Source organism: Lissotriton helveticus, chromosome 8 (assembly GCF_964261635.1).
Source record: "Lissotriton helveticus chromosome 8, aLisHel1.1, whole genome shotgun sequence".
NCBI classification, from domain to species: domain Eukaryota; kingdom Metazoa; phylum Chordata; class Amphibia; order Caudata; family Salamandridae; genus Lissotriton; species Lissotriton helveticus.
In genome coordinates this window covers 1,110,677,084-1,110,821,262 of record NC_136069.1, presented here as the reverse complement: position 1 = coordinate 1,110,821,262, position 144,179 = coordinate 1,110,677,084, and the positions used below count along the sequence as shown (strand labels likewise).

The 144,179-nt window shown below is 43.3% G+C and overlaps 1 long non-coding RNA gene across 1 annotated transcript; it reads right to left on the bottom strand.

Annotated features, from left to right (window-relative positions):
- Positions 1-45,431: 45,431 nt before the first annotated feature.
- On the bottom strand, positions 45,432-131,589 carry LOC144771882 (uncharacterized). The gene is made up of 3 exons (XR_013599532.1): positions 131,287-131,589; positions 129,391-129,551; positions 45,432-45,676 (listed from the first exon to the last, which is right to left on the bottom strand). It is a non-coding gene; the product is annotated as an uncharacterized LOC144771882 (long non-coding RNA).
- Positions 131,590-144,179: the final 12,590 nt, after the last annotated feature.

Genomic DNA, 144,179 nt, shown 5'->3' with positions numbered 1-144,179 from the left:
ATGGAACTACTTGGGAGCAATGGAGATTTTCTAACTGTAACTCCAAAAACGTGGTCTACCTGATAAAATGCCCCTGCAATCTTGAGTATGTGGGTATGACCACGAGGGCCATGAAGACAAGAATGAATGAGCACAAGAGCAATGTGCGCTGTAAAAAAAGCACAACTAAAATGACCACACACTACCTGACCGCACAACACTGTGTGAATGACCTTAATTGGACAATCATAGAACAACTACCTTCTGATGCCGTCCTTTTCCAAAAGGAACAAAGATGGGTTTTCAGACTTGGCACCCACATAATTGGGCTTAATGATGATGTGCCCTGGAGCCAACTATCCAACTAAGGCGACACACTGATGTAAGCCCTGGTGCCCATCACCCAGCTATGAATTTATCATTGCAATTTGTGATAAACATCTGTATTTTTTCATGTTTTTTCTTGCTTTCAGTGGATGAGCCAAGTAATGTATTTTGCCATGACTACCTCAGCAATACTCTGCCGCTGTGCCCTCTCAGAAATAAGCATTTTAATCCTCGAGTTCTCTAATGAGACACTATTGTTCAATAGCAATGCAGACAAAAGAAACACGCATGCGCTGAACATCAATGTCCCGAAAGAAGCGCTAATACTTAACGCGCATGCGCGATAGACGGACAGTCATCTATGCGCGTGCGCATCAAAGGAACACTCGCATTCACAGACGCTGGTCCCATGTAAGTCCGTGTCGGACATACGAGCACGATGTATGGCTGAGGAGCGTATGCTCCATACATGGGCACACAATTAACAACATAGAGCGGAACACCCTTGTAAGGACATGCACACGCTTCCGCCCAATTACAATACAGGGTATAAATAGCATGAACCCAATTACCGCCTCATAACAGCGGAGCAGCGCGAGGGGTAAGACGGTGATCACAGCGACCTGTCTGTGTGAGTATTTTGCAGAACAACTAAGAAAACGACCATCTGAACTTTTTCCTCCTAAGTAAGTGAGAATGATTTATTAAAACTTGCATCATTCCTCACTACAGATTGCAAATCAAGCAACACCCCTGACGTTCCATTATGCTCATGAAGCCAACAAGCAAGCTTCACAAGTATGACTACAACTAATAGTAACTCCTAGTACCTTTTGTGTTATATGTTGTATGTGTTGTGAGTACTTTTCCTTCCACAGGCTTATTACAAGCAAATGGTGAGGTTCCAGGTGACTGCACCTGCTTGAACTACCCGCTACATGGGTAACCATTGTTGTTTTTCTTTTTGTCTTTCTACAGGTCATTGTACTTGTAGCAGACCGCTGTAGGCACACTTAGCCTAAATACTTCACTTTTCTGTAAATACACATTTTTTATTAAAAATACGTGAGTAAGGTGGGGAGGTCGTGCCCCCGTCCTGAAGAAGGAGCTTGTCTCCGAAACATGTCGACAACGCACACCAGAGGTCCTGTTCTTTAATATAACAGATTCGACCTCATACCGCACTTCTTTTAACAGTACCAGCCAGAGCTCAGAATAAAACTTTTTTCCTTTATACTCATGTGCCAGGTACTTTTTAATTTTTTCACCACATCCCACCACTCACTTATAACAAATACACCACACACCACACATAGTCATTACTACTAGTGCTCCCGCGTAGTCGTAGGTCGCAGCACGCCGCATCCCGATAGAGGGGTGCGAAGACCCCGATGATGAAGCATGACACCAAGGGGCCTTTTGGTGTGTGAGGGGTATTTTACAAAACACTGAGTGCTTCAACATTTGTCGATCACTCTTTTCCCCTCCCTTCCTCTGTGTTGGATTCTCTGTGTGTACTTAAGTATCCTTGTGGAGCAAGAATCCAACCCTTCGCTCTACCTCCCTCTTGTGTTTTTTGACATAGTCCAGGCAGTGTACAGCTGCGGGAGTTATACTCTCATCACAACACATAATCACTTACACTAGGCAGTTACAGACATCAGCGGTCTCTCAAAAAAGATGGAGGACGAACATGGCCTTACGTTTGGTGAGGATGAAATTGATAACATCCTAACGGCAATCAACCCATTTGAGGGCCTTAGCAACCCAGAGACTGGTCCAAACATTAATGATTGGAACGAAATAGTTAACCTAAGACGCAACCAAATTAAAGCAGCACTACATGGTTTGCTAATGACGGAATACCTCAGGAATAAAATGGGACCACCAGGTTTGATCGTCAAGAACGAACCATTTATATTCCAGTCAGACACCCAGTTCAAAAAGGAGTGGTCGTTGATCTCCTGGCACTGTACCAGGGACTGGCTAGTCCTTATTGTAAAAACAGCAGCCAGAATTACGCAAGAACTAAAGATTGAAATCCAAAAAATACAACTGAGCACCTACATTTCACCAGCCGACCTCAAGATTAGACTAGATGAGCTCAACCAACAGATGACCGAGTTTGAATACACCCTAAAACAAAGCAAGTTCAATAAATTGAGAAAGGATAAAGATAAATTTACACCGGAAGGAGCATATCCATACACCAAAGCTGACTATGTGCCCAAGAATCAAAATAGCGATATGGACAGTGATGGGTCAGATAACAGTTCATCTAGTTCAAACTCTAGCAATGGCCAAAGGTACCGTCCGAATAGAGGCGGATGGAGACAAAAAAGACAACAGTTCCCGAGACAACGTGGGTGGAGAGGGTACCCTCAATTTCCACAATACATGGGACCTACACCATTCCCACCATTCCAGTTTGGCCACCCTACGAATGCTCAGGGATATCCACAATGGAACCAGGACTTTGATGGTGGATTCTACGGTCCACAACCTTTTTTAGGCACCCGCCCTGGGACACGGGGAAGGAACCGGAAGGGCAACAATGTCACATGGGAGGACAAAGACCAAGGGAACCCCCGACAAACCAGGAGCATGACAGGCTCCCTGCCCAACCAACCATCAACCTGCAACCAGAGAGGGACCTAGTGGTGAATCTCACTCTGCAACCGTTGACGACAATACAAAAACAAGTGCTAAATAAGGGCCTGGGCTTTGTGCCTACACAGAGACCAGACATCTTCAAGGTGAACATTGAGATGCAAGAATTTATACGTAAATTGAAACTACAGGCCTACTTCATGGACAAACCATCTCCGACACCTACAACGGATACCGGCCTTGGACCAAAATCTACCTTTACCCCACCAGATTCCTTGCTCCCAATAGAGCTACTAGCTTTTGAAAAAGCCCTCATGACAGAAGTTAACAAACTGGATGTGTCCTCCACACGAATTTTCCACAACACGACGAGGGAGGAACAACAAGCCTTAAAAGCTTTATCAGAAGACACGAGTATCATTATAAAACCAGCGGATAAGGGCGGAGCCATCGTCCTACAAACTACGGATACCTACGACAATGAATGCCTGAGACTGCTGTCGGATAGACGCAACTACATGATCCTACAACAGGACCCTACAGAGAGCCTCAGGATAAAAATCGGGGGTATGATTGAAGAAGGCCTAGCACATGATTGGCTAAGCAAGAAGGAAGGGGAATTTTTTTGGAGCAGAAAAAACCACGCATCCCCTACTTCTACTGCATCCCAAAAATCCATAAGAACCTCACCAATCCACCAGGGAGACCGATAGTATCGGGTATCGGTTCTATTCTGGAACCCCTGTCAAAATTCGCTGACGCCTTCTTGCGACCATTGGTACAATCAACAAACACCTACCTTAAAGACACAAAAGCTGTCTTACAACTCCTGCAGGACACAACATTTGACCCTAAAATCCAACTCCTAATCAGTCTAGAAGTAGAAAGTCTTTATACCAGCCTTCCTCACGACGAAACATTCGTGATCATCGAGGAAGTCCTATTCTCCACACAATGGAAGTATCAGACACCACGAGGGCTAGTTCTAGAATGCATCTCATTGGCATTGCAAAAAAACTTTTTTCAATACAAAACCACGATTTATCAGCAGTGCCATGGGACCAGCATGGGCAGTACTTTTGCTCCGAGCCTGGCCGGACTCTATGTACACCACCTCGAGACCACCAAGATTCTTCATGACCTGAATCCATACAGATCAAATATAAAATGCTGGAGGAGGTACATAGACGACGTCCTAGTCATCTGGGAAGGTGACCGACAATCCGCGGAAAATTTCCAAGCATGGTTGAATAACCAAAACGCCTTTCTTAAATTCACGAGTACAATCTCGGACCACCTATTGGTTTTCTTGGATTTAAATATCTACGCAGAAGAAGGAGGTTTAAAAACCACCACCCATTTCAAGCTGACATTCAGAAATTGCCTGTTAAGATACGACAGTTTTCACCCCAGGCACCTTCGAGAAAACCTGCCGTATGGACAATTTTTACGCCTCAGGCGTAACTGCACAGATGTGTCCAACTTCAAACTACAGGCCAAAGACCTGAGAGAAAAACTGAAACTACGAGAGTACCCCACCAGAATCATTGATAAAGCAATGAAGAGGGCTAAGAACAACAACAGAGAGGCATTATTGGAGGAACGAACAAAAGAACCAAATGAAAACAAACGACCAATATGTGTGACGACATTTAACACCATGTCCAACGAAGTATCCAAGATTGTCAACAAACATTGGAGGATACTAACATGTGGCAACCTGAACCTGGAAAAACCATTGTTTGCTCACCGCAGGGGACGCAATCTCAGAGACATGCTGGTACACCCCAGACCTAAACCAACAACAATTGCCACGCAACCATCCATAGGCATCCAAGGTCATTTCCCCTGCGGGAACTGCAGCAGCTGCCACTTAACCCAAAAAAGCACAAAACTTACCTTCCGCAATGGAAGTACTTGGGAGCAATGGAGATTTTCTAACTGTAACTCCAAAAACGTGGTCTACCTGATAAAATGCCCCTGCAATCTTGAGTATGTGGGTATGACCACGAGGGCCATGAAGACAAGAATGAATGAGCACAAGAGCAATGTGCGCTGTAAAAAAAGCACAACTAAAATGGCCACACACTACCTGACCGCACAACACTGTGTGAATGACCTTAATTGGACAATCATAGAACAACTACCTTCTGATGCCGGCCTTTTCCAAAAGGAACAAAGATGGGTTTTCAGACTTGGCACCCACATAATTGGGCTTAATGATGATGTGCCCTGGAGCCAACTATCCAACTAAGGCGACACACTGATGTAAGCCCTGGTGCCCATCACCCAGCTATGAATTTATCATTGCAATTTGTGATAAACATCTGTATTTTTTCATGTTTTTTCTTGCTTTCAGTGGATGAGCCAAGTAATGTATTTTGCCATGACTACCTCAGCAATACTCTGCCGCTGTGCCCTCTCAGAAATAAGCATTTTAATCCTCGAGTTCTCTAATGAGACACTATTGTTCAATAGCAATGCAGACAAAAGAAACACGCATGCGCTGAACATCAATGTCCCGAAAGAAGCGCTAATACTTAACGCGCATGCGCGATAGACGGACAGTCATCTATGCGCGTGCGCATCAAAGGAACACTCGCATTCACAGACGCTGGTCCCATGTAAGTCCGTGTCGGACATACGAGCACGATGTATGGCTGAGGAGCGTATGCTCCATACATGGGCACACAATTAACAACATAGAGCGGAACACCCTTGTAAGGACATGCACACGCTTCCGCCCAATTACAATACAGGGTATAAATAGCATGAACCCAATTACCGCCTCATAACAGCGGAGCAGCGCGAGGGGTAAGACGGTGATCACAGCGACCTGTCTGTGTGAGTATTTTGCAGAACAACTAAGAAAACGACCATCTGAACTTTTTCCTCCTAAGTAAGTGAGAATGATTTATTAAAACTTGCATCATTCCTCACTACAGATTGCAAATCAAGCAACACCCCTGACGTTCCATTATGCTCATGAAGCCAACAAGCAAGCTTCACAAGTATGACTACAACTAATAGTAACTCCTAGTACCTTTTGTGTTATATGTTGTATGTGTTGTGAGTACTTTTCCTTCCACAGGCTTATTACAAGCAAATGGTGAGGTTCCAGGTGACTGCACCTGCTTGAACTACCCGCTACATGGGTAACCATTGTTGTTTTTCTTTTTGTCTTTCTACAGGTCATTGTACTTGTAGCAGACCGCTGTAGGCACACTTAGCCTAAATACTTCACTTTTCTGTAAATACACATTTTTTATTAAAAATACGTGAGTAAGGTGGGGAGGTCGTGCCCCCGTCCTGAAGAAGGAGCTTGTCTCCGAAACATGGCGACAACGCACACCAGAGGTCCTGTTCTTTAATATAACAGATTCGACCTCATACCGCACTTCTTTTAACAGTACCAGCCAGAGCTCAGAATAAAACTTTTTTCCTTTATACTCATGTGCCAGGTACTTTTTAATTTTTTCACCACATCCCACCACTCACTTATAACAAATACACCACACACCACACATAGTCATTACTACTAGTGCTCCCGCGTAGTCGTAGGTCGCAGCACGCCGCATCCCGATAGAGGGGTGCGAAGACCCCGATGATGAAGCATGACACCAAGGGGCCTTTTGGTGTGTGAGGGGTATTTTACAAAACACTGAGTGCTTCAACATTTGTCGATCACTCTTTTCCCCTCCCTTCCTCTGTGTTGGATTCTCTGTGTGTACTTAAGTATCCTTGTGGAGCAAGAATCCAACCCTTCGCTCTACCTCCCTCTTGTGTTTTTTGACATAGTCCAGGCAGCGTACAGCTGCGGGAGTTATACTCTCATCACAACACATAATCACTTACACTAGGCAGTTACAGACATCAGCGGTCTCTCAAAAAAGATGGAGGACGAACATGGCCTTACGTTTGGTGAGGATGAAATTGATAACATCCTAACGGCAATCAACCCATTTGAGGGCCTTAGCAACCCAGAGACTGGTCCAAACATTAATGATTGGAACGAAATAGTTAACCTAAGACGCAACCAAATTAAAGCAGCACTACATGGTTTGCTAATGACGGAATACCTCAGGAATAAAATGGGACCACCAGGTTTGATCGTCAAGAACGAACCATTTATATTCCAGTCAGACACCCAGTTCAAAAAGGAGTGGTCGTTGATCTCCTGGCACTGTACCAGGGACTGGCTAGTCCTTATTGTAAAAACAGCAGCCAGAATTACGCAAGAACTAAAGATTGAAATCCAAAAAATACAACTGAGCACCTACATTTCACCAGCCGACCTCAAGATTAGACTAGATGAGCTCAACCAACAGATGACCGAGTTTGAATACACCCTAAAACAAAGCAAGTTCAATAAATTGAGAAAGGATAAAGATAAATTTACACCGGAAGGAGCATATCCATACACCAAAGCTGACTATGTGCCCAAGAATCAAAATAGCGATATGGACAGTGATGGGTCAGATAACAGTTCATCTAGTTCAAACTCTAGCAATGGCCAAAGGTACCGTCCGAATAGAGGCGGATGGAGACAAAAAAGACAACAGTTCCCGAGACAACGTGGGTGGAGAGGGTACCCTCAATTTCCACAATACATGGGACCTACACCATTCCCACCATTCCAGTTTGGCCACCCTACGAATGCTCAGGGATATCCACAATGGAACCAGGACTTTGATGGTGGATTCTACGGTCCACAACCTTTTTTAGGCACCCGCCCTGGGACACGGGGAAGGAACCGGAAGGGCAACAATGTCACATGGGAGGACAAAGACCAAGGGAACCCCCGACAAACCAGGAGCATGACAGGCTCCCTGCCCAACCAACCATCAACCTGCAACCAGAGAGGGACCTAGTGGTGAATCTCACTCTGCAACCGTTGACGACAATACAAAAACAAGTGCTAAATAAGGGCCTGGGCTTTGTGCCTACACAGAGACCAGACATCTTCAAGGTGAACATTGAGATGCAAGAATTTATACGTAAATTGAAACTACAGGCCTACTTCATGGACAAACCATCTCCGACACCTACAACGGATACCGGCCTTGGACCAAAATCTACCTTTACCCCACCAGATTCCTTGCTCCCAATAGAGCTACTAGCTTTTGAAAAAGCCCTCATGACAGAAGTTAACAAACTGGATGTGTCCTCCACACGAATTTTCCACAACACGACGAGGGAGGAACAACAAGCCTTAAAAGCTTTATCAGAAGACACGAGTATCATTATAAAACCAGCGGATAAGGGCGGAGCCATCGTCCTACAAACTACGGATACCTACGACAATGAATGCCTGAGACTGCTGTCGGATAGACGCAACTACATGATCCTACAACAGGACCCTACAGAGAGCCTCAGGATAAAAATCGGGGGTATGATTGAAGAAGGCCTAGCACATGATTGGCTAAGCAAGAAGGAAGGGGAATTTTTTTGGAGCAGAAAAAACCACGCATCCCCTACTTCTACTGCATCCCAAAAATCCATAAGAACCTCACCAATCCACCAGGGAGACCGATAGTATCGGGTATCGGTTCTATTCTGGAACCCCTGTCAAAATTCGCTGACGCCTTCTTGCGACCATTGGTACAATCAACAAACACCTACCTTAAAGACACAAAAGCTGTCTTACAACTCCTGCAGGACACAACATTTGACCCTAAAACCCAACTCCTAATCAGTCTAGAAGTAGAAAGTCTTTATACCAGCCTTCCTCACGACGAAACACTCGTGATCATCGAGGAAGTCCTATTCTCCACACAATGGAAGTATCAGACACCACGAGGGCTAGTTCTAGAATGCATCTCATTGGCATTGCAAAAAAACTTTTTTCAATACAAAACCACGATTTATCAGCAGTGCCATGGGACCAGCATGGGCAGTACTTTTGCTCCGAGCCTGGCCGGACTCTATGTACACCACCTCGAGACCACCAAGATTCTTCATGACCTGAATCCATACAGATCAAATATAAAATGCTGGAGGAGGTACATAGACAACGTCCTAGTCATCTGGGAAGGTGACCGACAATCCGCGGAAAATTTCCAAGCATGGTTGAATAACCAAAACGCCTTTCTTAAATTCACGAGCACAATCTCGGACCACCTATTGGTTTTCTTGGATTTAAATATCTACGCAGAAGAAGGAGGTTTAAAAACCACCACCCATTTCAAGCTGAAATTCAGAAATTGCCTGTTAAGATACAACAGTTTTCACCCCAGGCACCTTCGAGAAAACCTGCTGTATGGACAATTTTTACGCCTCAGGCGTAACTGCACACATGTGTCCAACTTCAAACTACAGGCCAAAGACCTGAGAGAAAAACTGAAACTACGAGAGTACCCCACCAGAATCATTGATAAAGCAATGAAGAGGGCTAAGAACAACAACAGAGAGGCATTATTGGAGGAACGAACAAAAGAACCAAATGAAAACAAACGACCAATATGTGTGACGACATTTAACACCATGTCCAACGAAGTATCCAAGATTGTCAACAAACATTGGAGGATACTAACATGTGGCAACCTGAACCTGGAAAAACCATTGTTTGCTCACCGCAGGGGACGCAATCTCAGAGACATGCTGGTACACACCAGACCTAAACCAACAACAACTGCCACGCAACCATCCATAGGCATCCAAGGTCATTTCCCCTGCGGGAACTGCAGCAGCTGCCACTTAACCCAAAAAAGCACAAAACTTACCTTCCGCAATGGAACTACTTTGGAGCAAAGGAGATTTTCTAACTGTAACTCCAAAAACGTGGTCTACCTGATAAAATGCCCCTGCAATCTTGAGTATGTGGGTATGACCACGAGGGCCATGAAGACAAGAATGAATGAGCACAAGAGCAATGTGCGCTGTAAAAAAAGCACAACTAAAATGGCCACACACTACCTGACCGCGCAACACTGTGTGAATGACCTTAATTGGACAATCATAGAACAACTACCTTCTGATGCCGGCCTTTTCCAAAAGGAACAAAGATGGGTTTTCAGACTTGGCACCCACATAATTGGGCTTAATGATGATGTGCCCTGGAGCCAACTATCCAACTAAGGCGACACACTGATGTAAGCCCTGGTGCCCATCACCCAGCTATGAATTTATCATGGCAATTTGTGATAAACATCTGTATTTTTTCATGTTTTTTCTTGCTTTCAGTGGATGAGCCAAGTAATGTATTTTGCCATGATAACCTCAGCAATACTCTGCCGCTGTGCCCTCTCAGAAATAAGCATTTTAATCCTCGAGTTCTCTAATGAGACACTATTGTTCAATAGCTATGCAGACAAAAGAAACTCGCATGCGCTGAACATCAATGTCCCGAAAGAAGCGCTAATACTTAACACGCATGCACGATAGACGGACAGTCATCTATGCGCGTGCGCATCAAAGGAACACTCGCATTCACAGACGCTGGTCCCATGTAAGTCTGTGTCGGACATACGAGCACGATGTATGGCTGAGGAGCGGATGCTCCATACATGGGCACACAATTAACAACATAGAGCGGAACACCCTTGTAAGGACATGCACACGCTTCCGCCCAATTACAATACAGGGTATAAATAGCATAAACCCAATTACCGCCTCATAACAGCGGAGCAGCGCGAGGGGTAAGACGGTGATCACAGCGTCCTGTCTGTGTGAGTATTTTGCAGAACAACTAAGAAAACAACCATCTGAACTTTTTCCTCCTAAGTAAGTGAGAATGATTTATTAAAACTTGCATCATTCCTCACTACAGATTGCAAATCAAGCAACACCCCTGACGTTCCATTATGCTCATGAAGCCAACAAGCAAGCTTCACAAGTATGACTACAACTAATAGTAACTCCTAGTACCTTTTGTGTTATATGTTGTATGTGTTGTGAGTACTTTTCCTTCCACAGGCTTATTACAAGCAAATGGTGAGGCTCCAGGTGACTGCACCTGCTTGAACTACCCGCTACATGGGTAACCATTGTTGTTTTTCTTTTTGTCTTTCTACAGGTCATTGTGCTTGTAGCAGACCGCTGTAGGCACACTTAGCCTAAATATTTCACTTTTCTGTAAATACACATTTTTTATTAAAAATACGTGAGTAAGGTGGGGAGGTTGTGCCCCCGTCCTGAAGAAGGAGCTTGTCTCCGAAACATGTCGACAATGCACACCAGAGGTCCTGTTCTTTAATATAACAGATTCTACCTCATACCGCACTTCTTTTAACAGTACCAGCCAGAGCTCAGAATAAAACTTTTTTCCTTTATACTCATGTGCCAGGTACTTTTTAATTTTTTCACCACATCTCACCACTCACTTATAACAAATACACCTCACACCACACATAGTCATTACTACTAGTGCTCCCGCGTAGTCGTAGGTCGCAGCACGCCGCATCCCGATAAAGGGGTGCGAAGACCCCGATGATGAAGCATGACACCAAGGGGCCTTTTGGTGTGTGAGGGGTATTTTACAAAACACTGAGTGCTTCAACATTTGTCGATCACTCTTTTCCCCTCCCTTCCTCTGTGTTGGATTCTCTGTGTTTACTTATGGCTCACTGTTGAAGGCAGGCGGCCTCGCTGGCCAGGTTGAGTTGGTCCCTCTATTGAGCTTTTTTTCAAAGTTGGTCCAAAGTTCTCCAAACTTCTTGAACTTCTTCCTGAAGTTCCTCAAGGGGTCTCAAAGTGTCTCAAACTCACTCCAAGGGTCTGGAAGCTCCAATATTGTCCTTGAAAGTTGAGGACTTCAGTTCCCACAATCTACTGGTACAAAACACTTACAAATCCACTGATGGGTCTCCAAGGTGTAGATTTAGTTGGTGATGTTCCAGTTGAGCTTCTTTCAATCTGTAGCTTTCAGGGAGTCCCCTCTTTAGTTCTTTTCCAGCAAGATAATCCTCAGGGCTACAGTCTTAGATGGTGCAGTCTTCATAGGTCAGGCCTTAGAGTTCTTGGCACAGTAACATCTTCTCAGTAGGGCACTTCTTGCTTCATTCAGTTTCAAGCAGCGGATCTGGAGGGCTCTGCCCCTCCCAGATACTTATTCAAAATACCCTGGGTCAAGCAACAGATTACTTCTGACCAATGAGAGCAGGGTAACTCCTCAGAGTTATGACCACATCCTGTAGAGTGTGGCATTATTTTGTCCCAGAGTGCATCACATCTTCCAAATCCATAATGGCTGATTTTCCAGCACGGAGGTGAGAGCTGGCTAAACACACCCCCTGGGATGGCTTATTTCCATGGACTCTCCTCCTACCATCTGCACATACCTTTCATAAGCCTAGCCCTGACTCTGGGTCAAGAGTGTAAAAGTGTAACTGACACCCAGGCCTCTCCTCTGCCTTTGAAGAGCATGGTTTACGACTCCACCCCCTGGCCTGGCATTCCTAGGGACCAGCACACTGCTCTCCCAGCAGAGTTGGTAACCCCAGGGGCTCTTTATCACCCCTTCATAGCAACATGGCTAATCCACTTAACTCTGACCAATCAGGGCAGACCACTGGAAGGCTGAATTTTGACTTACAAACAAGAAGTCTTATAACTTCTTGTACGTACACTTTAGGGGAAATTCAACAATATGATATTGTGGGATTTACTATTACCATTCTGGGAAGTCTTTGAATGGTCCGGCTATCAACAGTTATTAATTAATAACTTTCTACCATGTTAACCTATGGGCCATGGGATTTGCATTGGGGAAAATGACTTGGGCCAGTTTCCTAGCACCAGGGCTTATAAAAACACATTTTATAAGTATTTCCCTCATTTCTACAGGACCCCACCCCCTGTGCAACTAGGGGTGACGTAAGGGGTTCTGAATCTGCAAAAATATTGCAGATCCTCATTACCCAGTGCTCCTAGTATCAACGTTGAATTTGAGCAGCACTTTAACACAATCTGGGGAGTGAAATTTCACTTTACCCAGACATATAAAAACCCATTTTATAAGGGTGTATCTTATAGATAACTGACCCCCCACCCCTGGGATACCTAGGGGAGACCCTGGGGGTCCCTAATATGCCAAAACAGTGTAGGTGTTCCATTTCTAAGTGCCCCTACCATCAAAGTCGAGATGAGGCAAAATGTACTGTTTAAAAGCAGTCCTGGCAGCCAGTGCTGCTTTTAAACTGACTTCAGGCTTCATCAGTGCACACATGCTAGTGAAGAAAAGCTGCTGGCCTCTAACCTGCCATACCCCAGGGTACAGGGGACTTCTAGGTAGTCTCAATCCCCTGCCCTATTATATACTGGCCTATGGGGTAGGTCCTGCCAATTACAGGGGTACCCCACCATACCATAGTGTACCCTAGTGTACGTTAGGTGTTTTAACTGTATTCGAATGTGTTCCTTTCAGCTTAGCACTGGCCTTGGGCCTGGTTAATCAGAGCCCAGGGTCAGTCAAAATCAGTTACCACTTGCAGCAGTCAGCAAAAAGTTGGAGTGTGCCCAGGGCACAGGATGACTTTGCAACATAGCCCCCCAAACTAAAGGTGATGGGTTGCTAACCTACACCCTAGTAGTCCTCATCAACTAAGTGGAAAAACCTGGAAAGTCCATCTGCATTTGCATAGGCAACCCCAGGTCTGTGTTCCACTGTAAAGTCAATTCCCTTTAGGGGAATGGACCGCCTTAAAAGCTTGGGATTCTCCCCTCTCATCTGCATGAGCCATCTGAAAGGTCGGTGGTCAGTTTGAACATGAAAGTGACTCCCAAACAAATATGGCCTCAATTTCTTCAGGGACTACACCACAGCAAAAGCCTCTCTCTCGATGGCACTCTACCTCTGCTCTCTGGGAAGAAGCCTCCTGCTAATAAAGGCAACTGGCTGTGACAACACTGTCCCAATCCCTTGCTCGGAAGCATCTGTCTGAACTACAAATTATTTTGTATAGTCAGGGCCTGTAACACTGGTGTTTAACACATAGCAGCTTTCAGAGTGTCAAAAGCCTTCTGACACTCTGGGGTCCAAATCACCTTCTTGGGTCTCTTTTTAGAAGGGAGTTCTGTTAGGGGCCCCACAGTGGTCCCATAATTTTGAACAAACCTTCTATAGTACCCTGTCAGTCCCAGGAATTCCCTGACCTGAGTCTGGGTAACAGGAGCTGTCCAATCTAAAATAATTTGAATTTTAGCTTGGAGAGGATTTACATGGCCTCCACCTACCAGGGGCCCAGGTACACCACATAACTCTGCCCTATTTGGCACTTGCTTGCCTTAATAGTCAGGCCTGCCTGCTGCATGGCCTGAAGCACTTCCCTTAGGTGGTTTAAGTGATCCCCCCAGGTAAAAATGTATAAAGCTATATCATCCAGGTAAGCTGCACTGAACTGTTCCAACCCAGACAAGACCCTGTTCACCAACCTTTGGAATGTGGCAGGTGCATTCTTTAATCCAAAGGGCATTACCTTCAACTGATAATGTCCCTCTGGGATGGAGAATGCTGACCTCTCCTTTGCACCATCAGTGAGGGCAATCTGTCAGTAACCTGCAGTCAAATCAAAAGTACTCAGGTACGTAGCAGCACCTAACCTCTTAATGAGCTCATCAGCTCTAGGTATAGGGTGAGCATCAGTCTTGGTGACTGTATTCAATCCTCTGTAGTCCATACAGAACCTTAACTCCTTGGGTCCCCCCAGAGTATTAGGTTTAGGTACCAGCACCACTGAACTGACCCATGGACTCTCAGACGGTTCAATTATCCCCAGCTCCAGCATCTTAGCAACCTCAGCTTTAATGCTGGCTCTGACATGGGCAGACAACCTGTACAGTTTATTTTTGACAGGTAGGCTGTCACCCGTGTCAATGTGGAGCACACACCACTAAGTGATGCCTGGGGTCAAAGAGAACAGGAATTCGTGAAGAAATGGTCGCACTCCAATTTCATAATATTAATGCAATTTTAGTCTGTGGTAGTACTTTTGGGTGCTATAGAGTAACACCCCCTGATCAAGGGGTGTGTGGCTTTAATGCGCGGAAAAGTCCTCAGTCTCTTGAAGGACGCACTCATCTAAGCACTCCTGAGTGTTTAGATGAGTGTGTCCTTCAAGAGAGTAAGGACGTTACCTTGTGTCAAAGAGAACAGGCCAGCAAACTGCTCCAGCACCTGCTTACAGTCTCTGTGCTCCTGGTCTGTCAATTAGGGAGAGAGTACAACTCCCTCCACTGACCCATCTTGCACATTAGTGGAGAGGAAGTTGGTCACAGGCTCAGTTTACTCCTCCACACCCTCATCAGTGACCAGTAACATGGTCATGTCTGACCTGTCATGGTGGGGTTTCAATCTATTCACATGCAGGCACCCTTCTTTTCTAAGATTGGCTAGGGCCCACTCCACTTGTCATGGAGGGCCCATGGAGCCACAGGCTCCAACACCCACACCAACTGTCCTGGACTATACTCAGGCATAGTAGCCTTTTGATCATACCAGAGCTTCATGAGCTCCTGGCTAGACTCCATTTTCCTGTTTGCCTTGTACATGTATTCTGTCATTCTACATCTCAGGCCTAGCACATAATCAAGCACATTGTCCTTAGCTTCTTTCAGAGGCTTCTTTAAAGACTCTCTTAGCATGCTCAATGGCCCCCTCACAGGGTTTCCAAACAACAATTCAATGGGACTGAAACCAACCTCTTTCTGTGGCAACTCCCTGTAGGCAAACAGTAAGCATGGGAGGAGAACATCCTATATCCTCCTGAGTTTCTCTGACAACACATTTATCATGCCCTTCAGGGTTTGTTGAATCTCTCAACAAGACCATTTGCTTGTGAGTGATAGGGGGTGATGAACTTGTAGTTAACACCACACTCATCCCACATAGCATTCAGATAGCTGGACAGGAAGTTTGTGCTCCTATCTGACGCCACCTCTTTTGGAAAACCCACTCTGGTGAACACACCAAGCAGTGCTCTAGCCACAGCAGGAGCATCAATGATTCTATGAGGTATGACTTTAGGGTATCTAGTAGCATGGTCAACCACCACTAAGATATACCTATTCCCTGATGCAGTAGGTGAGTCCAGGGGACCAACAATGTCCATCCCCACCCTTTCAAAAGGAACCCCAACCACTGGCAGTGGTATTAGGGAAGCCTTTGTCTTGCCTCCTGCCTTGCCACTGGCCTGACAGGTGACATAGGAGCTGCAAAACTCCTTTACCTTTTCAGACATAAGGAGCCTGTAGAAATGGTTCACCAACCGGTTCCATGTCTTTGTCTGTCCCAAATGTCCTGCCAAGGGGATATCACGACCCAAAGTCAGGATGAACTCTCTGTACTTCTGGGGCACCACCAACCTTCTGGTGGCCCCCTCCTTGAGGTTTCTGGCCTCAGTATAAAGTAGTCAATTTTCCCAGTAGAGTTTGTGAAACCCACTGTCATCCTCCTCCTCTTGCTTAGAAGCTATCCGCCTCAAGCTCTCAAGGGTGGGACAGTCACGCTGTCCCTGACTGAACTCCTCTCTGGAGGGTCCACCTGCTCCTGTCAGTTCTGCCAAATCTGACAGCTCTGGCAGGGACAGAGTCCCTTCCTGATAGGCCAGATCTTCCCCATCAGCGTTAGAATATTCCTGCACCTCTGGAGTTCCCTGGGCTGGATCACCAGGCCCAGTGCCCTTATCCTTGGATGCTTGGCCCTTTGTTCCAGGGTCCAAGTGTCCAGCCCCTCCCTGCTGGCTAGTCTGTGACCTAGTCACAGCACATACCCACTCAGGAAGCTCAACTATTTTCATATGGAGTCCTCTTTCTACCTCTGACCACACCGAGGCCTCAAGAGCATTGCCCAGTAAACACTGGACTGGGAGCACCTTTGACACAGCTATCTTCATAGGCCTGTCACACCTCCACATTCCAAATCCACCACAGTCATAGGATGGAGTTTGGTAGTCTTGTCTGCATATGTCACCTGGTGAAACTCAATATGCCAAAACATTGTAGGTTTCCATTTTTAAGTGCCCCTACCACCAAAGTCGAGTTTGGGCACAATTTACTGTTTAAAAGCAGTCCTGGCACCTAGTGCTACTTTTTAACTGACCATGGGCTTCAGCAGTGCACACATGCTAGTGCAGAAAAAGCTGCTGGCCCCTAAACTGCCATACCCCAGGGTACTGGGGACTTCTAGGTAGTCTCAATACCCTGCCCTATTATATACTAGGGGCATATGGGGTAGGCCATGTCAATTACAGGGGTACCCCACCATACCATAGTATACCCTAGTGTATGTTAGGTGTTTTAACTGTATTCTAATGTGTTCCTTTCAGCTTAGCACTGGCCCTGGGCCTGGTGAGGCAGAGCCCAGGTTCAGTCAAAATCAGTTACCACCAGCATCAGTCAGCAAAATGTTGGGGGGTGCACAGAGCGCAGGATGACTTTGCAGCAGATAGATAGATAGATAGATAGATAGATAGACAGACAGACAGACAGACAGACAGACAGACAGACAGACAGACAGACAGACAGACAGACAGACAGATAGATAGATAGATAGACAGACAGACAGACAGACAGACAGACAGACAGACAGACAGACAGACAGACAGACAGACAGACAGACAGACAGATAGATAGATAGATAGATAGATAGATAGATATATCGATAGATAAATAGATAGATAGATAGATAGATAGATAGATAGATAGATAGATAGATAGATAGATAGATAGATAGATAGATAGATAGATAGATAGATAGATAGATAGGTAGGTAGGTAGGTAGGTAGGTAGGTAGGTAGGTAGGTAGGTAGGTAGGTAGATAGATAGATAGATAGATAGATAGATAGATAGATAGATAGATAGATAGATAGATAGATAGATAGATAGATAGATAGATAGATAGATAGATAGATAGATAGATAGATAGATAAATAGGTAGAGGTTTAATTCAGTGATTGCGTGTTCATGAAACTTGTTTGGTACTGTGTAATGAAGATGGTTCTTTTTTGGATAGTTGGACAACATTTCATTTTTTGTTCCACTATGTATGCAAAAATGATTGATTTTGAGCCAAATTTAGGTTTAGAATATGTGGACGTAACATAGGTTGTTCATAGAGGTTTGATGTCAAATAATGTCCTCCCTCTGCTTTCATACAGTTTATGTTCATTTATTGTTGAGGGAATGATATAGGTCACCACACAGGTGACCAAATAGAAATAGAGATGAAAGATACTTTTCAGTCTTTAATGAGTATATTTCCTAATACACATTTTGTTTTTTGAAATATTTATTATCGTGGTATTTTTATATACTGGAAAGTATTACTCACCTGGAGAGAGATTTCAAGGGACATGCATTTGTCTTCACATATCTGGCTAATAAAATGAGTGGAGGGGTCTATTTTACTGTCCGCAAATCTCATTTCTTGCTGACATTCTACTGAAGGGCTAGAGAGTTGGTAAGAAGGTGCACCTCAATATCAGGCATGTTTTCATCCAGAAAAAACACTGATTATACATCTGCATTGCCTTCAGCCTGGATCAACTAGCTTTGTAATGCTACATTAAGATTTGGAGCAGGTAGACCCATGTAACAGGACAGCACGTACAAGAAGGTTGATCCCAAGTACATTTTGGTCTATTTTGGTTCTTCTAAGGACAATAGGTTACAGCATTGGTAAACGCTCTTGCCCTTTCCTTTTTTCCTTTATATGTCAATTTTATTCAGAATGAAAATATTTAAGTATACATGGACAGCATCAACAATGGGAATGTTTTCCACTGAGGGATTCCAAGTGACATCTGATGAACAACAGGAGTGAAGCAAGAGAGTTCTATGATGCCACAAGGAACCAAGAGGCGGAAAACTCATCATTATTGATTTAGATTTGTATGATGTGTCTGGCCATGACGCAAAACACAAACCCCCACCACTCAGTCCTCTTTCCCTGCTTAGATGAGAATGTTAGGGGTATAGGAACCAGGAGAAACCATACAGAACTAGGCCTGACCTTCCTTATCCCCACATCCCAGATTGTACTTAAAAAATTAAACACATTTGCTATCGTAACACCCATTCCCGCAGCCCTCCGGTAAATGCCCCAGCATACACTTTTAAAATCATACCCGTTCCAAATGTGTCCTCTCCCCACCTGAATAATTTAAATACCTATTTTCCTACCATACTACCCTCATCCCCCCTTCAACACTACCCTCTTCTCTTACGCCAATGTCTAAAAAAAAGTGTGGCGTCTTGCTACCCTGCCCGTACAACCAACATTTCCCACCCCAACCCCAAAGAGACAAATACAACCTGACATCCTCCCACCCTCCAACATATTCCGAGGCATTGGATAGCAAATACATCAACCTCCATCACCTCAGATTTGGAGCTACCCAGTCTCAGGGATGAACTAGGAAATACAAATCTGCCCTTGCAAAAATGCTCATACCAGCCCGCTCCCCTCTTTTCTCAATGTATCTTTGTCTTTCCATCCATTCTCTCTCACTTTCCTTCTTTACTCTCTCTTTTGCCCCTCTCTGATCTGATCTTCTCACCACCTCCCTCCTTCCCTCTCCTTTTCTCTCTCTCTTGAAGGACCTGGAGGCAGTGACACAACTCTGACCAGATAACACCAGATCAAAACCAGTGTTTCACTGCTTTGGTGTCATAGCAGTGCAATGTATGGTTTTGAAGTCATACAAAACAAAACATTTCCAGTGAGGGAGAAGACTAATTCTGTTACAATTGAAAACGTTATAATCTATTTATAAAGTAATGAATACAAGTGGTATGTTGCATTACACAAATCTGAATATAACTGATAATACTGTAACTTCTCTTAATTAGTACAATTCTGTAGGAATTCATACAGATTTCTCATGTTACCTTACATTTACTTGGATTACCAGAGTGAAATTCAAACATAGAAATCTTGGAATCCCATAATATTAAGGACATTCCTTCTACTAATAAAATAATGCAAACAAAGAAAAATTCTATTAAATAAAAGCACAAATAACAAAAACAATATATTAATTTGTTTAGGAGCATGAGTCTGAGATATGTTCTAAGTACTTGACACGAGTACTTTATGTCTGCTTTTAATGCTGAGGATCCCAAATTAATTCAATCAGCTCAATATAAATAAACCATATGGTAGCTTCCAGGCTCACAGTGGGAGGTGATATGAATGCTGCTGGCATTTCACTGCCATGCGCCCTTCCCCAAGGAGACCTTCATGCTAAGCCTTGATTACTTCAAGAAATATGTTCGATAAAAGAGGGTTTGAATTCTCAAAATAGCTAGAGCAAGGCGCAATTTTTACATTATTTACATTTCAAAAATGCAGATTCTATTCAATTGCTATCAAATGCTATTGAAATGTATGTGAGATGATGGGTACTAGAAGCAAGGATAACCGGGGGCGGGAGGTTAGAAAGACTTCACTCACACAAAGAAACGTTCTGATTTTTTTCATCCATCCATTCATCCCTCCATCCCAAAATGACACAGTTATTGTTGCTATTAGTACATACTTCAGTTTTTCCTTGATCGAAAAGCTTCTTTTGCGAAGAATTTCTCAAATTAAATATTGTGCTGCAAAATGTTTCCTTCCAATTACAAACATAGGACCTCATTTATAAAAACGATTGCATTGCTGCGATAAAACAGTGATGCAAAAGTTTTCACTGCACCCTCCTTGCGATAAGAGGGATACACTGTATTTAATGTATTGTGTTCCATGAAGCAAGGAATGACAAATAAATAAGGAATCTTAATGTATGTATTGCGCAAAAGTCATGCGTTGCTGGAGTTGTGTTGCAAGCATGACACAACTCCAGCAATTCATGGGGTAGGCCTCTGCCGTTTTCACTGCGTCACCCTTACACCTGCCATGAGGCAGGCGTAAGGTTTTGACGCAGTTGCATCCTAGAAGTGTTGCAGTGAAATCTCATAGATTTCACTGCAACACTTCGACAACCCTTTTTTATGTGGGAGCACCCACCCTGCATACATTATACCTGACGTAGGGCTCTACAAGGTGACACATCTGCCTGGATGTGTCACCTTGTAAACATTTCGCAATATGGTGCATTGTTAACGCTGTTTAGATGCAACGGTGGTGCAAAAGTGTCACAAGACCTAATAGATAAGGCCCTTAGGGCCTCATTAATGAAACGTTTTGCATTACTGCGTGAAAGCAGCGATGTGACACTTTTCAGCGCGCCCTCCTTGCGACACAATGGGTGCACCGTAATTATTGTATGGCACACCATGTCACAAGAAATGACATATACGTCAGGAATCCTGACGTATCTATAGGCGTGAAAGAGAGTTCCTTTCCCGGTAGTGCAGTGACAGAGTTGTATTCCATATGTCTATCTAATGCCTCCAATGTGGTAATGTCACATATGTCCTACTGCGGTGCACTGACCCTTAAACATTGGACATATATAGGTGGAAGGGAGGGGCAAGAGCCCTTATTCAAGCACCAAGCCAGAACAATATCTCCTGTAATGTTCTGGACGGGGACTCGGAAAGTGGGGCATGCAGACCATTGAGGAAGTTTCCACTGTTCCCTGCTCCACAACAGAATTGCATACTAAGAGCACTGGGTTGTTTGGGGCACTCTATGACTAGTTCCGTGATGGCCCTATATCAAGGTGGACACTGGCTCCTTTGCTGTGCAAATATGTCTGATACTCTGGTTACAGAAGAGCTAGCTTGGTGCTTTGCTGATACGTAAGTCTCAGAAGTGCACCTCTTCTCAGGAGCGGCTCGTGCAGGTAAGAGTGGTGGGCTGTGGGGTGGGGTTGGGGGATTCAACAGATTACAATGAGGGGAAATTAATTATTTATTTAATTTTCCCTCATCGTCACCTGTTGAATCCCCACCACCTCACCTCACTGTTCTTACGTGCATGAGCCACTCCTGTCCCTTCTTATGAGGTAAGTGTCAGCATCTATAAGGGGAACCTTGCCACTTGCTTGGCCTCTGAATTGAGATGCCACTGCCAAGGGTGGCATTAAGTGCCTGTCCATGGGAAAGACACTTGCATGTATACATGATTCCAAGGAAGCTTGAGGTTAAACGGAATGCTACATCAGTTAGAATGTATTGCACTGCTGCTGTGATGACCTGATATGTGACTAGGTTTAAGGAAGCCTTTGATGCATCCACCAACTTTAAGAATTTAACTTTCACCTACATTATACGACTGGAAGACAGACACAACAGAGTGGAGAATGACAAGAGGGGACTCATTTTAAGATGGTAGGCATCCTGTGCATGCCTTTTTGAAGGCAGACACAAACTTGGAGGAGAACCACTGTTTAGTGCAATGTTTGAAGGTGAGGAGGTTATTCACAATAGGCAAATGGCATGGCGAGAAGGGGCAGACATGGTTCTTGAGTACTGACCATGAAATGCTGCTGCAGTGACCTTGTAGGACGTGAGGTACGGTATTTACCATATCATGCGGATTTTGGTGTGTTAAACACGTAAAACTACATGGGGCATATTAGCAAGAACCTCGGTTAAAATTATCGCCGTTTTAGCTGCAGTTTTCTGCCTCTAAAACGGTGATAATGGGCTTGCTAATATGCGTTATAGAATTCCAATATAAGCCCAGGTTAGATGTGCAGGACATCTAACCTGGGCTTTTATAGGAAATTCTATTAGCAAGCCCATTATCGCCGTTTTAGCTGCAGTTTTCTGCCTCTAAAACAGCGATAATTTTAACAAGGTTCTTGCTAATATGCCCCCATGGTATTTCCCAATAGCACAGAATATTTGTTATTTATCACACCCGATAAATAATGTACCACGTGGCATTGTTATTAGTCAGGGGAGATATAAAACGCCTAAACTCTTAATCGGGCCCTTAGTTTGAGAGGAAGGGCTGGTGAGTGGAATCTGACAGAGACTCGTTGGTCGAGAAAAAGAAAATCCCTGATAGAAACTACTGTTGGAAATTTAGTCCCAGCAAGATGGTAACTCAGGAAAAACGAACAAGCTCATGTTGTGGCAATTAAGAACTGGCACTTTTGTGTAAAACATTCAGTGAATTTTCCAGGATCAAATTTTCTGTGTCCTGCTGAATCTTGGTTGACAATAAAGCCTTTACTACTTTTACAAGCTGGTAGGCTGACTTGGTGAGTTAAAGGCTTACTTCTAGCATCTGCTATGACCTGCATGTCACAAGTTTGAACGCCAGCAAGACTACATTTGCCACTTGCCCTTCTGTAATTGTTAAATTGGATAATAGCAACACCTGTTCCATACATCAAAAAGTGGTGACATTGTCGATGTTTTGGTAACCCCAGAACTGTAATTTCGTACCTGGAATTACCAGCACCAAAGGATTCTTAGTAAGCCCCTATGGAATGGGACATAATATTATGAATATATGTATTTCTGTACAGATTTCCAAGTGTTATTCCTAAACTCATTGACATATCTGTGGATTAATTTTCCTCTGATTTGACTGTCAAATTCCTCTACAGAACCTCCAGCAGTAATTGTGCATGCAATCACACCACACACACAATTAGGACATTAGCTGCAACATCAATTTGGGCAGAAGCTTCTGTTTTATTTAATAGTTGTTTTATGCTTTCAGGCAACAAAGAAGTGTGATTATTCTTTAATAGCGTTCAAGTTTGCTGTTCTTATAGTTCTCTTGCAGTCAGTTCGATTTCACAATAATTATGTTTTCATCTTATTTCGTATGTCCCTCCTGCTCCAATCCTGATACTTTTACCAAGAAAGTTTGACTCTAGCCCTCTGATTTCCAATATATTTGTGTCATAGTCTGATGTGTGAATGGGTTAATAGGAATGGGCACCGTGCTACCGCTTGAGGAATATAGTACATGACAGTTTGGAAAGTCGTCATAATTTCCTTCCCTACACAGTGAAAACAATAAAAGAATAATCCTGGCTCTACAAACTCCAAAAAGAATGGCATAGGCATCAAGAGGAGAGAGCAAATTGAGCTTAATCATAGTGTAAATTGAAAAAATCCAGATGCTCTTCTTACTTTGGAAGATACATATCTTGTGGTGGCCAACTACGTTTTCTAATGCCCAGTGTGATGTAATTCTAAGTAGCTGTTTACATATTCTGTCTGGGTAGGATGAATGCAGCTTCCTGTTCTACTCATTTTATGCAGTATAATAGGTTCCAACTGTATGTCTGGACCACAGAACTTACTCGAGTCATTTGACAGAAGAGTAATTCCCTAATATATAGCTAACAAGCTTTTAGATCTAAATAATCTTTCATTTTGCATTTAAAACGCCACGTTTCATAATATGCTTGGTCAAAAAAGGAACAATCTTCAATCTTCAAGCATACAGAATTAACCTAAAGACACTTGCATCACATAAAAGCAAAATTAACTGTTAGTGTAGAGTCCATTTACATGATGCGTAATACCAATGTATATACTTAAAGAGGAAGAAAACTAACATTTTGGCACAGGCTTCTGTAAGGATTTGGGTGTAATATATGATATGGCTGTGGGGCCTTATTGTGGAATACATTTGTGAATACCATCCTGGGTCCAGGCAGTATCCTTTACTTAAACTTAGCTCAACCGGGGTAGCTGTAGCTGTGAGCAGTAAGGCTTGGCAAATGAACTCAGTGTAAAGCATTCAACAGCACCAAATAACAGAATAAGAAAGTCAAAAACCTATAAAGAGACAGGACATCAATTTATAAAAATAGAGTGTATTTGTATGACATTTAGAGATCTGTCCATCCAAATCCACAGGAGGGTTCTAGGGGGTACACAATTTAAAAGCTTTTATCACTTTAACTGCACTAGCAAACAAACATTGGTCAACCAAAAGTTTTTCAAGTTTTAACATTTTGAAAGAGTTAGCGTGGGTACTCTGGCCTAGGTTGGGCAATCAAATCCATCAGGGAAAATGTCTAGGGGGCCAGAGCATTTTTGAAGCATTCTGGGCTGGCTTTGCTCTTCTGTGGGGATGGTGTCTGTGGGCTGTACCGCTTGGGTTCTTTTTGCTGTGTGCTCTGTGTGCTATATCTTGACTGTGATGTATGTGATCCGTGGTCACCATCATCAGACGTGGCCACTACCTGGGGGGTGGACAAAGACCCTAGAGCAGGAATGGGAGTAAGTGCCTGTTGAAGGGCAGACGTCAATGTGGTGGACAAGGCCTGAACAGTTTGGTGCAGCCCACCCACGTCGGAACGTATGCCCTCCATGTAAGCAACCACCTGGCCTAATTTTTTGTCATGGTCACTGAAGGCATTGAGGAAAGCTGTCTGTTCCACACAAAGCTGACGCTAAAGCTCAACTGACTCTGCACTGAGGGCAGCAGGGGGGACAGGTGCAGGGGCAGCGGTGCCAGGTGTGAATGTAACTCGTCTCCTCTTACTGACACGGACACGGGCAGCACCAGAGGAAGTGGATGGGAGGGTGGGCACTGGCCGCTGTGTGGTAGAAGATGATGCTAAGTCTCCATTCCCTGTGCCCGCAAACATGGATGCATCCCCTCTGGCCTCAGATGATTTGGTACTTTGCGTCTCAGGCTGAGATTCCTCCTGCAGACTCCGGTCACCCTCTGAGGCGCTGGTGACATCTATGTCACTGAGCTCCTGTGCAGCTGTAGTGCTAGTCTCACCACCACTGGTGTCCGGCTCCTGTCCCTCCGTGAACACTGGTGAATCTGCATGAGAGAGAGATGCAGGGTCAGGTCGGTGGCAGCAACAGAACAAACCTATGCAATCAATGCAGTGCAAAAGAGGACCAAATCGACATGTTGCACACCATACTCTGCAATCGACTTGCAAACACTCACTACATAGACCCCAAAAGTGGATGCAACCCTGATTCTCTGTCATGACTGAGCCATGTCATGGCCACACAACACAACACCCTGCCTGTGGCCGAAGTCTACTAGACACACAACTACCTCTGCGCACACCTAGGGACATGATGTGGGCACACCACTTGTTGCCACAGACAGACCTGGAGGGAACAGGAGGGGGCAACACAGACACCTATTACGACATGACAGTAGTTCACAGTGGCAAATAACCCATTCCAACCAACATGTTGTACTCTGGGGCCCAAAGACTAGTGCACCCAGTTGTCAGATGTGTAGGCCTCAACACTCATGGTGCATGCAATGTACACATAGATGAAGTCACACTCAGATTGGGAACACAGCTGTTCACTCCCAATTCGAATCCCCAGACTAACCCAATGCTGAATGACTATGAAGAGCATAGCACAGGCGGCAATGGGAATGCACAGCAGGGAGGATCACCTTAGTAAGAACAGTTTGTGCAAATGCATGACACTGGCACCCATCCCAGCAGCCACTTACATGACACTGCAGTGCACCACTACTCAAAGATCACATCGGCCACTGCTGGCACAGGCCCTGTACACATCCATCCGTTCCCAGCCAAAGTCACCCTCCCCAAATACTCACCCCTGCCTTGCTGCTGATGCACCTTCAGATGTGCATCCAGCTCAGGATGTCACTGCCAAGATGCGGCCCATCAGTGGAGTCATGCTAAGCCGTGCCAACCGCCCTGTGTGAGGGAGCAGCCCCAAGGTCATCTCTGCCACGTTCTTTGCCAGCCAGCTGATGTCGTCCCACCTCTTGTGGCAGTGGGTGCGCCATCGATTAGATACCCCCAGAGCTCACACCTTTTCTGCAATGGTCCTCCACACGGCCGTACGCTGGTGTTCCTTGAGCTGCAGGCATGGGGGACAAGTGGGGGAAATGATCAGTGACACAGTGTCATGTACCAACATCGATCAGTACAGTACCAAGACACAGACTCATTAGCAAATCTAATCTCTATCCATCCCACCCTGGGGTACATCTCACATGGTCACTCTGCATGGGCTAAGGTCATGTGATTGCATGCATTTCTGACTGCGTACAGAGTCCATGCACACACAGGCAGGATGACAGCACTGAACCCCCTATTTGGCTTGCACACATCTCCAGTCCTATGCATGTCTGGGCACAACATACATCACATATGGACCTGTGTCTGTGGGTAGACTCACTGTGTGCAAGACTGCAGCACTCAATGTCCATGCCCTGTGAATATATCAGTATGTCATGTGTGTGGTATTGAGGGACATGGACTCACAAACAAAATATGGATCTGAACAAGTGTGGTTGTGTGCAATTATGCAGGGCTGAGATGGTGCATAGTTTGTTTTGACTGTGAAAAGCCAATAGTAAGGACACAGTAAGTGCAGTGAAGTGTTCACGTCTTGGTGGGCGGGCACTGTGTAGGGCGTCTGGCCTCACACTGAGATGGGTAATAAGGGCCCACATAGCCATTCAGCCAAGCACTCACTGTCCTGGCAGCTGCATGGCCAACATATTGTGTCACTCTGTGGCTGACTATGCAACACACTTTACTGAGACCTATAACTGCAGGCAGGGAAACCTCTGACATTGGGACACACACTCCTTCCCCCTGGAGACAGTATGACACAACCCCACAACCTCAGGCATATACTGCACCAGTCCAACTACTTGTGTGCCCGCCCTGCCCTACACCTCCGCTTTCGATGACTTACCACGACATTTGGGGCACCATACACCCTTGGGTACTGTGTGAGTACCTCGTCCACCAGGACATCCAGTTCCACGCTCGTGAATGGACTGGCACGGATCTTCTCTGTCCTTGCCATCCCTGTGGACATGGAACACCTGTGGTGGAATTGGGTGGTGAGGGGTTTCAGGCAGTAGTCCCTGGAGGCAGCAGCAGGGGAGGGGTCTCAGGCACCAGTCCCTGGAGGCAGCAGCAGATGAGGGGTCTCTGGCAGCAGTCCCTGGAGGCAGCAGCAGTAGGTCAGAGGTCTCTGGCAGCAGGCTCACTGAGCAGTGGAAATATAAGGCTCCCTCTCATACATAAATAGCCCCTAGGGTCGTTTCAAAGGTCCAAGCTGGAACAATTGGTTGTCCAGGTCTGCCTCATTCAAAAGCATCATATGACCGCCGCCGCGGTGGCGGTGCACGCCTACAGCGATTTTCAAAATTGCATCATGCCATCGCAATCATCGTTCTCATTGGCTCCTGGGCATGCTCCATGGCGGTGATGCACCGCAGGGGCTCTGTGTGCGCTACCACGATGGTGCATCTTTAAAAAGCATCCAATGACCGCCTCCGCAGTGGCGGAGCACGCCTACCGTGATTTTCAAAATTGCATCATGCCACCGCAATCATCATTCCCATTGGCTCTAGGGCATGCTCCATGGCAGTAATGCACGTAGGGGCACAGTGTGCGCTACCGCAATAGTGCATCTTTTAAAAGCATCCAATGACTGCCTCCGCAGTGTCGGAGCACACCTAACACAATTTTCAAAATTACATCATGCCACTGCAACCGACGTTCCCATTGGCTCTAGGGCATGCTCCATGGCGGTGAGACACCGCCGGGGCCAGGCAGTAGCTACCGTGATTTAGATGGCGGAGCATGCTAACCGCCATCTTCCCATGTCTCTTTGGCTATCACTAGCACACTTGTGTGAATAGTGGGGTGCTGGTGAGACACCACCGGGGCCAGGCGGTAGCTACCGCAATTTGGGGCTCATACAATGACATGAGGCACCGCGATTTGGGTGGCGGGCATGCCAACCGCCATTTGTGCATGTCTCCATGCCAATGACTACGGCACCTGGGTGAATGGGGGGAGCTGGTGAGACCCACAGGGGCCAGGCGGTTGCTACCGCGATTTGGGTGGCAGAGCATGCCAACCACCATCTTCCCATGTCTTTATGGCTATCACTACTGCACTTGTGTGAATGGGGGGGTGCTGGTGAGACACCGCAGGGGTCAGTCAGTAGCTACCGCGATTTGGGTGGCGGATTATGCCAACCGCCATCTTCCCATGTCTCTACGGCTATCACTACCGCACTTGTGTGAATGGGGGGTGCTGGTGAGACACCGCCGGGGCCAGGCGGCAGCTACCACGATTTGGGTGATAGAGCATGCCAACCGCTATCTTCCCATGTCTCTATGGCTATCACTACCACACTTGTGTGAACCGAGGGGTGCTGGTGAGACACCGCCGGGGCCAGGTGGTAGCTACCGCGGTTTGGGTGGCGGAGCATGCCAACCGCCATCTTCCCATGTCTCTATGGCTATCACTACCGCACTTGTGTGAATGGGAGGTACTGGTGAGACACCGCCAGGGCCAGGCGGTAGCTACCGCGATTTGGGTGGTAGAGCATGCCAACCGCCATCTTCCCATGTCTCTATGGCTATCACTACCGCACTTGTGTGAATGGGGGGTGCTGGTGAGACACCGCCGGGGCCGGCGGTAGCTACCGCCATTAGGGGCCCATACAATTACATGAGGCACCGCGATTTGGGTGGCGGGGCATGCCAACCGCCATTTGTGCATGTCTCCATGCCAATGACTACTGCACCTGGGTGAATGGGGGGTGTTGGTGAGACACCTCCGGGGCCAGGTGGTAGCTACCACGATTTGGGGCCCATACAATGGCAATATCCATCGGGAACACTTCAACAGTGCACGGTGGCCTCATGGTGAAGGGTACATCATCTCTACAGTTGCCTACATGTGCCATGGTTGTGCATGTGTGACGTACATTGGTCTGTAGTCCCTAACATGTCACAAATGCATTAGATGGTTGATGAGGCAGGACAGTATTGTAGTGGACTCTACAATGTGTACACATATCAATGTGTTGTGGGGCAGTGATGACCTTGGCAGGGCTTGTCTCATTTTATGATGTAGTTACTTACTTGTGCTATTCTGTCTGCTCATACACGCAATTGTCAGTTCACCGCCAACTGTGGTCATTGTGTTGTGGAGGTGTGCAAGTGTGAATGATGCATTGAGGTGTGACAGGTACAGCAGATGAGTATGAGACAGTGGTGCTGATTTGTTGCACATTGGCAGGATGCCACACTCCCAGGCGTGAACATGTGAAATGTGGCCATAAAACTATGTGCATTCACATTGACCTATGTGGTGTTTGAGGCACTTGTGTGTTGTAAATAGAGAGGTGTGCCCTCTGTGTGGCTCAAACGTCCACCCATATAACCTGGTGTGTCACTCATTTTTCAAGTCAGTCATTGTTTTTTATGTGTCATCCTGAACGGGATATGCTGTGGCCATCTCATGATGTATGTCATTGACATGTGTCAACTTTCATCTCAACTAGGTGGAGGCCTAATCTTATACGTCACTTGACACTGCTGGAGGACATGGAGGATGTGGCGATCATTCGCAAATTGCATCTAGATAGAGCCACCCTGAAGACCTTTTGTGATCTGTTGGAGCCCCACCTGAAACCTCACTGCACATACCCAACAGCTTCCACCTCAACTCACAAAGTGATGGTAGCCCTCCATTTTTTTGGCACTGGATCGTTCCAGGAAACCGTGGCCAGCGCTGCAGGGATGTCTCAACCCATGTTCAGCATTGTGCTGTGGGATGTTCTGTCCGCTATGATGATCTACAAGGACAGATATATACATTTCCCCAGGGGTGCTGAATTGGCAGGTGTGAAGTGAGAATTCTATCCCCTTGGGCACATCCCCCATGTTGTTGGGGCCAAAGATTGCACACATGTCGGTCTTGTGCCACCACAGGCAAGTGAGCACATTTTTCGTAATCGAAAACATTACCACTCAATCAATCAATGTGCAGGTGGTGTGCCTGGCAGATATGACCATCTCGCATGTGTGTGCCAGATTCCCCGGCTTTGCCCATGACTCCTACGTCCTAAGAAACAGCATTGTGCCTCGGATGATGGCTAATCTGCTTCCCCAGCGTGCTTGGATTGTGGGTGAGTATGCCTGGTCGTATGGTGTGCTGGGTGTGTGACCTGCTGCCCTCTGACTTTGCAACATTGTAATGTGTGTTTGTCATTCCTAGGTGACTCTGCATATCCCAGCCATCCATGGCTGCTGAGCCCACTGCGTAATCCCTGGACCGCGGCTGATGTCCGATACAATGAGGCCAATGGCAGGACACGTCGTGTGGTCGAGCGTACTTTTGGGCTGCTCAAGTCACGGTTCCGCTGCCTTGACAAAACCAGAGGTGCACTGGCATACTCACCTGGGAAGGTGTGTAAGATCGTAGTGGCATGCTGCATGCGTCACAACCTGGCCATTCACAAGCAGATTCCCCTGCTCCTGGATGATGATGAGGACCCAAGGCCCCCGCCTGCACAAGAACCTGAGTCCAGTGATGAGGACAGTGGAGAGGAGGAAGGTGGTGACATGCATCAACAGCTCTTCACCCGCTACCTCACTTGAAGGTAGGTGACGTGGTACAACTTGTACATTGTGTGGTGAGATTGCTGTTGTTGTGAAGGGCTATGTGCGAATGGCACAGACAACCAGATGTAAAGTCACCTGTGTGTGGACATGTGACGGTGACATGTCATCTGTGAACGTATATGGGACGTGTTTGTGGACACTTGTTGGCCATTGTGTTGTCTGCATTTTGGCTTATGTAGATGGTTGATGTAGTCAATATAACAAAGGGTCCCCCTGGAAAATTGATATAGGGCAGGCAAGCAGGGGAAACAACAAATTTTTTAAGCACAAGAAGGAGTCTGCCCCACCTGTTTAATACATTGGCTCAATTAGAGTCCCTAATCTAAGCCATGCAGAGGAGAGCTCAATGACACCAGAGACTGGACCACAATTTTATAAAAGTAAAAAAAAAATATTTTATTTACCTTTGATTCATTATTTTTTTGCCTTTCTTTTTTCTCTATAAATTTCAGTGAATCATTTCATAACAATAAAAATTCAATCAAAGTCAGAAAAAGCATCACAATACATTTTTTTGATACATATCCCACAACCACTCCAACAGGTCTCAACATCAAACATACGACAAACATACACATTTCATATCGTCATACACACTCAATAGTCAAGCATACTCCAAACGTTCCTCATTCATCCAGGTCCATCGTTTTTCCAAGATCAGATGTAACCCAATTCTTCTGTCCAGAAGACTCTCCCGGTGACAGAATGGGAGATCAGTTGGCAAAAATATATCCGGACAGGTTACACCACGCATTAAACAGGTGGGGCAGTTTCCTTCTTGTGCTTTGAAAAGATGGTTGGTGTAGTGTAATGTCTGTGATGCCACACTCACACCAGTGAATGTTGTTCTGTTGTGTATCCCTAGGTGCCTTAAAATTGAACATGCCTACATGCAGTACATTTTTCAGATACATTATGGACATTTGGAAGACTGTACATCTTGCACTAAAGACAAAGCTGACACAATAAAAGTGTGTAAGGTATTTAATTTACAAAGTTGACATGTGAGGAGAGCGGGCAGATTTACATAAAGGAGGTGATGGAGCAGTGAGTTGACAGTCATGGTAAATGAGATGAAAGAGTAGACACCACATTGACAGACAGGTGCCATTCACAAGGCAGTGTGGGGAAGGACAGTCCAAACAGTCAATGCAGTGGGGAAGAGGGTTGCCATCAGGGCTGGCTCCGTGACTGGCTTTTGGCTGGTGCTATTCCTCCAGAGACTCCCAGGCTCTTCTTCGGACGACCCCTTGATCGCTTGGCTGGGGTGGGCCCTGCTATGGTACCAGCGGCGTCTGAGGACTCACCCCTCTCTGTGGCAGCAGGGGAGGATGGTGAACTGTCATCCTGCAGCACAACAGAGGGTGGGTGGAGGTGTTGTTTGGGACGCAGGCTTGTCCCTCAGTAACGCCACTTGCTGGCCCATGAGGTCCACCATTTGTCCAATGCAGGTGTCAATGGACATCATCAGCAGGATGAGTTTGCATGATAGTTCATCAGACCGGTCCCTTTGTCCCTGGACCTGTTCGTAGGCCCCAATGACTCTGGTGGTAGCAGAAAAACTAAGAGGTTATAGAGGGGAAAATTTAAAACTTCATATAACCTTTTTCACGAAATGCCTTGGCTTTAAGGGCAACCCATACAACCAATAAACATTTAATTAAAAAGGATTTTATTTTTGATTGACTAAAAGAAATATATAGCACATATATCACATATTTGACACATTTTGGCAACTAGCATATTGAACGGCAATTACCATAACTGAAGTGATTATGATCCACCATATTTACATGAATTTAGTCACCCTTATTGTTCAAATCACTCAAGCAACAGAATAAAAACACCTGACTAATTGGCAAATTCAGGGTGAAATTAACAAAGCTGAAGTTATGTCCATATTGGTTTACTGCCTAGTAGGCCTAAGCAGTTAAACAATTGATAAAAAACAATACCCTAAAAAAAGTAAAAGAGACTGTTTCACATTTTAAAGTAAACCAATGCACCAACATTATTATATCAGCACACATGAACATGAGCTGCAGCAAATGATTTCACACACAGGAATTGTGCCTTCAAATCAAATGACTCGAATGTCAAAGATTTTTCTGTGACTTACTCTTGTTGTACTCCTGAATTACAGGATGTAAACTAAGAGTAACTCTTTTCAAACAAACAAGGGGACCCAATGGGTAAACTAGGACCATGGGTAGTCACGTACTATATGAACAGGGGTCCTAGTAGTGAGAGAACTGTTTCAGAACAAGATGAATTTATAGATTTGAGTCAGTACTATAATTTGAATCCGTGGACCCAGCCGGGTCAAGGATGTTTATTATAAAGTTGATATGGTGTTCAGAACCACAATATATACAAACAAGTGATAGGGCACAGTCCTGTACCTATCATTCAAGGAGAAGACACAAATTGGAAGCGATAGTGAAAAAATAAAAAGGAAGGAAATAAAAAGGGAAAGTAACAGGCAAAAGTGGAGGAGCCAATGTTGTGGCTTGCAACAGTTACATATTATGGCAGGCTCACAATCACAGTAACTACAATCAATTTAAATTCACAGTTTTACAAAAGTGACCATTGTGTTATATATCAACTTTATAATAAACATCCTTGACCCGGCTGGGTCCACGGATTCAAATTATAGTACTGACTCTAGTCTATAAATTAATCTTGTTCTGAAACAGTTCTCTCACTACTAGGACCCCTGTTCATATAGCACGTAAACTAAGAGTAAGCCAGGAGTAAGCTCTATAAAATAACTAACTAAATAAAAAGACATACGCCAGGAGAAAGCTCTATAAAATGGCTAACTAAATAAAAAGACATTTGTCCTCAAGCAGGCAAATCATTGACTTGGTTGCTCATTGGCTTCTGTAAGGATCCACTTCTTTTCATCCATCATCCTATAAAGGATGACACAATGTTTTGAGTGGGGTCCATATTTGTAGTCAAACAGCACACATACCTGTAAAAAGCAAGAAGATTCTGAAGCACCTAACAGTGAATTCCTTCAGGGAAGACTTAGTATTCCTGCAGACTGATTCTCACATGAAATGGAGAGTCCTATGGTGAATTCCTAAACACAGAACACTCCAGCAACTGTATTTCTAAACTATGGCACCTTAAAGAAGTGTGGGATTTAGTAAGACAGGCAACTATCTGAGGAGGATCAAAAATCCCCAAACTGAACTTAATGAAGCTGCAGAACAGAAGTGTAGGAGTGGCATTCCATGCACCAGGACACAGGTCATCTCTAACATAACTTTTCGGTTGGTTCATGAGAAACTGGTGGCTGAAAGAGGATACATGCTACACAATATATGCCTTAGAGTACATGAGCCATACCTTTTCAATTTTGTGTGTAAAGTCATCTGTACATTAAATCTATTTTGTATACAAATAGTTCGACCTTCATGGATCGGTACCCAGTGTGATGGGTACTTTTGCATTACACTACATACTAAGTTTTGCAACATTTGACCTTCAACTACAAGACTCCTGTACATATATAACAGATAAATATATCTGTAACATACTTTAAGTGATAACATCGAAATTCACCCCTAATAAATGTGAAGTTAAAATAATCAGACACATCTTAAATTTTGAAGAATCAAATGTTTTAGCATCTGAGTTAGGGTTTGGCGAATGGTACTCCTTTCATCAAGGTAATGGCGGACATTACCTTGAGTTCTTAAAGAGGCACCATGTTTGTCCATAGTTAATATTGATATCATGTATTTTTGCATTCTTTCCTTTTCACCGTTCAGGCTTTGATGGACAGGGTTAAATATTAGGGTACATTGGTTTTTTTTTCTTTGCTCTTTGGTATTAGGCTCCTTGGACTCATTGGTATGGTCTAGGTTGTCTATTCTTAACAATTTATATGCATTTGCACTTTTTCTTTTGGGTTTAATTCCTGGCATCCCTTTGGGTGGGACTTGGATACAGGGTTCTTTTATTCGTTGTCTTATATCTTGTTAATTTTTGTTCTTATATATCTGATTATGTGTTTTTACGGCCGTGAAGAAGGCAATTTGACGTTGACCCAATCTCTCATATATATACTGTGTGCTTGTATCTGCTATAGAAAAACAAACAAAAAAAACCTGGTCAGAATCGCTGTGAGTATGCCATGTTGAGTCTGAGACCATGAGTCCATTAATGACACTGTAGTGATATCACTGGGCTAGAAAAATTCCCATCAGCCCACCCATCTGGTGGTGTATCGTCACGTGGGAGATGTATCATAAATCCAAATCTTCAAGCAACTGAGATTGATGCAAAGAAGGATTTTGAAGATATTTAAGACCACAGTGATTCACTCGTGATGCCTAATGGGGTGCAGTGCGTGTGAGAAAGTGAGAGTGTGTGATAAAATTGACTCAAAAGGACCAAAAATTCAGTTTATTCAGTATGGTACTATGGTCAAAACTAAAAACAATGCCTCAATAGTTTTAAAAAATAACTAGCCCGAGGCATAGTGCATATTGGTCGACATGTTTCAGCTAGATGGACAAATGGTCCTAGCTTTCTTCAGGACCCGGTGAAATACTGCGACTGCAAATTTACACAATTAATAATGTACTTATAGTGTTGAGTTTGTACAACAATAATGGATAAATCCTACCAGTTGTTCTGAGCCCAGATGTATACTGGTGGCAATCCAATCATAACGTCTATCCTAAAGCAAGATAGAAAAATGTACAACTCAATTAGTGTGAAGAATGGTCTCAAGGATAAACAGACACACAACAGACACACTCACAGTACGGTAGAGAAATTCTCGCCGCAACACAGTAGTTGTTTAAAATACCACTGGAAAGGTGTATGAAAATCACCGCAAATTGACAAAATAACTAAACTCACCCAGCATTATGTGGAATAATGCCTCACCTCACCCGGTCACCCACTCGGGAAAAGGGAGGCCCCGCTCTGTCAGAGAGGAAAAAATCATTTGTCATGCAGTCAGACATGACGTTGCACAAATGCAAGACACGGATCAACGTATATTTCATAACTTTTCTAAAATGGAACAACAGGCCCTTAAGAGTCTATCTCAGGATCCGTCTATCATTATAAAACCTGCGGATAAAGGGGGAGCCACTGTGATTATGGACTTGACCCAATATCGACAGGAATGTCTGAGACAACTAGACAATGACAGATTCTACCAACGTCTTACTGAAGACCCTACCCCACGTTTACTTGCTGAAATTAGAACTTTAGTGGACGAGGGTAATACCGAAGGATGGATTACACCACAAGAAGCCAGATTTTTGGTGACAGAGAAGCCAATCACCCCTGGCTTTTACTGTTTACCCAAAATTCATAAAGCCACCAGACCACCACCAGGGCGTCCCATAATTTCAGGGATTGGCTCCCTTTTGGAGCCTCTCTCCACTTTTGTTGATTTCTTTCTTAGACCTTTGGTTAAGAAAATGCCTACATACCTCGAGGACACGGCTGATGTCCTTAGACTTTTACCAACTATAGAATTCAATGTGGAGACTGACCTGCTTGTGAGTTTTGATGTAGAATCACTCTACACTTGCATACCACAGCAGGACACACTCGATGGGCAGTGTTTTCGCCCCGAGCCTCGCCAACCTATACATGCATCAATTTGAGCAACATCATGTCCTCGACCATAGCAACCCATATTTTGACCATCTGGTGCTATGGAAGAGGTATATTGATGATGTTTTGGTGGTTTGTCGAGGCTCTGTCACTGAGATCCAGGCTTTCCATCTATGGCTCAATGAACAAAATGAACATCTGAATTTCACGTTAGAGTATAGTCACGATAGACTCTCTTTTCTAGATCTTTACATCTTTCCAGAATCTGGTGGACTCCAGAGTGAGCTCTTCACAAAACCAATGGCGAGGAACTCGCTATTGCTCTTTGAGAGTCACCATCCTCGTTCCCTAGTGGACAATCTCCCAGTGGGGCAGTTTCTCCGACTTAGGAGGAACTGCTCCTCTAGAGAGTTGTTCAATAAACATGCCAATGTGCTAGCCAACCAATTACAAGATCGACGATATCCTCGCAACCTTGTTAAGAGAGCATGGAAACGTGCATCAAACAACAATCGTGAGGCACTTATTGAGAAAAGGCCACCTAAACCACCTATGGAACGACTCACGTTTGTTAGCACTTGCAATGCATTGTCTAACACTATGCAACGTACAGTCCGTAGACATTGGGGTATCCTTAACACTACCAGTGCCAACATCCCCAAACCCCTCTTTTCATTCAAAAGAGCACCTAGTCTGAGGGACACCCTTGTCCACACCAGGCCCAGGACGTCAATCTGTGAAAAATCGGTTAACTTGTGGGATCTTCCACCGGTTACCGGTCACTATCCGTGTGGGTCTTGCAGTGCTTGTCCACAGACGATCAAAACCAAAACAGTCGACATTGGTACAGGCAAAGTATGGACTCTTAGGAAGCATACGAATTGTAACACTGACAATGTCATCTACATGATCATCTGCCCATGTTCCCTTAAATACATTGGCTATACCACCCGTAAGATTAAATTAAGAATTGGGGAACATAAGAGCACCATCAGGTGTCGAAAACAGGCTACTAAACTGACGAACCATTTCTTAGATGCAAGACACTCAGCCGATGAGATGAAATGGCTAATCCTTGAGCAGCCGTTCATCCCTCCTCACATCAATGATACATCCAAGTTCCTATTTAGGAAAGAACAAAAATGGATTTTCCTTCTTAAGAGCCACATCCAGGGACTTAATGACGACATACCGTGGACATCATTGTAACTATCTACGTCCAGGTATTGGTCCATGTAATTTTGAGAACTTTATCATTCAATTGTGAGTGAGAACCTGCGTATAACAGTTTATAGAGCATATGACTGGTTTGATTGAGCCTCACAAGTGATATACTCTGTGTGGGACTTTTATTTAAGTATCATTATATTATTGTGTTGTCCAAAACATTGGGTGAACAATTTAATGTACCCTTTTGCTATCTATACACTTTTTCATTGTCTGGTAGCTAGATCCATTCCCTTCATTGGGTAAACAACCATGTGTATTTTATTATACAGATAACTTTTGGCCATTGACACACACCCTATTGTCTGGTGGTTAATTCTATCCACTTTACCGGCAATATTTTTTCAATGATGATTTGCCAACACAGCTTGGATGCACTTTAGTTGGTTCCTCGCTTTTTTGACGTCCGTGTTGACGCCCGTCATCTTCTGCGCACATCCGCACAATACTCGCCACCAACTGCGCATGCGTTTAGCTTGTATACTGTCTGGCGCGAACTCGCACTAGTAGCCGGTTTGCGCTTGTGTGATGAAATAGTGTTTTCGCATTGCGCATGCGCACAGCATTGATTATAGCTGACGCTAACATCGTAGAGATTGTTCTCAGCGCGCATGGGCATAGTGTATAGTACACTATTTTACTCTCCTTCAGCGCGCATGTACATGGGGTATAGCGCACTTCTACAACGCGAGATTTAGCGCGTCTTTCCACACAGCTGCATTTCATTACCACTTAACCATGCTATATATAGACGAGTGCGCCTGTCCGTCATTTACCTCCACTCCCTCTCTGATGCCAACACTGAGGTACCGACGGACAGGTAAGACGCTTGAGGTGGGACTCTGGCTAGCCACTCCATATTATGGCATTGTACCTGGATTTTGTCTAAATACCCTTTCAAGCATAAATACCTATCTGCTTGGGGTATTTTTGACTTACACTTCAAAAATATCTTCTTTAAGCATAAATACCTATTTGTTTGGGGTGTTCTTGACTTATACTACAAGATCACTTTTTCCCCCAGTTCATCATAGCCACCTTGCATAGTTACTGCCAGGTTTCCTTGAGGTTGAATCTCCTTTTTAATGACTAGGTTTTGTCAGTAGAATATATATGAATAGTGACTAATTGCACTCAAGTACCCCTGATATTTTTCTGAGGTCTCTTGATTTTTTCCTCTCTGACAGAGCGGGGCCTCCCTTTTCCCGAGTGGGTGACCGGGTGAGGTGAGGCATTATTCCACATAATGCTGGGTGAGTTTAGTTATTTTGTCAATTTGCGGTGATTTTCATACACCTTTCCAGTGGTATTTTAAACAACTACTGTGTTGCGGCGAGAATTTCTCTACCGTACTGTGAGTGGGTCTGTTGTGTGTCTGTTTATCCTTGAGACCATTCTTCACACTAATTGAGTTGTACATTTTTCTATCTTGCTTTAGGATAGACGTTATGATTGGATTGCCACCAGTATATATCTGGGCTCGGAACAACTGGTAGGATTTATCCATTATTGTTGTACAAACTCAACACTATAAGTACATTATTAATTGTGTAAATTTGCAGTCGCAGTATTTCACCGGGTCCTGAAGAAAGCTAGGACCATTTGTCCATCTAGCTGAAACATGTCGACCAATATGCACTATGCCTCGGGCTAGTTATTTTTTAAAACTATTGAGGCATTGTTTTTAGTTTTGACCATAGTACCATACTGAATAAACTGAATTTTTGGTCCTTTTGAGTCAATTTTATCACACACTCTCACTTTCTCACACGCACTGCACCCCATTAGGCATCTCGAGTGAATCACTGTGGTCTTAAATATCTTCAAAATCCTTCTTTGCATCAATCTCAGTTGCTTGAAGATTTGGATTTATGATACATCTCCCACGTGACGATACACCACCAGATGGGTGGGCTGATGGGAATTTTTCTAGCCCAGTGATATCACTACAGTGTCATTAATGGACTCATGGTCTCAGACTCAACATGGCATACTCACAGCGATTCTGACCAGGTTTCTTTTGTTTGTTTTGCTATTGTAAGGGCCTAAGTAGCCTTGGCCGTTAAATCATTGCCCTCTTTGACCCTCCCCCACCTCGTGTTTTTCAGTACTTGTATCTGCTATGCCTATGATTCTGAACCTTTATTACTACTGTTCCTCTGCTGTTAAATTAATTTTTCTGTATTTTTGGCTTTATCTTAGTACATCAAATGTGTACACATATGTATGTGGTCTCCTGTATGCCTTTAGTTTTATATTTGAAAACATTTTACAATTATTGAGTTATTTGTGAAATGCTGTCCATTAACTACTGTTGTGGGCCCCAGACAAATCTAGATTTTTATATTTAGAAAGTGACACATCTAGGCATATGCGTCACTTTGTAAACCCCTATGCACCCATGGTGTTGCAGGGATGGCGCTATGAAAAGTGTTGTATCGCTGGTTTCCCCATGTGAAAACCCAAGCAGTAGTCAGACGTGCTGAGTGGAGACATAACAACATTTATTTTATTTACACTACAGTATTTCATATGGATTTACAGAGAGTTTCAGAACAAAATATGTAAAGCAGGTAATGGAGAATTAAATTGGTTGTGATACAGTGTTTGAAATTTACAGAGTATTCCAGTAAATATGCATAAAAAGTAAGTAGAGGTGCATTAAATGGAGGACATGACAAAGAAAAGAATTATTTGACAGTGTTATGAATGTCTAGTATTAGCTGGTAATAACAATAAAAGACATTAACAACATGAAGGAGGTTGAACTTGAGCAAGGAAAGATAAAGGGAGATAACATAGATTGTCAATAATTAGAAAAAAAGTATAAAAAATACCAAGCATATATATGTACATAAATAAATCAGAGAGCCCAGCTTGGTTGGATCAATCTGAGAACCCTTTCATCAACCTTTTGCTTTAAAGTACTCTCCCCGACCAGGGGTAACCCGTGGTGGAATGCTTCACCATAGAGTTCCTTCCTGTTCCGTTGCAAAATGCGGGGGGCTGAAACCTATGAGATACACAGGACCACTTCGTTGGAAAAGGAAAAGCATAGTGAGTTGGATTAGGGTTACCAGGAGACTATTTTTTAAAAAAAATGAGATTCGTCCAGTTTAAGTCCTAGATGTGCCCACGTTTGCATTTGTATATTCCCACAGGGACAAACTTTTTTTTTTTACATAATCTCATGGTTTTAAATGAGAAACATTATGATGCAACTACGTGATACCGCTAACGGTACAACCAACGAGTTAAGAGTGCAGTTATTCAACATCTGTGCATAATTCTTGAGCAATGCTGTTTGTTTCCTCTCAGTTCAGTTACCCATTTACGGACATCATGTAGGTGGTTTAGGTGTGCATGATGTATATATGGTAAATTCAACAGTTAATTCAGTATTATAGAATAGGTGTAGATTGTGGTAGCATATTCAGTCCTGACAAAAGTCAAGAGCACCTGGGAATATAAGTGGCAGAAATAGGTTGACCCTTAGATGAAGAAGGGGTAACTAGATCACCAGCACTTCCAAACTTTTCCCATTTCTAATCATACCAACTGGCACCCAGATTAAAATAATAGGGCTACCAGGCAGGTAATTTTAAAGAGAATTTTAGGCTAATGGTATGTGACTGGTAATGGCAGATTGTTCAATAAAGAGTTGGTCTTGAGAGTACTGTAAGGACACTGCACATCACCAGAAATTACTTATAAAGATAGAAGATAAGATAAACAGACATATAGTAGGAAAGTGTGATTTAGATGGGGGAAGTTAAGTGTTTCTCGAACAGCAGGGTTTGAATGGGAGATATGGCACTTTGGAATGGAGATGGAGGGTGTCCCATAAATTTGGGGTGGTGTTGGAACAGGTTCTGCATAACATGCATTTGTTCCTGAAGTAAGGATTGGAGCAAGATCTTGTGTCTCTGCAGCAAAGGGACTGAAATCCTCCTGAAAGGGAAGCTTGTGAGTGTGACGATTTTACGTTTATTGGTTAAGGGTTTTGAAGTTAGATCAGACTTTTCTCATGAAGTAGCATGCCATGATTTAGAGCCATTTCAGAGGAACACGTGTAGGGGTGCTGTGTTCCCAATTTTTGCATTAGTGAGGAAACTAGTCAAAGTACGTAGCAGTGCATGAGAAAGAATAGTCAGTTTTTGGTAGGCCAATGGCAAGAGAGGAACTATAGTCTAGATGAGAGATAATAAAGTGCCTTCACTACTAGCTTTAGTTCCTAGAAGAAAAGAATAATAGTGAGCTTCATAAATGTGTGCCGGTGGAAGCTTGCATATTTAGACATGGCTTGGATGTGGTCTTTAAAACTGAGGTTTGAGTGAAACGGAAATTTCGTAGATTTTTCAGAGGTAGCCCGGAGTGTGGTTATTTCTGCCAAGTTTTGGTGTGAGGATTGGAGAATTGCAGTATTCAGAGCTTTACATTTGTGATACCTTGGCTTCATCCGTTTATAGACCTGCTGAAATGAATATTTTAACTTGACAATAGACTCAGGGGAATCCAGCTTGTGGTAGGTTTGAGTTTTGTCAGCATATTGGCACTAAGATCTTTCAGGAGTTGACCCAAGCATTCTACATAAATATTAAAGAGAATTACCAAGAGGAGGGACATGAGGTACGTCACATGAAATGTGGAGGGAACAGAATAATTATTGCCAACGCTCATTGTTTGTGAGAGTTTAAAGATACAGGCATCGAACCACTATAGGACAGTTACTCTGAGGTCCATCCTGTTTTTAAAGTGTCCGGCTGGATCTGGTGATCAACAGCATCAACATTTGTCAAAAGATGTAGTAAGATCAGGAGGCAGGAGTAGCCTTTATCAAAGGTGTGAAGGATGTCATCAAGAACAGTGAGAGTTGCAGATTTCATACTGTGTTCTGCCCTAAAGCCAGACTGCAATATTCCGAGTAGTTCATTCTCTCGGATGTGTTTTATTAGTTGTAGGGATAAATATTTGCCAATATCCTAGCCAAAAAAGACAGATTTGGGATATGATGATTGGTTTCCAAATTAAAGGAGTCAAGGTCAGATGTTTTAAGATTACTTTTAAATTTGCAGGTTTTTAGTCAATCTGGTACCATGCTATCTTGCAAAGATGAATCGAAGAGGACAGGCCGATGAGGAAGAAAGGTCTGTACATGGTCTTTAGCAATGGTAGAATGGATTGGATCCCCAGGGTGAGAGACATGTTTGCTGTTGGACACAGCTGAGAGAAAAGTTAGTCCAAAATGTGGTAGAGGAAATTACAAGGGGAGAAGGGGGTAATGTTTATAGCAGCCTATTTGCACACATAACACTTTTTGGGTCTCGCTGGCAATGCATCCGCAAGGATGCATTTGTCCAGCTGGAGACCAATAGCGATCAGTCTGGGGGGAAGGAGGACAAGAGGGTGCACGAGCTTTTTGGATTCGTGTGCGCGAACGCGCACGTCGCGTCCAGCGCCGTACACATGCGCGCGCAGACAGACACTCGCTCACACACACCCCCCTCCCCCACAGTCACACACACGCACTCCAAGACACATACACACACACATGCACGCACGCACACACACATACACAGCCCGCCCCCCCCGCACGCGCGCGCACACCCATGCTCTCCCCCCCCCAGCTCAGCAACCCACTCACCGGCTTCCTTCGTGCGGCGGCTCTCCTCAGCTGCAGGGCCCGGCAGCAGGACTCTTCTTCCCTCCTTCGGCACCGGGGCGCAGGGTAGGCTCCTGCCTGCTCCGGTGCTCCAAACAATCGCGGCTCTTCCGTGGGAGGCGGGATAGGCTCCCGCCCTCCTTCTTCCTGTTTCCGGTTGTCGCGCCGGCCTGCCTGACTTCCTGGTCGCAGGCCGGCAGAGTGACGAGGATGTTTGATTTGCGGTATTTATTTATTTATTTATTTATGCATTTTTATATAGCGCGGACTTTACCCGAAGGCGGTATTTATTTATTTATGTAATTATGCATTTTTATATAGCGCGGACTTTACCCGAAGGCGGTATTTATTTATTTATGTAATTATGCATTTTTATATAGCGCGGACTTTACCCGAAGGCGGTAATTATTTATTTATGTAATTATGCATTTTTATATAGCGCGGACTTTACCCGAATGCGGTATTTATTTATTTATGTATTTATGCATTTTTATATAGCGCGGACTTTACCCGAAGGCGTCAGAGCGCTTCACATTAGGAACAGAAATGAAACATAATGAGAAACATTACAAAAGAACAGGTTGCAAAAACATACGTTACTTACATAAGGTAATAGTGACAATTGTGAGCAAACAAAATACATGAGGTAGTAAAAACTATGAGCAACCAAAAATACATGAGGTAGTAAAGGTAATAGTGACAATCGTGAGCAAACAAAATACTTGAGTAAAAATTGTAAGCAACCAAAATACATGAGGTAGTAAAGGTAATAGTGACAATCGTGAGCAAACAAAATACTTGAGTAAAAATTGTGAGCAACCAAAATACATGAGGTAGTCAAAAGTGCACAAGAGGAAATTAAAGTGACAAGTGTGCAGTTATAAGAGAAAACAGAGTATAATTAGAGCTATAGTCCTGCAATAAGTGCTAGACACTCAGGCTCAGGAACAAGCGTTACATGGGCAAGGTGGCACTTGTGCAAGTATCAAAGGCAAAGACATGTGAGAGGTAGCAGCCGTGTGTTGCAAGGGCAGAGTGGTGTGTGCATGTTACAAAAGGGCACCGAACACCAGTACATGGAAAATGCTGCAAAAAGGCAGACCCTCCAATCACAGGCATACACTGGGAAGTCACTTCCATGGTCATGGAAAGTAGAAATTATCAGTAGTGGGAAGTCTTCCTCACAAATAGCAAGAGGATGTGAATTACTTTTGGAGGTGTCTCTGGAGGAGGAGAACTTTGAGGTCCCTTTTGAAGGCCTGAGAGGAGGCGGTGGTCCGGAGCTTTTTTTTGTCCTCTCGCGGTTTGTAAATACAAAACATATTGCATTACAAATGCTATAGGTATCACATTTGCGAAAGTTATAACTATTGGCATTGTAAATGACGAAGCTATTAATTTAGCTATTTAAAAAAAAAGAAACATAAATAAAAACTTTGCCATTTACAATACAAATAGCTCAAACTTTCCTAATGCGAGACCTATTGCATTGCAAATGCTTGTTAAACTTGCTTTTTAAACACAAAGTATACCTTTTTACAGCAAACGATGCAAAAAAGAGTTATTATGTTTTTAAATTGTGATTTGTATGCAGAAATACTACAATTTTAAAGATGAAACAAAGAAAACTTCAAAAGAGTTTCAGGATAAAATAAGCTACAACAGATTAGACCATTGAACAGACTTTATACAACTCTACATATCAGCTTAGGTTCACATGAACTCAAAGTATTTAGTTCAGCTCTAAGTCATTTTCAGAATGGATGTTTCTTGAAAGCTTTTCCTGGTTTTCATTCACATCGAGCAGACACGCAGCAACGTCAGGGATGTTTGCCTTTATCTGTGCATTTAGGGCAGACAACGTATCTGTCTCTGTAACCCTGCTGAAGAGCAAAGAAGGGAAAACACTTGGGGCGAGACATACCACTGATGTGATGGCCTTCTTTTTGTGTGCTCAGCCTGGTAACCTCGTCATTCTTCATTGTATGCCCTTGGTCTTCAATAGTCAACAAATTCTGAGGAGGTCAGAGCAAAAAGAAATAGTGGCATTAATGGCTGAAAATGCATCACCCACTTACACACACACACACACACACACAAACACATACGATGCCACACCACGCCCTCACCACAGTCGAGCGAGGTGGTCCGCAGGAGGGCCTTCTCACCTCAAGATTATCAGATAATTGCACGTCATCACATATATAACATGCCAGTTCACCTTTTCAGTTTACAAACAAATGTAATCAACAACATTAACTCAATTGAATATGCAAAGTTACATCGCATGCGCTACAACGCATGCATTTACAACGCGGTTGTTACAACGACCGTGTTGTTACAACGCAAACCATTGCATCGCAAGTCGTTTCTACGACTTGCTGCAGGGGCTTCGCTGGATTTAGGAATAGTATAATTTACTATTCCAACTCCAGCGTGGGCAACAGTAGGGAAGGTGTTGAAATAGTAAATTATACTATTCCTTTGTTTAGCGCGCCCCCTACAGCAAGTCGTAGAAACGACTTGCGATGTGATGGCTTGCATTGTAACAATGCGGCCGTTGTAATGACCGCGTTGTAATCGTATGCGTTGTAGTGCATGCAATGTAAACGCTGTTTCCTGTTCAACTGGCTCAAGCAAGGTGGACCAGGGCTACCATTTCCAAAATTAAAAGTTGAGACAGGAAGATGAGCTCTCCGATGACATGGGGTGTACCGATGGCCTCCACTTCCATCCATGTGTCAACATTTTGTTGACTGGAGAAATTCACCAAAAACAGAACGGTAGAATAAAGTAGTTGGGGAATCGTGTTCTTTAACAGGTGGTAATAGTCTTACCAGGATGTGACTTATTTCTCTGGTGTAAGGCGCAGTCCTATCTTTCCTGGTTCTTGCCTTCCTGTTCAAGTGTTTCCCCAAAGTGCATACCAAAAGAGTTGTAGATAAGTGTGGGTAATGGTGTACAAATGGGATGACACAACAATGGCCACAGTCTCCTTCACATCTTTACATACAGCAGGGATATTGTCAGCATAAAAGACATGGCCTGTATTTTGGAAAATATTTTGAGCTGCTTTCTCCTAATAATGATGGTTGCAAATTCGAAGCACTTCTAACAAAGGAAATTCCAGACAACGTTAAACATATCTGAAAACATAAGGAAATATTTTTCACATGTAGCAGCGATTGATAAGATTCTTCAGCCTTCATTTGCAGAGGATAAACATGCTGGGGCTTATTTACAAGCCCCTTGTGCTGCCGGTGCATCACTTTAAACATGGGAAAACGTTACATACCGGTGGCGCAAGGGGCTTGTCAATTGGGCCGTTGAGCCTTACTAGATCAAATAGGTTATAGAGCAGATCTGATATCACCCTGGAAACTAAAGGGGCTTATTTACAAGTCCATTGAGCCAATGGTGCATCACATTTTTTGTCGCACCAGCGACGCAGTGTACATTCCCATATTTACAAACCCACATAAGGTCACCCTGCATGACTTTTCATGGCCTTGTAAATATGGGCCTATTTCACGGATTACTCTGTGTGAAAGGAGCGCTCCATGGGTGTTGCTGTGGGTGTTCCCACGCAACAACCATGGAACCTGACGCATTCCCAGATTTGCAACATTTTGTAATTCTGAGACTGCGTAACCTGGGGAGGTATACGAATGGCGCAACAAGGAGAAATACTTTTATTTCTCCTCGTTTTTTCTTCTTTCTATGCGTGCTGTATTCTTCCCTTCCTGCACAAAAACAATCATTCCCGCAGCGCAGGCACCCCTGCAAAGTGACGCAAGTGTGCCTGCGCTAGCACATGGCGGCCAATTGTGCACCAGCAGAGGCATGCGTCATATTGGTGTTAATACAACGCATCCCAGTGCTTTCAAAATTTTGTATCACGGTGCAGCTAAATGGCTTGCAGCACTGTGCTGCGTCATTTCCTTGTAGATGAGGCCCTATTAGTCTGTCACCCAGATCCTGTGGAGTTCTCATTTAAAATCATGATTCAGGAGGTCCCAGCATTCACTGACTTATACCGGAACCCTGTCTCCTTTCCTACCATCCTCCAAACTATATCATGACATAAGGCTCTTTTCCGAGCGTCAGAACATGCCGTCTAGGCTTTCAGAAATGAGCCAATTTGGATTGTATTTGCAAGGCTTTTACTATATTAATAATCCAGTGAAGCTTGTTAAGCAGCTGAAAAATCAATTGTTTCCTGAGCTACTATCTGCTGGCAGATGGCAGCCCCGGTGGATTACTAATAAACTGTTTTCAGTAGCAGAAGGATTATTTTTCCACGTGTAATAGTTTGTGGGAACTAACAAGCAGGCTTTCCACATCAGTTTTATTTCCTGGCGATCATAATTGGTTTAGGTACTCTCTATGGGAAGTGGGGGCACTAATTCATTTCGGACAAAGGATGCATAAAATAAGAACATCTGTGACCAATGGAGAGAAAAATCCTTATTTTCTGAACCGAGCCCACGAAGGTACTGAACAAATACACATGAAAGTCAAAGCTTCAATAACATTTGATGCATCCTTTTGGCTGAATGTCTTTTTCATCAGTACACACATTGATTTTCCTGCTGGCTTTTGTTCATAATTCCCAAACATATTTGTTTCAGAGATACAAAAGCACTCTCAAGGGACCGTGGTTGAGCCAATATTTGCCCAAACTCTGACATTTCTGCTCTGAGTTATTAGTGAAGGAGAATCTACAAATAGGAAGAAATCCCCACAGACCCAGAGTGGCAAAAGCATACAGGCACGCGCTGGAATTGAAAATGCTTAGTAAAATAGACCTTGAATAGAAATAAAATACCTTCTGTGCATCATCTAATACATTTCTAATTGTAAGTCTGACTATCGACAGCTTCAACTGATAAACAGCCTCATGTTTGTAACAGAGATCTAAAAATCGTGGAATGCCCTGCGGCACAATTATTCCTCCTCCTGAACCCTGAGGAATGCTAGGAAGCCATAAACGTGTGCGGTAAACTCTGCCAGGTCCGGCCAATGTAAGGACCTAATGGTAATTGCATTGGTGTGTAATGAGGCCATGCCCCTTTTTACACCTCTCTGCAACGCAGCTCCCTGGCGCATACTGGAGGTTCCTGGTGGGCTAGTCGCCCCCCAGGAACCCCCCAGTATTCAAGGGGATTTAGTTCCCCCTCTGGAAACGCGCCAGGGGGCTGCGTTGCAGAGAGGTGTAATGAGGCCACGCCCCTTTTTACACCTCTCTGCAACGCAGCCCCCTGGCGCATACTGGAGGTTCCTGGTGGGCTAGTTGGCCCCCAGGCACCCCCAGTATTCAAGGGGATTTAGTTCCCCCTCTGGAAACTCACCAGGGGGCTGCGTTGCAGAGAGGTGTAATGAGGACACGGCCCTTTTTACACCTCTCTGCAACGCAGCCTCCTGGCACAAACGGAGGTTCCTGGTGGGCTAGTTAGCCCCCAGGGACCCCCAGTATTCAAGGGGATTTAGTTCCCCCTCTGGAAACGCACCTGATTTTCTTAACAATGTTTTTAGTCGTGAAGGTTTACATTCGGAAATCATTTCTGACAATGGTACACAGTTTATTAGTAAAGAAATTGAATTGTTTTTTAAAGAACATGGTATTGCGCATAAGAGAGTTTCTAACTATAACCCACAGGCCAATGGTCAAGTTGAGCCCTTTAATAGGGTTATTAAAGAGGCTATTCAGGTAGCTGTCAAGAGTGGTCATGATTGGAAAAGAGCATTACTGGCAACCTTATTAACTTATCGCACTTCTCCCAATTCTGTTACTGGTTGCTCTCCTTTTGAACTGTTAAGGGGTAGGAAGGCTGGTTCAAAATTGTTACCATGGTGGTTGAAATCTAATGAATCTGAGGTTTAATGTAGACTTTAACAAGGTTAAAGAACGTGTTACGGAGTATCAGGATAAAATGTATAACAAACCTCATAAACAGAGGACTGTTGGCCATACGGTTCGTGTTGGGGATTTGGTACGTGTGAAATTGGGGCCTTCAACTTTTAATAAATGGGCTAAATGGTCTGATCCATTGAAGGTAATAGAAGTTTTCAGTAAGGCTGTTAGAATTGAAGGAGGCGAGATATGGAATTTTAGGCGCATTTCTATTTTTAGGTCTGACAAATCTACTTACAATGACAAGAAATCTGCACAACCTATTTTTGATGGAGAAGTTGTTCAAAATTTCTTAGATAATTTTGAAACTTTACAGAATAACCAACATTCCAATGTTAATTCTGGGTCTGATAATATTGAAAATGATACAATTGTTGTCAATGATCCTTGTGTTGTTACAGAAAATGTTAGCAATGATGATCCTCCTGTATTTAATGAATGTTTGACAGGTTCTGTACAGAGTTCCTTGGAACCTGTTGATCATTTGGAAGAACAAGGAAACGATTCAAGAAGAAGTTCACGTATTGTTCATGCTCCTGTGAGGATGAAAGATTATGTTAGATTTTAGTTCTTCTTTTTTTTTTTTTTTTTTCAAATGGGGTGGTGTGTGGTATCCTCATTTTGTTGTATATAGGCCATGTGGAATGTGGAATGTCATTGTTGTTCTATGACTCCGTGTTCCTGGGGGAATCAGTAGGAGCCTGACTGAGCTTACTGCCAGTCTCTTATGTGGTTGTTAAGCTGTCTTAATTTCTCTGGAATAAATCTACAACTTGAACCTACTTATGAGGGCCTGGAGTCTTTATAACATTCCTCTTCAATCTAGAGGTCTCCTAGGGGCCAACTAGCCCAACACGTACCTCCAGTAAGCGCCACGGAGCTGCATTGCAGAGTGTTGTAAAAAGGGGGCATGGCCTCGGAACACCTCTCTGCAACACAGCTCCCTGGCGCATAATGGAGGTACCTGGTGGGCTACTTGGCCCCATAGGGGACCTCAGGATTGAAGAGGAATTAATTCCCAAACTTAAAATGAGCCACAGGGCGTGTTTGCACACATATCACCTCAGGCCCGGCCCCATTCCTTCACTATTGAGCAAAATATTCCTCTAAAGTCAGCCAAACTATGAATTTCGATTTACTCACCCGTTATCACGAGAGACGTCAGTGCAGCATCTTTGAGCCCAGTACGGACCCTGAAAAGTAAATCTAAGCGTGCTTACCAGTAACTTGTATTTCCTTCCATAGGAATCTATTGTGTGGTTTTCACCAGAAAAGTTTCTAAGTGTCTATTTTTGAAACATACAAATATTCCTCTAAAATCAGCCAAACTACGAATTCCGATTTACTCACCTGTTATCAGGAGAGACCTCAGTGCTGCATCTTTCAGCCCACTACTGATCGTGAAAAGTAATTCTAACCATACTTACAGTAACTTGAATTTCCTTCCGTAGGCTAACATTGACTGGTTTCACTTGGAAAGTCTTCTAAGTGTGGAGTTTTGTAACTTTAAAAAATTCCTCTAAAATCAGCCGAACTACGAATTCCGATTTACTCATCTGTTATCAGGAGAGATCTCAGTGCTGCATCTTTCAGCCCACTACTGATCCTAAAAAGTCATTCTAACCATACTTACAGTAACTTGAATTTCCTTCCATGCTATATAATATATATATATATATATATAAATTAAAAAATATATAAAATAAAAAAACATATATTACCATTTCCATATTTTTAAAAACATTATTTTTTCAATTAATATTAAAAATATGTAATGTAATTTAATAAAATAAAATATCTAAAAATAAACAGTTAAAAACAATGTAGTAAATCAGTATAAAAAAATATAACAATTGATACATTTAAAAATTATCATTTACAAAAGCCCCCCTTCTTTTTCTTATTTTTTGGCCCTGGGCACCCCATCCCCAGGGACTGCTCCTAAATTTAACATTTTTTAAAAACAATTTGGGAAGGGGGCCGTGGGCCCCCCACCAGAGGCCTTTTCCGGCCCGGGGACCCAATCCCCGGGGCATGGCCTTTTTTTGTGGAGGGGCCGTATGACGGCCTCCCAGGCCACTACTAGCACCGGGGACCCCATCCGCCGGGGGTGGCCCTCCTCGGTGGGGGCCATGGGGGGTCCCCAATTCCCCCACGGTCTCAGCCAGCTCCCCGCATCCTGCAGGAGCCGGCATTGCTTTTCTACATGGGGAGCAGCTAACATGCTGCTCCCCATGTAGAAAAGCAATCAACTTTGCTTTTTGGAAGAGAGAGCAGGTTTCCTGCTCTCTGTTCCAAAAAACCATAGCAAACTGCAGTGTCCCGGGGGTAGGCACCACGGGACACTGCAGGAGCCGTCCCTGAGGGGTAGCGGTCCCCAGGGCCACCACAAGGCTCCCCTCCCAACATTTAAAAGCCCCGGGTGCCGGTCGTCCCCAGGGCTGGGGGTCCATCAGGGACCCGCCTATTTTGAATAATTTTTTAAAAAACTACAAACATAGTGCATTGGTGTAAAGACTCGTAGTTTGTGTTATCGGTAATACATTGAAGTTGACATTACAAACGGGGCTGAATTTTGTATGTTACTATCAGGTGATAAAATGTGTAAATATCGTGCAAAACATGAGGAGTTTTGTATACACTTTGTATTAATTGTGAGGACATGTGAGATCAAATTAGTGTGTCACATAAGTCAAAAGCGTTCGTAATGTCAACTTCAATGTATAACACAAACTACGAGTCTTTTTACCAATGCACTATGTTTGTAGTTTTTTTTTAAATCACGTGTGAATTGTGTTAAAATGGCTGCAAATTTTAAATCTCCTTGTCAGTGAACAAGAGTGCAACCCACCTGAAACGCGTTTGACGAGTGGCTATGGATAAATTTTTTGAAACTGCACACAGCTTCGTTTTCCTTCTATAAATGCAAATAGGAGGTTTGGAGTGGAATTTAAGGCGACCCGCTTCCGTGGGGTCGAAAGCTGACGAAGCAACTCTCGTTCTGGTGGTGGTAATGAATGTACGGAAGGCGATGCTAAATATATATATATATATATATATATATACAGGTATTTATTGCTTAAAACGGATGTAATTGACCATCTATACAATTTACAATTTTCAAAGAATTTAAATTCAAGTGTTGTATTATGCAGCCGCCAGTGCCTAGAGTAGATCGAGTGTGGTGTTTAATAGTCTTTTTACCATACTATCTACTTATCATGTGACACCTGAGCACAGGATTGGCCTTTGGGTGTTTAAATTTGTTGGCTTGTAACACACTGACGTTGGGTGATCAAGGCGAAACGCATCTTTGTCTTTTATGCACATGCAGTTCACTTAAAAAGTCAATAAATAAATATTTGCAACTTGGAAGTCAAGGAAGTGTCCGTTTCTCCGTTCGCGCTGGAATGCTGCTGGGAGCTTAACGTGATGTTAATCAGAGAGGCTCGGCTCGGCTTCTCTCTAACGGACCCCTCCCCGTGCTGAGGCTGAACGCTGCTATCAAGCCAGATTTAATTGGATTTTCAGCTCATGCGGAGCTTTCTCTTGTTCAGCCCCCTGCTTGGTTGTGACGCTACAAATCCCGCTGACAACGAGGTGCTGTCCCGGAAAGTCGGAGGACTGGAAAGGGCATCGTTTGCTGTTGATAGTAAGTCGGGTGGTGATAAGAACGATCGGGAGCAGGTGGGGAGGTACTTCCTAGTTGCTGTTGGCGTGTTTGACCGCTTATATTGGTTAAACGTGCAACGACATTTCGAGTGAGAAAACTGCTGTGCATTGCAATGGACGAAACATTCAGAAATAGAGAAAAAGCGGCGGAGGAGCTTTTCCTTAATCTGCCTGTAGTCGACAAAAGGCTGTCCAAAATACAGAGACTACTGAACAGAATCCAGACCTTAGAAGTCTTTCAAAATTGCTGGAAAAACATAAAAGAAGTGAACTCACGAAATGGTGGGAGGTCAATCTCTGGAAAAGTATCATGAAGCAGGGCGAGTGCCTAGAGGATTAAGAATTATGTTGGCCTCCAACTTTGAAAAGCCTAATCCGCTACTCTTGAAAGAGTGGGCGGAAAGCAACCTTGAGGCTTCAATGAGGCTTGTATGTTTACTTATTAAATACGCTGGAATTGACCGAGATCATGACCTCAATGAAATAATGCGCATCCAAAGTGGAATAGATGCGCTCACCAATGCGAACGATAAAGATTTTGTTGACAAAACTGTGAAGGAAATGCATGTAGGATTAAACAAACAGGAAGAAACCATCAAAATGAGAAAAGTATGGAAATTTGCAAGGGACAAAAACGATTACGAGCAAGGGCAAGTTTTTACCTTTGCTCGCAAATATGATGTTGTGAAAAAACAAAAAGCACTTAACAGATCCGGTGTGCAACCAGGATTCTTTCACAATAGTGAACAGCTACCTGCCTCAAGTGGTGTAACCTCAGGTTCTGAATCTAGCGCCGTACGTAGGGCGATATGTAAGAAAGTACAGAATTGCGATTCTGAATCTGCTAAATTTACCGATTTTTAGAATCGCAATTCGGTATGTATGAAAGAAATCGCTAATAAATAGCGATTTCTTAAAAATCTCTATTTATTAGCGATTTCCCCAAATGCGAATCCTTAACATGTAGGAATCGCATAATATGCGAAATCGCTATGGAAAATCGCAGTTAGTGCGAAAATTCGCTAAATTGTGCGAGAAATCGCAAAATTGCGATTTTCTAGAATGATCCAATCAGGAACTCTGGTGCAGCATGATGACATCACAACCAGGAAGTGATCGACTACCCATGCTGCATCTGACTTCCTGATTAAGAGCCAGAGTGAAGGTGTGTTTGGAACAGTGCAGTGTGCACCTGGAGAAACATGGCTGAGAGTGGAGCCACGTCCAGGCAGGAATCCCAGCAGCAGGAGAGTGAAAGCTCAAGGAAAAGGAAACAGAAGTTTACTGAGGCTGAATTGGAGGCTCTGATCCATGAAATGGTGTCAAACCATGAATTACTTTTCGGAAGGAAATCCAGGGAGGTGCCAGAGTCGCACAAGGAGGATCTGGGAAGAAATACAGCACAAGGTGAATGCTGTGGGTGTGACACCCCGGAGTGTGGAGGACCTCAGAAAGCGCTGGTACGACCTGCGCCTGCGCTCCAAGGAAAAACTAGCTGCCAGGTTGGAGCAGTCCAGGTTAACAGGTGGTGGGACCTCATCTGTTTCTGATTCCACACCCCTGGAGAAACTGGTGGAGGGGACCCTGCAACCAGAGAGTGTGGAAGGAGTGGCTGATTTGGACAGCTCTGACCAGCCAGCATCTGGAAAAGGTAAGAACCATGCCCTCACACCCTTAACACCCCCCAACACCCGCCAGCAGTGAGCCAGGGTCAAGATACAAGATAGGTAGTCCAGGGCAGGCACACAAGCAGACCCAGCAATGCATCATGGGAGATGTAGTCACATGTAAATCAAAGTTTTAAATTTGCAGCTAAAATAGTCAAACATATATTCTGCCTGGCTTGACAGTGAAACAAGACACCAATGTACATGTGATATGTGTGAAAATGTTATTTATACAGTGCAAGTCAGTGAAGTCAATTAATGTGTGCTTTTCTGTCCACAGCACCATCTTCGCCACAGCCCTCAGGCAGTGTGACAGCTACTGAGTCAGGAGAAGCAGGCCAAGATGTCAACACAGATGGGGAGGACAGCCCTGTGACCACTCACAGACAAAGAAGGAGACACATTGTCAGACCTCTAGCGCCAATTCAGGATGATGCAGATGAAAGTGGCGAAAATGTAACACATGTGGACACACAGCCAGAGCAACAGGGACCCGCAACAGAACAGCATGTCCCACGAAGTGCAGCCAGGCGCAGACGACGAACGGCCAACATTTTTGAAGGGCGAGGCGAGGAATCAGTTTATGCAGGACTGGAACTCAACATGTTGCAGGTGCAGCGCCTGCAGGCAAAAACATGAAGCTTTTACAAAGGGAGGTGAGGGAGGGCTTCCGTGCACTCAGGAATGACATGAAGGATGGCCTACAGGCCGTATGCGATGAATTGCGTACTGAGGGTAGTGCTAGGCGCAGAGGTTGGCAACGCCAAGACAGGTACACCCGGGCCATCAACCGCCTGGCGGCTACATGTAGCATCCAGGCCAGGCGCAGCATTGAGATGCAGCGGCAATTCACCCATGCTGCACAAGACATAGCAAATGCGCTCACGCAAGTGACCAATGCTGTGGATGAGTTGCGCCAAGTACGCACAACAGCGTCGGGAGTACTGACTCCAAGCAAAGAAGATAATCAGTCAGTTAGGAGCAGCACCACCCCACCGCCATCCTTAGAGAGACGCCGTAGTGGCAGGACCAAATAGGGCTACACCTTAAAATGAACATTAGTCTGTGCATTATCTAACTTGTGAGTCACACCTTTACTGTTCTGAGCACTGTGAATGAAACATGTGCTAATTATATCTTGTATGACTACTGTACATTTTCAGTTGATACATATCCTGCTATTAAGGATTAAAATCAACATTCACACTTACATGACTTGTCATTGTGTAGTTTTTCCTTATCTCATCACGCCTCTGGCGCCCAGCTGCTGCAACAGCTCTACCAGCTACCATACGTCCAGGTCCAGGCCCCTCTACATCAGAGGATCCTGAGTCACTCAGTTCCACTGGTGTCCCTTTTCTCGTTGCAATATTATGGAGCATGGCACAAGCCACCACTATTTTACAACACGTATTAGGCCTGTATTGGAGTGCACCTCCACTTTTATGGAGGCACCGGAATCTGCTTTTCAGGATCCCAACTGTCCGTTCGAGGGTGCCACTGGTAGCAATGTGTGCCCTGTTGTACCTGCGTTCACTTGCATTGTTGGGATTGAGGTAGGGAGTCAAGATGAAATCCCATACTGCATAAGCACTGTCACCTGTGGGTTAGATAAAAATATGTTAGCCTGTGACATGCACATGGTAGTTGGTAGTAATGACCCCTATGTCTGAAGGTATTTACCGAGTAGGTATCCCTCGCCAAACTCCCCTCTTGAGAGTCTACGATATATCCCACTGTGTCGGAAGATGAATGCATCATGTGTGCTGCCAGGGTACTTTGCTACGATGTCAGTAATGATGTGTTTTGCATCACACACCACCTGAATGTTCAGTGAGTGGTAGCATTTCCGTTTTCTGAAGATGTATTCATTGCATGAGGGGGGGGATATAGCAACATGTGTGCCATCTATGCATCCTATCACGTGTGGGAAATGTGAAATTTGATTAAAGTCCTGCTTTGTCTGTGCTATTGCCTGTGATGTGCTGGGGAAGTAAATGTGATGTGGCATCCACTGAACCATGGCATCTAGGAAGGCATGGAAGAATCGCGAAAGGGCACTTTGTGACACCCCTCCTGCTGAGGCAATCACCCCCTGAAAACTTCCAGAGACCAACAAGTGTAATGAACACAGGACCTGTATTTCAGTGGAAATGGCATTTGTCCTGCGTGTGGGGTGTTCAAGGTAGGGTCTGAGTTCTGCAATTAAATCATTTATGCTGTCTTCCTCAAGCCTGTAATGGGTGTAGAGCTCCTCCTCAAGGCGCTGGGAGATGGTGACGCGCAAACGGAATATCCTCTCCTGCCACAGCCTCCTCTGTGCAGCAGCTCTCAAACGCATCCTCCTAGCTATGATGTAAAGGCCCGCCATTGTGGTAAACAGTTTTTTGAATTCTGGTGCTGCTTAAATAGTTTGCACCTGGTTACCACCTGCTCCTACTTTGTGGTAATTGCGATTCTGTATTTTGCGAATTTTCAAAAATCGGTAAATGCGAATTTTTCATACATCTCATTGCGAATTTTTTTTGCTCATTTTGCTGATCTGCGATTTTCAGCGATTTCCTACATTTGCGATTTTACATTTGCGATTTTCGCAAAATATCAAATTGCAAATGTACAATATCGCTAAATATTTTTTGCGATTCCTTAAATTCAATGGCTTTTGCATTCATACATGCCGATGAGCATTTTCGCATTCGCAAAGACCGAAAATGCGAATTTCGGCCTTTGCGAATGCGAAAATGCTTGATACATATCGCCCGTAGTGACACTGACTAACCATCAGCAGCGGTGCTGACGGTTCTTTTGCTTCAATATTGGGCCCCCTCTCTTATGCTGAGGAGATGGATTTTATCCGGGAGCAAAGAAAACAGTTGTTACAACCGAGGAACCAACAGGCACCACAAACAAAGAAAGGAACCGCAGAAGGAGGGAGAGAAGAAAGTGTTTAAAACGCACGAGGCAGAGGGCCACCCAAGAAAAAGAACTGGCACAAGTAATTCAAGCGGATTCCCAAACCATAATCAACCTGACCAACATTGAATTAAATTACGCTGAAAAACAGTTGTTGGCCCTAGGTTTGAGTTTTTGCCCTGAGAGCAATTTTAATTTCGTACAAACTTGTGTGGATGTTTATAAATTCATTCGGAAATTAAAGTTAAAGAAATACTTTACCATCAAAATTCATGGTCAATGCAAGACAACGGGTCCAGTGCATACAGTTGAGGGGACCCTCACTGCTGGGGAGATTCCACTTTTAAATACCCTGTTTGCGCTGCGAGAGAATCAACCAGAACCTGGGCATGAGAATATGAATACACAAAGGGCAGCGCAAGAGGAAGGGATCAATATTTCATTACCAGGATTTAGTCCAATCAAAGCTCCCTCTACGTTTGTCCCCATTATGCCCAGGGATGCAGTTGACATTTTCCATGAATGTATAACCGAGGAATTGAAAGCCCTACATAAGAACACATGCAAATCCAAAACTAAATTTGGAGGCAGCAATAAAGAGTAATTCCAATTGATGAACAAACTCAAGAACAACGACTTTGTGATTATCAACAATGCAGATAAAGGAGGTAATATTGTTCTGTGGGACAAGGCATCCTACAGAACTGAGGATTTTAAACATTTGAATGACACACAATGCTATGAAGTTAGCATTGGGGTTACTGTTAAGAAAATCAATGGGGACTACACGAATGATTTGGCAAGGTGGCAACGAGATGGTTTAATTTCTAAAGATGAATTTAAGTTTTTACACAAAGAACATCCCACACTGCCGACCTTTTATTTAATCCCAAAAGTACATAAAGGTTTGTAACCATTGCAAGGCAGACCCATTATATCAGCGATAAATAGCACATTCAAATGTACCTCCAGATATGTGGATTTTTATCTTCAAGAATTTGTGACTAAGTTGCCTACATTTCTGTAAGACTCTAGGGACTTTTTATTCAAATTAAGTACTGTGGCAGTGGGCCGTAGACTATTTGTTTTTAACTCTTGACATTGCTTCGCTATATACTAGCATCAAACATGAAGACGGTCTCCAGGCCATAGGACATTACCTTAAGAGCAGGAGTATTAACATGTACCAACACAATCAAATGTTATTAAGGATGATGCAGTGGTGCCTTTTTAAGAATGTTTTTATGTTTGACGGCAAGATTTTTGTACAAAAACAAGGTGTAACAATGGGGGCATGTTTCTCCCCCAGCTATGCATGTTTACATGTAGGCTGGTGGGAGGAGCATGTCCTAAGAATAGAGCACAAGACACTTTATGAACAACATGTGCTGGAGATGTGCAGATACATAGACGATGTTTTTATTATTTGGAAAGGGACTCAAGAAGAAGCAATTAGATTTGGAGATTTGATCAATGTGAATGAATTGAATTTAAAATATACATCACACATTGATCCCCTTTCCATGAATTTCCTCGATTTTAAGGTTACAGCCCATCAGGAGGGAATTGAAACTTGTCTGTATAGGAAGCCCACAGCAGGCAATACGCTTTTGCATGCATCTAGTTTCTACCCGCATCATACTATCGCTAGTTTGCCCTATGGCGAGTTTCTGAGAATCCGCAGAGCTTGCCGCTCAGAGTCGCTACTTAAGGAGGAACAACAAGCAGCCAAACTTAGACTTATGGCAAGAGGTTATGATGCAGGCAAATTAGATTTGGCAATAATAAAAGTCAATCAAAAAGAGAGGGTAGAACTGATTAGAACAGTAACCAAAGCCATCAGAAACAATCCCTCCGTTGATACTGTCACTACTATAAATTCTGAAAACCATGTGCACGACACACAAACTAATCAACGGATCTGGCCCTGCGATCCTCAGCAGCTTGGTCACCCCCTACAAAGCATCCAGATCCCTCCGTTCGGAGAATGAGCACTTAGCCAACATCCCCAAATTCAAAAGGACACGCACAGGAGGACGACGATTCTCGGTTCAAGCGGCCATGGGATGGAACTCCCTCCCACGCACCCTCAGACTGGAATCCAGTTACCTGGTTTTTCGCAAAAAACTGAAAACGCACCTATTCCCGAAATAAATGTCCCTCCTCCTTTCCCTTCCCTCAATGGATATCAACCTTTTTACAGCGCGGGGATGCCCTTGGGTCACCAGGCGCTATACAAATCGCTAAATAAATAAATAATAATAAATAAAGACCGTCTGTGAATTTTTGCAGATTCATATCTACATATAGTAGACAGTCGCAAACTATCAAAAAAATCATCAATACTCAGTGGCCGATTGTTCTAACGAATGTTGTTCTTCAAGGTATTTTACCAAATGTACCAAATTTTACGTATCGTAAGCCGCATTCTATGCGAAGTGATCTAGTGAAAACAAGCCCTGAACTTTTTGACAAAAGCAATTGGCTTTCCCCCAAGAAAGGCTTTTTTAAGGGCAGTACATGCCGGGCCTGCAAGTTTGGGGTGAACACTAATACATATGTCAATGCTGTTTTCTGATGTCCCCATTAAAATTGATGGGCATTTTACGTGCCGGACTGACCACGCTGTACATGTCCTTAAATGTATCTGTGGACTACAGTATGTGGGGAGCACGAAGCTCCAGGTTCATGCTCAAATTTTACAACATCTGAGGCCACAGTTAACTTGGACCCATCTTATCCTGTTGCCAGGCATGTCAAAACAGAGCATAACAACAACCTACATTTTCTACAGTATTACGTAATTTACAGTGTCCCACCAAGAGGGGGGAACAGGGAAAGATCTGTGTGGCAACTGGAAACCAAATATATAATCAAGCTTGATACCAAGAATCCGAGAGGGCTGAAAATTTGCGAAGATTTGCACCATTTTCTATAAAGAACACTTGATTTGCACTGTTTACAGCTAACAGGATTCGTTTACAGCACTTAAGCACTTTGGTTTTCTAACATTTTGTATACATCAGTTGGACACATTCTTAGTCCTTTTATGAATTATAATTTTAGATCCTTGTAATGTGACCGGTTGATGTGTGTTTTACTATTTATTTATAGTTTTTATGAATGAGTGGTTTTATACTATTTATTGGCTCATTTGCACAGATTTCTAATTATATGAATCATTTGATATCTTAATATATCGCTAAATGTGAAGATTATGGTTCCGGATTAGGTTTCACTTTGAGAGTATCTGTTCATCCAGCTTTTTGGACCGACTTTGGATTTTGATACATTGCATTATTATGTTTATGCATGTAAGTTATGTATTATGCAGACGACTACAAAGAGGGAAAAACATTTCCTTGACAAGATCCGTAATTGGATACAATTCAGATAATGGATTTTTCTCCTAGCCCTTTTTCTCTACCCAACTTCTAGAATCACATATAGAGTTCCCGGATGGGATCTCTTATAATTGGTTTAGCATTGTTCAATGTTTCAACAATTCATATGTGATATTATGTTTAAAGCACTTTAGCACTTGCACTTTTTGGGGGTCGTTTAATTGGTAGGGCGAGCAGCTTATGATATTTTACCACAGAATGATGGTAGTCAATTCACGTAGTAGTGCTTGTCTACTAGCAATGTGGATGAAATAACCAATCATGAATTCAATTGTAAAGATGAGAAGCAGTTATGTATTTTTCTTTTAACAAATCTGTTTTTTAAGGACAAGGTGTTCGCATTAGTAATAGTTGTGATCAAACAGAAATGTTATCATTGTATTTGTTCAGTTATTTATTGCTTAAAATGGATGTAATTGACCATCTTTTCAATTTACAATTTTCAAAGAATTTAAATTCAAGTGTTGTATTAAGCAGCGGCCAGTGCCTAGAGTAGATCGAGTGTGGTGTTTAATAATCTTTTTACCATACTCTCCACTTATCATGTGACACCTGAGCACAGGATTGGCCTACGGGTGTTTAAATTTGTTGGGTTGTAACACACTGACGTTGAGGCAGCACAATACTGCGAGGAAGGAAACATCCTTATACATGACAAACCGGCAGCTTCCGATTCCGTAATACATCCTGTGGTCTGACGCGTTTCGATGGACTTTCACCATCTCTTCAGAGACCTTGTTAGCAGGAAAAACAGCTGTGCATGACTCGCAGCCCCTTGCATTCTTAAGTACACAGTACCTTAACTGGCCGCCGGTGTGCTGATGTTGTTGCATTCTGGGCAGCGTAGTCCATTTAAGCACCGTTTATCCACTCCTGCTCACGAAGCCTCTGAAGAGATGGTGAAAGTCCATCGAAACATGTTTTGAGATCACATTCTCTTCCTGGGTCCTGAGATACTACTGGAACATGAGGTGTAGTACCAGTGTTTAATTGACTATCAAATAGGAAGTTGATGCCTGGCAATGTGTCGTTAGTTGTTGTAGTTGTTCACTTTGAGCTAGTTTGTACCTATTTATCCAGCCCTCATGTTTGTTGTTTCCTTCCCTTTCGGTTTACTGTAAGAATTCCCAATCTTTTCACTGTTGCTCTGTGTGTCGTTGTTTGTCATACCTCCAGGTATTTGCTCCCTGAACTGCTGCTGCTCAATCTGTGTTACAGTGAAGCCCTTGGGCCTTCTCCTGTTATACCGGTCTGTAGGTGGATCATCACAGCAGCATCTGCTGCCAAAATAAGTAAGCCTTAGTCTCTGTGGACTAGTTCATATCTAACTTGTTTGCACCCATGCTCACCTGTGGTCTCCCCCTTCCTCACAGCCAGTGCTGTTACTCACTATGCTCCATCCAGCAAATCCTACTCTCCTATTAAATGACTACACAGAGTCCAGCTTGAGAGAAAAATCCAGCCCAGTGTATCTCTTGCTCATTACTCCACCGTTCCACGGATTTCTCTTACATATCACTAGTGATAATTTGTTGTTGATATAGGAGTAGAGGGTTGGTGTGGGCCTTCAGCAGGAATTTGGCTGTTCAAACTCTAAGAAATGCTTCAGCCACAGCCTAGCGGACGTCTTGGGATAAAGCACCAGCTTTTACGTTTTTGTGCTTTTAAATATTAAATATTTACAGAGCTAACATCAAATCTTATTATGATCCACATTGAAGACAAAAGTTGCACAAAGTCAAAATTGCGATACACTTATGGCAAAACGTGATACATTTGTTAGCCATGCCCAAAACTGAATAGTTGAAAACCACTCAAAAATATGGTACATTTTCGGAGGCACATTAATACAAATGTATCCATCTGAAACTCACATTAAAAAAAACACTCTTTGATTCCTGCCATAGGTGCCTCACCTTAATTTGCACTCAAGAATACTGTTGGTGAATAACATTGAGGGAAAAAAGTCGTCATGGCAATATATTGTGGGACTTCTTATTGAAATTAAGGATATTGTTTGTTGTTTTTACTTTGAGGACATGTCAATGCAATTATTGATTTCTTCAACATTGGGAACTTATCATAATTTTTTGTGGGACTAATTTTTCATTAATATGTAGTTTTTTAAAAGTTTATGTTTCTATTTTTTGCAAAATATTTTTACTGTTAAAAAGTGTTAATTTTAGAACTCTATTTGTGATAGTTAGAGTGTTTTAATCTGCATATATTTTATAATTTCAAAAACGTTTCCATCAGCAATCCGAAGGAAGAAAAGGGCAGCAGTTTGAAAGTAAGTTCACATATTTACTTTTGTGATCATAGCATTTCAGCTCACCCGGGACCTTTTTTTCTCTTTTGCAATTTGTTATTGTTTTAATTTCTAATTGGATATTTAGTTAATTATTTATATAAATTATGTAACTAACATCTCATTTAGAAGTTGTTTCTTTAATTGTTTTTCCATTTTGTTTTTTATTTTATATTAGGGAGTATTTGTAGGTGTTTTGTGTATTTGTTTTGGGTATTTCATAATAATCTGGGGTTTACTTGGGTGGGTCTAGAGGAGTAGGATAGAAAGGTTGTACGACTGAACCACGCATGCAATTACCGCACATGCCTTTACAATTCTGTCAATATAACGCACGCATCATTGCCACACAGTCATTTACTGCCAGTATTTTTACAATGCATATTCCTTATACCAGGTAGTGAGACAAAATATCGAAATTAAAATATCGATATACAATAATATCGATGTTTTAATTTCAATGGTATAGAATATCGATGTCCAAAATATCGACAGACAGAATATCGTTTTTTTAAGGTATGTATGTTACTAATATCGAAATTTACTACTATCGAAATTTTGTTTAGTGTTATGTATTTTATTATGTTGTTCATATGTTTGTTAAATATGTTTTGTAATGTATGTTTGAAAATTAGTAATTTTGTGTACATTTTGCGTTTTAGTATCAGAGCGGGTTGTGGGTTTATAGGGGAATAGGGTGGGAAGTAATTTAATAATAATTAATTAATTAATATATTTTTGTAAATATTTTTAATTAATAATTAATTGGTAAATAATTAATATTAATTAGTTAATTCATTAATATATTTTTGTAAATATTTGTATTTAATAATTAATTGGTAATTAATTGATGTTAATTAGTTAATTACATTAATTAGAGTTAATGTTTTAATATATATAATTTTTTGTTATTGTTAATTAATTAATTGGTAATTAAATAATATTAATTAGTAAATTCAATTAATTAGAGTTAATGTGCTAATATATTTAATTTTTTGTTATTGTTAATTAATAATTAATTGGTAATTAAATAATATTAATTATTAAATTAAATTAATTAGAGTTAATGTGCTAATATATTTAATTTTTTGTTATTGTTAATTAATAATTAATTGGTAATTAATAATTATTAAGTGATTAAATGATGTGATTTATTTATGTGTAGTGGGTTGTGTGTTTATAGGGGGATAGGGTGTGATATAATTACATGTAATTCATTAAAGAGATTGTATTTATCTATTGGTATTTATTGTTAATTAATTAGTAATTAATATGTGTTAATTAGTTCATTTATAATTACATCAATTTAGTAATATTAATTGCTATTAATTGACTAATTGAAATTTATATTATTTGTGTTTTTTTGTATGTGTATTGTGTTGTGTGTTAAAGGGGGAGTAGTGTGGGAAGTAATTTTTACCCCTATGCTATCCAACGCTTTCCCTACTGTTGCACCCTCTGGAGTGGGAATAGTAATTTTTACCCCTACGCTATCCAACGCTTTCCCTACTGTTGCACCCTTTGGAGTGGGAATAGTAATTTTTACCCCTACGCTACCCAACGCTTTCCCTAATGTTGCACCCTTTGGAGTGAGAATAGTCATTTTCACCCCTACACTATCCAAAGCTTTCCCTACTGTTGTACTCTCTGGAGTGGGAATAGTAATTTTTACCCCTACGCTATCCAACGCTTTCCCTACTGTTGCACTCTCTGGAGTGGGAATATTATTTTTTACCGCTACGCTATCCAACGCTTTCCCTACTGTTGCACTCTCTGGAGTGGGAATAGTAATTTTTACCCCTACGCTATCCAACGCTTTCCCTACTGTTGCACTCTCTGGAGTGGGAATAGTAATTTTTACCCCTACGCTATCCAACACTTTCCCTACTTTTGCACCCTCTGGAGTGGGAATAGTAATTTTTACCCCATTGCTATCCAACGCTTTCCCTACTGTTGCACTCTCTGGAGTGGGAATAGTAATTTTTACCCCTACGCTATCCAACACTTTTTCTACTGTTGCAATATGTAGAGTAAGAATATATATTAATTTATATGCTGTTTTTTAATTTATTTTACATGTGTATGTATTAGTTATTAATTTTTTAATATGTTTTAATGTTTATATTTTTAATTTGCTAAGTTATATGTATTTTTAAATAATTTTTACATTATTATTAATACATTTAAAAAAACGATATTTTTAACTTCGATATTTTTGTACTACTATATTTTTTTCCGATATTTTTGTACTTACCTTTATGTACATAGAACTCCGATATTTTTGATTTCGATATTTTTGTGTCGATATTTTTGTATGTCTATATTCTGTCTGTCGATATTATGTCATAGATTCCTTTTACCACACATGCCTTTGCCACAAAGTTTCATTGTAAGGCCATGGTTATAAAGGTATATAATGCTCCAAATTCGGCATGCGTGGTAATGGCCGGGTTGGGAAGTCAGAGTGAATTTGGGATTGTTTTTCTACGCTGCGCAGGTCATCTTAGGAAGTCGGGTGGAGGGTTGTTTATTAGTAATTAGTAGTAATGTGCACCACCAGCAGGGCCCCGCAGGCTGAGTGTACAGTGGCCCCTTTTTAGCTTCAGGGTGGTGCTCATCCGGGGGCCTCCATGAACACTCCAAAGCTCTACATTGCAAGTCTAGGCCAGTGAGCAGATGATGCAGGTGGGGGAAAAGCATCATCGGCTTGTCGTGGGACCTCACAGTCATGCTAAAACAAGCAAACACACAGTCCGGGGCCAGGAAATGCTACACCAGACGCCAGGATGGGATTTAATGCTGCACAGTAGATCCGCGTATCCTAAGAGCCTCATCAGGCAGTTATCACAACAACTAAAATTCCAGGCGCAGGGCCCCCCTTGGCTCTTCTGCTGGCACAATACCCAGAGCCCTAAAACAGTCGTCCCCCGGCTCTAAACCCTAATATGCACCCCCGTGACAACCCCTTGAGTCTGTAGCCCTCGAAACCATCCCATCTGAGCCCTAAGCCATATAACCGACCCCTGGGACAATCCCAGAGGTCTACAAACTAGAGTGCAACGGACCGTGACTGGAGTGAACCACGTAAGTGGGGGAAGGGGGGCTCTAGTTATAACTGCTACCTGCATTACATTCCTAAGCATATGACTAAACCTTTACTTTGCATATGCCTTTATCATTCATGCCTTTAAAACAAACTTCGTTGATAAGGCATGTGTGGTAAAGGCATATTCATGGTAAAGGCATGCATGGTGAAGATACATGCGTGGAAATAGCTTCATAGTAACGACCTTGTGTGGCTATAACCAAATTGTACGGGAAGTTTCCTGGATCGGAAGTCTTTTATTATATATCATAATTATGCTTATGTTTTCTAATATCTTAACATTTTCATGTTAGTTGGTTAATTGCTTCCTTAATCATGTAAATGTTGCATTATTTTCTTTATTTAATTATTATGTTGTTATTTAAAAAAACAAATCTTATGTGTAATTCAGTTTTAAATATGTTGAGTAGAGTTTTTTGTGATAAGTGTATTTGTGGGTTCTACAATTCATAACATCCTCCTCTCAAAGGTATTGCCCCTTTCCATTGGTCCCTACAAGTGACATTAGCGCGTGCATGTGTTGTCCGAATATGTTGCCTATTCTACGGCAAGCAGCCATACGCCCCTAGCCTCCTTCTGGTAGGCCCCCTCTGTTTCCCAGGTTTCTTCACTCCAGATGAAGTGTCAGCTTGGACATTGCGCTCTGTGCACACAATCAGTGACATCTACCCTGAAGGCAAGCTCCTCACCTTTGACTAGCTAACTGCGGACCATGCTGTCCCCACAGGCCAGTTCCTTACATATAGGCAACTCCGACACACCTGATGCACCTTATGTGGCACTCCGGAATCAGAACCTACTACTCATCCAGTACTGCAAAACATTTACACAATGGGCACCTGCTGCCGACTTATCACCTGGCTCTATAAGGCCATCCGTGACATCTCGAATCATTATTATCGGGAGGTGCACGCTATTTGATCCTGTTGGCACACCCCAGATGCGGACCTCAAACACGTACTCTAGTTATGTTTAACACTGCGAGAATTTGGGCATTCAATACACACCAACTTACAAGAGGTTACAGACATTATGGGCCTACATACCTGGGAAGCGTGTACCTGAGGAACCTTCAGGTGCAGGAAAAAGGCACTGTGCTCCTACTTGCCAAGCATGCACTCACACTACACTGATGCTCCCTAACACCTTCCACCAGTGGAGGCATGGCAGGGGGCACTACGCAAGCAGGGTGCTGTTGAGGAAGTGGTGATATGCTGTGAGGTAGCACGCAGCCTCCACAGATGTCCCATCTACCCCAACTGGGCTACCCTACTCATGTTTTTTTTTAGCAGAAAGTGGACAATGACAATATGCCTCCATGAGATCAAGACATCTGCAATGTTACCCCAGCAACCCTACAGCTAATGCTCTTGCTGATATCCCCTACATATTGCTTGTGCCTAGGTCCTCCCTTCTCTCCCACATAATCCTGAATACCGCCATTGTCCACCACAATATGAGCCCCCGCACCCCAAACCACTTGTGACACAGAGATTTGCCTACAACCAATGCCCCAGCACCCTAACCGCCTCCCCCGGTTATGTTGCTTTCCCCAAGTTGTTTTCATTAAGACACAGAGAGGACACATTTCTTCTGCTCAATAAGTATCACACTGTACCCCAACATATAGGTGCATGGTATTTGATATTCGGCTTCAACACTGTTTAATGTTTCAGTTCTGTAGTAGGGGATCTCTGTGTATAGTCATAATCTAGTGAATAGTCCCGCCCATGTGCGTTGACACCGGAGCAATAAAAAATAATCCCTTAAACTGTCTTCATTGCAGTCCTGCATAGACACTTAAGAGACAATTAAATACAATAATGCAGCCTGTACCTACAAGGCTACACTGTCCAGTACTTCAGCTATAAATGCCAAGGATATAACATCAATAACATATTTAACACAATCTGTCAAGTTTCACCCATAGAGAAAGTTTCCTCCCCTCACCAAATCCTTGGAATGATAGAGAGGAAGGTAGGGAAAGATAAGCCTCCATAGGCTGTCTGGAAAAGGGATACCGTGCCTTTAAGGAACTCTCTGGAGACCCTCGGTATCCCAGCATGCTCAGCCTGTTCCTTTTACTTTCAGTTCTTTTTTCCGGCTCCTGCTAGCAGGACCCTGGAGCATTGAACTCTCCCTTTTTTGTTTTTTTCTATAATTTGTGCAAAGGCCAGAAAACGCCATCGGTCTCCGTCGACGTCGATGGCCTCCTCACAGGGTGTGCATCCTGTGCCTGCCTTCTTCTCATGTTCCTGAGGAGTGTGATATCTGTCTACAGTTCCCTAAAAGGACCCTGAAGGACAGGGAGAAGACCAGGCTCCAAGGCTTGGAGCAGAGAAGGCAGCAAGGACAAGGTGGGTCTGGGCATGAATATTATTATTATTATTATTATTATCGAGTTTTATAACGCGCCTGGTTACCCTTGGGCATCCATGCGCTCATATAGAGAGAAACACCAAAGCAAGAAACACAAACATTTAGGCAGGAAACAAATGAGTTTTTAAGGTTCCTGCTTCTGCCAGTGCGCCGGCCTCTGGGGGGCTGCACAGTAAGGAACGTGTTTTTGCCTCTTCTCAACTTTGCTGGAGTTTCTCTGGTGTTTTTACTGCTCTTTTATCAAATATGCCTGCCTTAGTTGATAAATGCCGGGAGTGCTCTAGGAAAAAGGCAAAATCGGACGTCGGCGTCGAAAGGAATGACCACAGTCTGTTCCCCGTCTCCCCAGGGCTCTGGGTCGAAGTGCCGTCGACGTTCGACGTCGAGGGGACTGACGTCGAGACCTCCGACGAGGTCGACGTCTAGGACTGATTCGTCTTCCAGCCATCATCGACGTCGAGAGGGGTCAAGACGCCGGCGAGCCGGTCACCGTCGACGTCGACACGTAAGTCAGCGACGTCGAGACAAAGATCAGCATTGAGACGGAGGTCGTCGACGCCGAAGAGATCGCCGTCGTCGAGGAGACGATCAACGTCGAGGCACCAACCCGCGACGTGAAAGCGGCGGCCATCGACGCCGAGCAGATGCTCGTCCACGTCGAGGCGACGTTCGTCAACGTCAAGGAGACCCTCGTCGACGTTGAAAGGACGCTCAGCATCGAGGAGGAAGCATAGACATTCTAGGACTAGGACGGAGTCCTCGGCGTCAGCGAGCACACTGTCACGGCGGCGTCGTCGCTCGTCTACGAGGGGTAGGGCCTCAAGCTCGCCCCACTCTGGTCAGAAAAAGAAGAAAAGGAGAGTGGGACAGTCTCCAGGCTCTGAGTACTCTCAAGTTTACTCACCCTCCAAACCGAGGTTGCCTACACCTCCTCCTTTGCCCGTGGAACTTCCTCCGCATAGCCCGACTCCTCCTCCACTGCCTCAACCTCCTACTCCTCCACCGCCTCTGGTTCCTCCTCACTGTCCTCCTCTAGCGGCTCCGTCATGGTCGGCCTCGCAACCTAATTTTCCGCCGCCGTCTACGGGGCCTCCGCAACCTAGGCTCCCGGTTCGGCCTCCACAGCGCCCTCCTTTCCGGCCCGCGGAACGTCTGAGGCCGCGGAGGTCGAGGTCTCGCTCAAGATGGAGAGATAAGTCCAGGAGTCACCGTCGCTCGTCTCCGAGGTCCAGAAGGCGCCGTAAGAGGGACAGGTCTAGATCCCGCCACACGGATTCGTCGAGTGCCAGGGACAACTTGCGACCCTGTCGGACTCCCCTTGGACGAGGGTGTCCCCGATCGACGACATTGTCTCCTTCCAGGAGGTGTTGCTGCGAAGAGCGGCTAAGCTGGGCATCACACTCACGGTGCCCACCCCTTGACTTCCGTCATCTTCGAGACCCTGCACAAGAAACAGTTGTCTCGCCCCTTGTTGCCGTTGGTGCCAGGGCTGGTGGAACCCACCATGGAGCTCTTCCTCACCCCTGCAGTTACGAAATCAGCACCTTCCAGGCTGCAAAAGAAGTATCGGGCCCCTGACTCGGATCCTGCGTTTCTTCGCTTGGACCCTGCGCCGGACTTAGTGATTGTGACGGCGGCGAGGAAGCAACACGCCACCACCCGTCATCGACAGTGCCTCCTAACAAGGAGGTCTGTGGGACGTCCTACACATCTATGAAGGCAGTGAGTTGTTGGGACGTTCTGATCGGTCCCTCTGGGAGTCCCTAACACGGTTCGTGGAACTCCTTCCCCGGGATAACAGGGAGGATTTCCAAGAAATCCTTAATGAAGGACTGATGGTCTCCAACCAGGTGATCAGTTCGGCTGCGGATTCCTCCCTGATGGCAGCACATGGATACTGCCATGGGGTCAACCTGATGCGCCACGCCTGGCTGCGTCTGACGTCCTTGAAGCCCGTGGCGCAGAAGAGGGTTGCTAATCTACCCTTCTTGGGTGAGACCCTCTTTGGAAAACATGCAGACGAGGAGATGGCCCGCATGAAGGCGGAGGCGGAGACCTTTACGGCTGTCGGATTGTAGAAGCCGAAGGAACAGAAGAAAACCTTCCGCTCGTTCCAGAGATGGTACGGGGCGCAAGGTAGAGGGCAAGGTCGACAGGCTGGGCAGCAACAACAGCAGCAGCCGTTCCAGCGATGCCCGTTCCAAAAGCGCCAGAGGACCTGTGGTTGTCAGCAGGCTTCATCCGCGACCAAGGGCCCGGCTGGGTCTAGGCCCTGAGGTGCTTCTTCCCCCTCATCCATTACCTGCTCCGGTGGGGGGAAGCATCCAACATTACCGGACAGAGTGGAGAAACATTACTCAAGACAAGTGGGTGCTGAATATTGTTTGCAATGGAGACAGTCTTCAGTTCACCAGTCCGCCTCCAGCGATTCCACCGGTCGGCTTGCAGTTCCGGCTGTTCGAGCTCCATGCGGAGGCCGATACCCTGTTAAGAAAAAGGGCGATAGAAGACATCCCTCTGTCTCAAAGGGGAAAGGGTCTTTACTCACGCTTCTTCCGAGTCCAGAAGAAGGACAAGAACGAGTTCAGACCCATTCTGGATTTGCGACAAGCAAACAAGTGGATTCGCAGGGAAAAGTTTTGAATGCTGTCTTTGCACCAGATTTATCCTCAGCTGCAGAGAGGAGACTGGCTGTATGCGATAGATCTGCAAGATGCGTACTTCCATGTGCCCATTGCACGGAAACATCGTAAGTTCCTCGTCGGCGCCAATCACTACCAGTACACCGTACCACCATTTGGACTGAATTCTGCACCCAGGACTTTTTCTAAATGCATGTCTGTGGTAGCAGTGCACCTGAGAAATAACAAGGTGTTTGTCTACCCATACCTGGACGACTGGTTGATCAAAGCCTCCACCTTCCAGGAAGCACAGCTGCACTTCAACAGGACCGCCGCTCTGTTGAACAGTCTGGTGTTGCACATAAATCTGTCCAGGTCTGTCCCAATTCCTGTGCAGTGCCTGCAGTACTTGGGAGCCTCCATCAATACGCTGTCGGCAAGCGTGTCTCCTTCGGAGCAGAGACGCTTATCCATCCTTCGGAAGGCTCAGGCTCTCATAGCTGCTCCATCTACGACAGTGAGGACGGAGTCTACTCTACTGGGATCGATGGCCTCTTGTATCTTCCTCACTCCGCACGCGCGCCTACACATGAGGCCGTTACAGGAATGTTTGGAGGACCAGTGGGACCAGAGGAAAGGGTGTTGGGATGACTGAATTCAGTTGTCTCTTCACGCCCAACAATCCCTGAGATGGTAGTGATCGGCAGAGAATCTCCTCAGAGGGGTTCCTTTCCACAAGGACATCCCGACTCAGACTATCGTAACGGATGCGTCTCTCCTGGGCTGGGGAGCGCATTCAGACCATCTACAGATCCAGGGAACATGGTCTCCGGCGAGTCCACGTATCACATTAATTTCCTGGAACTCAGAGCGGTTCACTTGGTACTGAAGGCCTTTCATCCGTCCTTCCAGACCAATTCCATGCTTGTGCAGATGGACAATACGACCACTATGTATTACCCCAACAAGCAGGGGGGCTCAAGATCGTGCACACTGTCACAGGAGGCGCAGGCGATCTGGCACTGGCTTCTAGCCAGAGGACTGACGATAACGGCGACTCATCTGCCCGATGTGCAGAATGTTCAGGCAGATGCCCTCAGCAGGTTACTTCAAGAAAACCACGAGTGGGTCATAAACGACGAGGTGCTCGACGACATCTTTGCCATGTGGGGCACTCCAGACGTGGATCTGTTCGCCACCACCGAAAACAGCAAATGCCGCAACTTCGCCTCGAGGTATTACCAACCTGGGACCCTGGGAAATGCGTTATGGATCAGCTGGTCGAACAGCTTTCTGTACGCTTTTCCACCCATTCCCCTGATTCCGGCGGTGCCCATCTTATCCTGTTGCCAGGCATGTCAAAACAGAACACAACAATAACCTACATTTTCTACAGTATTACGTAATTGACAGTGTCCCACCAAGAGGGGGGAACAGGGAAAGATCTGTGAGGCAACTGGAAACCAAATATATAATCAAGCTTGATACCAAGAATCCGAGAGGGCTGAAAATGTGCGAAGATTTTCACCATTTTCCATAAAGATCACTTGATTTGCACTGTTTACAGCTAATATGATTCGTTTACAGCACCTAAGCACTTTGGTTTTATAACATTTTGTATACATCAGTTGGACATATTCTTAGTCCTTTTATGAATTATAATTTTAGATCCTTGTAATGTGACCGGTGGTGTGTGTTTTACTATTTACTTATAGTTTTTATGAATGAGTGGTTTTATACTATTTATTGGCTCATTTGCACAGATTTCTAATTATATGAATCATTTGATATCTTAATATATCGCTAAATGTGAAGATTATGGTTCCGGATTAGGTTTCACTTTGAGAGTATCTGTTCATCCAGCTTTTTGGACCGACTTTGGATTTTGATACATTGCATTATTATGTTTATGCATGTAAGTTATGTATTATGCGGACGACTACAAAGAGGGAAAAACATTTCCTTGACAAGATCCGTAGTTGGATACAATTCAGATAATGGATTTTTCTCCTAGCCATTTTTCTCTACCCAACTTCTAGAATAATATATATCTTCTAATTGGTTTTGCATTGTTCAATGTTTCAACAATTTATATGTGATATTATGTTTAAAGCACTTTAGCACTTGCACTTTTTAGGGGTCGTTTAATTGGTAGGGCGTGCAGCTTATGATAATTTACCACAGAATGATGGTAGTCAATTCACGTAGTAGTGCTGGTCTACTAGCAATGTGGATGAAATAACCAATCATGAATTCAATTGAAAAGATGAGAAGCAGTTATGTATTTTGCTTTTAACAAATCTGTTTTTTAAGGACAAGGTGTTCGCATTAGTAATAGTTGTGATCAAACAGAAATGTTATTATTGTATTTGTACAGTTATTTATTGCTTAAAATGGATGTAATTGACCATCTTTTCAATTTACAATTTTCAAAGAATTTAAATTCAAGTGTTGTATTAAGCAGCGGCCAGTGCCTAGAGTAGATCGAGTGTGGTGTTTAATAATCTTTTTACCATACTCTCCACTTATCATGTGACACCTGAGCACAGGATTGGCCTATGGGTGTTTAAATTTGTTGGGTTGTAACACACTGACGTTGAGGCAGCACAATACTGCAAGGAAGGAAACATCCTTATACATGACAAACCGGCAGCTTCTGATTCCGTAATACATCCTGTGGTCTGACGCGTTTCGATGGACTTCACCATCTCTTCAGAGACCTTGTTAGCAGGAAAAACTGCTGTGCGTGACTCGCAGCCCCTTGCATTCTTAAGTACACAGTACCTTAACTGGCCGCCGGTGTGCTGATGTTGTTGCATTCTGGGCAGCGTAGTCCATTTAAGCACCGTTTATCCACTTCTGCTCACGAGGCCTCTGAAGAGATGGTGAAAGTCCATCAAAACGTGTTTTGAGATCACATTCTCTTCCTGGGTCCTGAGATACTACTGGAACATGAGGTGTAGTGCCAGTGTTTAAGGGACTATCAAATAGGAAGTTGATGCCTGGCAATGTGTCGTTAGTTGTTGTAGTTGTTCACTTTGAGCTAGTTTGTACCTATTTATCCAGCCCTCATGTTTGTTGTTTGCTTCCCTTTCGGTTTACTGTAAGAATTCCCAATCTTTTCACTGTTGCTCTGTGTGTCGTTGTTTGTCATACCTCCAGGTATTTGCTCCCTGAACTGCTGCTGCTCAATCTGTGTTACAGTGAAGCCCTTGGGCCTTCTCCTGTTATACCGGTCTGTAGGTGGATCATCACAGCAGCATCTGCTGCCAAAATAAGTAAGCCTTAGTCTCTGTGGACTAGTTCATATCTAACTTGTTTGCACCCATGCTCACCTGTGGTCTCCCCCTTCCTCACTGCCAGTGCTGTTACTCACTATACTCCATCCAGCAAAGCCTACTCTCCTATTAAATGACTACACAGAGTCCAGCTTGAGAGACAAATCCAGCCCAGTGTATCTCTTGCTCATTACTCCACCCTTCCACGGATTTCTCTTACATATCACTAGTGAAAATTTGTTGTTGATATAGGAGTGGAGGGTTGGTGCGGGCCTTCAGCAGGAGTTTGGTTTTTCAAACTCTAAGAAATGCTTCAGCCACAGCCTAGCGGACGTCTTGGGATAAAGCACCAGCTTTTACGTTTTTGTGCTTTTAAATATAAAATATTTACAGACCTAACATCAAATCTTATTATGATCCACATTGAAGACAAAACTTGCTCAAAGTCAAAATTGCGATACACTTATGGCGAAAAGTAATACATGCCCAAAACTGAATAGTTGAAAACCACTCAAAAATATGGTATATTTTCGGAGGCACATTAATACAAATGTATCCATCTGAAACTCACATTAAAAAAAACACTCTTTGATTCCTGCCATAGGTGCCTCACCTTAATTTGCACTCAAGAATACTGTTGGTGAATAACATTGAGGGAAAAAAGTTGTCATGGCAATAATATTGTGGGACTTCTTATTGAAATTAAGGATATTGTTTGTTGTTTTTACTTTGAGGACATGTCAATGTAATTATTGATTTCTTCAACATTGTGAACTTATCATAATTTTTTGTGAGACCAATTTTTCATTAATATGTAGTTTTTTTAAGTTTATGCTTCTACTTTTTTGCTAAATATTTTTACTGTTAAAAAGTGTTAATTTTAGAACTCTATTTGTGATAGTTAGAGTGTTTTAATCTGCATATATTTTATGATTTCAAAAACGTTTCCATCAGCAATCCGATGGAAAAAAAGGGCAGCAGTTTGAAAGTAAGTTCACCTATTTATTTTTGTGATCATAGCATTTCAGCTCACCGGGACCTTTTTTTCTCTTTTGCAATTTGTTATTGTTTTAATTTCTAATTGGATAATTAGTTAATTATTTATACAAATTATGTAACCAACATCTCATTTAGAAGTTGTTTCTTTAATTGTTTTTCCATTTTGTTTTATATTTTAAATTAGGGAGTATTTGTAGGTGTTTTGTGTATTTGTTTTGGGAATTTCATTCTGATAATTATAATAATCTGGGGTTTACTTGGGTGGGTCTAGAGGAGTAGGATGGAAAGGTTGTATGACACCACGCATGCAATTACTGCACATGCCTTTACAACGCTGTCAATATAACGCATGCATCATTGCCACACAGGCATTTACTGCGAGTATTTTTACAATGCATATTCCTTTTACCACACATGCCTTTTCCGCAAAGTTTCATTGTAAGGCCATGGTTATAAAGGTATATAGTGCTCCAAATTCGGCATGCGTGGTAATGGCCGGGTTGGGAAGTCAGAGTGAATTTGGGATTGTTTTTCTACACTGCGCAGGTCATCTTAGGAAGTCGGGTGGAGGGGGGTTTATTAGTAATAAGTAGTAATGTGCACCATCAGCAGGGCCCCACAGGTTGAGTGTACAGTGGCCCCTTTTTAGCTTCAGGGTGATGCTCATCCGGGGGCCTCCATGAACTCTCCAGTGCTCTACATTGCAAGTCCAGGCCAGTGAGCAGATGATACAGGTGGGGGAAAAGCAGCATCGTTGGGACCATGGAGGCTTGTCGTGGGACCTCACAGTCACGCTGAAACAAGCAAACACACAGTCTGGGGCCAGGAAATGCTACACCAGACGCCAGGATGGGTTTTAATGCTGCACAGTAGATCCGCGTATCCTACGAGCCTCATCAGGCAGTTATCACAACAACTAAAATTCCAGGCGCAGACCCGGGAACATGCCCCCCTTGGCTCTTCTGCTGGCACAATACCCAGAGCCCTAAAAACAGTCCTCCCCCGGCTCTGAACCCTAATATGCAGCCCCATGACAACCCCTTGAGTCTGTAGCCCTAGAAACCATCCCGTCTGAGCCCTAAGCCATATAACCGACCCCTGGGACAACCCCAGAGGACTAAAAAATACAGTGGAGCGGACCGTGACTGGAGTGAACCCCGTAAGTGGGGGAAGGGAGGCTCTAGTTATTACTGCTACCTGCATTACATTCCTAAGCATATGACTAAAACTTTACTTCGCATATGCCTTTATCATTCATGCCTTTAAAACAAACTTCGTTGATAAGGCATGTGTGGTAAAGGCATATTCATGGTAAAGGCATGCATGGTGAAGATACATGCGTGGAAATAGCTTCATAGTAACGACCTTGTGTGGCTATAACCACATTGTAAGGGAAGTTTCCTGGATCGGAAGTCTTTTATTATATATCATAATTATGCATATGTTTTCTAATATTTTTACTTTTTCATGTTAGTTGGTTAATTGCTTCCTTAATCATGTAAATGTTGCATTGTTTTCTTTATTTAATTATTATGTTGTTATTTAAAAAATCAAATCTTATGTGTAATTCAGTTTTAAATATGTTGAGTAGTGTTTTTAGTGATAAGTGTATTTGTGGGTTCTACAATTCATAACATCCTCCTCTCAAAGGTATTGCCCCCTTCCATTGGTCCCTACAAGTGACATTAGCGCGTGCATGTGTTGTCCTAATACATTGCCTATTCTACGGCAAGCAGCCATACGCCCCTAGCCTCCTTCTGGTAGGCCTCCTCTGTTTCCCAGGTTTCTTCACTCCAGGTGAAGTGACAGCTTGGACATTGCGCTCTGTGCACACAATCAGTGACATCTACCCTGAAGGCAAGCTCCTCACCTTTGACTAGCTAACTGCGGACCATGCTGTCCCCACAGGTCAGCTCCGTACATATAGGCAACTCCGACACAACTTCAGCACCTTATGTGGCACCCCGGAATCAGAACCTACTACTCATCCAGTACTGCAAAACATTTACACAATGGGCACCTGCTGCCGACTTATCACCTGGCTCTATAAGGCCATCCGTGACATCTCGAATCATTATTATCGGGAGGTTCATGCTATTTGATCCTGCTGGCACACCCCAGATGCGGACCTCAAACATGTACTCTAGTTATGTTTAACACTGCGAGAATTTGGGCGTTCAATACACACCAACTTACAAGAGGTTACAGACATTATGGACCTACATACCTGGGAAGCGTGTGCCTGAGGAGCCTTCAGGTGCAGGAAAAAGGCAAAAAGTGCATACCCGCTTCACTGCCCTTATGCTCCTACTTGCCAAGCATGCACTCACACTACACTGATGCTCCCTAGCACCTTCCACCAGTGGAGGCATGGCAGGGGGCCCTACGCAAGCAGGGTGCTGTTGTGCTCCACAGATGTCCCATCTCCCCCAACTGGGCTACCCTACTCATGTTTTTTGTAGCAGAAAGTGGACAATGACAATATGCCTCCATGAGATCAAGATATCTGCAATGTTACCCCCAGCAACCCTACAGCTAATGCTCTTGCTGACATCCCCTGCATATTGCTTGTGCCTAGGTCCTCCCTTCTCTCCAACATAATCCTGAATACCGCAATTGTCCACCACAATATGACCCCCCGCACCCCAAACCACTCGTGACACAGAGATTCGTCTACAACCAATGCCCCAGCACCCTTACTGCCTCCCCCGGTTATGTTGCTTTCCCCAAGTTGTTGAAATTAAGACACAGCGAGAACAAATTTCTTCTGCTCATTAAGTATCAGAATGTACCCCAACATATAGGCGCATGGTATTTGATACTCGGCTTTCAACACTGTTCAATGTTTCAGTTCTGTTTGTTAATTGATAGTTGCTGTATCGCTGTGCAGTGACTTCTCCTAGTGTCTACACTGTATCTGTTTTAAAACCTAATAAAAAAGATGTTAAAAAAAAATTGTATTTGCGGGTTTGTATAATTAAATTCTAATGTGTATGTTTACTCATTTATTTGATGGGTTGTTGGGATTGTAGAGGAGTAAATATATAATGTTTTCCATTGCAGAATTCATCAATGGTAAGCTTTTTTGTTTTGGCTAAATTGTAGAGTTTTACTTTATCTTAAAATTCATTAGGTGCTTGATTTAGTGTATTCCTTATTTTTTCATATTTTTATGATGTGCATCACTAAATATAATGTTTTAATTTTAATAAATTATATATTTTATTAATCATGTTTATTTTAACAGTTTCTAATATATTTATTTTATTTTTATTTACAAAAATGAAAGTTAACCTATTAATGTATATGTGTAATTTGTTTAAGACCAGTAGACATTTCATTACTGATTTTTTGAAATGTTTTAAGGTAGTTTTGTTTGCATTGTGTGTATTTATATAGTTGTGTGTTTTTGATTTAGTGTAATTATTTGTTATTTTTTATTTTGAATATTAATAGTATATTTCACCAACAAAGATTATAATGTAATTGAATGTTTCTTATTTTGAATGGAGGCGGTGGAGTACCACGTCTCCGCATAACCTCAGGTGATCTCTGCCTCTGCTCCGCCCTCAGCAATGGTGTCAGCGTTTGGCGGGTAGACAGGCGTTTCTCCGCTCAGCGAGTCTAACTTAAGGATTGTGGCTCCGTTGCTGTCCGCCTCACCAGGTGGTGTTGCGAGGGGCTCTGAGGCTTGGTCCATTTTTGTGGATGTCGGCGGCTTTGGCGGCATGTTTCTGCTCCCCTGGCGGGTTCGGTCACATCCCGGGCAGGTGAGGCGCAGAGAAAGAGGTGGGGGCGGCAGCTGCATTGACTCGTGAGTGGAGCGAAAGTGGAGTGAAAACGCGCTGGAATCCTCGCGCCGGAGTCTTCACTTGCTTTGTTGTTTATCTTTTCGACGCTGTGAGACTTGGAACATTCTTGGAGCGTTCCTCCTGGAGGCAATGGCAGGGATTATTTCTGTTTTAGTGTACAGCTGCAAGTCAAAGCTGAAGTAGCTGATTAAACACTAGAAGGAGACCGATTTATTATTTTTCACAGCTTTCTCTGACAGCTGATAGCTGTAAGTAATATTGATCTGAATTTTTTTGGCTGAGACTTACAAGGGAAGGAAAACGCCCTCAGCATCCTTCACAATCTACGGCAGTCTAGAAAGACTATTGCTTCCTTTTCTAGCTCTCATAAAAGTTTCCTTTTGTTTGGGCTACCTCTAAATCTACATTACATTAGGGAGAGCTGGGAGAACTGTGCCTCATTGGGAAAAATATTTTTTTTCTTTTTTTTTTTTAAAGAGTCTGGAGGGGTCTGGGACAGACTGTGAGAGACTGTTCGGAGGTATATGCTCACAGTATAAAGTAGAAAGGGGGAAAAATGGGAAAATTGTTAAACGCTCGCATTAAAGCAAAAACTCGCCGACTTCAGGGCAAAGAAGCAAAAGAAGCGGCTCGGATGGCCGGGAAGGAATCCTCTGCAAATGTGCCTGAATTTAACTCCACATTTGAGAGCTGAGATGAACAAGACTCACCTCCCGCCGGGTTATTAAATCCGACTAGTGTCTCAGTAAATTCGATGACGGTCAATATGAACTTAATTACTGCCAGTCCAGTACCGTCTCTACCGGATAATGTTAGATCTGACAGACTTAAAAAAATCAAAACAGCTATTAAGGAGCCAAAGCAATTTTCCCTTTTGGTGAAAAAGCCAACTCCACAACCTCCCACGACCTCTGCTTTAGATCTGCAGTCTCCTGTCGAAACCTCTGGGATAGGCCAACCTGTTGCTGCTTCACCACGTGCAAAGCTTTACATAGCCAGCCATGGAATCTCTCAAGCTAATACACAAGCTGATTTGTGCTTAAACACTGTACCTCTGTTGGGGGTGATATCCCACCAAGATAAGGAATCAACGTTACTGATTGTTCAAAAGGAGCTATGTGCAGGAATTATTGAACCAGAACAAGTTTCCAACCAGACGGGGGGCATTTTTAGTGCCCCCGGTGGCTCAGTGTTCCAGCTGGCTAAATCCCAGATACAATGCCAATCTGCTCCGTCAGAGGTCATGCTGTCTCTGGGTGAGCATATGGATAATCATATGGACAATCATCAACCCTGTACCGGGGATCCCTTTAGCCCCGATCTTAGTTTGAATACTGAGTCAGCGAGAGAGGTTCAGATGACTGTTAAAGACATGCTAAACCTAATTCTAGAGGATGTTCGGGAGTTGAAAAGAACTCAGAGAGCTGAACTTTCCTCTATACATTTGCGATTGGAGAAAATTGAGGATGTAATTTCAAGTTTCCCACTTAGACTCCAAGAAGCTGAGGCTCGGATTTCAACTCTAGAGGATTAGATAACGGTGGTAAAGGCAGAAGTAAAGGCGGCAAGTAAAAGCAAGCAGGCACTAATAAGAAACTGAATGAGTTGGAAAATTATACGCGGAGATCCAACCTTGGAATAGACGGAGTCCCGGAAGGGTTAGAGGGCTCCAATACGGTGCAATGGGTCACCTCATTCATAAAACAAAAAGTCATTCCGGAGTTTGAAGGGGACCTGACTATTACTCGGGCGCATCGAGTTCCTGCTTCCCTATTTCCTAATTCCACGTGGCCACGCACAATACTCTTACATTTTACAGACTTTCGCATAAAAGAAACAGTACTATCCAAAGCTATTCAGCAAAGACAGTTTGCAGTTAATGAAACAACAAAGTGTTGAATCTTCTCGGACATGTCTGCAGCGGCGGCACGTAGGAGGAAGGATTTTGTGAAAATTCTCCATCTGTTTAAAGCCAATGGAGCACAGGCTACAATCGCCCAACAGTCTAAATTGAAAGTCCTGGTGAAAGACAAATTCTTTATGTTTTCCGATTTAGATGAGGCCCAGGAAATATTAAAGGAAATTTCACAGGGACATAAGGGTTTATTGAAAACAAGGAAAGCTAAGCTAAGACCTCTGTTTTACCTGTCTGGTGTGTTCAGTATAAGCTCTAAGCTTTATTTTCTTCACTCTTGTTATGGATAGTTGGTCTGTAGGTTAGAATAGGTTTAGATTCTGGATTTTCAATTAATCAATGGAGGTTAAGCATGTTAATGTCTCATTGCTGTGGCGGTAGAGGCGGGATAACATGGGTGTAAAACATGACACCCAGGTTGCGAGGGGGAAGGGAAATGTGGCTGGAGTGGTGGAGGGAGGAAGGACCACATTCTGGGGGGAAGGGGCATGGAGGTAGGTTTAGGAGCATTATGGAGGGTGGTGAGGGTCACAGGGGGTAGGTGGGGAGTAAAAGCAAGGAAAAAATGAAGTCCTTGATTCTATTTGTTTGGTTATTTTTTAATCAAGGTTCTTTTTATTTCCTTTTGGGGGTGAAGAGGCTGCAAACTCTGTTAGACCGTTTTGATGACTAGCAAGGAACAACTGAATGTGGTATCATTTAATGTTAATGGCTTAAATAATCAGAGGAAAATGTGGGCCATAGAGATGTGGATCAAAACAGAAAACCCCTTGGTAATTCTTTTACAAGAAACCCATATTTCATCTATAAAACTTTCTGATTTCCCTATGTTTAGGGCCTGGGCAGCGTACCGAGGTTTTTCTTCATCCTCTGCGTCCCATAGAGGGACAGCCATTTTTTAAACAAAAATATTCAAGCTGAGGTTATAAATTCTAAAAGTGATCAGTTGGGGCATTGGTGCTGGGTTACATGTACAGTCAAACATAGACAGAGACCTATAACCTTTGTTAGTTTCTATGCACCAATTGAAGACAATTTTAAGATTTATGAAGAGCTCTTTCAATCTCTACTGACTGTGCAGGTAATGTGATAATTGGGGGAGATTTTGATATTCTTATCAATCCGATAATAGACTCATCTACTCAGACACAAAGACAGCTAAAGCCCAAATCCTTAAAAAGAATGCAAAATTACAGAGTTACCCTTGATTTGCACGATCCTTGGTGTATGAAGTTTCCATCTAAAACAGAATTTACATTCTGGTCATGCAGATTTAAGTCCTCATCACGTGTAGATTTTTTTTTTAGTTTCTAGAAACCTTTGTTTTAGTCAGCAGAGATTTCTCAATAATGGATTTTCAGATCATGCTATGTTTGCTTTAGAGATTAATTTAGAAAATTCTGTAAGAACATCCAAACTATGGGTGTTTAACAAACAACTCTTGAGTGACGAAGCCTGGGTTAAATCTATGAAGGTAGAGATTAAAGAATTTCTTACTCGAAATAGTGAGTCTGCTTCATTAAAAATAGTTTGGTACTCACTTAAGGCCTTTACCCGTGGAATATTCTTTGGAAAGAATGCAGCCAATTTAATGGAAATTAGATCTAAGAAGAAAAATCTAGAGCAAAAAGTGCAAGTACTTAGATCTACAATGCTTCAGAATCCATCTATAGCCAACCAACATCAGTTTGATCAGGCCAAACATGATCTTAGTGCTAACTAATATGCTCAGAGCTAAGCGGTCTTTCGGCAACAATATCAAAAGGTATATGAAGAAAGTAACTTCACAGGCAGATTTTTGGCCTGATAGGCTAGGGAACATGCTTCCGTGAATCTAATTAAAGCATTAAAATGTCCTTTCGCCGACTCAGTGACAGATGATACGATTAAAATAGGAGATATAATGCTTAAGCACTATGAATCCATCTTTGGCCATCACCAGAGAGTAGATACCCTTTTGCTAGAAACTTTCTTACATAATAATGAACTACCTACGTTTTCAGAAACAGAACAACAATCCATGGCTAGTTTATTTTCTATGGAGGAATTAGAGAGAGTTATTAAAGATCTTCCTAATGGTAAGGCTTGCGGCCCAGATGGGCTTCCACCGGAATTTGTTTAAGGTCTTTTTCTCTGCATTTGCTGATTTTTTTCTTAACTTAATAAATTCTATGTTAGAGGGAGGGACAATACCAGAATCTTTCAGACAAGGTAATGTAGTGAGTTTCTTGAAAAAGGGGAAGGATAGCAAAGATCCAAACTCTTATCGCCCGATAACATTGTTAAATTCGGATTACAAAATAGTAACAAAACTTCTGTTAGTACGTTTTAACCAATGTACGGCGGAATTGATCCATCCAGATCAGAAAGGTTTTATTGCAGGCAGACAGTTAGTTACTAACACTCATTATTTAATTGAGGCTTTGGATTATTTTGAGACACAGGGGATACCTGCCTTAGTTTTTTTATTAGATGCCGAAAAGGCTTTTGACCTTGTGGTCTGGGAGATACTGTTTATTATTTTAGGTCACTTCGGGGTTTCTGTTAAAATTATATCCTTGATTCGTAATCTGTATACCAATGCCAAAGCTAATGTAATCATTAACACCTCAGTGGTGGGGTCAGTCTTAGTTAAACGAGGTACAAGACAAGGATGTCCCTTTTTGCCAGTCCTTTTTGCCTTTTTCATCGAGCCCTTGGCAATTCCATTAAGGGACTGTGCGGAAATACCCCCTCCAATTCCATTGATGGCAAAACTAAAATTATATGCAGATGACATCATGCTTATTATAAAACCTGAATTGAGAGTCCAAGCTAAAGTATTTCAGCTTTTTGAGGACTTTGAAGCCTTGGGGGGGTATCGTATAAATAAAAATAAAACGGAAATACTACAATGCGGGGGTGAAGCTTTGGAGTTACATTCTGACATTCTTTCTTGTACCAACCCTAGACCCAAGAGATACCTGGGAGTTTTTTTTCCGGCATTTGTCAGGGATTTATATCATCTGATTATTGATCCCCTTCTGCGAAGCGTTCAGACATTGCTTTTACGTTGGAATTCTCTACCTTTATCTATTTTAGGTCGTGTCGCTTTAATTAAAATGTTTGTTCTCCCCTTGTTTAATTTTGTGTGTTCAACCATTTCATGTTATTTGCCAGGCTCTTTTTTTACTTGAGTTGAATCCATATTTACAGCCTTTATCTGGGCAAAGAAAACACCTCGTATTGCACTTAGCACCTTATATGAGGATCTGAACCAGGGAGGACTTGCCCTGCCAAATCTTAGGGATTATTATAATGCATATTTTTGCACAGTATTTATCCAGATTTAAATTTCAACTTCAAACAAAAAAACTATTCATAAATACTTTCATTGATCTAATGTGCAAAGAAAATCAGATACATGCTCCTCTGCAGATGTTTAAATCTCCCAAATGAGTCCGCTATAAGTCCCTACAGTGGTTTTTTAAAAACATCAGGCTCTGTTTAAAAGATATTCTATCCCCCTTATCAACTTAACAACCTTATTAACCAGCATTCTCCCACTAGCTGGTGTTACACAATGCTTAAATCTTGCTGTTAATTGGGCTGCGGTAGGATTTTCGAAAGTCGCAGACTTTCTGAGAAATGGGAAATGGATTACCCTGGTGGAAATGTCGCAATTAATTACTAGAAATTTCATTCTATTAGGGTCATACAACTCTGTGCACAAATTCCTTATTCAATTGGATATTGCTCAGTTAGACCAACAAGGTCAATTAACCAATGAATTATTATTATTAGAAAACCGGGGATATGGAAGCGTCATCTTGCCCAAAGCAGGAAGCTGGACCTCAGTCAGAAGGCGATTAAAAAATTTCGGAAGCAGGAAAATCAGGCAATGCCTTCGAATGTTTGGTCAGGGGTCAATAAATTTAATTTTAGCACATTACGAGGGGCAAATTGGCGGAGAATGTTATTTTTTAGTAAGTGGTTACATTTACCGAACACCTTTTTCTATTTTCAAAATGTAACCTAATCACTCTCCACATTGTTTTAGATGTATTCACCATTCTCCAGCTAAATGATCACATGTTATGTTTCACTGTGCTAAGATCTCTAAATGTTGGGAAGAGATTTTTTGCTATCTTCAGATCGAATGTGGTATCAAGATCGTAGTGAATGAGAAATTAATTTTGGACGGTTTTGATCCTGATCTTTCTTTTCCTGACCAGATGGCTAAATTGTTATATATTGCTAAGGCAGTGGCTAGATCTCTTTTGTTACAACAATGGCGTATAAAGCAGAATAGATCTATCTATGAATGGTTACATAAGATGAAAAGGGTTAAAAGCAGTGAGCGGAACTTCTTTTTACGAGTGGGAGGTATTCGAAAATTTGATAAGATCTGGGGGGCATTTTTTGATTAAAATCGAGAGGAATTACTGTTATTTCTGGAGGTAGTAGTTTCTTAAACGCTCTACAGCACAGTATATGCTTAAATTGTGATTCTAATTAATTCCCTGCTTCTGGATTGCTTGGTGCATGGTATATGATGCATTTATTAGGCTTATGAAAATGTGTTTTATGCTAAAAAAGTTTTAGAAGTGTCGATTGGCTGTATTTTAATTATAATTTAGTATTGTTATTAAGGACCTCAATCAAATAATAAAAAAAAAAGAATGTTTCTTATTTTGTTTTCCAAAAGTAAATAAGAACCCTAAAAATTAAAAACATTTCAAAATTGATTCTTAGGTTTGAGTTGGAACTGTAAAAATGATTCTCCATGTTCCCAAATGTTGCTTAGGTTAGAATGGGCATAGCAAATCTGCCCCTGCCCCTAAATTCCAACACTTTCCCCCTGAGTTGCTTAGGTTAGAGTCGAAAAATTAACCTCCAGAAACTTGTGGAGGTAACCATGCCATTTAAATGACTTTGGACATGTGTCAAAGCCCGGAGCAGCAACACGCTTCTTTGATTTATGAAACAATTTCTTAAAAAATGTATGTGCTCAAAAACTATCTTCTCCCTTTCCCCTCCCTTTTATGTTGTTAGTAAGTTTACTGAACACGGAGGTCAAGTCAAGAGGTCACTGAATATGTAGTATGGAAGCATCCAATTTACTAAAATATATCAAAACTATATATATATATATATATACATATAAAAATATATATTCAATATCAAAACTATATATATATATATATATAATTTCCCTAGTCTCTCAGAATGAGTAGACTTCGTTTGGCCCATTTTTGAAATTACACAGAAAGGTCTTTTTTGTGTAATTTCAAAACAGGGCCAACAGACCACTACTCATTCTGAGAGACTTGGTAAATTCGATTCAGGTTTGTACCTGAATCAATATTGCACTATAAGTGGCAATACCACAGTTTTACCCACATACAGCAGTTGTGAGTGAAATAAACGGTGAATTTATGCATAGAAAAGACACCACGGACCTCATTTATGAAAAGTGACGCATCGCTGCGTGAAAGCAGCGATGCGTCACTTCTCAGTGCCCACTCCTTGCGACATACCTGATGCGTCATATTTACAGTATGACGCATCATGTCGCGAGGAGTTACAGATACGTCAGTATTTCTGACGTATCTGTAAGCGCAAAAGTAACGCATTGCTGGAGTGTGTCACAAAAGTGACGCAACTCCAGCAATGCATCCTTTCACATGGGACAAGCCCCATGTGAAAGGGCTTGCGTCAGTCTTACACCTGCTGTGAGGCAGGCGCAAGATTTTGATGCAACGGCGTCCTAGAAGTGACGCAATGAAATCTCATAGATTTCACTGCGTCACTTCTACGAGGCTTTTTGCGGGGGAATGCCCCCCCTGCATACATTATACCTGGCGCAGGTATAATGTGGCGCAGGGGTTTACAAAGTGACGCATCTACCTAGATGCGTCACTTTGTAAATATGGTGCAACAAGGCACATTATTTACGTTGCTGGTGCGTCACAAAAAGTGACGCACCGGCGGCGTAAAAGTGACGCACGGCCTCATAAATGAGGCCTCACATGTCTGTAGTGTCCACTTGATTTGAGAACGCAAAGGTGCAGTATTGACATATTGTACGGCGGCCATATTGAGTGAGGGGGCGAGAGCAGTGAGAGAGCTCCAGTGTCCTCTACTTAAGGAATCGGTTGTTCTCCGCGCTAGCGGGCGCGTTTGTGGACGCGCCATCTCAGCGCCGGAGTCACGCCAGAGTCAGCCCGTCTGCGCCCGTCCGCGCCTCGGACGTGCTTCTGGGCGATGGCTTCATCATCTAGCTCGGACCCTGACTCAGCACAGGTATCTCCTACAGCCAAAGATGTGATAAACCCCTTAGAAGCCCCTCATATTAAATATACGTCAGCCCATTTGAAGGCACTACAACCGGCTATTAAATCTTCCTGCAGACTCTTACACTTAGAGGAGGGAAAGGATTCCTGTCCAACATGCCACCTACATATTGACCCAGTAGGGACCAAATCCACGCAGAATGATACCTTCAAAACTCAGCTAAAATCACAAATATTTTCCTTCATTAGTCTCAACTGTCGCTCCTTACCAAAACATAAATCAGAAATTTTTAATTTGCTCTTAGATGAAACACCGGATGCACTGTTTGTTACAGAAACATGGCTCAAAGATAGCTCAGGACCTGATATAGTTATGGCACTTCCTGATTCCTATGCCATTACCAGACTGGACAGGGATAGGAAACCTGGTGGAGGAATTGCTGTAATTTAAAAAAAAATATTTCACTGCGATTTTAAGCCGCTTTCATGCGGTGGTTCTGAGGCGGCGATTTTTAAACTTACACTAGCCCCTAATTTCACCCTATCCGGTATCCTTATATATCGTCCTCCCGAGGCGGCAGCATCCAAATGGGTCACAAATATGTCTGAACTCATCGGTCCACTGGCTATGAGAACTGCCAACTTTACTATTCTAGGTGATATAAACCTGCACTTAGAGGATGAGGATTGCTCCTTGGCCAAAGTTCTTATAAATGACTTAGCAGCTATTAATTTAACCTTAAAGAATTCCGGTCCTACACACCGTGCAGGGCATCTGTTGGATGCCATCTTTTCCAACCTCAACAACATTGAGACGCAGTCTGCCCAGCCTTTGCCTTGGTCCGATCACTTCCTGATTAAATTTAATCTTCAGGTTGACCTATCAAACAACGATAACATACCTTTACCCACTCAGCTCATAAGGAAATGATAAAAACTTGATATTGACAATCTCAATGCCCCACTGGAAAAACATCGCCCTTGCACTAAGACTACTGTTCAACAGCTCTCCTCCACAGTACAAAACTGGCTTCTTTCAGCCATTGATTCCATTCTGCCTAAAACAAAGTTAAAACAAAACACCCATCGCTCTCCTGCACCTTGGTTCAATGATATTTTACAAAATGAAAAAACTAAATGTAAGAATCTCGAACGTCAATGGAGGAGGTTTTACTTACTTGCAGATAAGGACAAATATAAAATTCAGCTAACAGCTTACCAAAAACAGTGTAACAAAGTCAAAGCAGAATTCATCTGCACAAAAATCACAAATGCTTTAGACCACTCTAAAACACTTTTCAAGTTAGTCAAAGAGTTGGCGGGATCCAATACGTCCCAAACTCCACCTGAGCTAAACAAAACGCAATGTGACATGTTAGCCAACTTTTTTATTCATAAAGTTGATAAAATTCATCAAGACATCAACTATGCTGCCAATGAACACGACTTCACTCCTGAAGCGAACCCCAATTGTTCATCACATACGTCAGGTAATACCATAGGTATTACTGATTGCCCTTCCTTGGATGATACATCTTTTGCCACACTAGATAGTTGGCCCCTGCTGAATCCTGACATGGTTCAAGGGCTACTAAAAACCATCAAATCGGGCTCTCCTAGAGACCCACTGCCATGTTCAATCTTAAAACAACTAAGCAGTAACGTTCTAACTACAATTACCGATCTCCTTAATACGTCGTTGCTTGAACAAACTGTACCCAGTGAATGGAAGCATGCGATGATTCATCCACTCTTAAAGAAAGCTGGCGCAGACCCCAACCGGCCAGCTAACTTTCGCCCAATATCATTGCTACCCACCTTTGCTAAATTATTAGAGAAGCATGTTCATCGTTGCCTTACAGATTTCATCACCACTCATGATCTGTTACCATCTCACCAGTCGGGATTTCGTGCAGGTTTTTCCACTGAGTCTACATTGCTAGGAGTGACCGAAAACATCCGTCGCATGGTAGATAAGGGCGAAACAGTAGCACTTGTGCTACTCGACCTCAGCGCGGCATTCGACACCGTGTCGCATGCGGTCCTCGCCCAGACTCTCCACTCCCTAGGTATTCGCGGGGCAGCTCTTAATTGGATCAGATCACTATTAGAAAATCGAACGTTCCAGGTATTTTCGCAAACTGCCTGTTCTGATACAAGGACATTTAAACACGGAGTACCTCAGGGCTCCATTCTCAGCCCGTTGCTTTTTAATGTTTATATGAGTCCCCTGTCCAAGATTGTGGAAGACACTGGGCTTGTAATGTTTTCTTACGCTGATGACTCTCAGCTGCTTTTTTCACTATCAGCAGCAGACGCTGACAATTCATCCTCCCTACAACTCGGACTTAGTAAAATCGCCGGTTGGATGCAGAAAAACTTTCTAAAACTTAACGGCGAGAAAACCGAGTTAATCGTGTTGGGTAAAAACAAAGATCTTTGTGGACCCCAACACTGGCCATCTGAAATGGGTACCCCCCCATACCCCTGTCACGCATGCCCGCAACCTGGGAGTCATTATTGACGACTCACTCAGTCTACACCAGCAAGCAGTAAAAACTTCATCCACCTGCTTCGCCATATTGAAATGGCTTAAAAAGATCTGCTGGATGCTACCTGAAAACACCAAGAAAACAGTTGTCAACGCCCTGATCACATCCAGATTAGATTATGGCAATGCTCTGTACCTGGGGGCAAATAAAGCTACTGTCCGCAGGTTACAGTCAGTACAGAATGCAGCAGCCAGACTACTCTGGAAAATTCCCATCACTACTCCAACTACCAAATACATTAGGAAACTACACTGGTTAAAAATTGAAAATCGGGTCAAATTCAAATCCCTATGTTTCATGCACAGGATTTCCACCAACACCGCCCCAAAATACCTACAAAGCCTGATGCGCCCCTACCGTCCTTCTAGATCTCTTCGGTCCTCTATGGCAAATAATTTTGAAATCCCAAAGATCAAGTTGTCACGCATGGGTGGCAAGTCCTTTTCTTTTCTAGGACCCACTCTTTGGAATTCAATGCCACACACATTGCGTTCTGAACCAAGCTACATCAAATTCAGGAAAGCCCTAAAAACATGGCTATTCAACAACTAATTCCTGTAACCGCATTGACACTGGGATCTGTCGCGCCGGGAAACCCTTTGCTGGGTAGCTGTGCGCCATATAAATTCAAACAAATAAAATAAATAAAATAAACGCACAGCAGATGCTGGGGAGTTCCCGAATGACAAGGAGGATGCGGTCATAACCTCCTCAGGGGTGTGGACTGGAAGTGACAAGGCCAGAAGCAAGGACTTTGAAGGAGAGCCACGAGGAAGGGCACGTGCAGGTCCCTAGGTGCATATCATACAGAGCATAATTGTAAGGAATCCCTAATAAAGAATTGCGAGCAGTTTGGTTGACACCTCTTTCTCTCTGCCATCACTAACCAGGAGCCCACAAATTGCATATTTTTAGCTCAGAACGGAGGAAGCATGTACTATTGCTGCGTCATTCACGTTCATTGGTGCAAAGCCTGGAACAGGGAATACGTAGCGCATTCAATAAATACCTTTGTGAAAGGTGGCCTATGCACGTGTTATTCAAAGTCAAATTTCTTATGTCAAGTTTTGTGCAACTTTTTAACCTTTTCTCCTGGAAGCACAATTTCTACATCAAATTAAACCGTATTAGATCATTCATCTTTCCTCGCAGAAATAAACACTTTTACGAAATTGTTTTCTAACCGAATACTTACGGCTACAATACATTCATGCAGTGTATTATTGATGAAAAGACTTTCAGTGCTCATTTGTTCAACGCATCACGTATTTGACTTTGTTCTCAAGGCAAGGTGGCTTAATGAAAAAGCTTTCACAGTTAGAAAAAAATAACACACTGGATAAATATATTTTGCCTTTATCCACACTTCTATTGCATTTGAAAAGTGCATCATCCCATTTGAGCAGCATTATTTTCTATTTTGTTCAAGCACGAAACACGCATTGATTTCTAATAATATCCTTTATTCAGACCGAGTCAGGAGATGTTCTCTGGGTCTTGGGGCAATCGGTGACCATTGCAGAGTACTTGAAGTGCATACTTTCATTTTACACTGATGTATCAGGGCCTGTGTTACTATGGCACTTAAATGGGGTACAAAGATACCCACTTTGTTCACTTCCCTCTATTAACTTAGCTTAATATAGAAGTCAAGGCTAACTCCAAGAGGAGGTAGTTGTTTTGGCCATAAGATGCAGCATGAAACACATGAATCCCATATATTAAACTAAATGTCCATTCAGTGCATTTGTTTCTTTTGAAGATTGTTAGGTCTTTGATTCCTTAATTTAAGGCAAATGCTGAGTACCTTCTGGAATTTATATATGACCACAAACTGTTATGGACAAAATGGGTGCAGGTCAGGACAGGTCTGGCCATTTACACCATCAGGAATTGTCCATAGGCTAACGAGCATCTGGAGGCTAGTTTGTAAAGACTTGAGGCTGCTAATGGAGTCATTGTCACTTCTTCATGCTCCCCATGGTTATTTGAAGCATGTATAAGGCGGGGGGTACAGAAGCGAAAGGAAGGGAGGGTGAAAGGGAAGTTAAATAGGGTAATCAGAGAGAGAGAAGAAAAAGCTCAGAGGAGCAGTTGAGAAAGAAAAAGGGAAAAAGGAGGGGGGAAGTATAAATGAAAAGAGGCAGGGAGAGAGGAGAAAGGAAGGGGTGCTGGTTTGAACTTTTTTGTCAGGGCAGCTTTTGATTCAGAGTCTGGTCCATGGGCTTTCAGAAATCAGTTGTTGAAGCTGTGGGATTATTTACCACCCATGCCAATGGAATTAAACATGCCGTTCAGAATTATCCAAAAGCCTCCTCCTACTGCTAAGACCTAAAAAAAAGAAAAAGAAAAATCCTTCACTCTTTTATCCCTCCACTATCCTTTTCAATCGAAATAACAGACTAACATGTTCACTTCTCAAATTCCATATTAAACTATATTATTATACTACCCAAATAACTGAATAACATATCCACTACTCAAATTACTTCATATTTTTTTACTATATGTGGAAAATTAATATGCTTTGGTAAACCTTATCTGCGCCATCTTGCCTTTTCCCCGGATGCCACACTTTTGTCGTGCGCGCCCGCCATTTTAGATGCCTCGATCAGGACCATCCCTTCTGCATGCCACTGGCCCCTGACATAGCCCCGCGCCCTCACCAAGCCTGCACGCTGACCAACCCCCCGCTCGCACCTGCCTTGGGTCATAAACCCCTCTCCAACGAAGCTCTGCCTCAGAACCCCATCCTGTTCCCAGCGCGACACTTCCCTTCATTCCTTTCATGGTCCCAGATCCCTTGATGCAAAAACCCCCTTTCCTGTGCCCGTTTGTCTTCCTCGTTCCCAGGCCGACACCTAGCTCTGCCGATACAGTTTATTGCTCCTCCCCGTACAGTAGGAAGCTCCCCTCATCAAAGGACCCTCGAGTTGATCAAAGCCCCCACCCTACGAGATCCGATCGAACCCCCCACCTTCCGTGAATCGGCGGAATATCCAGCTGCGCGATAATCATCACCTGTTGTGACCGGGGTGGGACTTCAACTGTAAATGTGTGTGGGAACGGGCCTGGAGCGGGGATTCAGAGAATGTCTTTCCGTACATCAAAGCTTCGCCATGAATATGTAATATGTAATAAAGTAATAAAACTGGATATAAGAGGCCAGGCCTCAGGGATGAGGGTAGAGCACCTCATGACGATACCTGCTGTCTGATGTGTTGTGTTCTCCTCCGGAGAGAATAAAACCTTGTTTCCTGCCTTCCAGTCTCCAGCGCCTGCCTCTTAATTAATTAATAATTTGTGGGTTACAGAGGCAATACCGCCGGGCAAATATCGATTGTCCCCGACCCTAGGTTTTACAATTGGCGTCCCAAGCGTGGGGCCCATCAGCGACTCGTGGATCCAGTGGGAGAGGTCCTGACGACAGAGTGAACGACTGCAACGATCGGGAGCGCGCCTGTCCGATAGACCCTCGTCTGACAGCCGATCATCCGAACTTCACTGGTTCCGAACAGACCTCTCTCGAGTGATCTACGGTCCTGACTGGGAACCATCAGGAGTGCCGCGAAGAATGCGAGGAAAAGAGGACGATCGGGCGCTGGATTCGGAAGACAAGAAACTATCCATGTGGTCCGGGTAAGGTCGTGTAAACACGACGAATGGCGAAATGATTATTTGAATTGTTTAGAAAATACTAGTATTACTCATTGTTAATTTATTTGGAGATCCACTGTCTGCAAACGGAGAAACAACAGGCTCTCTCTTTGCAAACAGCGGAGGATAGGTAATGCAACCGCCGCACCCATCTTCCTCCCCCACTGATTAATTACTTGAAACTGAACTATTGTTCACAGACCGTTTTCTGGAGATTCTCTGTCTGCAAACAGGAAAGGGCCTACCCCTTCCCTTTTTTCAGATAGCGAAAGGGTAGGTAACGCAGACCTTTGCGGGCCTACTTATTCTCCCCACCGAATTATTTATTGTTACCGAACGTTAACTATTTGATATTGGTTCATGAGGTATTCACTGCCTGCAAACAACGTAGAATAGGAATATTCTGTCTAGTCTTTGCACACAGTGATAAGATAGGCAGTGCTGACTTTTTGTCCCCATTGTACTCCGTCATGTCTGTCTTCTCCCCACTGATTAATAGCCTGTTTAGCCCAGACCGCTTATTAGAGGTGAACCATCCGGCTCCTCTGGAAGGCACCCCTAATAAGGACATGTTCATGAAGCATGGATTGACCGCTATAGCCTATAGCAAACTATGGCATAAATATACGAAAAAGGGTCAAGAAAGTCAGTGGCCACTGATAGGATCCTTCGATAATGACAAAATAAATGCGCTAGAAACAGCCCTTGGTAAAAACAAGACAACGCCCACTATGCTTGATAGTTTCGGCATGTGGCGCAAAGAAACTGAACAACGTAAAAGGAAAATTGAGAGTAGGTTGGAAAAAGAGCTGCGAAAAGCAGCCCACCTAGCTGCTCAGAAACTAGAGAAAGAGATAAAGGAAAGGGAAAAAGCCAAACAGAAACTAGAAAGAGAAACCTCAAGCCAGTGCCCGGTTAGAACGCCCTCCACGCTTTACCCTGATCTACCCTCGAAACAACAAACCAACGATGATCTGCTGTTAGGTCCTCCGATCATCTACATGCCCCCTCCGTATGCCCCCTCCCAACCCTTAGCACAACACTCACCACCCCCTGGTACAAACGAAGGTAGTACCACAGCTTCGGCCCCCATGGCCTCTGTACCGGCCGAACCTCTTGCACCAAATACTCCACTAACGACAACGTTAGGTGACCCTGAGACCCAAAGGACCGGTTCCGCGAGAACGAACAGACTAAGCAAAGATGAGCTAGCAGGGATCGACAAGATAGCAAGGACACTGGTAGAAAGGAAGGAAGGTGAAGAGTACATCACGGATATGTTTAAATCATATACAGGGAGTCACAGACGACACTTTACTGCACGTCTGTGTTACCATGTCTTGAATGCATACGAGGACCGATACCAAAACAACGGTCCCGAGAGCCTAACGACTCTGTACCGGAAGGTCTATATCGGGGATGAGGGCGAGAATGATGTGACGGACCTCCTCACGCGAACGCTTGAGGTTTTCCGCCACCTCACTGAACGAGAATTGGGAACTAAACCCACGACATCCGTGGCGACCGAACCACAAACTGAGCAATCTAACACCATGATGCCGATACGAGAGGCTGCCCCTTACTGGGTTCCTCCCCGAGGAACAGGGACTCACGATGATGCAAACAGCCAAGATGCAAAGGGAAGGGTAGTGTACAACTGGGTCTACCAGCCATGGGACCGGCAAGAGATTCTGACGTTCCGGAAATCTCTGCCTGACCTGCGTAAAAACCCCACTGCCTTCTATACTGAATTAGGTACAGCCCTAGGTTCAACAATCATGACCTTGGCTGACATCGACTTGTTTTTCGGGTTATGTCTACCAGCTGATGTGTGGAAGCAAATCCGGAAAGTCGACCACCTTGAGCTGTTCGGACATACCTGGTCACAACTCGATACCTTCGATAAACAATGAGGACCCGGACAAAAGCCTTTAAAACCCATTCTAGACCTTCCAGATAAAATTGTACTGAAATTAAAAACCCTGATCCCAGAAAAGAAAGTGGATTGGTCGATAGTAACGGCCTGTCGCCAGAAACCCCAGGAGGATGTATCGGAATACTTCTCCCGGTTTGAAACGGTGTTCTCCGATTACAGCGGCCAGGACATGACCACTGCAACCGGACACCATCTGTTTGTCCAGAATTATGTCAAGGGTCTGTTGTCGGAGGTCTCCCAGAAACTGCAAGCTAGCGAGAGTAGTTGGGCAGCCTCCAAACCTACGGCTATCCTCCAGATGGCCCAGTATTATGAACATCAGAAAAATGAAAACGATAGGGCAACAGAGAAAAAGAAGAAGGACTTGAAAGAGAGGGTGATGATGGCCCAACTGCAAGGGGTGACTATAGGGCGAGACCAATACCGAGGAAACCACCAGACAAACGCCCCTAGGGCCACATTTCCCCAGGACCGCACTTCGACTCCCCATCCCGGACGTACAGACCTTAGACAGGACCAGTGCGCCTTTTGCAAGGGAACTGGCCACTGGAAATCCCAGTGCCCAGTTCTTCTAGAAATAATCAGAAACAAAGACCCCAAAGACATAGTACCAAGAAATAAGGGACAACAGCGAGGGCTTCCAAACGACACGACTAACGACAGATCAGGCAGACCCAATACATTTGATCGACCCCGACAGAACCAATACCAGCAATCTGACTACGATGACGTCCACGACTTTGCATAGGACTGCCAGGGGCAAGGGAGGGATCCAGTCGAGCTCTATGTTGACCAGCAAGGCCCTTATGTCACTGCTAAGGTCCTGGGCACCAAGTCTCCATTTCTGGTAGACACTGGCGCAACACGTAGTGCGTTATCTAAACGACTGATTCCGGGGGCACCCTTGTCTGGCTCACTTATAACATCGACAGGTTTCGTTGGAACGCCCTCCACTAACCCTTTGTCCGCCCCGATCCTCTTTGACGTAGAAAATAACACCACTGACACCACGTTTTTGCTTTCCTCTAATAGCCCTGACGCCATTATGGGACTTGACTTATTGAAACAGTTCCGAGCAACGATCAGATGCTCCCAAGACGGAGTTCGAGTTTTCCTTTACGACAACCCCGCCCTGCTTAGACATTGCCCTCCCCGACGCATGTTTTCCATCACCGACGCTGACACATCCCTGCTCGACACTCTGCCTCCGTATCTGTGGGCTAAGACGGACTCAGACGTAGGGCGCATGTTGATTGACCCAGTGCACATTACTGTCCGATCAGACGCAACACTCCCAAAACTCCCACAATATCGGATATCGCCCGAGGGCGAGAAGGCTTTGGTAAAGATTATTCAGTCACTGGTAGATGCAGGAGTGGTAGAGGAAGTAATTAGTAACATTTGCAACAGCCCTATCCTGCCCATCGTCAAGAAACAGGGAGAGGGAGACGAGAAAGCATACCGTTTTATCATTGACCTTCGAGAGATCAACAAAGTGGTAGTACCCCAGTACCCTGTGGTCTCGGACATCACCACCATCCTGACTTTGATTCCTTCCACCGCCACCACCTTCACTGTCATCGACCTCAAAAATGCATTCTTTTCCATCCCCATCCACCCAGACAGCCGATACCTTTTCGGCTTCACCCTAAGAAACCGCTCATATAGATTCTGCCGAGCACCCCATGGCTACACAGAAAGCCCTAGCATCTACAGTCAGGCCCTCAAGAGACAACTGGATCAAGTCCAGTTACCCGATGGAGTGGTGTTAGTGCAATATGTCGATGACATCCTCTTAGCAGCCGACACCACTCCATTAGCAGTCACAGCCACCGTTCAACTCCTGCACTTCCTTGCGGAAAACGGCCACAAGGTCTCCAAGAAGAAGTTGCAGTTCTGCCAACCCCAGGTCACTTACCTAGGCCACCTTTTGTCCAAAGAAGGAAGAAAACTCACTCCTGATCGAATCCAAACCATTCTAGATACTCCTGTCCCTAAGACCCAGAAGCAGGTTCGCTCCCTATTAGGCCTCACCTCCTTCTGCCGACAGTGGTTACCAAACTTTAGCCTCGTTGTGAAGCCACTGCTTTCCCTGCTAAGTAAAGACGTCCCTTTCCCACTCCCTTGGACCCCTGAGTGTCAAACTTCCTTCACAGAACTGCGAGATGCCCTTTGTTCAGCCCCCGTCCTGGGTACCCCTGATTACAAAAAGCCCTTCTCCCTTTACACTCACGAAAGGGAGGGGTGCGCTTTATCTGCCCTGACCCAGGCCATCGGCCCTAAGCAACGACCGTGCGCTTACTTCTCTGCCACTCTTGACCCTGTAGCCAGAGCCTTGCCTGCCTGCCTTCGAGCTGTAGCTGCTGCTGCAATCTCTATCCGACAGAGTGAGGGGATTGTACTCTCAAATTCCCTCATGGTGCTGGTACCCCATGCAGTCGACACCCTCCTGAACCAAACCAAGACGCAACACCTGACGAGTGCACGACTGACTGGATACGAACTGACTTTGCTTGCGCCCCATATCACCCTGAAAAGATGCACCACACTGAACCCGGCAACTTTGTTACCCTTGCCAGAGAACGATCCCAATGCGCACCCTGTGCATGACTGCGTGACTCTTACGGACGAACAGACAAAAAGTAGGGTCGATCTCAGAGACACGGCTTTCCCTGACCCCGACGGGGAGCTGTGGGTGGACGGTTCTTGCATCAAACTCTCCGATGGTACCACTTCCGCTGCCTATGCAGTCACCACGGCTCGAACCGTAGTAGAAACAGCCCGCATCGCACAGCGATCTGCCCAGGCAGCGGAACTGATTGCTTTGACACGAGCCTGCATCCTGGCAGCAGGAACCACAGCGAACATTTACACCGACAGCCAGTATGCCTTCGGGGTGGTTCACCATTTTGGGCTCCTTTGGAGGGAGAGGGGATTCCTGACCTCACACGGCACCCCCATTTTGCACGGGGATCTAGTCTCCGCCCTGATCGAAGCCGTCCTCCTCCCCAAGAAGCTCGCCGTCATCAAATGCCAGGCACACAAAAAGGTGACAGACATTATTGGACAGGGAAATGCACTAGCCGACATCACTGCTCGAACGACAGCTGAGAATAGGACGACTACACATATGTACGTGACCAGGTTACAAGCAGAAAAATGGACTGATGCTAGAGACACTATCAGGGACATTCAAACGGCTAGCACACCACACGAGTTGACTGAATGGACACGGGTGGGACTAAAAGACGATGAAGGCTGCTGGCGAACAAAAGACACAAACAAATGGTTACTACCTGAATCATACCTGATTCCCATACTGACTATGGCACACTCCCCTGCCCACATAGGATCAGCCCCCATGATCGAACTCGTCTCCCGAGTTTGGCACAATGATAAAATCACAGATTCCGCCAAACATCTGGTCCAACAATGCTTGATATGCCTGCAACACAACCCCGGGAAAGGAACTGTAGTGCCCCGGGGAGGATTTGGGGTCCCAAGCCACCCATTTGAGGTCCTGCAAATGGACTACATCCAGCTAGACAGGTGTCAAGGCCTGAAGTATGTACTTGTCGTGGTGTGCGCCTTTAGCAAATGGGTGGAAGCATACCCAACCCGTGACAACACTGCCATGGCCACTGCGAAAGTTCTATTAAAGGAGTTTTTCCCCCGTTACGGCCTATGTCGTATTTTATGGAGCGATAACGGCCCCCACTTCATAGCCGAGGTCATCCAATTCATCTTACGGGGGTTGGGCATTAAACAGAAATTCCACGCAGTCTTCCACCCCCAGTCCGCTGGACTTGTTGAACGACACAATACCACACTAAAACTTAAACTGGCCAAGATAGTAGCTACCACGGGTTTGAAGTGGCCAGACGCCCTCCCACTGGCATTGCTATCGATGCGTTCCACCCCCACCAGACATCACCTAACCCCTTATGAGGTTGTTTTTGGCCGACCCATGAGTATCTGGTCTGCACCAAAACCAACTTCCATTCATGACGTCCCGGACGTCCTAATGTCTGATTATCTGTATAAATTGACTGAAACTCTGTCTGTCATTCATCAGCAGGTGCAGCAGGCCATCCCCGATGCTTCCAGTGGTCCGGGTCACGCCATCCAACCTGGGGATTTCGTGCTGATCCGGAATTTTCAGCGATCAAAGAGTCTGGAACCCCGGTGGACGGCCCCCTGGCAAGTGTTGATCACCACTCGGACAGCTCTTCGAGTGGAGGGGAAGAAGCACTGGCTGCACGCCCACCACTGCAAAAAGGTCTCCCCAGCCCTGGCCACGACAGACAACGTCAGTACCCAAGAGGAGCTCCTTAACAAAGACCGACCAGCATTGAGCTGCTATCCCGACACAGAGACACTTGAACTTTCAAAACATTCTGATCCCACTGTGCCATCTCGAGAAGGGTATTTCCTGCGTCGAAAGGAGGGAGCTTCGGCTAAGTAGGCCACAGACGAGGTTAAAAAGTCTCAGAACGGTGACCCCAAACCTACCAAGGGTTACCTGGAGAGAAGCTAAACTAAGTCTGTGGTTCTGCCCACTACCGAGCACCTTGAAGATGAAGATGATGGAAGCGCCAGATAAGAAGATGATGGAAGCGCCAAATAAGAAGACGATGGAGACAACAGGAAATACCCGCTACAGAAACCCAAGAACGGACAGACTCCACAGCTCAAAGACGATTGCACTCTTCATCACCATCCTCCTCTGCTTTCTCCTCATGACCACACTCTGGATTGTGGAAGAGAATGCACCTGCTCACGAAACATTCTTGACCACCGCCCGGCCTACCACCATAAAGAAACATTATCTGATTTCGCTCTCTCCTCAACTCCGAGAGAGGCGAAAGGAGTTTTGGAATAACTCTTTCGTACAATTACTCCACCAGCACAATCTCGCCACCAATGCTACCAACTGTTGGATTTGTGGGTTGCTACCCCACGCCACTGGACACTCGATACCATTCATCCCTTCGCCCTTCTCAGTTCATGGCTCCTGCCTTGCTTGGCTGATCCTCCTGCAAGAAAGCTATAAGGACAATACCACCTCCAGCAAAACCGCAACGCATTTCTCCCACGGAGTCAGGCGAAACAAAACAAAGACACACTTCTGCCCGCAGACCTCCAATGACTCAGCCCAAATGGACATCCCTGCTAAAGAGCGAGTCGAAATGCAGGTGTTCAACAATCCAACCAGGCCCACCTTCTCCTACCTGCGGAAACGAACGGCCGCCACCTTGACTGTAGCCCTGACAGTCATCAACGTCACAGGCCACCTGTGCATAGAAGGACTTGGGACACAGCTGGTGGGCCACAGTGCTTGCCGTTTTATCAGAACTTTGGACTCCATGGATCCACCTTCCTTTGTATCGTCCCCGAACATGTATTTCGTCTGTGGCACAAAAGCCTACACCTGGCTCCCCAAAGGCTGGGGAGGCACTTGTTTCATCTCTTTCATCCTTCCTCCGACTTATGTGGCTCCAGCGAATCACCATAGACAAAGACGTGCCAAGGACGTTGAGCAAGCCGACTCAACCGGGGCGCAGTTCCTCGATGCTATGAAGGGACTTGTTCCTCTCTGGGGCCCGATGGCGAACAGCCGTGCCATCCGACATCTAACCCAGGCAGTTGAGACAACAATGAACATCACGGCTGGTATCTTTGCTAACAACACCGCTGAACTCCAAGCAGTCCGCTTGGTGGCCCTTCAGAACCGCCTTGTCCTGGATGTGGTTCTGGCGGACCGTGGTGGAGCATGCCGCATTATTGGGTCCAGCTGCTGTACATACATTCCGGACAACTCGCCCTCAGTGTACAAGGCCATCGAACATCTTCACAGACTCTCTTCAGAAGTCCACCAGGAGCAGGAAGAGTGGTCGCTTGGTGGTTGGTTCTGGAACACTGTTAAGACCTGGGGCTGGAGGCTGTTCACCATTATCCTGATTCCTGTAGTTGTAATATGTGGTCTATGCTTAGGAATCCAATGTCTGCCACCCCTGTGTTCATTATGCGCAAACTGTATTTGCCCTAAGACTGTGGACTTTGGAAACGAACGCATGGGAGCTTTATATGACGCCGAGGTTAAGAATTTGATGAAGATTGACATTGAATAGACAAGTTGGCTAGATATGTTAAAGGGGGGACTGTGGAAAATTAATATGCTTTGGTAAACCTTATCTGCGCCATCTTGCCTTTTCCCCGGATGCCACACTTTTGTCGTGCGCGCCCGCCATTTTAGATGCCTCGATCAGGACCATCCCTTCTGCATGCCACTGGCCCCTGACATAGCCCCGCGCCCTCACCAAGCCTGCACGCTGACCAACCCCCAGCTCGCACCTGCCTTGGGTCATAAACCCCTCTCCAACGAAGCTCTGCCTCAGAACCCCATCCTGTTCCCAGCGCGACACTTCCCTTCATTCCTTTCATGGTCCCAGATCCCTTGATGCAAAAACCCCCTTTCCTGTGCCCGTTTGTCTTCCTCGTTCCCAGGCCGACACCTAGCTCTGCCGATACAGTTTATTGCTCCTCCCCGTACAGTAGGAAGCTCCCCTCATCAAAGGACCCTCGAGTTGATCAAAGCCCCCACCCTACGAGATCCGATCGAACCCCCCACCTTCCGTGAATCGGCGGAATATCCAGCTGCGCGATAATCATCACCTGTTGTGACCGGGGTGGGACTTCAACTGTAAATGTGTGTGGGAACGGGCCTGGAGCGGGGATTCCGAGAATGTCTTTCCGTACATCAAAGCTTCGCCATGAATATGTAATATGTAATAAAGTAATAAAACTGGATATAAGAGGCCAGGCCTCAGGGATGCGGGTAGAGCACCTCATGACGATACCTGCTGTCTGATGTGTTGTGTTCTCCTCCGGAGAGAATAAAACCTTGTTTCCTGCCTTCCAGTCTCCAGCGCCTGCCTCTTAATTAATTAATAATTCGTGGGTTACAGAGGCAATACCGCCGGGCAAATATCGATTGTCCCCGACCCTAGGTTTTACATATACTAATATTCAACAGTAATCCTTTATGGGTTCCGGAGTGGCGTGCGACTCGCCAGAAAAGCGCTTCAACACCCATCAGGGGTAACAAGTGCTATATGAATGCAAATCTTTCTTCCCCTCCGCTATCCTTCTCACTCAAAGTAACTGACTAATATCCACCACTGAAATTACTTCATATTTCACCATATTAATTCACCACTAATCCTTTGTAGGCTTCCTGAATAGTGTGCATCAACAACTGCTATATAAATACAAACCTTTGTCCTCCTCTATCCTTCTGCTATCATTCCAAATCCAATTAACTGACTAACCTATCCACCACTTAAAATGTACTTGCATGTTTCACTATACTAATTTAACACTAATCCTCTATGGGTCCCGGAGTAACACGCTACTCACCGAAAAAGCACTTTGACGCCTCGTCAGAGGTAGTAAGCGCTATATAAATGCAATTACAATACAATACAATTGTGTCAGATATGTTATTGTAATTCTGCCATTTGTTATATTTATTTAGCAGCCATCTACCCAAAGGGATACAACCATTTTGTCCAGGCTGATAAATATCTGCCATAAATATCACAAAACCCAAACTGGTTTAAGTGCCAAAACATTATTGACCTGTATTAAATGAATAACTGCTAAAACCCAAATCCTTTATATGGTATGGGATATTTGGAGTGCTAGTGTGATCCAAGGGAGCTGGAACGTACACTAAGCTCATTCATTACCTTCTATAGCAACTTAGAAAACAGATGTATGGTTCATGGCAAATTACAGCTGTGAAACGGTAGGTGTTTGCACCACGCTGACAATGGCTTTCAGTCAATTCAATTCAATTCAATTTGACTTTATTCGGTTAAAAGAATAATAACCATAAAAGTACATAAAAAAACTGTTCATGATAATACAGTGTCATAGTCAATGCATAATACAAGCAGGAAGAAATATACCAGTTAAAACATGAATTAAATTTAAGTGCAAATTGATTTACGTAATCTAAAAACGTTGCTAAAAAATTCCGAGATACAGGCAACATTGAAAATAACATCTAATTTCTGGAGTTCCAGGAAGGCAACCCTACAGCGTCTCACACCCATTTCCCTTAGAATTGGGATAATCAATCTTTTCCTGGGTAACGTATAATATTTACAGAAAAAGGTGACATGGATGTCAGACTGATCCGATTGGTCATCACATGGGCATTTAGTGAGATTGCAGGACCAACAATTCATTGCGGTGAAGCTTAGGGCCCTAAAGAGGATGCCTAACCTAAATCGGGTCAAAATGAACCGCGAAAATTCTGTCAAAGAAAGGGTTAAGTATGGTTGGATTTTTCCTTGTGTTGATACAGATAGATGGGCTAAGACAGTTTTCTTCTCGTGTTCCACTGTCATCCTACGTTCTTCCAGATGTTTCATACACTTTGTTTTTAGTGCCTTTCGCGTGATGTTACACATGGACAAGGGATTGTCATAGTAGCCCATACAGCCAACACCTCCAAGGAAGTCCCTAATGTATGTGAACCACCTTATCCTCCCAGCATAATCCAAACTTAGTCCATCAGTTAGGATAGCAATGGCTTTCAGTCACAAAGCCAACCCCCCACACACACAACCATAAAGAGTAGTGTGTGTGTGTGTGTGTGTGTGTGTGTGTGTGTGTGAGAGTGTGTGTGTCGATATAGTGGTTTAGCATTTTTCTTTGCAGTTCTATATACTGTGAACTCAGCCCAACGGCCTTTGAGTGCTTTACATGAGCACTACATGCACATGGTCAGCTTAATTTTTTAAGTCATGGAGAGAATAAGTGATTTGCCCAGAATCACAGAATGTTGAGCCAATGCCAGGACTGAAATAGTTTACAAAGCTGGGACCTCTGTCCGTAAAACATCCTTTGTACCCCTACAGTTGTAGCTATTTCACTTCTCTTCCCACTCCCTGTTTAGGTGAACATTATGGGATGTTTCCCATCACCATGAATTCACAGTCACTCCATTTAATATCGGGTTCCTCACTACTATGGGACTGAAAATGCACAGATATGCTTCTGACTTTATTTGACACCCTCCTAATTTTCAAGGATAGTTTAACACCTGGTTGGCAGATTGGCCTGGCCTCAAATGATACAGTTTTAGATGCAAGTTGGCTTTTGAGAGCAGAATGCTATCTACCTTTCACTTCTGAGTTGCTGTGTTTGTAGCACAGATAGGGGTGCACAGACAGAATATTGAGTTTTTAATATCAATATACAAAAATATCGAGTTGCAAATATCGTGATACAGGAATAGCGACAGCAAGAACATCATGGTCCAGAATATCGACTTTAAGGTAAGAAATATCATTTTTTTTAAATATCGAATTCAGTGATATCGTTTGCAAAAATATTGTTGTTTAAAATATCGATTTTATATTAGTGTTATGTATTTTAGTATGTATTTTAAAAGTATGTGATCTAGTTTTGCTTTTGTTTTCTAATATGTGTGTAAATGTTTAGTAGTGATTAATTTTATGTTAATAACATTTTGAGTTTTTTAGTTCTGTAGCGGGGTGTGGGTTTATAGGGGAATAGGTTGGAAAGGAATTTAATTATAAAAAATTAATAACATTTTTAATTTATTAGTATTTATTTAATTTAGATTTTATAGTGTTAATTGGAGTAATTCATTTATTATTAATTAATTAATAATTGCTTATTAATTAATTGATAATTGTGTTATATTTGGGTTGTGGGTTTATATGGGAATAGGGTGGGAAGTAATTTAATTATAATCAATTATTGAATATTTTTTATTTATTAGTATTTATTTAATTTAGATTGTATAGTGTTAATTATGTTAATATTTTTTCTTATTAATTGGTTGTTAATGTTTAATAATTAATTACTTGAAAATTAGATTAATTGTTTTATTCTTTTAGGAGGGAGTTGTGGGTCTATAGGGGAATAGGGTGGGAAGTAATTTTAATTCTAAAAAATTAACTAATATTTTGTATGTATTAGTATATATTTAATTTAAATTTTATAGTGTTAACTGTGGGAATTCATTTATTATTAATATATTATTAATTGGTTGATAATTATTATTAACTAATTGGTAATTATGTTAATTGTGTCAATTCTGTAGAGCGGGTTTTGGGTTTATAGGGGAATAGGTGTGAAGTCATTTATTTAAAAATAATTAATAATTAATTGTAAATTAATGGCAAATTAATAATTAAAAATTAATGATGGAAATTGTGTAATTAATTTGAGATGTGAGTTGTGGAGTTAATAGTGGTAAAGGGTGGGAAGTAAATTATTTTCATTTAATTAATACGATGTTAATTGATAATTTTTTAATGTAGAATTAGTTATGGAAATTGTGTAGTGATTTTTAGGTGTGTGTTGTGGTATTTATTGGGGTAGAGGGTGGAATGTATTTTAGGTTTTATTAATTAATAATTCTTGCTAATTATTATTAATTTATTATTTGATAAATATTTATGGTAATTGTTTACTATTATATTGTGTGCAGATTTTGGTTTTATAGAGGTAATGTTCGGTGAATAAATTAATTTTTTACTGGTTTTTTTAATGTACAATTTGTTTATTTGATAATTAATTATGTTAATTATGGAGGTAAACTCTTTTGGAAATTTAGATGTGTAATGTGAATTGTGTGGTGTTATAGGGTAGGAAATGAAAAATATTTATTTTATGTAACAAATAATGTTTTTGATTATAATTTATTTCTTTAAAATAGAGTTATTTTTGTTTTAATCATTTTTTTAAATGTGTATACTATAATATTTGTAGGTACATTTTTTTTTATTATATAATATAGCATGTTTCTATCTTTTGTAATTTTTATGATTTTTATACTTTTTGCTGTTGGTTTTAAAAAAATTTGTATTGTAGTTGATATTTTGTTTGTTTTTAATTTTGTATTGACTTCAGTGGGAATATAAATGTTTACCCCTCTGCTATCCAAAAGTTTCCTTACTGTTGCACTCAAGTCAAGTCAAGTCAAGTCAATTAAAACTCTATTCGGCTACGTTCTGGCCATAAGAGTACATTTTACATATAAAACATGTGCGTTATAGACCAAAATACACTGGGTTAAAATACATTCAGAATGAAAGACATGTTCTGATGACCCGGGTCATAATTGTTAACTCAGCATATTATTTCTTTTACGAATTGCCCCTGATAAGAAAAGTGCGACCCCGTAACAAACAAATGGAGAAGAAAGTATTTGTAGGTAGATCAAAGCTGGCCTAACTTGTGCAAATTGGCTAGGGTATATTTACTGGTAATCATGAGTAGATTCATACATTGTTCCACTGTACCCCTGCCTTTGCGAAAACCAAATTGTAATTCTGACAACACTTCCTTTTCTTCCAACCAGGTTGCTACGCGATCTACAATTACTTTACCCATTATTTTTGCAGCGGAGTCCAACAAAGAAATTGGGCAATAACGTCCCGAGTCTTCCCTAGCACTTTTAAAAAAAAATGTCAATACCACCGCCGTTGACCATGAGTGTGGTTGACCTACCCTTATGGCCACATTGAACACTCCGGTAAAAAGTTTTTCCCATGTCACCCGGGTCTGACTTATAGAGGTCCACAGGTATACAATCAGGACCAGGAGCTTTCCTGGCGGACATACCCTCAATGCTTTCTGAACCTCTTTTACATCCAGAGTTAAATCGAGTGGTAGAGCACTCGGTAAACAGGAAGGGCCTATGTGTTCAGTGACAACCTCGGAAAATATTTGTTCAAAGTGGCTAACCCACCGGTCGGCTGGAATTACATACTCTACTTTTGTTGTAATATTATCTTTGAAAAAGGAGCTGTTTACCACTTTCCAAAATGTTGCACTATCGGCTTTTGCGCTCGTCTGTGTTAGATCGTCCCATGCCTGCTCCCTTAAAGGAGCCTTCCTTGATTTTAAAGCTGTATCATATGCTTTTCTATGGGTTTTTATCAGGTCAGGAACTCTAGATGCGCTATTTATAGCAACCATAATGGCTTTATGGGTTTTGGAGCAATCAGCATTAAACCACTTTGCCTCATTTGTTCCTGCCTTGATCTTTTTACTAGTTAATTTTTTACCAATTAGCTTACTTATTTATCATATTCCTCTAGTACTTCTGTTGGCTCACTGTGTACATTTAGGCAGTGCTCAATTTCCTCTTTGCCCTCAGTATATAACTCAGCTAAAAAGAGCTCCGGAAGAATTTTCTCCCATCTTGTTTTCTGACCCTGGGCTGTAGGCCGAAAGTCCCCATTTGCCAAGGTTTTTGCTCCGCTCCCCGAAAGACCAAAAAACCTTTAGTTTCCACAGTGATGGGATTATGAGTGCTAAAACCAGTTTGAACCACCCTGACCTCCCGCATTTGTTGATATAAGGGGGCTGAAATACAACGTAATCTACAGTGGAACTCCATCCTCACTGGAGTGGGAATGTTAAATTTGACCCCTCCGCTATCCAACACTTTCCCTATTGTTGCACTCACTGGAGTGGGAAAAGTAATTTCCACCCCTCCGCTATCCAACACTTTCATTACTATTTCACTCACTGGAGTGGGATAGTGATTCTTACATCTTCGCTATCCAACAGTTTCCCTACTGTTCCACTTACTGGACTGTGAATAGTAATTTGTACCCCTACGCTTTCCAACACTTTCCCTACTGTTGCACTCACTGGAGTCGGAATAGTAATTTTTACCCCTCCGCTTTCCAATATTTTCCCTACTGTTGCATTCATTGGACAGGGAATAGTCATTTTAACCTCTCTGCTATCCACAACACTTTCCCTACTGTTGCACTCACTGGAGTGGGTATAGTAATTTGTACCCCTCCGCTATCCAACACTTTCCCTACTGTTGCACTCAATGGAGTGGGAATAGTAATTTTTACATCTTCGCTATCCAACAGTTTCCCTACTGTTCCACTCACTGGACTGTAAATAGTAATTTGTACCCCTCCGCTATCCAACACTTTCCCTACTGTTGCACTCACTGGAGTGGGAATAGTAATTTTTACCCTTCCGCTATCCAATATTTCTCCTACTGTTGCATTCAGTGGAGTGGGAATAGTCAATTTTACCCCTCTGCTATCCAACACTTTCCCTACTGTTACACTCACTGGAGTGGGAATAGTAATATTGACATCTCAGCTATCCAACACTTTCCCTACTGTTGCACTCACTGGAGTGGGAATAGTAATTTTTGCCCCACCGCTATCCATAATTTTCCCTACTGTTGCATTCAGTGGAGTGAGAATAGTATATTTTACCCCTCCGCTATCCAACACTTTCCCTAATATTGCAGTCATTGATGTGGGAATAGTAATTTGTACCCCTCCGCTATCCAGCACTTTCCCTATTGTTGCACTCACTGGATTGGGAATAGTAGATTGTTCCCCTCCGCTATCCAACAATTTCCCTACTGTTGCTTTAATTGGACTGGGAATAGAAATGTTTACCGCTCTGCTATCCAACACTTTCCCTACTGTTGCACTCACTGGAGTGGGAACAGTAATTTGTACCCCTCTGTCAATTAACACTTTCCCTACTGTTGCTCTCACTGGAGTCGGAATAGTAATTTTTACCCCTTGGCTTTCCAATATTTTCCCTACTGTTGCATTCATTGAACAGGGAATAGTCATTTTTACCTCTCTGCTATCCAAAACACTTTCCCTACTGTTGCACTCACTGGAGTGGGGATAGTAATTTGTACCCCTCCGCTATCCAACACTTTCCCTACTGTTGCACTCAATGGAGTGGGAATAGTAATTTTTACATCTTCGCTATCCAACAGTTTCCCTACTGTTCCACTCACTGGACTGTGAATAGTAATTTGTACCCTTCCGCTATCCAACACTTTCCCTACTGTTGCACTCAATGGATTGGGAATAGTAATTTTTACCCCTCCGCTATCCAATATTTCCCCTACTGTTGCATTCAGTGGAGTGGGAATAGTCAATGTTACCCCTCTGCTATCCAACACTTTCCCTACTGTTACACTCACTGGAGTGGGAATAGTAATATTGACATCTCAGCTATCCAACACTTTCCCTACTGTTGCACTCACTGGAGTGGGAATAGTAATTTTTGCACCACCGCTATCCATAATTTTCCCCACTGTTGCATTCAGTGGAGTGAGAATAGTATATTTTACCCCTCCGCTATAGCAGACGGTGGTGTTAACAGACACAATATCAGAACCAGTTCACAAATAATCCAGATTTAAGTACTGTACCGGAACATTACTAGAACTCATTGGCCCCCTGAATTCCAAGCTATTTTAAATTAACTGTTTTAAACTCATTTTATCAGATTCATTTTTATTCATTTTTTTGTCATGTTGCAAATTGTAAATGGTTTTTTTAACCAATCAATAAAGAAAGACTAGAAGCTACCCTCCGCTATCCAACACTTTCCCTACTATTGCACTCATTGATGTGGGAATAGTAATTTGTACCCCTCCGCTATCCAGCACTTTCCCTATTGTTGCACTCACTGGAGTGGGAATAGTAAATTGTTCCCCTCCGCTATCCAACATTTTCTCTACTGTTGCTTTAATTGGACTGGGAATAGAATGTTTACCGCTCTGCTATCCATCACTTTCCCTACTGTTGCACTCACTGGAGTGGGAACAGTAATTTGTACCCTCTGTCAATTAACACTTTCCCTAATGTTGCAGTAATTGGGATGGGAACAGTAATTTTTACCCTTGTGCTAGCCAACACTTTCCCTACTGGTGCACTCACTGGAGTGGGTATAGTAATTTTTTTCCCTCCGCTATCCAAACCTTTCCCTACTGTTGCACTCAATGGAATGCAAAATATAATGTCAATTTTTTTTTGATATATGAATGCATTAATTTATAATATAACTTTTATTTGGTACATCAATAGTTTTTTACATCTATATTATTTTTTTGATATTTTAGTAATTTACTTTATAAAGATAGGAAGTCGATATTTTGGCAAACTATAATTTTGTGTCGATATTTGTGTATTGGGATATTTTGGTCATCGATATTATGTCAGTGATCCACAGAAAGGAATGGACAAGGGCAAGACATGGTGCTGCACTACTTGGGTGTGGGAGAAATGCCCACATATTTGTAAATTGACATATTTCATTCTATTAGAAATGCAATTTAAGGCATATTTAAATGCAAATAAAATGCCTAATTTAGAAATGACTCACACATTGCATCCCTTTCAGTAGAACAAATTAATAAAAAACAATATATATTGTAGAGGGACAAATGTAGTTGCATAAGATGTTATTAGAAATTATCATTTATAATTGAAATTTATTTTTAATTTAGCACCAAGCAACTAAACTTTACCCTATGTAGTGACTAGTCCTGATGTTTTCTTTTCAACCTTTGGTCATAGTAAAATATTCTGTGCAACAGTCTAACATTGATGTCATCCTAGAAATGTGCTAACTTTAATATTATGTTCATTTAATTTCTCTCACCCATGTTACATCATTTCCACTAAGAATAATAGACTTATTGAAACTTTAAAGAATGATGTGATATAAACTTATTAATGTCACTTCAAATTAACTTGCTATATAATTTCAAATTTGCTGACTAGCCTTTGCTTATGAATTGAGACTCATAATGCATCGTTATCTTAGGCTGGAGGGTTCTCATGGGAGCCTTCCCTCATGTAACAATTACCATAGATAACTGTATCAATCCAGATGATGAGAATGCAGAATATGGGAATCAGAAGAAGATGCATTGTGTGACTGACAACACCACCTTATGAGCTGTTCTGATTGGATATAGAATGAAGGCATTTCGAAGAAATGATACATGTTCTAAAAGGCTATAATAATGAGTGTTCCTAGCTAGATGGACATCAAACCTCTACCCTCCCTTTGCTCATTCGGTAGTCTTGCTGCTGGATTTCTTCTCTACCTAAGACTCAACTTCAGGGAGAGTTGATTCTTTTTACATATCTGTAGGTGGTTCCTTTATTAATTTGTGGTTGATGCTACTGCATAGATCACTATTCTAAAACAGTTGCTACTGCAATTGTGGGGAACTCAGCTCAGTTTTCCAGAACTGCTCCTCATGAGAAGTGTGTCCTTTATTTACTGCTCTTTCCCAATAGAACTCTTTATGGGTTCTTGTGTAGAATAGGCCCCTTAGCTAGTTTATTGTGTTTCTTTATGAAACACATGACCTGACTGCTGATTTCTAATCCCTCCTTTTATTTCTATAAATTGCTAAACTGAATAAGGAAACTGTGAGACTCTAACCGTATAGATAAAATAGAGCCTTTAAAACTATCATAACCTCTCATCATTGACTGCTCATAAATTATAAAAGACTATGATGTTAGATGACTTTATTTCACAGCACAGTGGAAAAGGGCCATTGACCTCCCTGGTGCCTGGAGGATTCCCCATGGTGCCTTTTGTGAGTGGATGTATGTAAAGATTTGAACCATCAGGAGTGTCCATTTGGGTTCCAGCAGTTTCTGTTGGCAGATTGATGGTTTTAAACCCAAAAAAGAGCTTCAAAATGAATACCCAAAGTATATTGTAATTCCTGTTTCCAGTGCCCGAATCCAGATGCCCGAATCCAGATGGAGTGACGAGCGGTCTTGGCGATTGCAGTTTTGCAGTTGTAAGTATCAATGGGGAAGAATAATGTTGTAATTGTGCTTGTGAGACTCAAGTGAATGTGTAATATGTGTACAAATCAATATTTACAGGAACAGTATTAAAAGTTATCATTGTGAAGAAGTTGATTTCCGGCTCCAAGAGTCGAAAAGATCCCCGGATATTAATCTTGTTTGCAGCGAGATTAGATGTGGAGTGGGAGGTACCATCATTCTCATCAGTAACAGTAGGACAAGTGTTGGTGGTTTATTACTTTCGTAATGGTGGTCAAACCCTATTGCGCACTAGGGTGAAGCTGCTGCGTTAATTGGTGTTAATTTTCGCCGGTCAATAAGTCACTTGTGATTGTGGAATCTTTCTGCGTGAATGAAGATCTAATTATTTCCTGTTAGAAAGGAGCAAACAAGATTGTTAACAAAATGTTGTTGTTCGAAGTAACAGGGAAAATTGTCAAGGAGGGAGAATGCTGTGAAGAGTGAGAGGTTGGTGTCTTCGGGGACGGTTCCGATCTGGGTCAGAAATCTCTCCAACCGAGCCGGATCTAGAGTGTTTTCTGACCGAGCCAGAGTCCTGCCTTCCGATCGAGCGAGTACGATGCGGCCGTATGCTGCCGGACTTGGTTCGGTCAGACTCCCATTAAAGTCAATGGGAACCGGTCGTAAGACGTGCACATGGGCTCCCATTGACTGAATGAGTACATCTCGCACAAGGTGCGCCCCCTACAGTGGGTACACATCTGTGCCATCTGTACCGTAAATGCCTGTGTTGGGGAGACCCTTGGGTCTCCCCCTGTGTCCGAGTCTTAGGGCTGCGTCCGAGTCGTAGGGCAAATGCAACTTCCTGGACGTTTTGCAAGCCGGACACTTCGGCTCGCATGGCTGTCCGACGCGTGCATCGTACTGGCTCGGTCGTAAATTGCATCCATTGCACACCACGGTTTACTTACGGATGAATGTATGGAGCGGTCCGGACCCGGGAACGACTCGGTCGGTGAATTTTGCGTTGCTCGTGTCGTACTTGCTCGTTCGTACAGCTGTACGAGTCGGGCAGAAAACACGCTTATGGCTCACACTTTTCCCGGACGGATTGCGTTCGGTGCCCTTCCGAGCAAGATCGGCCCCATAGTGTTCACACTGGGATTGGTTGGTTGGTGTGTTTCACTCTGGTATTGGTCAGTTAGTGTTTTGAACCGCACCACATATTGGACTTTGTGGGTTTGAGTTTGGATCGTGGATTGGATCAACGGCTACTGAAATTTGCTAAATGCTATTGGATTGGTCATTAAAATGTACATATATGGAACAAAATCAAAACATTTGGTTTCATGAATTATTTGTTCAATTAAATTGCAAGATTAAATGTTTAAAGGATTTTAAGAAATTTGTGAAAGGAGATGTTACTATTCCTGTTTGGTAAGGTAAGGAGCTGCCTCCTGAGGGCTCTCCAGCTTACATAATGATAATTTTGCATGGATTGAATTTTTGTTAGTTGTTGAAAGAACAGAAGCGAAATACTGAGGATGAGTGTGCATTGTTGTTCCCTGGGTATGGAATTTTTATCACAAGACTTTTAAATCATTTGATGGGAAAATTGCATGAGATGAAGCCATCACCTCAACCTATGTAATATGAAGCTTTAAAATATGGGAAGAAGTTGCAAGAGAGAAAGAAAAGGAAAAATATCAGAAGAGAGCAGGCAGAGGAATGAAGAAATAGGCAAATGCGTAGATGGAGGAAGGACATTATTGAGGGAACTAGGTTGTATCCAGTTCTTACATCAGAAGTTCAGGAGAAGGATAAAGATGCAGTCAAGCGAGAAGGGGTTTAATAACATACTGATTCATGAGATGAGATACTAGAAAAAATGCTGTCATCCCGATCACATCCTGTGACTTATAGTGATCCGGGAGAGGTAGGCACTGGTGTGAGTCAGACTGTGGCTACTGACCAGTACAGTCAGAACTAGCTCCAACTGAACAACCTTTAAAGGTTTTACAAATTGCTGCATCAGTAATGAGACAACCAATAACTGTGGTCCCCATTTACACTGACCTAGCTGTGTCACAGTAAACCCTAAGGCATCACTCTACCCCAGAGAGAGAAGGGAACAGGAGCTTCATCACCTTTAGTGATGGAGAAATACAAGGCAGGAATATCTTTTCTGAAAGGGAAGATTCCTCCTAAAGACTGGTTGAAAATTAAAAGAATGATTCAAGAATCAAGAGAAACTGTTCACAAATACTATGAAAGGTTGTTGCAGGTTTTAGAAAAGCATAGTGGAAGTGAATATCATGAACAGAAAAATATGGAGATTTTCATGTCACAGTTTGTTCTGAGATTGAAGCCTGAGATAACTTCACACATTACACAAAATGTCGTAATTTGGCAGTCATAATTGCTAGATAAAATCATACGATATGGAAAATATTACCGTAATGAATTAGATACAAAGGAGAGAAGAACTAAGGAAAAATTCATGCTAGTATAGACAAAGCTGGCTCACAAAAGGATTTAAAGTTCCATTGATGGCTGGAGGTCAGGGTATGATGCAGGGAGTTGTTCTTCCACAAGCAGCATTTGTGACAAATCCAGGAATGCGAGTGTCTCAGGGATGGGCAAGAGGTGTTCCTACAGGTATAGGATCTGGAACCAATATTGTTGCTTTGAAGAAAGTTACTGCTTGTCACATTTGCAATAGGGTGGGGCATTGGAAGCAGGAATATTTATTTAACCCTGAAAATATAGCAGGGCAGACCCAAATATACGGGTAATGACAGGTCAAAGAATGCAAATACGACTGTTTCAAAATCAAATGCATGGTCACACTCAAATGACTCCTATTATGCCAGGTCAAACGCCAAATCCCTGAATGAATAAAAATCAGTTACCAAAATCAAACCTGAATCAAAGGCAAACTGTCATGCCACAAGATCAGAACTTAAATCAGGATGTGTGAGGACAATTTCCTTTGTTTGAAATGGATGAGTTTGCCTCTGAAAATTCGCAATGATTGTGCCTGATGGAGGAAGAGGACTGTGTACTTAGTGCTTTCCTAGAGATAGAACAAAGTGGCCCATACATAGATGCAAATGTTTATGGTCAAGATGTATTGTTCTTGATCGATACAGGACCCACCAGATCCATAGTTAGAACAGTGGAAGATCCAGACTTACCTCTCTTGGGAAGAACAATCCAAGCTGTTAGTATTACAAATAAACAAATGTCAAATCATATTTCAGAAGATGTTCCAGTCAGGATAGTAAACTTTGAAGAAAAACACCAATTTGTTGTTTGTGATTCCATTCCAGTTCTTATTATGAACCTATCAGGAAGGGACTTATTGTGCAAATTGAATTGTACAATTTATTGTGCACTGGATAGTTTTGCATTTCAAACTCATGATGAGGACGTTGATTTCAAATTAATGAAACAACACACTGATGTAGCAATGTTTACCATGTTGACAATTGCTGAACTGCCAGAGGATCTCAGAATGACAGTGAATACTGAGGTTTGTGATTTTACAGGAAAATAAGCCAGACTTATAAAAGGGGTAGAACCAGTCCATATCCAAATAAAGCCAAATACAGTCTTCAAAAAAACACCGCCTAATCCATTATCCACCGTAACATTTGATGGGATACATCCTGAAATTGAAGATATGCTTCAAAAGGGAATATTGAAAGAATGAATTGGTAGCCCATGTAATTCTCCAATGATAGGAATTTAGAATCCCAATGGGCAATCTAGAATATTACAAGATCTGCAAAACATGAATGAGATTATGGTGCCTTGTTGCCCTGTTGTGCCAAATTCTGCTACTGTTCTTTTCCAAATTGTATGTACTGCAGAATGGTTTACAGTCATTAATTTGTGTCAGGCTTTCTTTTCAATGTCTTTGCATGAAGATAGCCAATTTTGTTCAGATTTTTTTTCCAACAGAGAACAATGGTGTGGTGTCCTCAAGGGTAAACTGAGAGTCCTTCCATTTTTAGTCAGATCTTAAAGCAAAATCTTGAATCTTAGCAAATGCCCAGGGATTCTGGACTTTTACAGTACATAGATGATTTATTGATAGCCCCAAAGTCATGAGAAGCTTGTAAAAATGCCACCATCGCATTATTGAATCACTTGGCAGAGGATGGACACAACATGTCTCCAGGTAAACTGCAGTACTGTCAAAAACGAAGCTCACTATCTGGGACACATTATTACGAAAGGAGCCAGAAAGGTGTCACCACAACGTGTGGAAGCCATCTTACAGATGAATCCACCATGAACACAGAGAGTGCTCATAATGTTTTTTGGAATTTGGGGTTACTGTCAACAATGGATACCAAATTTTTCCCTGACAGGAAAACCTCTCCTGAGGTTAACACATCAAGATGTGTCAGACCCAATCATTTGGGATAAAAAAAAAGTACCAAAGCCTTCCTGGAACAGAAAGATAAATTGTGTCATGCCACAGCTCTAGGAATGGCAGATGATACCAAATAGTTTGATCTGTTTTGCAGTTAAAGAGATGGGTGTACACTTTCAGTATTAACACAAATGCATGGATGAGCCCTAAGACCTGAGGCTTATTTTTTCGACATCCCTTGACCCTGTAGCCTCTGGACTCCCCAGCTGCCTGAAGGCGGTTGCCACGGCAGTGTAAGTATAGAAAAGAGTGAAAACATTGATTGTGATGGTTCCTCATTCTGTTGTACTTTTGCTTACCAGAACGAAAGCACAGAATGTGATTCATAATGGACTCAGTAAATATGAGCAAAGTCTCCTTGCACCCACAAATGTCACCATTAGACGCTGTAATGTGTTGAATGTTTCTACTCTTTTGCCTGAAATTGATCAAGAAAACAAGGATGATGATTTTGATCATGACTGCCTAAATGTCACTCATCTAAGTACAAAGCCTACGGTCTGACAGTAAGGAAGAACCACTGGTTGAGCCTGATTATGTCCTATTTGTTTCATTCCTACGAAGTAAGGATGGCACATTGAGAGCGGCATATGCCCTGTGCACTATAAACAATGTGGTTTAAGCCTCCTGGCTTCAATCTGTCTTTTCTGCACAAGTTGCAGAGCTAATTGCTCTTACACAAGCTTGCGGTTTATCTGCACAATTGAAAGTCATCATCTTTACAGATAGCCAGTATGGCTTTGGTGTAGTTCATGCCTTTGAGCAATTATTCATGCAAAGAAGTTTTGGGACTTTTTGAGGATTGCCCATCAGAAATGGGCAACATGCAAAGAATCTGTTGGAAGCATTACAGCTGTCTAAAGAGATTGCATTTGTAAAGTGTCACAGGACATCACACAGTTAGTGGATATGTTGCCATTGGTGATAGATTCAGTAGCTAGGTATTTTGCCTTCTTAGTGTGCAAAATCAATGGAGGTTTCACAGTAAAAGATTGTTTTCCCCTGCAGAACTGATGAAGAATGTGCTTTTGCAAAAAATATGGAAATATTTGACACTTGAGAAGAATTGAAAGGAGTACAAGAAACAGTAACAGAAACTGAACAAAATGGAAAGATCATGGCAGTTGGTACCAATAATGCAAATGACATTTGGATGTCGGAAGATTAGGAGACCAGTGTTGCCAGACAGCTTGTTTTTTTCCAATGACCAGATACTATCATGTGTACACACACTTGGGGAGAGATGCAATGGTAAGGTTTTTCAGATAAAGTTGGTTTAATCCAAGATTCCGCATAATTGCTGAGGAAAATCGCAGGAGATGTGTTACATGCCAACAACTGAATGTAGAGAAAAGGACACCAGTCAGAAGCACACACCTAGTGAAATCAAGTTGTCCTTTTAATAGGTTACAAATGGATTTTATTGAGATGCCTGTCCAAAACAAGCTGAGATATATCCTTGTGATTATAATTGTATTTTCCCGATGGGTGGAAGCCTAACCAATGAGGAGAAATGACATTCTCACTGTAGCTAAACTGTTACTCCATGAAATCATTCCTAGGTTCAGAATGTCAGTCCTTCTTCAGTCAGATAGAGGAACTCACTTCATCAATTGTTGAAGCACGTTCCTCTATCTGTGATGAATAAATGGGATGAAGTGATGAATATGCTACGTGCTGCTTTACAGATTGAACAAAAATTACACTGCAGGTATAGACCAGAAACATCAGGCATAGTTGAGGAAATTAATGGAATAATAATGTCTAGATTGGTGAATGTTTGTGCATTCTACATCATTGAAATGGCCAGATGCATTGTCTTTGGATCTGTTGAGTGTCCGGTGTAATCAAGATAGAAGGACTGGGTTATCTCATCATGAAATCCTCATAGGGAGAGCCATGAGGTTAAGTGCTGTTCCAACTAATGCCTTGGTGAACATCACTGTTGATATGATTATGGACTACTGTGAAGCCCTTGCTGAAGTGGTTTGTTCTGTTTCTCCTCAGGTATCAGCTGCTACATCATATCCCCATCACGAACAGTGCCACAACATCAATCGTGGAGATTAGGTCATCATCAAGAAGCACGTTCAGAGGATCTGGTTTGAACCCTGATGGAAAGGCCCCTATCAAATTCCGCTTACGACAAACACAGCTGTTAAATGTGCCGAAGTCTCAAACTGGCTTCATGCCTCACACACCCAGAGAGTGAGCAATCCAGAACAAGGATCCATGGTCTGTGATCCTGAAAGAAGAGCACTAGCGGTTGCACCACCAGTGTAGAGACCAGACCGACCTATGGCACCTGCAAGAGAGAAGGCACAAGAACAAGCAGCAGAAGAAGTAGAGGTGCAAAAAGGAGTAAGGGGTGAACACAGAAGACAAGTACAAGTTTCTGAAATATTGCGAAGTTTGATCAAAATCTTAAGTGAAGGAATTATGGAGGCTAAAACTGAATTTGGAGTAGAGCAAAATGTCGATGAAGAAAGAAGCTCTGAAGCTAAGAGACAGTGTCGACAAGCTGAATGGCTAAGAAGTTCATGTGAAAAGGAAATAAAAGAATGTTCATTTATTACCTTTATTCCAGAAAGAGTGCCTGAAGAAAGTGAACAGAGGATAACAATTTGCCTGACTCAAATCATCAGGTGTTGAGAAGACCTAAGAGAACTCAAATTCTTTGCAGAAGATATTCAGTTCCTGATTGGTCATATTACATGAACCCAGCATTGAATGTGAATGTGGAAGACATATGAAGGAAAATCCTCAATTGCTAGAACAACCCTGAAAATAAAATAAAAACAACATTTGGGAAATAGTTTAATAAAAATCAAGAAAAGAGTTCAACGATACAAGATCAAACATTGAACTATGTCTATTAGATGGTTGTTATTTTAGTTATTTGTTTTACAGAAGACAAACCTGGGTCTGGGAAGAAAGTTACAGAATAATATGGATAACTTTTTAGAAGAACACGGAGTAGGGTTAAGGATTGTCCACACGAACCTGTTCAGAAGAAAAGAAGAAAAAAAAGAAAAGGAAAAAGGAACAACTAATTGAAATTATTGACTCACAGACATGTGTTGCATTAGAAGGCATTTTATATACATTATGTGTGTGGTTTTCATTGTAACAGTTATCATGATATCTATAGTAATAATAGTGGTCTATTTGACCCCTGAACCTGAAACACCTAGGGGCCCATTAGGATGGCGGGCATATTGCCCCCGCCAGGCTGGTGGTAGCCACCGCCGGCCTGGCAGGGGCAATACGCCCGCCATCCACACCTAAATGACCCCCCGCCATATTAGTATGGCAGAGGGGACCGCGGCGGACAGATAGACCGTCTGCCGCTTTTCCGCCCCGGTCTCCTTATGACCGGGGCAGAAAAGGTCTAATATGGTGGCGGTGTCTAATAGACACCGTTAGCCATATTAGCATGGGCTTTCTTAGATGCCTTTCCGTGGCGGCGATGCTGCCACGAAAAGGCATGCGGTCTTCACTTTGGGGGCCCCCTGCGGCCCCCAGAGTGAAGGAGAGGTGAGGGGTGCACACGGGGGGTACCTGTGGTACCCCCCTGCATTTGCATAAACAAAGTGGCAGGCACCGCGTGGTGCATGCCGCTTTGTTTATGCAAATGCATACGTGCATTTTTAGCATTGTTGCGGGCGGTGCTGAGAGCACCGTCCGCCACAATGCTAAAAATGCAGGATGCACCCGCCACAGTGGTGGGCGCATCCTAATACCCCCCATGGGACCCCCGCCCTCATGGCGGGCGGTCCCAATACCCGATAGGCACCATCCTTATGACCCCCCTAGAGTTCACATTACTAATGATTATGCACAGAATTTCAGAAACAACCCCTTTACTAAACACTTTAGAAATTTTAAAGGAGTTTACTCTACTAATGTTTATTCTAGGTTAATGCAAGAATACACAACTGCTTTAGATATTAAGGATTTCTATGTTTGTGCACATTTGCCATCTTCAGTTTCAGAGGAAGGCACCTTCTATCACCTACCCCTATCTTATGTAATCTCATGTAGCATTTTGCTATCATTAGCTTATAGGGGGAACATTTCAATTTTTTTATTCCAATTATGATTCAGTGCTGTCAAAAGTACCTCTGAGCGAAAGTATGAATTTACACCTGCAAAGAAAAACAATGGTCACAGCTTGGTATTATTTCTTCCCCCATTTACCAGTAAACACTGTCGAAGCTTACAAAAGAAATTTAACTTGTCTGATGCATCCCGAACAAAAGGCATGTATCATGATGTTGGAAGAAAGATACATGAACATGAAAAAACTGATTATACAGAAGATATATTAGAATATGTATAGAAAAAAGAGGAAAATGATTTAGAAGAAAATTAACAAATCCAAAACTTAGATTAGACACCTAACATAAAGGAAAGATTTGCTTTTATAAGAGACTAACACAAAAGTGAACAAGACATGTAGGAATGAGCCGTTGTTACCACACCTTTGATTTATTTGGGGGGAACTTGGCAAATATTACAGGGCGCTGAGAATGTTATTCCTGGGGTATACTACATTTGTGGACAAAATGCCATTTAGGTATTCTTATTCCAAAAATGTATCATGTCAATAGTATAGAAGCATTAACTCCAACACCACCTCATAGACATAACCTGGAGTGCAGGGGGAGGAGCCTCATTAACTGGAGATATATTTGGAGTAGTGATACCACCTGTGGCGATCATTTTAAAAAGATCAAAAAACTGGCCACATTAGTGGGCAAAATGGCAACTAGTAAATCTGGAGCTTTATTACTAATTAATAAAGACTTAATTGCTAGACGGTCTATGGTTTTGCAAGATCATTTTGCATTAGACATCTCTCTGGCCGAGAAAAGGGGGAGTTGTCTCATGCTGAAGATAACACACTGATGTTCTTTTATCTCATATGAGAGTAGGAAAATAGAGCAGTTTGCAGGAAATATATCAAATTTGAGACATTAACTACAGAAATTGGAAACCCCAAGTCTGTATGAAAATTCCAGGAAAGGTTTAAACACAATTGGCAATTGGTTCTCAACAGCTGGGAAGGGAATATTAAAAGTAATATTAATGCCCATACTAATTGTCGGATTACGCCTGAAATTCCTACATATCCTATATTTGGCCTGTAGATATATACTACGTAAAAGACATGACGCTTATCAACAAAGAAGTTTTGAAAAGGACATGGGTCTAGGGGGAATAATGAATGACAACTATATGAAGACACTACAACACACAAGGGGGATGAAGAGGAAGACACGGGATGCATTTGAGGATGAAACTGGATTTTAGATTCGGTTGTGGAGGTGAAACTAACAATTATTGTGATGACATACATCATCAAGAGGGGGAGTCTGAGAGAAATGTCCACATATTTAGAATTCAACAAATTTCCTTCTAATAGAAATGCAATTTAAGACATGTTTAAATGCAAATAAGATGCCTAATTTAGAAATGACTCTCAAATTGCAAATGAATAAAAATCTAAATATATTGTAGAGTGACATATGCAGATGCAAAAGATTTTATTAGAAATGCTTCATCTATAATTCAATTTTTTTAACACGTTGCACCAAGCAACTAATTTAACCTTTCCAACAACTAGGCTGAGGCTTTCTTTTTTACCTCTGCTCATAGTAAAATATTCTATGCAACAGTCTAACATTGATGTCATCCTGGAAATGTGTTGAATTTAATATTATGTTCATTTAGTTCTTCTCACCCACTTTAAATCATTTCCACTAAGAATAATAGACGTATTGAAACTGTAAAGAATGATGGTGATGTAGACTTATAAATGTTGCTTCAAATTAACTTGCTATAGGTTTTCACATTTGCTGACTACCCTTTGTTTCTCCATTGAAACGCACAATGCATCTTTAGCTTAGGTAAGAGGGTTCTCATGGGAACCTTCCTTCATGTAACAATTATGTAAGAATACTGTTTGAATCCAGATGACTAGAGTGTTGACTGTGGAAATCGGAAGAAGATGCATCGTGCGACCGACACCACCTTACGAACAGTTCTGATTGTATATCGAATTAAGGCGTTTCAAAGAAATGTTATGTTATGTTATGTTATTAAGCTTTTGTATAGCGTACAGCTACTCACAAGGAGTGTCCCGACGCTTTCCACCATCAACTCATAATGAAATAACACAACACAGCTAAAAACAGACAACAGAACAAAGCAAAAACAATAGGCAGTTAAAACAGACTAGGAGTTAAAAAGCCAGGTCTTCAGGCCCCTCCTAAACTGGAGCAGGTTGGCAGTACTCCGGAGAGAAAATGGAAGCAGATTCCAAAGCTGGGGGGCTCTGCAGCCAAAAGACCGCCCTCCCGCACGGGCCTTCCTCACCCGTGGAACCACCGCTTTACAAAGAGCTTCCGAGCGGAGGGAACGAGCTGGACGATAAAAAGTCAATCTCCGCTGCAGATATCCCGCTCCTGATCCATGCAGAGCTTTATGCATCAGGGTCAAGGATTTAAACTGGATCCGCTTCCTAATGGGGAGCCAGTGAAGCGTCTGGAGCAGCCCGGAAGCTCGAGCTCGTCTCCCTAAGCCAAAGATCGCCCGGGCAGCAGAGTTCTGCACCACCTGAAGGCGCTGGACCAGATAATCGGGAAGGCCGAGAAAAAGAGCATTGGCATAATCTAGCCTCGAGTACTAGAGTCTGATACATGTACTAAAATGTTATAAAACGATTGTTCCTAGCTAGTTAGATGCCACACCTCTACCTTCCCTCTACCCACCTGGTAGTCTTGCTGCTGAACTTCCCATCTACCCAAGACTCTTCTTCATGGAGAGTTGAATCATTTTAGATATCTTGAAGTGATTCCTTTATTAATTTGTGATCAATACCACTGCACAGATCGCTATTCTAAAAAAAATTGCTACTGCAATTGTGGGGTACTCAGCAGAGTTTTCCAGAACTGCTCTTCATGATAAGTTTGTCCTTTATTACCTGCCCTATTCCAACAGAACTCTTTCTGGGTTCTTGTATAGAATAGGTCTATTAGCTAGTTTATTAAGTTGCTTTATGGAACACATGTACCGATTGCTTATTTCTAATCCCTGCTTTTATTTCTGTAAATTACTAAACTGAATAAAGATATTTGAGACTCTAACCTTATGGATCAAATAAATCCTTTACAACTATCTTAACCTCTCATCATTGACTCATCTGTAAGTTATAAAAGACTATGATGTTTTGATGACTTTATTTCACAAGGAGTTCCCATTCTGAGCACGATGGAAAAGGTCCATTGACCTTTCTGGAGTCTGGAGGATTACCCATTTTGCCATTTGTAAGTGGGTGTATGTAATGATTTAAACCATCAGGAGAGACTTTTCGGGCGCCCGCAGGTGCCAGGCATAGGATATAAAACTGAGGTATGGTCTGATGTTGCATTAACTCTGATGTAAAGGAAGTAGATTGCCATAGATGCATAAACCAAGACCAAAGTCAGGTTAAAAAATGTAGATGCCTAATAACATTATCCATAACATTCTGCTTCCAAAAGGAGACTGTATGTAAACTGAGGTGCAGATACTGCTGACCAGCTTGACAAAGAAATCTTATTAAAATGTAGACTGACATTCTGGTCATTCTCTGAATCTCTCTTTTTGAGAGTGACACCCTTACATGCTGTCATCAACAACTGTAGGCTGCAACGAAATGTAAAAAGACATTCATTAAGTTACCCCCTCCGCAGAAGGTTCCATCCATATGACCCCCCCGACAGCAGGTTTGGAGCGTGCATCCCATGTTTTTTTTTTTTTCTTTTTAAGTTTGATTTTATTGAAGAAATAAAGAAGGGGAGGGGAGGGAGGGAAAGGGGGAAGTAGTAGCTAAAATGAGTACATAAATGAAATAAGCAATACAGTAAAAACTCTCATGAAAGGCGAATATAACAAGGATGAGGATTTCAAGAACATATCATATGTATACGAATGAAAGTTACAGTACAGTATAATAACATTTAAAATCATAGCAAAAAGGCAATAAGAAAATCATGGGGGGTTTGCATACCTCAACTGTACTAGAGTCTGGAGAGGCATGTACTGGAGCAGAGGAAGAAAGATATGTTACCAAAGGAAGCCAGGTCAGGTCACGTTTAATTGCCAGGGAGATGGGGGACACTTAATTGGTATTTTGGCGGTGATGAAAGCAGACCGCATTCCACCAAGATTGGTAGGAGACATTTGCAGCTTGCTTCCAGTTAGAAGTAATGGTATGGAAAGCCACAGCAATTAAAGGGTCAAGTAATAGGTAGTGACGAGGGGACTGAGGAAGTTCCGGTGATAGGGAACCTAGAAAAACTTGTGAAGGGGAGAAGGGAACCTGAAACTTGAAAATCTTTTGTATTTGCTTCCAAATTAGCTGCCAGACTTGGAAATGGGAGGACATTCAAACAACATGTGTTTGAGATCTGCAGAGGGACAGGAGCATGACCAACAAGTAGAGGGAGTATCTGATGAAAAACGGGATAAAGTAAGAGGGGTAAATAAAGTTCTATTATAAACGAAGTATAAAGTTTGGGTAGTATTAGCAGCTCTAGAGGTCTTATGAAGTTTAGTCCATATTTTATCCCAAAAAAGCACCGGCCAATCCTGAGAAAGGTCCGATTCCCAAGCAGTCTCGATTTTAGATTTTAGTCTATCATTAGTATAACGGAAAGAATTATGAAGAGCAGAGGCAGAAGGAGAGACCTCCAATAATAAAGAAGTGGATTTGCATTCCAAAGGAATATCATTAGAAGATGATAAGGAACGAAGATATAAGATCAGGACTGGGTAAAGAGCAGCGTATTGTGATTGAGCCAAATAGGGCAGTGAGAAAGAGGATTGAAGGTCCTGAAAGGACAGAGGAGTATCATTAGAAACCAGTTAAGAGATCCAACATAATCCTCGAGAGTACCAGGTCTTCCAAAAGATGGTGCAATTGCGAATTTTGAGAAGTGAATTGTTCCAGATTGGTTGTTCATGGATGGAAAGGAGGGAGGGGTAAGATGAAGTTAAGTAGGGTAGAAGAAGATTGAGAGAATGAGAAATAACAGGTGTACGAAGACAAAGTGAAGAAGATGTAAAGGACAAGAATTCTCGAAAGGTGAAAGGGGAAATAAAGGAAGATTACATACTCAACCAGACAGGAGGATAATGAGGAAGGTCAGAAGAAAACCAGCGGGTTGATTGTTTCAAAGAGAAGGCTCGATGATACTCTCTAAAGTCAGGAAAGCGTACTCCAGAATGGGCCTTGTCCTTACGTAAGGAGGCAAGAGCTATCCGAGGGCATTTACCGTTCCACAAAAATTTCAGTAATAAAGAATCAATCTTTTTGAAAAAAAAAAGTGGAATGTGCAGAGGAAGCATGGAGATAGTATAAAGAAGAAGGGGAGATAACATCATCTTAATAGAATTGAGCCGACCCCACCAGGACAGAAAGAGTGGGTTCCAACGTGTGATAGCCGTATCCATTTTCTTGGAAATATAATCGAAGTTTAGTTTGAGAGTATCAGATAAGAGAGGGGCAAACCAAACACCAAGATATTTGATTTTAGATGGCTGCCATGAGAAACCTGTGTGAGAAAAAAGATGCTTCTGGCAGAGAGGGTTTAAAGGGAGAATTTCGCATTTATCGGCGTTTAGGCGATAACCAGATACTGCAGAAAAGAAAGAAACCTGCTGAAGAAAAGAAGGAATAGAGGAGACAGGATCAGAACAATAAAAAAGATTATCATCAGCATAAACCGAAAGTTTAACCTGGCGAGAACCAAATTGGAAACCGGATATACTGTCATCCAGACGGATTTTAGTAAGGAAAGGCTCCAAAGCTAAAACAAAAAGCAAGGGGGACAAAGGACAACCCTTTCGAACTCCCCTATTTAAAGAGAAGTAGTCCGAGGACATCCCATTGACAAAAATAGAAGCCTGAGGATTAGAATAAAGTAAGGAAACAATAGAAATTAATTTGGAAGGGATGCCGATCCAACGCAAAGCCTGAAACATAAAATCCCACCCAATCCTGTCAAAGGCTTTCTCTGCGTCTAAAGAGATAGCCGCGAAAGGGAGAGCCAGAGAGGAAGCCTTGCTAAGTATGTTAAGGAAGACACGCGAATTGTCGGAGGAGAGACGCCCCTTGACAAAACCCGATTGTTCAGGGCCAACCAGATCTAGTAAGAGGGGATCTATGCGTAATGCTAATATCTTAGCTAGAATTTTATAATCAGTATTGACCAGGGATATTGGTCTGTAATTCTTGCATAAAGAATGATCCTTATCCTCCTTGGGAATCAAACAAATTAAAGCCTGCTGGAAAGAACCGCTTGAAGAACCCGCTCCAAGGAAGGATTGAAATAAGAGTAAAAGTTTAGGAAGAAGGAGAGAGGCGAAGTGGCTATAAAATTCGAGAGTGAAGCCGTCAGGGCCTGGAGACTTACCGTGCCGTAATTTAGAAACAGCATGGGAGATTTCCGAAAGTGAAATGTCTCGTTCCAGGGAATTAAAATCAACATGGGAAACCGGAGGAGAGGGAAAAGAATGAAAGTAAGAAAGAAGATCTGCAGACTCCGGGACTCGTTCGGGAGTATAGAGATTGTCATAAAATTTGACAAACTCAGTAGGAATTTCTTTATCCTTAAATCTAGATTCTCCAGAAGAAGTCTTAATGGATTCAAACTTTGTACGTTCCTTTCTTATTTTTAAGTAGTTGGCCAGGAGTTTCCCCATTGTATTCTTACCTCCATAATATCGGGAATTACATTTTAGCAAAAGATTAGAGGCAGCGTCGGTTGTGAACCTATTGAATGAGATTTTTGCATCAATAAGTTTCTTAAGGGAGGTCTCAGATTTAGAAGCGTGATAGGCAAGTTCTAACGTTTAAATGTCAGCTAAAATTTGATCTGACTTGGCCTCTCTGAGTTTCTTCCACCGGGCCACAAAATTGATAATAAAACCTCTAAAGAGTCCCAAACCATAACAAAAGAGGAATCAGGGGTATGATTGAGTAGGAAAAATTCATTGGCAAAGGCAATAAATTCAGAACAAAAAGTGGGTTCTAAAAGCAGAGCATTGTTGAAACGCCATCTGTCAGAGTGAGGAGAAAATGGAAGTAAGTCAAGGTCCACAAAAACCGGAGCATGGTCGGAGAGTAGAATGGAGCCAATTTCAGATCGAATAGCGTGTTGGGGCAAGGATTTGCTAAGGAAGATATGGTCAATACGGGATTGGGATTGATGTGGAGGGGAGAAAAAACTGTACTCTCTAAGGTTAGGATTACACAGTCTCCAAATATCTACTAAAGCATTGGAGTGAAAAGCTATTACAAATTGAGTGTGCATCCTAGAGGGGACAAATTTGACTTTTGAATGTCGGTCAAGGAAGGGGTCAACAACTTGGTTACAATCTCCCCCGAGAAGTATGTAATCCCCAGAAAGGGAGGACAACTCAGTAGAGATAGAGGGCCAAAAGGACCTGTCGATCCCAGTAGGAGCGCACACATTAAAAAGGGTGAGAGGAATATTATCTATAAGCAATGTAACAATAACCCAACGGCCATCAACATCACATTCGTGAGAAATTGAAGAAACGTTTAACTTTTTATGCAACAAAATCACAACACCATTCTTCCTGGTTACCGTGGGAGAGCAAATAACATGACCCACCCAACAACGCTTGAGCTTCAGAGCTTCTACCTCAGAGAGATGAGTCTCCTGAAGGAGGGCAACATCAGTCTTGAGTCTTGCAAAGTGTGATAGAACACTTTGCCTTTTAATGGGATTATGTAATCCCTTAACGTTCCATGTTGTTACACGGAATGGAATAGCAAAGAAAAACAACTAACAGCAACATGCTCATTAATGCATAGAAATAAACTGAGAGAATTGAGAAAAATGCAAACATAGTGATAAGGAAAAGAGGATGGAAGAAGAGAAAGAAAGGAAGGAGGAAAGAAATGGAATGAAAAGAAAGAAAAAAAGAAAGAAGAAGGAGATAGAAAAAGGGAGTATGGTAGGAGAATACTGCACCGATAGTCTTAAGGGTGGAAGAAGATAGGGTGAAGGAGGTTATACACGAAAGAAAAGAGAAGAAAGGGAAAGACTGATGAAATTGAAAAGTTAAAAGAGACAGTAGAGATGTAGGAAGAAAAAGGACAGAAACAAAAAGTATCAAGAAGACAGTACAAGTCCAAAACGAACGACTGAAAGACATACTTACTTACGAACGGAAAACGCAAACGAGAACAGGGGTGATGGCGTCAAACCGAAAAAGACGGCGACAACATCTAGAGCGAACACCAGACCTCGAATGGCATAGATCCAAAGGCAGCATACAGTAACAAGAGGAAACGTCGAGGGTGGCACAAGATAGGAAAACACCTGTAAATAAGAAGAAAGAGGTAAGTGGATGAGTTATGGAAGAAACATGAAAAAGGAAGATGCTAAACAAAGGTGGAAGAGAGAGAGGAAAAGTGACAACAATAGAACAAAAATACTACAAGTATAGAACAACAAATTCAACAATATTAATGAGTCCACAGAGCGAGTTAAACCGGTCTGGAAACATCCATGACATCAGGACCAAGATGACGGAGGAACTCCTGCAGGACAGCCGGATCTTCAAATGTGGTGGTTTTGTCTTTGTATGTAACCTTAAACAGGCAGGGGTGGAGAAGGCCATAACGAGCATTGAGTGCTCTGAGCTGTGGTCGCAAGTATAGGAACCTTTTTCGTCTATCCGCAGTGGCCTTGGAGACATCTTGAGATAAATACAAACGATGACCTTCCCACAGGATTTGCTTCTTGAGTTTAGCGGCTGAGAGGACCTGCAGAAGATCCATGTACTGAAGGAATAACATGATGACTCCTCTAGGTTTAGTGGAGATTTTAGGACCAAGGCGGTGAGCCCTCTGAATATTGATAGAGGTTAAGGCTGGAGCGTCCAGAATCTTTGGGAGAAAGGACTGAAAGAACGCAGTAGGATTGGACCATTCTGTAAGTTCAGGAAGACCGTACAGGCGAAGGTTGTTCCTTCGATTTCTGTTTTCCAAATGCTCTGTTTGATTCTTAAGTAGGCGAACCTCAGCCTCCAGAGTAGAGATGTGAGAACAGGAGGATGGAAGAGAATCCGTAGTTTGTTCCAGGACGGAGACTAGGGAGTCCAGGGAGGTCCATTTGTCCTGCATGGCCTGCATATTTTTAGTGGTAGCCTCCATGAATGGCTTGAGGGCTCTTAATTCGTCCAGAATAAGGTCCATGGATGAAGAGGAAGCTGCGTTGTCAGGAGAAGGAGGGTCCTTTTTGAGACGTTTCTTGGAGGCTATGGAAGGAGATGGTTTGCCTCCATTCCGAGGTTTAGGAATTGCGCCATGCGAAGTGTCAGATTTTGACATTGTGTTACTCTCTTCCATATCTTGAGGAGGAGAATCAGAGTCTGAGCCTGCAGGTAGTTTAGTGAGTGTAGAAAGTTTCAATTTGCGGAGTTTCCCTATGTAAGAGTCAGAACAGTAGGTGAAGAGGGCAGCAACTGAGCGGAAATGGAGAGATAATAAGACCAACAGATCCTAAGCAAGGGAGAAAACTGCTGGATGTGGTTGGAAAGAAAGTAGGAGTGCGTTGAATCCTGGTATGTAGAGAAAAGGAACCCACAAATCTTTACAGCTAAAGAAAAGACATTGTAGGCTATCAGCGAGAAGCAGAATTATTAAAATGGGCAGAATGATAAAAAGAGCCGTAGCCAGCCATTGAATTGGAAAGAAAAATGGAAAATGTGAGACTCAATCATCATTATAGGCATCAAAAGTAGAAAACTGAGGAAGCATGATAAAAACAACGTCATACAGGAGTGGCAGAATAAATGACAGGGTCATGGGACCTTGCTACCACGAAAAAATAGAACTGCAAATAATGCAGGAGCAGGCAGAATCCTCATAATCTTCATTCTCCAATGTAAGAGCTCGGAGAGAGGTGAAAAGAAGACATCTTCGTGAGGCACAGATAGGAGGCAGAGAGCAAACAGCCACTAAAATGATGGCTGAAGTGATTAAGTCCAAATAACGGCCGAAAGAGTTCAATAAAAGCTTCCACAAGGTAGCAAATTGCAAGGGGGACTCACCGCTGAATAAAACCAGTATTGTCCGGTGGAGTTGAAGCTGGTAAGAAGCCCCTCATAAGAAACGCCGGCACCTCATAAATCGAAGTGCGTAGTGAATCCAAGATGGTGGCCGGGGCCAAGTCGCCCGGTCCGCACGAGTAAAATCCTTAAATCTGCACCAAAAGCTCCAAAAATGAGGGCGCTGGGCTCACCTCATATTCCGGTCCTCGATGATGTGCGCAGATAGGCTGGAGTGTTTCATATACTGCCGAATTTTAATAAAGAACCGAGGTCGGCGCCGGAGCTCCGGACCTACGCCGCCATTTCCTCTGACGCGCAAGCCACACCCCCTCGTGCATCCCATGTTTAATGTAGGACATTGCACCTCTCTCCATGGAGTGCTGTAACCATCTTGAGGACAGGGCCTTATTTCTCAGCACATTACATGGGAATTACCTTATTTAGAACTGCTCTCGAACGAATACAATATCTGTAAACATCTACCACATCTTTAATGTAACTGTTCCTGAACTACGGAAATGTTTCTGAGACTGTAATCTATATGGATATCCTACAAGCTAGTAAGAGTGAACATAGAAACGTACAGCCCAAAAGCACATCTGCTCATGCTTCAGCTTAAGTATCGCTCCAGGTGTTAAATAATTAGGAGTAAAGCAACATGATACATGAGACCCTGAGAAACTAGTCGATAATTTCCTTATTATAGATGACTTGTGACATTTCTATCCACCGGTAATAAATTATGAAACTGTTTAATACATTAATAAAGTTGACCTTAGATATCTCAATGCATGTTTCCAGAGCAAGCATCCAGGGTGAAAGGAGTGTCACAGAGCATAAATACAGCTGTAGTTTTTCCTTCTTCTGATATATTTCTGTAAAAAGAAAAAGTGATCAGAAGAAAGCAGATAATTCGAGCATAATGGTTGTTTTTCTGTACTTTGAATCACTGAGGTCACTGCAGGAAAGAGAGAACGTCTACATGTTTCTACATAATCGGAGCCACAGCATTTATTTCATTTGCAACATTAGCTTGTCTTACACTAAACTGCTTCTAATAGCACACTGTTAAATGACCTTATAAAGGAACACAGCCTTCATCCTCATTCCTTTATGTAATCGAAAACTTCTCTGTGACTTTCAATATCCTCATAATGCACAGCAGGGTGTATTTCACCTCATATACGTTGTGTTTGGGTAGAAATGTAAAAGCATTTGTCGACCTATCTAAAGTAAACAAAAGAAGGTAACACATAACACAAAGCAACATAACAACAACACAGGCCAAAGAGATGAGCGAACAACACAATAAAACTGTTGAAGCAGAACCCAACAGAATACCAACCACACCACTACAACAACTCAATATAATAATGCAACTTAAAAACACAATAGCTTAAATAAAATCACAACACGTCGCCTTCACAGTGAAATGTAACACAACAAATATCCAAAAACATTCTTGTCACATATTACCACTTGCAAAATTCTACTCATACAATGGCTGCAAAAGGAGTCTGCTCTAAGCACTGTCTTAGTTACAAACAAGGACATGTAATTGTGCCAGTCAATAAGGTTTTGTGATATGGCCCAAAATCTCATTTAATCTGCTCATATTCATGCATAATTGAACACCAACTACGATTCTTTTCATTCCCCAGCTCTCATTTTATTAGCACACCATGATAACATTGTAAATATAGATTTATAGAATGCACAGATAAATAACAATTTAGGGGCCGATTCCGATCTCGGCCGTAAAACACACTATCCGACACGGACCCGCAAATATTTCTGACCGAACCGTACCCACGCCTTCCGAATAGCTGAGTACGATGCGATGCCTCAATCAGCCAAAGGATTCGTCCAGAAATATAATCCTACGGACTATTCGGCAGGCAAGGAGCCTGACCGGATAGACTCTGATGCGCAAGATTAGACATAGCCAAGCGTCAACCCTACGCAACCGAAACGTATGCAAATGATGCCACATACACAAGCATCAATACGAACTGCCAGAGTCGGACGCGACCGCGCCTCATACCTACCCAAGCACAAACATAGGCAAGCATCAACACGAGCCCACCCGACTCGGACGCAACCGCGCCACATACACAAGCACAAACATAGGCAAGCATCAACACAAGCCCACCCGACTCGGACGCGACCGCGCCACATACACAAGCACAAACATAGGCAAGCATCAACATGAACCCACCCGACTCAGACGCGACCGTGCCACATACACATGCACAAACATAGGCAAGCATCAACACAAGCCCATCCAACTAGGACGTGACTGCGCTGCATGCACAAGCACAAACATAGGCAAGCATCAACACAAGCCCATCCGGCTAGGACGTGACCGCGCTGCATAGACAAGCACAAACATAGGCAAGCATCAACACAAGCCCACCCGACTCGGACACGACCGCGCCACATGCAGAAGCACAAACATAGGTAAACATCAACACGAGCCCACCCGACTCGGACATACACAAGCACAAACATAGGCAAGCATCAACATGGGCCCACCCGACTCAGACGCGACCACACCACATACACAAGCACAAAAATAGGCAAGCATCAACATGAGCCCATCCAACTCAGACGCGACCGCACCACATAGCAAGATATCTTGGATGTAACTTTGTTACCACTGTCATGTAAGCCTGGAATATGCTGGTCCATTCGTCAGGGGTGGGAAGAGGAGTGGGAGCAATGACCACTGCCACCCACACACATTAGTCATATACACACCCAGTCATACAACAAAACACCAGTCACTATGCTGTCTCTGAGATTGAATGTCAATGCCCTGTCAAGATGGCAACACAGGCACACATGTACAAAATGTCCTACTTATCCTGCCATCTTGAGGCCTACTCACATGACTACAGACCATACCTCAAATACTCATGACACACTGACACAGGTCAAGATCAGTCACATGTGTCCACAATGTGTAGGCCATGAATGCCAGAAATGTGTGTGGCGGGCAGGACACACTGAAACCAGCTATCACACCACATAACACCAAACACACACAGATGAACACATATCTGGGACAATTCACGCAGACAGTATATGTGAGGTGTATTGCTAGATGGTTGACACTTAGGTATTTGCCACATGCACAAGTCATACTTCTGTCCAGCATCGTAATTCAACATCAGCCAGCGGTGTCTGCATTCTTGAAAACTAACACCCTCCCTAACTATCTGCATAAAATCCGTTCCGCTTGCGGACTTTGCGGATTTTTGGCAATTTCACGGTCCGCGAATCGTGCGAATTTGCAGAAAAATCCGCAATTCGCAAGCTGGTGGATTTTTTTGCTTGGTCGCGCTTGAAAAATACAATATAGCACGCGCTGCGTTGACTTACCGTGATTCTGAGTTCTCTGAGTTGTTTTTCTCCCGGTTTGCATGTGCTACGCCATTTTGGATCTTGCTGCGTGATCGCGCGAGTTTTTCGAATGCTAGTACGTCATCGCGGCCCGCCATCTTGCACAGCGAGAGTTTGACAACGCGAGCACGTCATAAGGGCCCGCGATCACGCATCGCGGGAGTAAACAATTGCGAACATGTAGATGCGGCGCGCAGCTGACTTCCGGCGGAAGATTTGAACAGCTCGCTTTCCCGAACTTGGAAAAATTGCAATTCTGCACAAGAAATCCACCGCAGGCATTATAAACCTTCTGAAAATGAGGATTTTGTTCAGAATAACTCCTCAGATTGACATTTGGCTGCACTTTTTTGTGCAAGGAGTCCATTTTAGGGGGGTGGGAGGAAGGAAGTGCCACAGAGTCTCCAACTTCCTGTTCCTGTCCAGCAGGCTCCTCCCAGTGCTTTGTCCATGTCCTGGTCACTTTTCATTTGGATCTGGAGCTGGAAGGATTACTTTTTGTGGCTGCTGCTGGATATTTGTATTTGAGGACTTTTTGCACTTTGGAGTTTGGATCACTTTTGGATTTGAGATTTTACAAGTAAGTTGGTGTTGTTTGTTTGGGGCATTGCAGTTGCTGCAACTACAATTTTAAAACTTTTTCACAACTTTAAAAAAAATATATTGTGAGTAGTCACAGTATCTAGTAGGCTCAGGGTTAGTCATGGGTGCATGATACAACTGTTTCTGTGAGTTTGGTTGAACTTAAATCTCATTTATGTCATGGAATTTTAGCTCACTGTTATTTGTAAAAAAAATATTTTACTTTTTGGGTGCCTGTAAAGCCACACTAGACAGTAGGCCCAGGGGTACTGAGTGGTGCATGGACCAAGTCTTTCTGTGGGGTGTCTTGAATTTAAACATCATTGAGGACATGGATGGCATTGGATTCGGGTGATTTTTGTGTGTTTTTTTTACTTTTTGTGGTGTTGTTGGGGCCTGGCCATGTAGGTGGGGGCCATTTTGAGGCCTGGTAAAGGCAGGGCCTGGCCATGTGGTGGGGGTCAAGAGGCCATTTTAAAGCCAGGCAGTGTGCTCAGGCCTGCACCCAGTTTGCCTTGCTTTCATTCATTATGCCCAGGGGTACTGAGTGGTGCATGGGTCAAGTCTTTCTGTGGGGTGTCTTGAATTTAAACATAATTGAGGGCATGGATGGCATCGGATTGGGGTGTTTTTTGTGTGTTTTTCGACTTTTTGGGGTGTTGTTGGGGCCTGGCCATGTGGGTGGGGGCCATTTTGAGGCCTGGTACAGGCAGGGCCTGGCATGTGGTGGGGGTCAAGGGGCCATTTTGAAGCCAGGCAGTGTGCTCAGGCCTGCACCCAGTTTGCCTTGCTTTCATCCATTATGCCCAGAACTACTCAGTGGTGCATGGGCCAAGTCTTTCTGTGGGGTGTCTTGAATTTACATATCATTGAGGGCATGGATGGCATTGGATTGGGGTGTTTTTTGTGTGTTTTTCGACTTTTTGGTGGGTTGATGGGGCCTGGCCATGTGGGTGGGGGCCATTTTGACGCCTGGTACAGGCAGGGCCTGGCCATGTGATGGGGGTCAAGGGCCCATTTTGAAGCCAGGCAGTGTGCTCAGGCCTGCACCCTGTTTGCCTTGCTTTCATCCATTATGCCCAGGGGTACTCAGTGGTGCATGGGCCAAGTCTTTCTGTGGGGTGTCTTGAATTTAAACATCATTGAGTCATGGATGGCATTGGATTGGGGTGTTTTTGTGGGTTTTTTTGACTTTTTGGTGGGTTGTTGGGGCCTGGCCATGTGGGTAGGGGCCATTTTGAGGCCTGGTACAGGCAGGGCATGGCCATGTGGTGGGGGTCAGGGAGCCATTTTGAAGCCGGGCTGTGTGCTCAGGCCTGCACTCAGTTTGCCTTGCTTTCATCCATTATGCCCAGGGGTACTAAGTAGTGCATGGGCCAAGTTTTTCAGTGGGGTGTCTTGAATTTAAACATCATTGAGGGCATTGATGGTCTTGGATTGTGGTGATTTTTGTGCTTTTTTTTACTTTTTGGTGGGTTGTTGGGGCCTGCCATGTGGGTGGGGGCCATTTTGAGGCCTGGTAAAGGCAGGGCCTGGCCATGTGGTGGGGGTCAAGGGGCCATTTTGAAGCCAGGCAGTGTGCTCAGGCCTGCACTCAGTTTGCCTTGCCTTCATCCATTATGCCCAGGGGTACTCAGTGGTGCAAGTACCAAGTCTTTCTGTGGGGTGTCTCTTCTATTAATGTAAACATCCATTTTTTATTAGAATTGCAATTTTTATTTGGGTCTTTCCGTTTTTAGGGGTGTTGTAAAAATAAATGCCTAGTTGTAAATATTAATTGAAGCACGACATATGCAACATTTATTTAAATGATGTTCCTCTGGCTTTCTTTGCTTTTAGGTGCACAACAGAACCACAAATCAGTCATCGTTCATCATTAGTGCCAGGAATAAGTCCTGCTGCGGTGTGTGCAGCACAACATCACGTGACGTCACGTGTGGCCACAGACAACTCTGCAACTCGTGCAACTGCAGCCTGCTGTTCTGACATCTGAAGAAGATGGGCCCAAAGAAAGGTGGCCATAGCTCCTCCACCAAGAAAGTTGCCAGTGCCACTGCCAGTAAGAAGGAGCAGAAGAAGCAAGTGGCGCCACTTACCAAGGAGAGTGGTGTGCCTACAGACACTTTTTTTGGGGAAAAAAAACTTTGCCTGCAGCAGCAGAGTCTGCTGGGGACCAAGCTGGGAGCAGCACCTCCACTTCATTGGGCTCAGTGCCACCACGCCAAGTTAGGTCCAAGACCATGAGTGCTGCAGAGGCAGCAACTTTAATTGTTGAATCACCATCGACCAGTGATGTTGGCACATCACAAGAAAGTAGCATCCAATCAACCCAGGGGGTAACTTATCTGACGAGTGTTCAACAACCACAGCCGCAACGACAACCACAGGTGCAACTAGTACAAGTGCAAGCACATGCGCAAGGAGAGGCGCAAGTGGAGGCGCAAGTGGAGGCGCAAGTGGAGGCGCAAGTGGAGGCACAAGGAGAGGGACAAGGAGAGGCGCAAGGAGAGGCGCAAGGAGAGGCGCAAGGAGAGGCGCATGCAGTGGAGTGGTGTGGCTCACTGGTTAGAGGCGACAGACCCGTAAGCAGAGAACGGCCCGGGACCAGGGTTCAATTCCCGACGCGGCAGGGTCGTGGACCAGGGTCAAAACGGACTCGATAATTCTCGCCTCGGTGCCAACTCTAACCAGGGAACACACTCAGCAACTCTGGGCATTAAGCTTGCCTCATCTCTACAACGGCCCCCCACAGACGCCGGGGATGCCTGGTTTCACCTTGGAGATACCCAGAAAGGGACCATCTCACAGGGAAAACCAGGACGGGTTCCCCAGCGGTCTTCAGCCCCAGGATACTCCATGGAGTCGCAGTGCGCTTTACAAGTACACCCACATTTACATTTACATTTACATGGAGAGGCACAACTAGAGGCGCATGAAGCTGCACAACAGCCCACAATGCTTGTTCCTCCAGAAGAAGGGGCACATCTGGAAATCGAGATTGAAGCGGAGGTATCATCCGAGGAAGCCACTCCTCCTGATGATGATCCATTGTCTTCCAGATCCACAGCAAGAAAAAGGTCAAGGAGGGCTACTACAAGTTCTTCTTCAAGCCCCCTTCCTTCTGATGATCTTGATGTTGATTGGAACCCACCAATGCAGTCTGAGAGTGAGGCATGCCATGAGCCGACAAAGGTAGCTAAGCCTAAAAGGAAGGTTTCCGCAAGGCTTCCACTTATGGGTGATAACGATGAACAAGAAGTGTTGTATTCTGCTGCTGATGAACAGTCTGACGACGACCCAGTCATCACAGTCGTCACTCTAGGCCCAATGGGCATGCAGCAGACAAAAATGTTTACCCTATCCCGAATTACTGCTGAGCGTGATGTGGGCGGCGTGGCACTGGTACCACCACCAATGCAGTTAACTACTACACCAACACGACCTACAGCTTCCATATTTTCTCGTCAGAAGGGCCGGCAGGAACCTCCATCCAGCTCGACCTCCATTACCTCAAGTAGTGGTGCTGTAAGTGCACAACAGAGTTAAATTCAGCCACGCCCATCCTCAACTTCATCTGGCATTGAAAGTAGCACCTCCACCACCAACAGACATCTCCAGTCCCCAGTTTGGGACTTTTTTAGTGTTAGCAAAAAGGAGGAAAACCTAGTCATTTGTTCGATTTGTAAAGCTGTAGGTAGTCGGGGTAAGCTTGATACCAACTATGGTACCGGAGGCCAGAGAGGTCATCTCCAAAAACACCACACTATACCTTGGGAGGCGCACCTAAGTAAGATCCGGGAAGCCAAAAGTACAAGAAATCCAAATGTACCCATTGATATTGCATCTGATGATGACGAGGGGCTGATTGTGCAGGGGGAGGTGAAGGAGCGACAGACATTTTTTCTGGTACACACAGTACCCCTGGCAGCAGCACTGCAGTGGTAGCGCCCACACCCTCTACCCCAGCAACATCTATGAGGCACAGTAAGAGTCTGGGAAAGACACCAATGCGAAAAAGTACATCAATGACCCTAACTGGGTTGAAGAAGTCTGTATCATCATCATCACGTAAAACAGTCCAGACCACCATTAAAAGCATGTTTTGGTCGGAGGCGCCATTTGAACGCAACTACCCAACGGCACGTCTGTATAACGCAAAGCTGGCTAAAATGCTAGCACTGGACCTTCTCCCTTTTTCTTTCGTGGAAGGGGTGGGTTTTCTAGAATTTGTGGCAACAGTCTGCCCTAAATGGAAGGTTCCTAGCCGGTCCTATTTTGCGAGAGTTGCGGTTCCAGCACTACATGAAGATGTGCTGGAAGTGATTGGGTCAGCTTTGCAGAAGAGTGCTGTTCACACTATGCACCTGACAACAGACATGTGGACCAGTTGCCAAGCCGTGGATTACATGTGCATCACTGCACACTGGGTCTCTTTTGCAGGGGTTAGAGAAAAGATGTCTACAGGTGTTGTCCCTGCCACAATTTTTCAAGCGAGTCGGAAACATGCAACAGTAGCCATGTTTGCCATGGAGAAATCTCATCCTGCATTAAACATTTTGGATGAGTTTAAGAGTAAGGTCTCTAAATGGCTGGTGCCAAGAAGTCGCATGATTGGTTATGTTTCCACGGATAGTGGCAGAAATATAGTTAAGATACAAATGCGTGTTTCTTGACACAAAGATTCACTGTCACGTAAGCACTCGAAATATTAATTCATACTCTTTTCAAATAAATGTATTCACATATTTTTTATGCTTTCTTTTTCTTTAATTTCCATAGGTATATCGTTTTTCAAAATCATAACTTTCGAAATTCATTAAATTTTTTCATTCCTTAAATGCCCGATGCATTTCAAGCATAACTGCTCTTCCTCAGTGGACTTTTTTCTGAAACAATACAATAAATCATATGTCGGTACATGACCACGTAAGTACATAAACACGTAATAGCTAATAAACATAACTTCAAAGTATTTATCTCACGTTACCACTGAGCATTCATGAGTGTGTTCCACATGAATGTCATGTTAACCCCTTCAGCGCTGATGACAAAGCCAGCTCTTCATGGGCGTTACCTGTGCTAGGCGGATGACGAGCTGGCTTTGTCACAAACCGCGCATTTTTCAAATTTCAGCGCACAGCGGGAAAACGCGGTAGCGCGGTAGAGGTTAAACCTTATATCCCTCCATGTACGATCACAGATGTAATCACCATCACACTATGCTGCATGCATTATACTCAACACGTTGATAGTTATGTATACAATTTAATGTTCCATTAACCACAGATCTGTAAACGTACACTGACCTTAGACGGTACTTCTAATTTCTTGTACCCGCTACTGTGAATGAAAAACCACAAAGATCTCCGTGTAACTATCGCATTACGGATATTTCACCATTTAAAACTCAGTAAGAAGCCACCATCTTTACTAAATCTTGCACTATCTTACCGTGTGCGATTCAAACACCCGCTACAAAGTATTCTCTCTCCATGAGTTACGGCGTGCTTCACTCCATCTCCGATAGTCTCTATGTATTTCTCGGTCCGATCACGTGGTGTGTAGATGCCTAAACACTAAAAACTAAAAACGGACTATGTGTTCGACTCACCACATATCCGGGGTAAATTACGTGATTATCTACCTGTACTCTAGTGTGTCAGTGTATGCGAAAATAAACGTGTTGAAAGTCATTAATTACATATGTATCGTATAAATGGCCATAATGTTAATAAACAATTCGGTTCAACTCAGTGTGCATTTTATATTGATCTGGGGAACGTGAGCATAGTATTATCAAAAATCAACATTCACATTCACAATCAACAAAAAAAAATAACATTTTTGGATGTAGCAATATCAAACGTAGATGGTAAGATTACCACCAGTGTGTTCACAAAAACTACGGACAGAAATAATCTTTTGCACTATAACAGTTTCTACCAACCGCCACTCAAGAAGCACCTTCCTCCTTCATCCTTATTCACTTTTATTCCTGTGTGTCTTTCTTTGTTTTGCAACTTTAACCACAACAACACTCTAATCACCTAATCACAACAAGTCTATCAGCAGCACTGTCTTCATCTTATTTCCTTATTGATTTGAAGGTGCTGCAGTCTGCATTCCTGAGGTTCACAAGTTCACAACTCAGTCATGCTCCTCTATCCTCCTCCTCCAAACTACCCCCTATCTATTTCCCTCAAGGCAGATGGCTGGATTGCGTAGAATAAAGAAACTTTGTCTTCTTAGACGAGTGCCCTCAAGTGGGACTGGAATTACTGACTACATGCTGATTGCTGACAGCTACTTCTGAAATTGACAGGAGAGGCTGCCCTGTGGGCCTTCACTTTCAGAACATGATGCGGACAAAAAGTGGAACAGGTAATGAATAATGAGAAGATGGCATGCAGTGGACAGCAATGGCTGTATGGCTCTGATGAAAGCAATTGCTGTTTGTTTGTTGTGCATGAAATGAATCATATGTCTTCTGGTATTATTTAATCTTTTACACACATAGGGGTCAATTGCGGGGTACGGTGCATACACCCCATGATCGCAGACGTACGCACCATACCCCTGTGATCATGGGGTGTACGCACCGTACCGGGGGGGGCGTTCCGTACCTGTTTCAGGGCGAACTCTGCTTTTACGGCTGTTTTCAGTTCCCGTAGAAAAAGGGTCGTACGGTGCGTACCCGACACGAATCGTACTTGCCGGGTCGTAAAAACCAGCCGCGAACCGTACAGATGTCGCGTACAGCCGGTTCCGAGGGAGAATCGTATGGGGATTTGATTCGTACGGTTTCTGTACGATTCGTTCGGAGTCCAGCTCCTTGTACGAATCTTACTTCGTCGTACATACGGGGGACGTTGCAGGGTACGATTCTTATGGGAAAAACGCTCCGAACGGCTATTCAGAGTGGTTTTTCCCAAATTGGAATCGACCCCTAAATGTAACTCAAGTCTACTCTGCTTTTTTTACCTTGATTAATTCAAATTGTACTTCAACTGCAGGGCCACTACAACGCATTTTCGAATATGCAAAATGTCCTTGCCAATATACCATGATGATTGATGATGAGTGTTGATGATCAAAGTTAAATAATATATCTTTTATCGTTACAGTCACTCACTGGGATGGATGGATCATTATCGTCGGTTTACGGAAGAACTATGGCCAATTGGTGAGTGGCAAACAGGTAAACCAGTCAACAACAACTACTACAGCAGAACTACATGTCTGTCTAGTCGTGGTATGGAGTGGTCGAGCCAGTGTAGTGTTGTTATGCCAGGCAGAGTCCAGACAGCAGTTCATGTAAAATTGGGGCTATGTGGCTTGCTGCATACAATTAGATATGCTTTGTCTGTCTGTGTCAAAGAGCCTAGGTATGCTACATCAGGTTGCTTCACTCAGTGGTGCCTGCCTTGACCGTCTGCATGGCCCTGGCCTGCTGTGTGCTAATTATTTTTAGGGTTTAGGGCTGTTTTTGGGGTTCAGTGCAGTTTACTAGGGTTGTTGGGTTGAATTTGGTAGGGTTCCCGGAGTCTAGGGCTCAGGGTCCAATGCAGGCTCATTCATAATGATGTTGGCAAGGTTTTAGGGGGGGTTGGCGTTTCTTGGTCCAGAATTGGCCTTTTTTGGCCTTTTTTGGTGTTTTGCGGGCGTGTGTGTTTGGGTGAAAAATCGAACACCTTCCAGTGGATCGATTTTGTTCTGCCTTGATGAGATTCTTGGGAATTGCTGGAACAAGTGTCCAGCTAAGTTTCAAGAGGATCGAAGTAGTGGAAGTGCTGAAAACAGCAATTTTTTGTCAAGGCGCGATTTGGGGGCACAAGGAAAAAGTGTGTTTTGGGTGTTCCAGTTGAGCTAGGGTAACGGGGCTTCTGTGAGTGGTAGGGAGGGTGAATTGGTGGTTGCGAAGGAAATTTGGGAGGAATCGATTCATGGTGGGTTTAGGCAAAGTCGAGGAAGGGAAACTGCTGCAATAGGCGCCCATGTTAATTTTTGATTATTGCGTGTTTTCAGGGTGCGATTGGAGTGTGTTGTAGGTGGTTCTTGGTGGAGTTGCTTAGCTGGGATGAGAGTTGGGAATGTCTAGTTTTGATTGCAAGCGGTTTGAAGAAAATCCATGGTGTAAAAGGGGTGTTTTGGGCCTAGTTTTGGAGTGCGTTTTGGCACGATTTTAAGGCCTGTGCGAGGTCGCGGTAATGCACGTTTTTGGGAGGGTAATGTGGGGTGTTCTAGATTTTTGGGAGTGGGTTTAGGGGTCTGGGAGCACTGGCGGGAAGGTCTAATTTTGTGTCAAAATAGCAGTTTGGTCGTAGGTTGAGGGGAAAGGGGAATTAGGCCCTGTTTCTGAGGTGCATTTTTGCCATTGGCTTACATTGGCGGCCTGCAAGGTAGCTGTATTGCGTGTTTTTGGGAAGCTATTTGGGGGTGTTCTAGATTTTTGGGAGTGGGTTTAGGGATCTGGGAGCACTGCTGGGTAGGTCTAATTTTATGTCAAAATAGCAGTTTGGTCGTAGGTTGAGGGGAAAGGGGAATTAGGCCCTGTTTCTAAGGTCCATTTTTGCCATTGGCTTACATTGGCGTCCTGCAAGGTAGCAGTATTGCGTGTTTTTGGGGGGCTATTTGGGGATGTTCTAGATTTTTGGGGGTGGGTTTAGGGGTCTGGGAGCACTGCTGGGAAGGTCTAATTTTGTGTCTGTTAGCTGACCTACTCCATGTTCAATTCACAGAGTTTGAGTACGAGCTCTACTTCCTTGACAACGAGGCTTGAAAAACTTACTTTTTGTTTTCGTCCTTTTTGACTTTTGTTTCTGTGTGTCTTTCTTTTATTTGCAACTTTTAGCACAACAAAACTTTAATCACAACAAATCCATCAGCTCACTGTCTTTGTCTTTTTT